Raw genomic sequence first — 144,179 nt, forward strand, 5'->3', positions numbered from 1 at the left:
AGAAATTAAAAGTATTCGAATTAAAAAATTTATTATAGGAATTGGTTTAAGTAACTTGAAACAGAGTCAATTATTACAAAAATTAAAATCTGTTGCAACAACGAATGTGTCCGAAAATTTAATCAAAACTTTATGGCTAAGAAAGTTACCATTCTGTGCATAATATAATACTTGTTATTGATGTAGAATTACCCAAGTTGGCGATCATGGCTGATAAAATTTCAGATATGACACCTTCTTATGAGATTTGTGACTAGGGATTGCAATACCGGTATACCGGGATACCGAATACTGGTATTTTGAGCCATTTGTACAATTTTGTAATACCGGTATTCACAAGTTTAAATATCGTTTTTTTCGGTATTTACTAGAAATATTTTAAATTGTCTCTACTATATGTTCACACCATATATATTAACACTATAAGAAGAACTTCTATAAACTACAATAACGGTGTTCGCAATTCTTTGAAACACAATTAAAAGTAAATGGTGAAAAATTTAGTCTTACATTTCATGAATGAACAAGTGTAAGAAGTAGACGCTATTTAAATATAAATATTCATTCAGAAAAAAAAAATTGAATATAGAACTTACACATGTCTCTGGAAGTATGCCGGCTGAAAAATGCGGGGAAGTGCTTAAATCTAAATTAGCGAAACATGGATTATCCCTGAAGGAAAATATTGTATCCATAACGACTGATGGAGTTATGACAAAAGTTGGAAAATTGATTGGTGCAAATCAGCAATTGTGCTATGCTCATGGAATTCAATTAGGAATAATAGATGTATTATACCAAAAAAATAAAGAAGAATCCAAATACTGTGGATATAGAAACTTCGGATTCCGACTTTGAAGAGAGTGAGAGTGATATTGACAATGAAGATAATGACAATTAATTGTTGAATGAGATATTACTAATGAAGATGAAATATTAACCCATCAAGAATTGCTTCCTATAATTTATAAAGTTCGAACAATTGTTAAGATATTTAAACGTTCCCCTATCAAAAATACCATATTACAAAAATATATATTAATTGAAAATAAACATAATATATGTTAATATGAAATTCTAAAACACGTTGTAACTATTTACTCCTAATGATAGAACGATTTTTGAAACTGAGAAATTACAATCCAAAAGGCAATAATCGACTTAAACCTGCAAATTAATTTTTCAGGTAGTGAATTCGACTTAATATCCAGAACTGTATCAGCTCTACTTCCAATAAAACTGGTTGTTGAGGCATTATGTTGGAGGGATTCTAATTTATTAACAGCTAATGCAACAATAAATTTCATGTTTCTATCTGAATAATTATATATTACATTGAAAAATCGCACAGAAGAAAGGCATACCGAAATAGGAAATGTCTTACTGTATTTACATAATTATAATTATTTTAAAAATGAAAATGAAAAAGAAGAAAAACGACTAACCAGTTCAAATCTGATCAAGTTTATTTTTCTTAACATTTTTTACCCACAAACCTATCCACATTCAGAAGAATTCGGTACTGTTATCGAAGATTATGATGACACTAATGTCGATAGTGAAAAGGAATTGTCTCTTGAACAAAAATTAGAATTAGCGATAAACAAAAAAATTTCAACAAAACAAAATACAATACAGAAATCAGCTACATTCAAAACCATCCGATGAGAAATCGATTTATTTGAAGATGAGGGATGTAGAGTTAAATACTCGGAAAAAGTATATCGCGCATTGCTAACAGTACCACCAACTAGCGTAGATGCCGAAAGAGTGTTTTCGGCAGCTAGTAATTTTTGCAAAAAATTGCATTCCAGGCTTAATGACAGTACAATTGATGCATTATGTTTTTTAAGATCACATTTAAAAAATTTGTAATAGTACCGCAGACTGAATAGTGATATTTACACTTTTTTGTGATTTAAATAAATATGTTCCTTTACTTTTCGGTAATTCTTTATATACTGTTATAATTTATAAGTTACAAATTATTTTTTGTGATATTTACACTCTCTAATAAAACTGGTAAATAAAACAAAGAAACACCTGTGTTTTCTTTCTTTTTCTAAAATTTCTACAACAGGTATTAAGATCTAAAAAATACCGAATACCGGTATTGAACTTTTAGTCCGATATTGCAATCTCTATTTGTGACGTATCAACAGCAAGAAATTGCTCGAATATAGAAACTGCTAATAAAAATTCAAGTCCTTGAACAGCGAATTTCTCAAAAGATTATTCATCAAATACCGCCAAGGTTTAGGAACAACTATCAGTCCGACAGACGATCTTGCAATACTTCTATTTCATTATTTTTGTTTGGGTTACAAACGCCATCAGGAGAAATGTACTTACCCGTGCAGCTGGTCAACTATTAGTCGGCAGACGATCTTGCAATACTTTTATCATTTTCATATTGATTTAACTAAAGCCAGCAAGAAAAATGTACTCATCCGTGCAGCTGGTTAGCAGATAGGTCATCTAATCAGGGAAGTGACAATGTGCATTAGAGAATGCGACAAATTCTATTGTCGATAATATCTCAGAGTGTCGACAATTTCTCATATTTATAAGATAAAATTCATTTCTTAGTGAATAATGTTACAGACGTAAACATTTTACCCGCATCGACTCAAGAAAAACATTTCAAGGATTTCAAGTTGTAAGCAGCAAATTGTACCGAAATTAAAACATATGGTATAAAAATATCACTTGATTTGGAGCTTAGGCGTGAATTTCAATTTTCATTTATTGAGGTCAAAATTAATAAAAGTACTAATATGCTGTGCCGTAACTTAGTTACTGGGAAAGGAGTAGTATTATACCTTGAACTTATACAGAACTTTAAAATTAAACAATTAATATCATTTTATTTATTTATTTGTTGCTTTTGAAATTACAGCAAAAAGATATTAAGTTTTTGTTGTTCGAAAAAAAATAAAAATTGCGATATGGTTGTTAAAAACTGCTATAAAGATTATTTTGAAATAAATGTGGATGAAAGTTATTTAAAGTAAGGGAATTCTAATTATTAAGATTAATTTGGAGTCAGGACCAATAATTTCTATGATTACATCTATCTGGATTGTTATGCGAACGAATAAATTTAACCCATAGATTTGAATCAGATTTTATTTCAAAATAAGATTAATTTAATTTTTCTTCGTATAAAAGCAATGTTATGATTATTCGCATGTAAAATTATTACAATTTGTTCGAAAAAAAAAAAAGAAATAATTTTAGAAGATGAAGAAAACATCGTAGCTGAAGAAAAAATCATTTCCGCTGATTAATTATGCAAACCTAAGTTAAGATATTTTTTAATTGCAAAATCTTTGGGTGTCATCGCTTATAATTCATATCAAGGAAACCCCACTCCATTTTCGGCCAATGATATCCCCCCTCCTCTCACCGCAGAGAAGGATTTCTGAAGACTTTCAGATTAAGCAACTAACTAGGACCATGGCTGAGGGATAGATCCATCAAAAAATATTATTGGCTAGTTTCTAAATAATAAATTTATGAAAAAAAATATATTCTTTGAATGATAAAAGATTAGAACTACAATTTTCGTTTACATTAATTTATTTAAATCATTATTAAATTAATTAAAGCACAATTAATTATTTATATATAATATGGAAACCTGATTATTCATTTAACAGGTTTTATTATATTCTTTTTGACAGTTATGTAAAATAATAATTTTAATATTATATTTATTTTATGTTTATTATTTAGTTGTAATTTATGGCTATGATAAAACACTTCTAGGAGTAAATAAGGAATTAACTAAAAATTATGATTAATTTTTCAAGATTTTTTTTATTACTTAAGTTATTTTTTTCTATTAAATGAGTATAATATATATATATATATATATATATATATATATATATATATATATATATTCCCTAAGTTACAAAAATAAAAAATGAACTAAAATAAATCAGTGGCATATGATTAAACTAAGCCTTTGCTTAAATGTTGTATTAAATTAACTAATTATTAAAAGGATCTAATAATATATACTGTCTGGGAGTGAAAAATGCCGAAATCCATCACTGCATTCCTAGAAACTACTTCTTCATTTTGTGGCACGTCAGCTATCCTTGCTTGATTGTTTAACTACCTGATTGGTTAAAATATCTTTATCGAAATATTTAACAAAGAATGGCCAAAACCCTATGCTCTAAGTGGGGAAAAATAATATTAAAAAAAAAGTGAAATTCAGGACAATAGTTTCAACATAACTCATAACACTATACAAATTGTTCTTCCAACTTTGATATGAAAATACCTTTTTCATCATCACTAATTTATAATAACTCCCAATTTAGAAATATTTCCCTAACAATAATTCTTACTACTTTCGATTAAACAGTAAATTTTATGTTCTTTTCTATTGGAGAATAAAATTGAGTTCGAGATGAGATTTAGTATAATGGCAGTAAGTATTTAGGATGTTCATTCATTAAAATATTATAGCACAATAGCCAATGAATTTTGAGAAAAGGACTCTCAAACTTTCATCACAGTTTATATACTAATAATATAGTGCTGTCGCCAAGTATCCAAACATTATAGTCGGTGAGGCGATGGCATAACATTTTCTAGACTCGTGTTCTATTCGTGATTAGTATTTTATTTATTTTTCATTTATTTTCTTTCTCAATTATTATCAAATTAATTTGGCAGTTTATAAACAGTTTCAATTAATATGTTTTCCATTTTTTAATGCAAAAATAAATGTTTATTCTCTTAATTCTTGGATTAAAATTTAATTTTGAGAAGAAAAATTATTAAAAATATGAATGCGCTTTTTTTAAATATTCAAAATTACTTATATTAAATTAATAATTCAAATATGGCTTCAATTAATATGATACTCCATTTTATATGGGAAAAAATGTATTTTCTCTTAATACATAAATTATAATTTAATTTTTTTTTAAATTAATGATATGAAGGCGTTTTTTAAATATTATTAAAATAAAATTATAGACAGTTTTAATTAATATGTAATTCTTTTACCAATCAAAAATAAATGTTCTCAGAATAAATCTTTCTCAAAAAATAAATGCTAATTCACCTAATACTTGAATCAAAATTTTTATTTTTAAGAGGGAAAAATAATTACAAGCATAACTTAAAGGGTGATAAATATTAATTATAAGTGCTCATCTCATAAAAATATTTCATATTACAGATAAGGATTTGAATGGTAATTATCGTAATAATATTTGAAACAAGATAGATATATTTTGAGATCTTGCACAATTGATAAATAATGATTATTCACAAGAGAAATAATCACACATAAACAAATTTCCTTTGCCTTCAGAAAATATTTGTCTTCAAAAAATCGGACAGAGTATGAAGCATACCGTATAAAGTTAATAAAAGTTTTGTACCATCTGCCTATGCATTACATAGTTTGACACTTGCTTTCCATTTTTTTTCTTTTCGGTTATTAATATTGAGAATGTTTGTTGATATAATTTTATAATTTCCACTTGTTGATTACTGATATAAAAACTGTTTCGTTGAGCTATAACAAATAATTTGTCATTATTAAAATTTTAAATTTTAAAACTTTTATTGATTTTAAAGTGAAAATAATTATTTAAATTATTTTTTAACGTTGAAATTATATTTATAATTATTTAACACTTAAAAATTAAATTATAATTGTAATTCAAGAACCATGCGAATGAACATAATTATTTTTCTTTTGAAAAATAAGTTATACCTTACGTACTAAGATAAAATTAATTTATTTTTCCATACAAAAATTAGTATAATATTGATTGAAACCTTCTTTAAATTATTAATTTAATTTATAAAATTTTGAATATTTAAAAAAACGCATGAAATTGTAATTATTTTTCTTCCAAAAATTAAATTATAATTCAAGAATTAGGAGAATAAATATTTATTTTTCATATAAAAATGAAAAACATATTGATTAAAACTGTTTGTAAATTGTCAATTTTAAAAAATTTAGAAAGAAAGAAATTTAAAAAATAAAACACTAGCCCAGGACCGAAATTGGGCCTCGGGAATGCAATACCAGCGCCTTACGAACTATGCTGGGCGAGCGCTTGCCAAAGCCCTCACATTTTTAGTATATAAGCTATGTTGAAAGTTCGAGGGCTATTTCCTAGAAATTGGTTGGCCATTGCGGTTTAATATTTTAATGAATGAATATCTTAAAAGCATACTACTATTATAATAAATCTAAGCTGGAATTCAATTTTCCAGCCCGTATCTTGTAATCCTTGTAAATTTCTGCTACATAGATTGGTGTATAGTAAAATATGATATTAAGAATCAAATATCTTCTATCCGGTTTGGTTTTGGCAAAAGTTTAGTGAGAAGAAACCAGCCTGCATGTCGTTCTCAGCATCTGACCTTAGCTTAGGGATAACGAATATTTTACGAGCAGTTATTACGTAACCAATATTAAAAAGTCACAAATAGCAGTGATCAATACTTTTCAAAGAGAGGTGTGATTCAAATCCTTGATACGATCTTACTGCTATATTCCGATTACAGGTCTTGGATCACGACAGAAAGTAACATTCGATACGATCTGTCCAATGGAAGCTCTCGAACAAGAGTTCAGTCATGCATAGAGTTCAGTCATACTAATTAATAATTTTTAATTAATAATATGATTTAAATAGCAGATATTTGGAACAAATATTTAAGAATAAGAATAGTAAAATTATTTGTTATTCAAAAAATCGTAGATTATGCATCTCTAATTATAGATCTTGGATCACAATAGAAAATAACAATCGATACGATCTGTCCAATGGAAGCTCTCGAACAAAACAGAAAAGTAGAAATCTGTGAATGGGTTGAAAAGTGAACGGACCAGTTATTTTTGGAATTATCGTATCATTGAATGGCATATCACTGAAATTAATCGGAGCGGTGACTTCACTTGAAAGTGTGAAGTCACCGCTCCACTGCATGGGCGTGGCCTTGACTTTCCGATTAGGGATGACGAATATTTTCAGAGCGGTTATTACGTAACCAATATCAAAAAGTCACAAATACAAGTGATCAATACTTTTCAAAGAGGGGTGTGATTCAAATCCTTCATACGATCTTACTGATAATATTTCGATTACAAGTTTTGGATCACGATAGAAACTAGCAATCGATACGATATCACTGAAATTTGCCGGAGCGGTGACGATACGATCTGTCCAATGGAAGCTCTCGAAAGAAATCTGTGATTGGATTGAAAAGTGAACGGACCGGTTATTGGAATTATCGTATCGTATCATTGAATTGCATATCACTGAAATTTATCGCAGCGGTGATTTTACCGGAAAGTGCGAGGCTTCACTGGAAAGTGCGAAGTCACCGATATTCGTATTTGATGATGCACTATTCCATACAGATCATTTTTTATTGCTCGTGACATGATTGACTTTGATTACATGTGCTCTGTTTACTGCTGGCGCCATCTATTGGTAGAATATAGGACTAAAGTAAACATTTTAAAGAAATGACATATATTTTTAACTCATCTTTTCCAGAAAATGGTTCACTCTAATAAATAAATAGTTTTGAGAAAAAAAATAAAATTTAAGAAGTAAGCTGAAACAGATAAATTAATTCATTCACACGTTACTTAAATTAGTAAATTAAGTATTAATTACAATTAATAAATTTTATATTTAATATTAAGTAATATTTTTTAATTAATAATATGATTGAAATAACAGATATTTGGAACGCATATTTAAAAATAACAATAGCAATATTATTTGTTATTCAAAAAATCGTGGATTATGCATCTCTATTTCCGATACTCGCATTTGACGATGCATTATTCCATAAAGATCATTTTTAATTGCTTTTGACATGATTTTGATTATATATATTTTGTTTATTGCTGGCGCCATCTATTGGTATAATATAGAACTAAAGTTAACATTTTAAAGAAATGGCATATATATTTAATTCGAATTTTTCAAAAAATGGTTTACTCCAATAAAGAAATTAAATAAATAGTTTTGAAAAAAATCAAATTTAAGAAGTAAGCTGAAATAGATAAATTAATTCAAACACACGTTACTTAAATTAGTAAATTAAGTATTAATTACAATTAATAAATTTTATATTTAATACTAAGTAATAATTTTTAATTTATAATATGATTGAAATAACAGATATTTGGAACAAATAATTAAAAATAACAATAGCAAAATTATTAGTTATTCAAAAAATCGTGGATTATGCATCTCTGCCTTAGCTTAAAGTTACAAAGTGGGTCCCAAAATAGTTTTCATTTTAATTTAAAACGGGAATTGATAAACTAAATCTAATTCTCATATAATTTAATAAATCACAAAATAGTTTTTTTAAAAAATTAAAATGCACTGTCAGATGCTTTGATAACGTAGTGGTCAAAGATTGTTATTATTTTGTTGCGTTGTATCCCTGTACTTATAACGTTTCTATGTCATCTTGAACCACTAGAAAGTTTTGATTAGAAATGCTTTGACAGTGGTCGGTCATGCCGTGTTGCTTTGAAGAATAGTTTATCAACAAAAATAATTATTTTACTTTTGTTGTAATTATGTATTAACAATCATTACGTTGGTTTAGCAAAAAGTAGTGACAACTGAAAGAAATTTACTGCTTTACCATTGATGATTTAATTACACGCAATTTGAAAAACAATACTCTGCCATTGAGATTAAATATCTAATAAAGAAGACTGGAAAAAAATTTGAGTACTTTCTGAAACTTTCTGAAAAAATGAAACTTTCTATTTACCTGTTAGCCTCGTGAATATTCCATTTCACGATTAATCGTTTTTATTGTTATCGTTTTCTGTGCTTTATTTACTGTTTATGTATGAAGTCCGACGACCTGTCATTAGCAGTAAGGAGGCTTGATCACATAAACGATTTTTTAAAGTGCACTATCGCAACCAATTGAAATAATCTGAATATTAAGATTAGCTTGTACTTGGAATCTGCTTGGGTGCTATGTAATTCTGTTTTATTAAGTAGCTAAAAATTGAATTATGGCTATCGGTACAACTGGTATACAGTGGTTGGATTTGCTTGAATCTGAGTTTGATAAGTCATTCGTCGACTTGGATATGCTTATTGGAGAAATAGATGAGGACCAAATAGAAATAATATATGCTGCACGTCAAAAATTAACTGCTTTGAGCACAGCGTTTGCTCAATTATCGCATAAATCTCAAGTGGTATTTGAAAATAGCATGAAACTAGAGGTATGTCATCAGAAATATATATTTATATTCATTTAATCACTTTGTTTAATCCAAAGAACTGAATATGTATTTAACTATTTGTTTCAGTGCCATGAGTTTTTTTTTTTTTTTTTTTTGAGGGAGAGGAAAAGAAAGACCAAATAATATCAAAATTCATAATTTTAATAATTAAATTCTGAAACAGTAATGGATAGTTTCTACGCGAATGTAAAATTATTATCAGCACTGTTTAAAGCATTGAAAAATGAGTTTACATTCAATAAATCTTCACAAAATATTAAGTTTTCTGTATGTAACATTCAATTTTTTTTTTTTTTTTTTTTTTTTTTTTTTTGTAAATGTTTTGATATTAGTTATAAATATGTATAGAAATGTCCATTTCTTTTTAAGTCTAGAATATTTATCTTACATGTAATTCTATATAAGTTTGTATTTGGAACTGAAAGAAGAAATTTGTTATGCTATAGCAAAATTTCTCCTTTATTCTTTAAGCCTTGAATTACTCAATAATTTACTCCAGTAAAAAAAATATAATCTTGCAATACTTTTTCTTCTTGTAATATTGCTGCATTTAAAGATTTTTGTGTTATTTCATAATACCTTTTTTTTAAAGCTTGAACATTGAAACATAGCACCCACTCTTTTTTAAAGTGAAAAGCAGGGGAGGAACAGAAATTAAAAACTTTAAAATATTTTATTCTAATTTAAGGACCATTTGAAGATTTATTCTATTTTTTTTAATTGTTTCAGTATATACTATGTATGCATACTGTATATAACCATATTGTATATAACCATATCTGTATGTGTTGATATCTGTATATAACCATATTTTCATTTTGAAATAGGAATATAATTTCAGATCTCACACTTCCAAAAATAGCCTATATATTTTAAAAATAGTGTCCTTCACCACTCCTAATACAAACTGCTGAGGAGCTATAAAAGAAATAGTTACAGATATCCTTTAAAATGTACTTTAATTTAGCGAAAAATTAGCTTTTAGATGTGTTTTTATTTTTAAGAAAATTATCGAAAATTATATGAGATTTCTGTATCACAATCTTTTATCTTCTTGTAATACATTCCCATTCATCAAGTTTTTTTTAATTCATTTTTGGATCTGTTTTGTCTTAGTGGTTATCAGGAAAGGGGATTCTTCAACAGTTGTTTAAAGGTGTTATAATCACTTGTTCTCAGTTGGGGAAAAAAAAAAAGTTCAAATTTGCAAAGGAAATACAATGAAATCATTTTCATTGTATTTCCTTTGCAAATCCTTTTAATCAGGTTTATACATTTTTAGTTTATACATTTTATTATTAACTTTTTCATAAACTTTTTTTCTGTGATGATTTTTTTTTTTTTTTTTTTGATAATTTGATGTAAATTTTTATTACAAAGTATGATTTTTATTTTATGTTAGTAAGAATTCAGTGAGAGAGAAAAAAAATTGAATTTAATCTTATAAACTTTTAGCAGGCAGATTTTTTTTTATCTAGAATATTTGCAATTTAGAGATAACATTCAAATGTATCAGTATCCTTTAAGAAATTTAATTTATTTCCAAGATTCATAAATGCCATTGTAAAAAAAAGTATAAAAAGCAATCAAATGCAAGAAAAAAAAATTATGTCATTTAGTAATTATGGATGTTGTATTTTAGAAATAAACTTGAAAAAATGTGACCAGAATAAGTCATGATCTTAGTTTGAGTTTGCAAGATAGTAGGTTATATCTCGGATGCTGGTTTCTTTCTATATTTTATTTTAAATCGCTTGTTTTATAATATTTAATTTTTTTTCTATTCAGAAAAATTGAAATGAAAAATGTTTAAATTATTTTCATTTAAGTGTTTGTCCTTTGCAATACTATTATCTAAGAATCTAAGATTGAAATAGAAAAAAAAAAAAAAAAAAAGACTTTGTTCCCAAGTTAAAAAAATGATGATCAGTCTATATTCAAGAAGAAGTTTCTTCAAAAAAATTTTTATTAAAATTATATATTTAAATGCTTCAGTTAAATATCATTGTAACGCATCGCATAAGCTATCTTTAAAAGTAAGAATCTGCGACTAAAGTTACTATGGAAGCTGAACATCTCTGCAGGCATTTAATTAATTGATCTCCTTTATGTTATATTTATGTATTTATTATAAAGGGCATCAAGCAACACTTTTTGTGTTCTGTATTTATTTCTATAACTTCTATTAATTTTAAAAGCATGAAGTCAAAATGTGATCACCTTCTTCCTCAGATTATTACAGAATTAGAAAGGAAAATGTAGGATGATTCTTTATATACATGTCTCTTCTGCATTTGCATTAATTCTTGTGGTTGAATGTAAATATAGCACAAGTATACTTTAGCATTGATTCTTAAAATTTGTGTTTTCTTCTATCTATAGAAAATTCTTTCTTTCTTTCTTTCTTTTTTTTTTTACACTTAATAAATGTTTAATGTTAAATATCTTGAAATATTATCTTATAATATGAATGAACACATTATAGGATTAAAGAGCATTTGAAATTAAATGATAGGATGAGTTTAACTTTTGTAGTGGGGCCTGCTTCCAAGCCTTCCAAAAAAAAAAAACCAGCTGGTTCCGAATCTGCACTGACTGTCAGGGCAGATTTGGAACCAGCTGTTTTTTTTCTTTCCATTATTTATGACTGCTACAATTTCCATAATGGGAAACAATTAATAATCTCACTATCCTCAATGAAATAATCTATGTTTTGATCACTTAATACTTTTCTATTTATTAATTCTTCTCATATGTGATAGGAAATTTTATTTATAGTGTGGGAAATCAATCATTAATATTAATTTCATGAAAAATTATTTTTTATATTAATTCATTATGAAAAAAGAAGTTCATTTGTTGGTAAATCCCCACCCCCTTTTTTTACAAATTTTTATCCTCCTCCTTTCCTGTTGCTCTGAATCCAAATGTAAACTGAAGACGTGTAAAATGAGTTCTAAACATTAGGAAAGAGATTATTTATTAGGAAATGAAAGTTTTTTTAGTGTTTTTTTTTTTTTTCCTTGCTTTGAAACAAAAACTATGTTGACAGATTATAAACCTTTTCACATTATGCTTTTACAACTGTTGTACTAATTTGTTAGGATTTACTAATATTGCAGACCTAATCTATGGTACATTAAAATTACCTTGTGTATTAATTTTCCTCCTTTTCCTATATTTCAACATGGGTGATAGCTTGTTGATTAATTATTAAAAAGAAAGACAGGAATAAATAACTCTGTGGTTTATTATATGTAGATAATTTTCATTCATCCAAAAAAACAAAAGAGTAGGATACTTTTTTATATCTTAATTGGAATCTCTGTTTAAAATATATTTTAATAATTTTCTCCATTTATAATCTAAAGATTAAATGAATTTTAATCTAATATGTACCTTGCATATATACCTTCAATAATTTTTACATGTCTGATTTTTTATCCTTTTTTTAATAGAATGAAAAATTGTGAATGTAAAATTTGTCTTGTTAATTTAACCCTTTCGCTACTCATCCAAACCAATTGTCTGCACAAATTTTTTTCTGAAGGAGCATTTACATCACAACATCCTTGATGATACTCATTTTACATCATGCATCCTTAGTTTGAAACAGAAACTGCCTTCCAAATAGAATTTTTGTGGCCAGTTGGAACAGGTCAGTAGTGAAAGGGTTAAAGGTAATGGTTTAATTTCTCTTCTATTGTCTTGTACGACAATAATATATATAACAAAAGTATATTTGTGAAAATATTTTTTTAAATTTCCCTTTAGTTTATAGTATTAGCACTTTTCCTTGATCAGTTGCGTATAATTTAACTAACATTAAAAAGAACAATATCTCATGATATCCAAATCTAATAATATGAAATTTGTAAACTGTTTATTGTTTTTTTCACTTCCTTTCATGATTTTGTTATGAATTTTAATATGATAGAAAACTGGAGAAAGAACCAATGATGAAGTAAAGTGTCTTTTTAAGGACCCTCATATTTGGCTCTGCATTTGGCAAGTTCTGGCTCTGCAAACTTTTGTATTTGGGGATATTTGCCTCGCTCTTCCCCAATCAGCTTATTTTTGAAACCCCTGTAAACAATGCCTTATTAACTTTCTGTTTTATTTTCAGTAGTTTTTTTTAAGGCTTAATTTTGATATAAGAAAGTTAAATAACCAAATTCTCTGTCATTTGTGAAATACTTTATCTTTTCTTTGATAAATATGGGATTTTTTTTTTTTTTTTTCCTTTTTAAAAAAAATGACATTTATGATTGTTGATTTTTCTAAATTTCCTGAATTTATTTCTTTATTCATGGCTTTAAATGCAATTGGAAAACTGATATTATATATATGTGTATAATCTGTTAGACTTCACATCTATTTTTCAGTTTTGATGTATTTTCACCTCATATTATATCTTAATCATTTTCAATCTAATACATTATAATTTAATTTGATGGCTCTTCCATATTCTGAAGTCCAATTACTAACTATGCCTTTAAATGTAGTTATTATTTAGTATTTCATTTCTGTTCAGTTTGATTTTATGTACTAATTTGATTTGATTTCTTAATATTTTTATTTAAAAATAGAATTTTCAAACACTGGTAAATAAATTTTTTTCAAAAAATAATTGACAAAAACGTGACTTTTCCACAATTTAAAACAATCCTGAATAAAAACTCTTTACATATTAATTTGTCTTGCATGCGTATTTCTTTAAAGATTTACCCTAAACTTATATGAAATATTAATATATTTTAATTATAATTTTCACTGTGTATAAAAATGTTCTCTTTTGAATTTCAGAATTTGAATGATGTTCTTATTTGACTATTTATGAATGTGTATCTTCAGAAAGTTTAAAAGTTAGATTATATTTAAATTTTAAATGGAATCACTTGAACTTCACAATTTTTCTACACTTTTCCTAAAATTTACATTTAAAAACGTGATACAGCCCCGGTACTAAGTTTCCAGAACTTCACAACTTATGAGGTGTTAAACATTAATCGTGTGTTATCACTTGCAAATAATAAAATTTGGCGACAGTACTTTTTTTTTTCTAACCTTTGGTTTGTCCGGAAGGGTGTCTTTTTTTTTTTTTTTTTTCTTTTTTTAAACTCCAAAATATTTTTCTATATACTCGTTAACGAATTCCTGCTCCCCGAATTCGGATTAGAAATTCATACGAATTCAGTAAAAACACACTAACACTTTCCGATTGCTGATTTAGTGGGATGCCCCCACCCATCCAAGCGTAATTTTTTTGACATGTATAGTATAGAGACTGCATTACGACTCATTATGGAAAACAACTGATTGAAGAGTTATAAATTTGTTCACGTGATTTTACGTATTCTTCATCCTTCTATGTTTTGAATAATTAATGAAAAAATTCTTCGAATTGTCAAACAGTTTATGTTTACTGGTTAAATTATATTTCCATCATTCCACAATATATTAAATTTTAGGTCCTCTAAAATTTAAATTTGTTGTTTTCATTGCATTTATGCCGCTGCTATGAGAGAAAACATCTGCCCCCCTTCCCCTCCATCATCAAATATTTCTTGTTTATTTTAGAAATCTGAACAACTGACTGATAATTTTTTGCAAATTTATAGTTTATAATATTGGGATTTTATGCATACATTGCTTTGCAAAATTATTTTGTTGAATGAAATAGTGATCTGCATTTAAAGATTCTGAAGATTGTCTTTAAAAATTTTCAATACTGAACTGCTTTTAATGAAATTATATTTTAGAAAATTACTATTAAACTCAAAAGTAATTGCTAAGTATTGCATGAAATCGTCCGAACTCTTCTTCCTCCTTTTTCTTTTTAATTTAAATCTTCTGTTAACTAGTTACTTTTTGTCGTGCTGCCATCTAGGAACATGCAGACTGCTTATCTTCTTGAGAATTGCATTTTAGCATAGAATGGATTTTTTAGTAAATAAATCCTGAACTTAAATAGCATTGCAATATGCATTCTATTTTTTTTTATTGAAAAAAAAATGTTCTGCTATTAGTCCCGAAATTTATATAACTTTTATTGAAAGCACCATGAGATTTTGCAAATCAGCGTTTTTTAAAATATAGGTTTTCGTAGCCCATCTTCCACCATTCCTGACCACATACACGATTAAGGTGTACGTACACACTTGAAGATTTTTTTTTTAATTTTAACTTTAAAAATACAGTTTTTTCACAGTAGGTTATTAATATATGTTTAAACTCATTTCAGTGCGAAAAAAACCATATTACCCTAATTATTAATTAATTAAATAATATTTAATGAGCTAATTAGCCTATTTTTTGAAACATGATATCTTAAATTCTAATTTGTACAGACACACAATTCTAGTTTTAAATTATGCCTAATATTAGTCTTCATGTTGTCTGCCTCAAACAAGTTATAAAAATGTATAGTTTTTTTAAACAATTTTTTCATCAACAATGAATAGAAAAAACGGGATTTTTTCTGCAATTTTAACTTTTAAACAGCTATTAAAAATTTATTTCTATAAATATAACTTTGATTGAGGCACAAAACATCCGCTATTTCATAAAGATTATTTTGATATATAAATAACTGTATTTGGTTCATTTCTGGTTGAGTTATGATTGTTTGAATGAAGCAAGATAGTGGGAAAATATCACTCTTCATAAAATGAGTTTTAAAAACACCGTAACTAGAGTTTTTAATGAAAGCACCTCAAGAAAAATAATTATAACTCGAGAAATATTTCGAATATTTACAACATCTTGGTATCGTTTGAAAGCTAAAGGATCAGAGAACATTATTAAACAATAATAAAAAAAAAAAATCGATATTTTGAACGATGTTCGAAGTTTCAAGTGTGTACATACACCTTAATTTTAATTACATAGAAAAGTATTTTTCTGTTCTGTACTATAAAGTTACTCAATAGCAGTGCTTAAATTTACTTAAGCAGAATTCATTGTTTAAGTTAATGTAAAAAAGCATATTTAAACATTTTGTATTTTATTTAATACTTTAAAAATCATTTATATAATTTATACAAAAATATGAATTTTAAGTTAATTGGATTTTATGCATGCAATTCTTTGGAAAGTTATTTTGTTGAATGAAATAGTAATTTACATTTAAAGATTCTGGAGACTGACTTGAAAAATTTTCAATACTGCACTGTTTTAAATGGAATGATATTTTAGAAAATTATTGTTAAATCATTATAGTATCAGAAAAATATTATTCAAGCAAACAAATTTTGTATATTTAGATAATATAATATAACATTAATATGTGTAAAAATCTATACCATCTACACTGCGGCTTCGGTCGCGTTTATTTGTTTTATATATAGATGAGAAAAACCAAAACACATATTACAATTTTGCGTCATACAAATTTCATATTCAGCCCTTTAAGAATATTTTTAAAACCCTCAACTGTAATTAATTATTAATTTAAATTCTTGAAATGAATGACATTTTTAGTTTCAAATTCAGCGCAAATATATTTATAAAGACTCTTCGGAGCTTATAACATATAATGGGTTGTCAGATTCATACTGCCTTTTTTTAAGATTAAATTTTATTTTGTGATATTCAAAGGAAGGTCACCTAAAGGCTCTTTGGTCTCGGATAATCGTGCCTTGATTTAATGCTTGATGTAATTACATACTTAAGAGTTCTTAAAATGAGCTGCAAGTGAAAAGAGAATTTCAATTACTACAAATTGAAATAATTTTCGTGATATAAAATGCATTATTCGCATTGAACAGCGCCATATAAATAAACATAATTATAAAATATTTATTAATTTATTTTTTGTGGAATATTTTTGGTTTGATGCAGGTTTTATGATCTGCTTTCATATCCGTTCTATTTCAGGGGTCTTAATATTCAAATTTTTTGCACTGTTTAATAAATTAATCAAAACTTGTTACTCAAATTTCGTGCCTCATGATATAACAATAATGGTTTACTGGAACAAAAAATAAATAAATAAAATGCCTGAATTCTAGATATTGCGACATTAAAAAAAAGGTAAAAATTTTTTAATTATAAAATGAAAAGCTGAATGGAAATATCGGCTTTAGCATTTTAAAAAGTATGACTAATGTGTGTGTTTAACTAATTTTAATTAATATAATATATAATATTATATATAGATAAAATATATAAAACTAATTTATAAAATTAAATAAAGTTTTATTCAAGGAACTCATTAAAATGTACTTTTAATAGACATTGTTTAATGGTAAATAATTGTACGTGCATATTGAAATTGTTGCCGTTATTTTTTGCACAATAAACGCAAAAATGAAAACATCTAAAGAAAGCAATTTGATATTGATAAAAATCAACGGCTATTAGGTGTTATGCTAAATTGTGAACAAATTTAATATTTTTGTTTAAAAAAGTGGAATTGGTACTAATTTTGTTTAGATTAAGTTTGAAAAATTAATTAAAAATCAATGTTTCTTAAAAGCTAATTCCTTGAACTTTATGATGGTGTAAAAACAAGAATAAAGAACATAAGAAACTTTTACCACTTTGAAATGGACGTCGAAATTTTTTAATAGTGGAATTAATCTTTTTAAGTGTTAAGGAATATTTATGTTCTAAATTTCTTACAAGTTCCTCAGTTATGGTATCATGTGAAGATTTAAATAAATAAAACAAACAAACAGGCATTTAATTTTATATAGAGAGATTGGCATTCTGCTCATTATTATTATTTTTGCTGTTATTTTATTACCATTAATATATTTCTTTTAATTTATAGATTATTTTGATATTTATTTATGCCATATTCATGAGTAATTTTGGTTTGATCTGTATTTTCTAATACATTATATTCTATGAATGAAATACTTCAATCAGTTCATTTAAATTGACCTAATGACAATCTTATATAAATCTTTATCCTTTTTAATGTAGAGATAGTAATATGCACTCACAACATTTGAATATATTTGTATTATAGTTATTATTTTGAGGAAGGTACATTATGTTTTTAATTATTGTTTTTGAAATACGCTCAATTTCTGATATTTTTTCTGGATTACCAATTAAATATATGACCTTAAAGCACTAATATATCTCTACAAATGCTTTTTTTATAATATCAATTGAATATCTTTTGATTAAATCGTTTTACTTCGAATTATTTCATTTGATAGCCATATGCAAGTTTTTTCTAACTAATTCTGCTAAATAGCTTATCAATAATTTATGTAGAAAAATACGTAAACAAAAATCTGAATTTACATTAAAATTTTTATGTATTAATATTCTTCTAACAAACTTCTGTTTTTCTCCTCATTCTTCTCATAGTTTTGAATTTCGAATACCAGATCATTTTTCTTCATCCTTTAAATAATGATTTTATATTGCACGGTCTTGAAGACATGTTTATACCGAATTAAATAAGTTTACAAATGTTTCAAGTTTCTGTGCGGTAATGTAACGTAAGGCTTAGACCTTCCTTCTAGATAGCTATTTGTTTATTTTATCCTTGTAATTTTTTTTTTTTTTTTTTTTTTTTTTTGACTTTCGTTTGCTATAGCAATTGTTTTCAACATATCGCTCCTTAATAATACCATAAAACTGATTCCGAATAAAAAATGCTTTACGAAACTTTAGACTACTAATTTTGTTGATTGATACTATTTTAAGTCTTAAAAAAAATGAAATTCTTAACTGTATGCTGAAATATAAAAAAGCCACTCTTAAAAGTATTATAAAAGTAGGCGCTTGTTGTTTATAAATTCTATAGTAACTAAAATTTCTTTGAGTGTAAGGAAACAGAATCTGATCTATTACACTTAACAATGTGTTGATATTATACTCTGAAACTGAAAGAAATACATTTTTATGTTTACATATATTTGGGTAACTAAGTTAATAACTTCCTTTTTATCTACCAGCTTGCGGGTCCGGTTAGCTCAACAGCTGCCTAATCGGAAATCCGTCATTGTGTATCATGCCTTCTTTTCCGGGGGAAAAAAGATCGAATCTTTGGCTTGATTTAGAATTATGTTTAATCCAAAAACTCTTTGTTTAGAAAAGTAAATGGACGTTCCATTTTGCAAGTAAATAATTCTTCTAACCTTTTAGAAGAATGATTCTTTATTGAATATTTAATTTAAAATAGTTTGGGAAATAGCATTCATTATTAGAGTCAGTTTTTTTTCATTTAATGATCCTAGATGACAGCCTAGAAATGTCATCCTAGTAGATTGGTTGTCCGCCTTATGAAATTGTCGCGAAATCAATATTAATTTGCATTATTTTTTTATTTTATTTGCAATTTTTAAACATTATCTTAATGAATTTTTAATCTACAACATAATCGTCCTGTGAAATCTAAAACATGGGTAGAATTTAGAATATCTGTATCCCTTTTGTTTGTGCTTATCGGGTGCTCAAATCCAATTTCTGTTTTGGTGTCAAAAAACTCAGATAGTTTTTTTTAAGTTTGCAGTTTTCATATATTTATGCTGATTTTTGAAAGTTGTGGCTTAGTATTTTCTTGCAGCATTATTTAAATTTTGTTTCGCTTTTTTTCCCCCCTTTCTTTTCGTTGATCATTTCATTTGAAATCGATTTTCGTGATCAGTTCTGAATTGAGTGTTCGTGAACATGAATCTCGCTACAGAGAAACATAACTAATATTAACATTATTGCAATTTACATCTAAAGTGCACTACAAATAATATTTTTTCTTTCCTATTTCATAAGTATTGTGCTAATTTGCATAAGATTTTCTACTACAACTTTCGTCATTAAACCTGTGATAATCATATTTGTGGTATTGTATCAAGATAATAGCTCATCTGCTAGTATTTAAAAAATAAATGAATGAAAATTATTGGGAAAACGCATTATTTAAGCGCATGGATATTTTTTCTTTGTCTAGGATCTTTATATCCCTTTGCACTGTTTGTGTTTATCATGTAACTCAAAAGTAAGCATGGTACTTATGTATTAACTGCTTATCATTGGCGAACTGTAGGCTTAATTCTGTGTTATTGGTGAACGTAGTCAATTGACTAACATGAAATACTTAGCGATTTTGTGTGTGTGTGACAATTAATCCTTGGTTCCGATAAACGGTGGCATCTTTGGCGGAATTTTTAATTTGGTGATTAATCATTGGCATGCGATTGAACGTTTCAAACATAATGGTCTGGCCTGTAAATCAACAATTTGGCCTGTAAGCACTTCATTTATCTTTATTATTAGTAGAGATATTAACTACACAGATATTAAACAGAATCTTTCTTCATTAGATATTAACAGTGGAAGAAAATCATATGTTTTATTGCAAGTGAATAAAACAATTAAGAAATTCAATCTCATTGCAATGATGAAATACATTTTTAAAAATTATGCTGGAAAAAGTTTAATAAAAAATTAATGAAATTCAGGAAAAATTTTCTCAATTCAATTTGCGTCATTAAGAAAAAGAATATATATATATTTTTAAATTTTAAGAAGTCAAAAAATTAATTTTGTGCAGTAATATTATGGGAATTATTGTAAAAAAAAAACCCGCTAAATTTAATTTTTAAATAAATAAAATTTTTAAAAATCACATAGAAGTACATAAATTAATTCTCCAAAATATTCCAAAACATCTGTGCCTAGCTCAAATGGTCTACCCTGCTAATCCCCAATACATACATTTGCTTTATTAGTCTAGGGAAGTGCATAAGTTAACATAAATACAAAAACCTTATCTAATGAAACAAAAATTATTATGTGTGACTTTGATTTAAAAAACTGATTAAATTTATTATTTTTTTTAATAAAATGATACATTACCAAATCTTATTCTGGCTTTAATATGAAGTATTCTAGTAACTAGCATTTCTATTACTGAAAGCTGATAAAATCAATATTAAATTTTTATTGAAAGATTTATACAACTTTTATGCGCTAAGTGTTTTCATATTGTATCAAGCGGATATTCTGTGGGGAGTTTTGTATATTTCAAAGTAGTCAAATATTATGTTATTTCTGTAAACTTTTTGATAAACATTTTTGTTTTCATTGCCTTGCTTTTTTTCAGGGATATTTTGATTACATGTTGACAGGTAAATTGATTCTTTGATGTATTCAGTGATTATATGCACTTCTTTGTCAAGTAGAACCCTTTCAAGCGTATTCATAGTCTTGACTTGACAATCAAGATTGCGAATGAAGTTTTTTGGTCTCGCCGATGCAAAGCTATCTGCCGACATTCCTAAAGTGACTAGATCTTCAACCGGGTCACCCTTGAACCGGGGCAAACGAACCAAAATGGTAGTTAGGAATGTGTTAAAGATATTTGGACAAACTACAAAAAATATGCAAATAAATTAATAAAATAAAAATTCGGAAACCAATTTTATCTTTGGTTATATTGGTTCTTCCTCATTCGTCTTATTCTGTGATCCTATTTTATGTGTGATTTTTCATGTATTCTATGTATGCAAAGGGAAAGTATTGCTCAAACGAAAAGTCAAAAAATTCGAGCTCGAGATTTCGTTTGAATCTCCACGTTTCAGACCCCTTGAATTCGAAAAGCATATTATTGAAATTATATCTGTCTCTCTGTGAAAATGATAACTCAAAAACACTTTGAGTGATATGGCAAAATTTGGCGTATGGATTTAACACCAAAATTGTAGATTTCTGTCAAATTTTGAACGAAATCCGTTCAAAGGAGGTCTGTCTGTTTGAGTAGAAGTGAACTTTATAATTATAATATGAAAAAAAAATCTAAATAAACAAAATTTTATACATAAGTTTAGCTTCTGAAATGAAGTTTGTATTAAATTTTAAACCAAATCCGGTAAGTTGTTCATCGTCTATCGGTCTACTTTCATGCATGTAACTTAAATAAATGAAATATGGGATGTAAACTTGTTATTATAATTGCAGTTCTATGTCAAATTTGTATTGCAATCTTTCGGGGGAAAAAACGGCGAAAATACATTTGATTTTCTGCTGTATATTAAATCCATGCCATCGATTAACTTCAAAAGTCGCTTTCTAGATTGAACAAAAAATGCCAAATATCGATATTTTATTGCTTCCTAATGTCATGCATTTAATACACTATTATTGGTTTTCTTTATTATACTATGGCATGGATTTAATATACAGCAGAAAATCAAATGTATTTTCGACGTTTTCTCCCCCCCGAAAGATTGAAATACAAATTTGACATAGAACTGCAATTATAATAACAAGTTTACATCCCATATTTCATTCTTTATATGCACTTTATATACATATATTTCTTTATTATACACAACTCATATACGAAACTAAACATTTGATCACTCGTGATATTCACGGTTTTTGCCCAAAGTTCATAATTTTATGCGGTGGGAGGAGGAATAACAGCTTTATTAGAAATCATGCGAGAAATTTTCAGGGAGATTAATCCTTTGGGTTTATTTTAAGTTTCAGTCATTTAATCGTTGTAATATGAATAACTTGTTCAATAAGTAAAATAGTAAAAAACTTGAAAGAATTATTTCAAGTTCATTAAATTTTTTCAGTTCCTTGTTAACTTCTAAAACGTCAAAATGGGAAAGCTGCTGTAGTAAATGAAATCATATTCCTTTGGATGTGTAAATAGGGAACTAAAATTTGATTTTATAATCTTGTTTTATTTTTCAAAATTAAAATTTTTAATTTATTACCAGGTAATACTTGGAAAACATTTTGAGGAATTTAATAACTAATTAATTTTTTAATGCTTATATATTAGTGTACTGAATGCTTTTTGTATCAGCCCACTAATTTTTTGGTCAATATTGTTTCTATATGCAGTAATATGGGTGTTGGTGTATTTGCGCATTAATTTGAGCTGCAAGCATTAATTTGCGTCTGTTAGTAGTAACTGATTTTTTTTTATATCTATATCTGACTTTGTATGTTTATAAAGAATGATATTTGCATTAAAAAAAAATCTTCTCGACTCAATCTATTAAAAGATTAATATAAGAGCTTAAGCTGTTTATTGAGTTAGAATGAAACTTGATGGCGTTTAACAATAATTTTAATGTTGTTCATATTTATTTACAAATTTTCCCCTTTAATATTTTACTTCACTTTGTAATAACAATAATATCCCTGATCTTTAAAAATTTCATTAAATGCAGTTACTCTGTTTTTATGTAGTGATTGTTCAATTCCTTTTCGTAAATTTCGTGGATGGAACGTAGTGTAATTTATTGTTTTAAAGAATTTCGATGCTATTACGAGCGGTCTAAATTAAATTCAATCATTGTGTCATATGTCAATAAAATATATATTTATGTATCCATCCGTTTTCTGATTAAGTAAAGTCTTTTATTTACAAAGTGAAATGCAAGCTGCTTAAAATGAAGTTCAAAGTTCTTAAAACTATTCAGGATCATTTACGTAGAATGTTACTAAGAACATAATTTGTAATAATTACAATCATCCATTATAACGACACATCACAGGCTCACTGTTATCTAATAACTAAATGTACATTGTTTTATGTTGTGCTAAAATGTTATTTTTTTCGGCCTTTTTCAAGGTATGCAATGAATTTAATAACTAAATTGGTTTGGAGTAGATAACGCACGCATGAGTTGATTCCATTAAGAATTAATAGATTCCTTCCTATTCTTCAAGGATTAAAGTTTTTATACTTGGCTTTTACAAATATGGAGTAGTTGTTTTAAGGAGATATTCTTTATTATTTCAATTCTATCAAACGAGAAATATTTTACTATCGAATAAAATCAAGTAATAATAATAAAATGCAAAACTTGATTTAAATTTCAGTTTGCAGCAAAAGAATTATTCAAAATGTTGTACCCTCCTTATAGTTTATGACAAATGAGTTTAATTTTATTTAAATACTAATATTTTTCTTTCGCAAAAAGTATTAATGTTCGAACCTACTAGAATATAAGCCAAAGAAAAATCCTTGCTGGACAAGGCGTTAATTCCCCCACTGATGATATTATTATGAATATTAGACATACTATATTATTAGAATATTATGATGAATATTAAACCTTTTACATCAACGCATTTTTAATTTGATTAATATTTCAATGATTTAATGTTTATTTTATTTTAATAATTTTATGACTGTATATTTGTTTTTATATATTTATTTATTATGCCTTTTAATTTTAAAAATATTCGTACTCAAATTTAGATAAGCTGGCTCTCGGTGTTTATGTGTACTGTAACAACTAAGTGAGCATGACAACACACATGTACAAAGTGTTAGTTTTATCTAAATACTTTATAATTCATTAAATTTGCATTTTTTACAAATCTATGAATTTGACAAATAATTTAATAAATTTTTTTAAAAAATGAACTTGCCCGTGTTACTTTTAGTTCAGCGACTGTTCCGCATAATCAGAAATCCATCATTGAATATCATTACTTGTTATTCGATTGTTTTTTGTTTTTTTTTTAAGTTTATGAGAAGCGCTTCGATATAATATTTTAGATTCATCTTTATTTTTAAATTAATAAAGTCTAGTTCGTATAAACACTTTTATGCATGAGTATACATGAATTTCTTGCTTAAAACATGTTAGATACAGAATTTGTATAAAAAGAATCGCACTTCATATCATCTTTCTTTCTTTGAATAAACTTAAATGATTTTCAATGGAACTGTTATGAAAATTAATTTTAAATATGTATTAATTAATTTTTATTGTTATATATTTATGTCACACCTCCATTCGTGTGTCAAAGAAAATTAATTAAAAATCTCCAAATCTCAACGTTACTGGCATTAGGCTTCAAGTATGCATATTACTGTGAAGTACTGTTTATAATTGTTTGTTTATTCGTCGCTTCATCATAATCTTAATTCCTACGTATTTATTGTAATGATAAATTTATTCCTTTATAGAAGGCAAAGAATGCAAAGTTTCGGATATTTGTCGTTTTCGATGTTGAAGACTGAAATTTGGTGAGAGCAGAGATAATTTTCGTGAAATATCTGAAATTATAATAACGATATAATGATCTTGGAATAACCCAGAAGACAAATTATTTGGGACTAATTTAAGTAATGATGAAGAATGTGATTTTGCCTTCTTTAAAGTTGCAATAAAATTCATTAAAAAATATAGAACTTATTGTGTTTGTTAGAACATTTGTGAAAAATATTCCATGAATTTAATTCGATGATAGTCAATATCTTAGATGACAATTAAAAGATTTTTAATTAAGTGGTTTTCTCTATGGACATAAATCATAAAATAAGAAATGTATAATTTATACTCAAGATAGCAATAAAAGTATGATTTTCTTACTTTTATGATATGTGTTTGGTTTTAAATTTAATTTTTATATTTAATACTATGTAGTAATATACTAGCATTTACTTAAAAAACTTTTTAATTACTGCTTTTAAATAAATTTACATTAAAAGCATTACAATTACAAAGCAAGAATTACATTTATCAATTGCAATTATCAAAGTTATTTATTAAAATTTCAATTGCACGTCCTTTCATTCATATGTCGTTTTACATCTTTAACTTGAAATATATGTAAATGATGTTTTATTACATATTGCTTTTCCGCTCAATACAAAATTTACAAAGAACATTTTAAAATATTGTGATAATTTATACATATTTACTTTTATTGTAAATCATGAATCATATTCATTTTTCAGTTCATTTTATACGGCATTTATAAATTCATCTAATGCTGAGGTTTTTTTATTTGTAGTGAAATATTTTGTGCCTGATTTTAATATTATTCTTAATATTTAAATCATTTGCATGAATTCTATATGTAGTTACAACCAAGAGCTGATTATAAACATTACACTTTCAAAGAAACTGACTTAGTTTTTTTTTTCTTTTGCTGCTATTATTTTTTTTTTAATTTCTGGTGCTAATACATTTTCATTTATTGCAAATTTAATAGGTCTTAATCTCAAAATATATTTAAACCTCGAAGTAACAAAATTCGCACTTAATAGTTGGAATTTGAATAATAGGAATTTTTTTATTGCCTCTACAGCATTGTATTAAAAATTTCATATTTGCAGCTTTCTTAGGCAAATCAAAGAACAATGTCCTATTTTAATCATTAATTTTAATAAAATTTGTGTTTTTTCTTTTTGACGCAATTGATCCTCTAAATCGAAACTATATTTATTTTCATAAGATGTAATGGCGATTTAAGAAAAATGACATTATTATGCGAGTTTATATTATAAATATATGTTATTTCTGAGCTACACTTTCAATTTTATAATACATAAAAAGCTAAAATATGCAAAATATAAGTAATGTTGATTAAAAGAAATATCACTATGTGAAATTTCTTTTGATGAGTCATCAAGTTAACTAGTAAAATATTAGTGTGTGATGCAAGGGAGATTGCAAAATACAACTGTAGCATTTTTCAGCTGCAAAAAAAAACTATTGTTCAATTTTTTTTTAATTTTTTTTTTTTTTTTTTTTTTGTATTGGGGGGAAAAAAACGATTTTTGTACATTTTTCCGCTAATTTGGCCAATTTGTTTTTAAAGTTTAAAGAATTATAGCTTAGGAGTTTATGGATTTGTTAACATGCTATTATAATCTTCGTCATCTCTGGATATTTTTTACAAGAGCATATATGCATTAATTATCACAATTTATAATCTCTTGGTTAATTTTTTACGATTTTATTCAGATTTTTTCTTACCATTTTGATTACAGAAAAATAAAATTTATTCATGCCATTAAAAGATTTTTCACATGAAATATATTCATATTATACATTATTTTTTTTTTTTTTTTGAAATTTATAACCAAGCTTTTTATGACATTTACAATAACTTTTTTCAATATATTTATATTAATTATTACATAAAGATTAATTTTTTTTACTAAACATTAAATGTTTTATAGCATTTACTCTACATTCCACTTCAAATGCCATGGAAACTATTCTTAACCCTTTAAAGGGCCATTTTTTTCTAGTCATATTATATTAAAATATTTTTAGGCTTGAAGTTAGAATAAGAAAAAGGATTCATTTAGCTTATTAGATAAATTTAATTTGGTTAATTAATAATTAAGTAACAAATCAAGACACATCATTTTGTCTGAGATAAAGAACTGAAGCATCTTAAGTTTCTGACTTACTAAAAAAATTTGTCAGAAACGTATGCCAACCTACATAATTTCATACAAAGATTGATAAATTTGGTGGGAAGCATACTTCCCATGGCACTAGAAAGGGTTAAATGAAATATTTCAAACAAAATATACCAGTAATAATTCAAACACACTCACATGAATTGTACAAGCTCTTTATATATTTCTGAATATTCATATTTGGCATTAAATTAAAAGAAGAATATAAATAAAATTTTAACTCAATCAGATGTTCTCAAAAATGGTCAATACATTAAGAAGTGCCAAACAGTAACAGATGATTATTTTTGAAGATACATATATCACGTAATTTACAATACATTGCTCCAATTATTTAAAATCCCAAGATACATAAATATATTGTTCATCTTTGTTGTTTTATATTTTCTTTTGATTATAAAAACAGATAAAGCATTCAGTCATTATTTAAATAAAAGATAATGACTTGATTGAAATTTGAAATAAAATTTTAAGTTACCACATAATTTTTATTTGAATTATAAAATGATTTTTAGATCTAAGATTTATCTTTAAATTCTTAAATTCTTTCTTTGTCTTACCTGAATTTCTTTCTTTTTTAATAACTATTTATTATCCCTGGTAGATTGGAGAGTAAACTAATTTCATGTTTCTTGTCACAGAAAATGAAAAAGTAGACAAACATTTAAATTTCATTAATTTTTCTTCTCGTATCTCCTGTTTCTTTTTAATTTATTTTTGAAATCACAATGAGGCTGATGAAATATTTCACATGAAGTCGTGCCTTTCATATTGGGCACCAGAACGCGATCCTCCCAACTATTTATAGAATAAACTAAAACACTACATCTTTTCTGGAAAATATGTTTCTGCTAATTGATAATCCATATCATATTCGTGTAATTCACTCAGGTCTCTGTTTTGGTCACTGACCTCTGGTTCATTATCATACATTACTTCGGCGTCTTTTTCGATTTCTGATGATTTGTTGCTCTCGAAGTTTTCCCGGACATCCGCATCAGAAAAACTGTGTTCACTAACATTTTTATGACTGTTCGGAGCAGTAAATTGCTCATTATGTGACATCTGCCGGCAGAAAGACTCCATGACATTCCATTCGATGTTATCCACTTTCAGTATTACACACTGATCTTTTTGCTTCTGTTGCGCCAGCAAATCATTTACAGCACTTGTCGTGATATTTCCCGTCAACAGCACAGCTGTCAATACGTGAGCCAGAGATTTATTTATCTCCGAACTTTGAGACCGGAGCTCTGTACTTATCCTGTGAATATCACTAATGGATCGATTACGCATTTCATACACAATCTGTTGAAGAATGTCGTAAATGTGCGTCTCTTCCTGCTGGATTCTTTTGCACGAGTCGATGAAAGTATTTTGAGCTACTAAAAGAGTTGCAAAACTATTGTCTACTGTTGTACTCAGTTCAAACACTTTCTTATCTAGATCTTCGCTAATATTTGAAAGTTTTGGTTCCAGCTTCGGCAAAGGTTCGATCTGTTCGTGAAGTCTTTGAAATTCTTGTCGCACCATCTCTCGTGTTTTGCTGCCTTGTTCTAAAGTGTTTGAAAGGTCAGATTTCAGCTCATCCGATGTTTTCCAAAGTTCTTGTATACCGTTAATGACTTTTCTCGTATACATTTCCACGTCTGAGTCCAACTCTCTGAATTTTGCTTCATGTGCGCTAAGTGCCCTGTCTAATACCGCTGTCAGGTTTTCCAACTGTTCTTGAGTAACAACCTTGCCTACGTCAAAGAATTCCGCACCTATTCTGGCCCGTTCTGCATGGTTAAAAATAGCCGATAAATTATCAATTTTGTCCTTGCCGTCTTGGAGTAATGTAAGTACACGTTCGTTTGCACCAATAAATGTTGTATTTAATTCGACTAGGGCTTGTTCACTTTTATTTTCCTTATGATAAAAAGTCAATCGAATATCTTTCATTTCTGTGTTTAACTGTTCAAAGTTGGTATTGATCACACCCATCAATTCGTCCTTTGTAAAGGTTGCTATACCTTTCACTTGATCCCGTATTTCTTCTAATTTTTCATCTTTCTTGACAGTCTCATTTTCCAGCGTCATACATCTTTCTTCTCCTTTGACCAAGCGCTCCAGAATGTCATCTACCGAATTATGTAAATCTCTTTCTAGTAGTTCTAATTTGCCCATAACTCTTTCCAATTTGATGTCGAGCTTCGCGTCCAGGTAAGCAGCTTTGTTGTTGATTCTCTCGTTCAGATTTTCTATCCTCCGCGATAGGTGTTCATTAGAAAATTCCTCTTTGATGTCTTTGCTTACAACTACCTCCTCTACCTTCTCCATCCGGACGTCAAATTTGGTATCCAGTCTGCCTAATTTTGATTCAATATTTTCCATTCTGCGCACCAGCTGGTCGAGTTGGAAATCAAGTCGGGCCAATTTCAAAGTATAACCAAAGGTGTCCAGGCCTCTTAGTTTGTCATCGATAGACATCAGCACATCCTGTACCGGCTGAGGCACCTGCAGCCAGTTCTCGCTACTCATCTCCATGCCTCTCAAGGCATCATCGGCACTCTGCCTCTCGCGAATCCGTTTCATGAGGCTCGTTCCTTCGGCTCTGCATAACAGGAACATACACACGAAAGTCCATAGTCCAAAGTGACTCTCAGTCCGCGGGCACTTCATTAGGACATGTGAGTAGGAGTAAAAATAAAAAGAGGAGGCAAGAGAGTTATTTTTGCTACTTATCGATCCTGGGTGTTTACATATGACCTCTGGCTTTCGATTGTTCGTCGGGGAGAGTCTCGAGAGGAGCTGGCGGAGGACATTCCTCGCAATCACGTGGTGAGGTCTGGCGAGTGTCAGTCTTGTGGATGTGACAGTCGCTTTTAATCGGCCTTCTTTTTTCTTTCTTTCACGGTGGAGACGGAGGGATGCGGTTACCAGATAGCGTGTCACTTTTGAAAAGACCGCCGGGGGAGAGAAGATGCGCTGCCGAGTGACAACAGATTAGCAAATGGGTATCCACCCGCGACGTTGCTTATCGTGGAGGCGCGGAATGCCTGTCTTCAAGGAAGAAGGGGGGAGACTGCAAATTACGGAACAGCCCGTCTGGAATGGACTCGCGATGCGGAATCTTTTTTTTTTTTTTCACTGGTTTTTGAGAAAATTGTGAAAGAAAAACATGATTACACGCACACCCTACTTTAATAAACATGAAATGGCGTTTTAAATTGTGAAGATGTTTTGATTCTTCGGTTTCTTCTGTGCTCATCACCTTTTCTAGCAGTAAATTGGTTTGAGCAAATATGGAGCTATTTAATTTTTCATCATTATATTTTGCGCCTAATTTTTAAAAATAATTTATAATTAATTGTTTTATAATTGATTTAATTTCCATATGATGCTGAGACGCTAGTGAAATTAAAGAATTTAGTTTATGTAATGTATTCTGTTTTTATTCATTTTAATTTGTTAAAAATATAAATTTATAATTGTAATGATTAATCTTATTGTTCTATTTTTTATATATATTTCTTTTATCGGCTCAAAGTTTTAAGTTTCATTTTTAGCATTTTGAAATTCTTAAAACTATACTTGGAATATATATGATTTATGTCTTAATGTTTATATCTTTATGCCTTATGTTTAGTCAAAAATTTAAGTAAGTTCAACAATTTTATTTTGTTCAACAATTCTTTTAAAGTGTTTGGATAGAATCTCCTTGCAAAGTTTTCTTGAAATAAATTGATTAATCCTAAATCTCTTCTATATACTCTAGAAATATTTCATGATAAAAACTAAAGTAAGTTCTTTGGAGAGATTTTTTAATTAAGTAAAAATTTCTTATTGGAATTATTACTAAAAGTTAAGGAAAAAAATTCGAGAAATCAGAATTAATAAAAGACACCAGACTCCACAAATTACCATTAGAGAATCGTCTTTCAGAATTATTTAAAAAACAAATTCTTGGATTTGTGCTGAAATTTCAATATAATGTCCTGGAGTGTTCCAAATTTTTCTGACAGATCGGGTCGCATATTAAAAAAATTAATTGGATTTGATTTTTTTAAAGCGTTTACTATTAAAAACAAAATATTAGTGAATTCTTCTACCTAAGTAATCCTTTAGATTAAAGGGAGGGGGCTAGATATCCTGGATTTGAATGACATGTTTTAATGACCAGTTGTAAATAATTTTTAAGTGAAAAATAGGTTTAATTTTAGAATAAAATTTTTGTTTCATTTAATTTTTAAAATTTCGCTTAAAGCTTCTTAATAAATTTTTGTTATACTTAAATTGTAGTCACCCTGTTTCAAAAATCGCAGTTGTAAATTACTATTCCTTTGAGTATTATTAAATTCTTGATGTAGGTTTGTGTTAAAAAACAAATTTAATAGTTGATACATTTAAATAGTAAGTAAACATCGTAATTTAAGCAATTCCGATTTCACTGTCTCTTCTCATTGAATATGCCCGGAATTAATAGTGGGAAATATGGCAGCATTAACTCTATTGAGTTCTATAAAGAAGACCTGAGGAAAATTTTCGTTACATCTAATTATACTCTTGGAAGGTATTAATGAAAAATTCATTGTAGATATGAAAACAGATTTACGTTTTAGATTCTTAAACTATATGTCCTGATTCAAAGTGGAGTTCTGGAATGTTCTGGAAAAATAATAAAATAGTATAAACAAGAGAAGAAAGCCATGCTTATTTTTAAAATGTTCTATAATATTAGTTGATTAATTTAATGACTAACGTTCCATAATATTGCTAGCAAAAGAAAATAAATATAGAAAGCTACATTTATTATCAAAAAAACCAGATTAAATTAAAGAACAAATTGAAAATATTACTCCCAATTTTTTATTCTGAGTGTTCTAGTAATTTCTGTATTTTTGTGATTTTGATACTCATTTTAAAGATTGATGAAAATCCTGAAATTAAGATCCTTTGGAAAGGTTTGCTTTCTCATTCTTTTCTGGAAAAAAAATGGTTTGTTGGTGTTTGAAACTCTTTTTATGGATTTTCCTATTCCCAAAATTCGGAGTATTGTAAATTTGCAAACTTGACGGTTTGAGCTGCTGATCTTAAGGCGCTTCTTCAACTAAGGGGAATATGTCTTAAAATTTTCAACTTTCTCTTCATAAATCGTTGCATATACGCTTATAGTTTTTGTTTTTCAATTACACCGTCCTGCAACATTTCGCTTTTTTTTAATGCATGAAAAATTGGACAACTGCAGCTCAGTCTTTGCTTGAAAGCTGTCTTTTTTTAACACATTTTTATTAACTCGCTTTCTTGTCTGTCTGTTTGCTTGTCCGATTGCATTCGATTTTAAACCAACTTACTGATGAACTTAAAACTTTAAACATAGCTAAGAACTGGATGGCGATGCATTATTAACTTGCATTCTTGTGTATTCGGCGCAAATTTTGTCGTAAGTTGTAACTCGTCCTGAAGTTCGTTTAAAATCGATTGCAAAATTTCATACAAAAACTAAAAATCAGAAAATAATTAATTATTTAAAAAAAATGTTAATATGCCATGTTTTTGAAATGAACGAAAAAATATATTTCTAATCCCATTCAATTCGACCTAAAAATTTGTGATTTTGAATTTTAAAATTTATTGTTTAATGCTTAGTAATTACATATTATAAAGCCCTTGAACTTTCGTCTCTTAAACGAAATGCTCGTATTTTGAAGCTATGAAAATACAAATTATTTACGTAACAAATAACTTAATTTTCATTATGTCTCCATTTCATTTATATATATATGAATTTGCTTTGGACATTTTTCTCCGTAGTATAAAGCAAATCATGTCAGAAGTCTATAATTCGGGTTTACATTTTGCCCAATTTTTTAAAGGCATGATTATACCATGTATTCGTTTTTTTTTTTTTTAATTTAAAGTAGTTTAAAAATAATCTCTGGAATCTAATGAGATCTGAAAAGGATTTATCTTTCCCTACAATGGTTTATAAAGATAACTCCAATTATTGATAACATTTTGGGAGAAACTAAGCTTTGCAATCATAATACTGATTATCCAGCAAAATGCGCCATTTTTATTTTTATTTTTTTATTATTTTCTTGTAAACAAAAATTTTAATATGTAATTAGCTTTAGAGTTATCTGCTTTTAAATACCTCATAAACATTTCCTAAAACATCTTATGAGTCATTCTTTAAAAGGCTATCAGATAAATTCCTTTTACTCAAACGTTACTTTGACTGTATTGATATATTTTTTTCTTTCGTTTTTCGCTTGATGTGAATCATAAGACGCAAGTAAAAAGTTCTTATTCTATTTCATGAAAATAAAGATTATAAAAACTTTACTTTTACTTTCTCATCTGTGAAGTATACAAAAATAAACTATAATCGCCAAAAAATTCAATTTGAATTTTTCGAAAAGAGCGAATTTCCACGTTTTAGACCTTCCGTAGTCCGAAAAACACATTTTTTTTTTTAATCATTATCTGTGTGAGAACGAGATAATTCAAAAACGCTTTGAACTATGTGAATGAAATTTGGTAAGTGGAAATTACACCAAATTTTGAAAGAAATTTATTCACAGGAATATGAATACAATTTAATGCTACAACTACAAAACAAAAAGAGCTGAGGGGATAAAATTTTGTATTCAGATGTCGCATCTAAAGTGTAGGTCGTATTCAAATTTGGAGTTTAAAACCATCAGTGAATTTGTCATCAGTCAACCTATACTTCCATGCATGTAAAAGTACGATTTACTCAAAAACGCTGCAACTTAAATAAATAAATAAAATTTGGTTTGTGATCTTGTTACTATAACTTTATGAAATTTCTATTTCAATAGTTGAAAAAAAAATCCTCTTAGATCATCGCTGATAGCATACGACTAATAATAATACACAAGAAGCGATTTTCTTCACTACAATACGAAACGTATGATTCTGATATGCAGGACTTTGAAAATGGAACTCATGGCATTCACAGCTTAATACAAGGTCCTTAATTTGAAGCGGGAATGAGAAGAGAGATAAAACATTTATTAGAGAATATGCGAAAAAAATTTAAAGGAAATCACTTACACTGGTTTTAGGTTAATAAAATTAAAACATAAACATGTAATCAAAAGAAAGGGTGTACATGAAATGTTTCCATGTTTTCAAAACTTTGACATAAAATGACAAAGTTTTGAAAATAGTAATCTAGAATTAACATTCTTATTTTTAATTTTTGAATTGATAACAAAACTATAGTACTAATATACACTAATTCCGTAAATCCAAGTTGTGAATCAAAAGTTATTTTTAGACGAAATGGCATCCATGAGGTCAGAAACTCAATGTGTTTTGTGATCCTATGAAATCAAATCCACTTATAGGATCTCAAAACTTTTCAGTGATAGCTTGGCCATTGTTATGAATGTAGTCTTCAAAATGTTGTTCAGCACCGTAATCTATCTTCTCTCTACGTTCTGTAATTAGTAATTTATTGGACGAAAGATTTTCTGGAACATGGATTAAAAGGAACGAACTACATTTTTGTCTCCATGCCGTCCTGATATTATTTCTCTTGAATTCTTATTTTGTAAGATTTCTTCTCAAGGAACCCACCTTTGCCATTTTAATTCGTAATATTAGAACACCAAAGCTATGATTTTAAAAAAATGTTCTTTGTTGTTTTTAACATATTGTTACAATCCTGTAATGTTGCTTCCCAACACGGTTAGTTCTATCACTGGAAAGGTACTATAAAGATGAATTTCAATGTACCGGGTGGCTGAAAAGTTCGTAAAAACTGTAAAAATTCATAAAACCCGTTAAAGTAACCTAAATAAAAAACGATTTGAAGATTTAGCATCGATAAGTCACGGATTTTTTTTTAGATAAATAAATAAACAGCCGATAGGTGGCACTTATGAACGACTTAGTTGGAAATATGCAAATGAGACAGGCGATTATAAATACTTAGCTCTTGATCCAGAATCAGTTCTCCGTTGCATGCTATGTAAGTAAACAAGGATGCTATGTGGAAAAGATAAAGCTGTTTTACATGAACCAGGAATCAGCGACTGTTACACTGCGTAAATTCCGACTTTAAAAAATGCGAAGAAAGGAAAATGATCTTTTACTGTGGCAGGCCTCATAAAGCTTGTTCAACGATTTTAGGAAACTGGATCGCTGAAGGATCATGTAAGGTCCAGAGGAAGAAGTCTAAGGCAGACACGTTCGGCACGCGTTGCACCCGAAATAGAAGATTAAGCGTCAGAATTGGCTGCAGGGACTAGCAGTACACGGAAAGCTGGCAGAAGCCAAGTTTCCATTGCCTCTTCAGTCTCCAGATCTGATACCAGCAGACTTTTGGCTATGGGGAAATTTAAAATCCCAAGTGTATGAATCCTGTCCATCCAATCTGTTGCAATTAAAAATGTAATGCGGCGAGAGCTGTCTTGTACAGCCGGACATGCTGCACTTTGTCGCTGCTGAATTTCTGACATCTCTGCAATGTGTTATCACCTGTGGTGGTGAACCTATGGAACACATATTGCTTATAATAAATGGTTTGGTAATATTATTTTTGTTTTTTGCGTGTCTTTTCTTTCACTTATGTGCGAAACGCTACCTATCGGCTGTTTTTTGAATTATTATTTTTTTTAAAAATCCCGTGTCTTATCGATGCTAAATCTGCAAACCGTATTTTATGTTGCCTAATTTTACGGGTTTTATAAATATTTAAAGTTTTTACGGACTTTTTGTCCACCCGGTATGATCTGTACCCACAGAAATGTGGGTCACTGCCAAATCTGTTAAAGAATAAATAGTCCTTCAATTTATCTTTCAGTATATGTGGGCGTAAGTCAAAAATCCAACGAGGTAGATTAATTTAATATACGATCTTAGTATCAAAATCATGTCAAATTTTGGACCGAATCGCTCTGAAGCTGAAACTTCATAACACAAATAGGATTCTCCTTGTTACATAAGAAAACTAAGAGTAGCATGCACTATATTATGGAAGAATATGGGAAAGTCTTCTCGCTGGTTCTCATTTTAAGGGGGTCCGGGACACATTTTGAAAAAAATTTTATTAATTAATTTAAAATTTTGAAATTTTTTGTACTGATCAACCATCTTATTAATAAGCAAAATCCCAACACAAAAGTTTTCAAAAAATTTTTTTAAACTTAAAATTTAAATTTTTATAAAAAAAAAGTGACGTTGTTTTAAATCGATATAACTCAAAATATTTTTGATCAATTTTCAAAATTTTTTCATTAAATCAAACACAAATATATATTCTTTCATTTTGATTCGGCAATTTAAAAAATATTAATTTTAAAAAAAATTTTAAAAATTTGAATGAAAATTTTGAAAAAATCTTGGATACTTTTTTTAAAAAAAATTCATATCTTGAAAAGTAAAAAATTTTTTTTCATTTTCTGAATCAAAATTAAGGCAAACAGTTTGAAAAGTATGTGTTTCATATTTCAGACCTCTATCTTTGTATGATCTGGACTTATATCAATTTGATCACAACAAATAATGAAAAAACGCAACATGGTTAAAAATGCGTTTAAAGTTTAAAAATAAAATTTATAAGAATTAAAACTATTTAAATACATTTAAAAGCTTCCAGATGCATAAGAGACGCCTCCCTTCCTCACAAGTGTTTATTTTAATTTAATTTTACATTTACAATTAAGAAAACAAACTTTAGAGCAGAAAATTAAAAAGCACGTCGTCTCATGAAATGTAAACACAGAGGTTCTAATAAACACTGAATCTCTTCGTTTCACTTCATTATTGAAGGAGTTGAGTTGCATACAAACTAAATCTAGGATTTAAAATAAATTCTTTAAAAATTTATTTCAAAAAAAATCAAAAATTAAGCTAAAACAGTGCCGGGAAATGTCTGTTTACATTTAAAGAGATGAAGTTGCTATGGCAACGCCTTTTTGACAGTTGGAATTTCAAAGCAGTGGTCAACAAAAATTATGATATCTCTCGTTCTAATTAAGACAGAAACATGATTTAAATGTTATTTTAAGCAAAAAAGCATGCAGAATTTTTTCAGCTAAAAAAAAAAATTCGAAAATTTGACGATTTTTGTGTCCCAGACCCCCTTAAACAGTATATCAGAAAGGGGAAGTGTCCACTTTAATTTCACAATATGTCGTGAGAAAAGTAATTCCAGAATGGTATAACAACATTTCCCGAAATTAATTTTTAAAGTAACATATATTTAATGCGTTTAAACCTATCTGAACTAAATTTCCAAAGAAATTAATTACCATATTATATCATTTAGTTGTTTTTATTAGAGTATTTATTGAAAATTATAATGCTAGTAACATTAAAGAATTTATTTTATTTGTCGAATCAGACTTCTTGATGTTAGTAGGGTATGGAAATTTGTAATTGGATTGTCAGATCTAGTGCAGTTTCGGACGCTTGGAAACAATTCTAGTTTATCCTTAGTAGCTCATGCCATAACTTTAAAATAAAATCCTTCCCTAGATCAAAAAATTTTAGTATTTTTTACACATTTTTTTTTATTTTGTTATATAAAAAAAATTCTATTATATAAAAAGAGAAATCTGTCATTTTTATTTTAAATTATTAGATAAATAAGTGGAATAAAACATGAGCAAGATATTGGGTCACAAGAATTAAATCTATAAATGAAATTCAATAGAAATTTTTAGATTTCAATCACGTGTAATGTATTCTGTAGCAGTTGCATTACTCTTATCTTCTCTTTTGGATACTAGATGGCGATGCCTGATTAGGCCATCCCATATGTCATCCCATAGTAAATTGCGATTGTAATTAGAATGAGATGTGACGCTGAACTGTGAAGCCGCGCGCGTGAATGTCTTGTCTTTGTGTTTGTTTAGTGTGTGAATGTGATTATTAAAAGAAATGTTCCTAAAAGCATTCGTCCTGTTGCTTCCTGCATGGATCATAATAATCTACATACCACCACAATTCCGTGATAATATTTCGGGGTTTCTCGATTGGAATAATTTCTCGATTTCCTTATGGCATCGGAAGCGACAAGAGAGATTATGAGGCTTTGGCAATAGCAATCATTCAGCACTTTTTAAACTTTGTTCATCGCAACTATTCATCAGGTAAAAAAATTTTTTTGTCTCGATTCTAAAATCTATCTAGGCAAAAATGAAACTGATAAACAGTTCGTATGTAATAGAAAATCCAAATTACTGAACACATTTTCTTCAAATTTTGATAATAAATGCTATGAACAGAGAATTCATGGTAATTAATTTTTATTAATGAAAAACTGTGCTTCCCTACAAAGAAAAAAACATTTTTTATTGCTTTATTACTATATATAAAAATATTTTTTACTGCTATTGAGTAAAAAATATTTTTTACTCAATACAATAAAAAATATTTTTTATTGTATTGAATAAAAATATAATAGATATTTGAAATCATTTTATTTATTTTTTTCTGTGTTCACAATTGAAATGTTAATTTTGGCAACATCTTTGAAAATTGTTTATAATTTAAAGGGCAAATCAGTTTCCACCAATTTTTAAAAATCTCATGACACAAGCGATGTTCTTAATTTAATTAATGATGAAATTGCAGACGATAAGAGATTTTCTGTAATATATCATTTTTTGTAGTATATTATTTTTTTATAATTTTAAATAATGAGTAAAAGCAAGGCACTTATCCGATTTCGTCAAATTTTATATGAAAATTCATGGTTTTAGATATATCATTAGCAATTACTTGCCCTTTATCATCTTTTTTTTTTTTTTTTGAGAGAGAGAGAGAACATAAAAACATTACTTCGCTATACATTCTATATGAAGGAAAATATTGATAGAGTCCTTCTACCACAATCATTATGCGGATTTCGCCATTTTTTTTTATTTTTTTTCAATTTCATAAGAAAGTTCATGACCTCTAGATGCGCCATTGATGGTCGCCTACCCCTCCTTCTTCATTTTTGAGAAGTGACACAAAATAAATCTATTAAAAACTCCACCCTCAACAACTAAATCCAATTTTTCTAGTTTTATTCGAATCTCTGACAGCTTAGCTAATCAAACAAGATACTATATATTTATTATGAAAATATGATTTAAAATTTTTTTATTGTGATGAAACTTATTTCATCAAAGTTAGCATGGCTAAATTAATACTACAATATGGAAGTCGAGCAGCTGGTCGTCGCTGAAGGCGGCTTCCTATTTATTTCGAAATGGTGGCAAACATGCAAAATTAAACTCATAGAATTCGCAGTGTATAATAAGCTTAATAATTAAATGTTCCAGTGTTATATATTGTATCATTGAATCAACTCCAAATCTCAAAGTGTTACTGAAGAGGGTTAATTACTTTTTTCCCAAACATTTTGGCATATGGTGATAAGATTATGATTATTTTATGATTATTTCCATCAATTTTCCTTTCCTAATTTTTTCTTACGTTTTTCAGTGTTTATACAAAACAAAATAATTGAAACTTTGTTTACCTGTAAATAAACTTGTTCAAGAAAAGTGAAAGCAAAATCGCATCTCTACCTAATTTGCAATTTTCAATAAAGAAACGTGGATGTTACTGGCATATATAGTGTGTTAGTGTGTGTGTTAAAAAAATGCATTACCAGTTATTTAAATATTATTTCCCCAAATTTGACTTTGTCCTTTTCTTAATTAGGAGAAAACAGGCATATCAGATAAACAAAGAGGACAGAAGAGTAGGTTTTTCCCCCCATATTGCTGCTAAGTGACATCAGTGTTGTAACCAGTCAATATTTATTTTGATTTCGCAAAAACTTAAATAAAAGAAAAAATAATTTACTTGAAAACATTGGTTCTTTTTCTTGAAATGTGAATTTCTGAGAAATGATTACTATCTAGGCTGTTGATGATTTGTGGATCATTCAACTTCAAATGATAAGCAGCATTAATATCAACATGGATTTCATAACTCTGTTCCAACAAAGCTCGAACTCATTCGGTTTTTCTGGACCGTTTTCCGGTCTCACATTCATTTATTCGTAACAGTGCTAGTCATGCCACATCCTTGTAAATAAGAATGAAAATTTATAATTAATTTTTCATAGAAATCGAAATTATTGAATTAATTTCCTCAAATTCAACTTCCATATACTAATTATGAAGGATTCCAACCTTCGTGTTTACTAGTAAGCTCTCAAGTGCTTTTGGTGTCTCGTAATTGTAATTGCTTTTGGAAATAGGCAGTATTGATTTTGTTGTTGTTATTGTCGTTGCTTTTCACCGTTTTAAGTTAAGGAAAGGTTTAATAAATATTTCATTCCAATTAATTAGATTGTTAATTAATTAAAAACTGTTTCCATTCGGATATTTAAAAAAAATTATTTTTAATGTTGCTGTTCCCATTGAATAAAAGTATTTTAAATCATTTTACTTGAGCTGTCTCTTGAAATATTTAATTAAATTTATATTATTTTTTATTAACTGTTTATAACTTGAAGGAAAAGCTAGTTTTCAGATAAATTGCTGCTGTTAAGAACCGTGGAATGCAAACGATTTTCATAATACATTGAAAATTAAGATTATAGATAACGGATTTTGTGGGTTATTATATTTTATACAAAAATATATTTTACATAAAAATTATGGCGATAAAAATGGTGACAGTAAGGATAATTTCATCCCGAGTAATACTTATTCTAATAATTTTTATATAAATTATTAATTTCGTTTTCTGGGGCATGGCGCATTTTGAAACAAAAGCCTGTATATTAAAAATTAGTTTTTATTTATTTTAAGAGTGGGAGAATGTAGTATAGGACTGTTAATTAAGAATAAAATATTTTTATTTTAGAATTTGTTTGGAAATGCTCGTGTGTTAACATTTTTACTTTATTTTATGCAACTCTATATAAGATGGAAAAACACTCCATATAATTTTCAATAAATTCTATCTTGAGGTTTTGATTAATCTCTATTTTCTGAACTTACTTAGTTTTTAGAAAAGAATTTTTTTTTTTTTAATTACGTCTGTTTGTGTTTGAGAACACGATATTTCGCATAAAATCTTTTCAAAATTTTTTTTTTAGATTCATATCAGATTTTGGATCGAATTCGGCAATGAAAAGAGGTTCTTTTAATTGCCGGCAAAGAGAAGACTATTCTTTTAATTGATTTTCTTTTTTCCATCATGATTTAGAAGAAACTAACTAAGTATCTAACTAAATAATTTTAATAAAACAATATTTAAATTTTTTCAAAATAAAAAATTTGTAACATCAGGAACTAGGAAAAATCGGAGATGAATATCATTTGAGAAAAAGAGGTTCCGTCAGTGGAAGACGTGCTTGAGTGCTGAGAGCAGCTACTTCATTATTTATATCGAAAGCAGATGCACTTAATTCCCATATAATCAATCTCTTCTCTTTTAGGAAAGATCAAGGTTATAAATGGTAGTCTTCTTAAAATTGGACATAATGGAAGGCGGATGAAATAAGTCGCTACAAATTTATTATATTTATTTCCCTATACGCTGTTGTCAAGGTAAATATTAAATATATTTTGAGATACTGCGTATATTTGTTACTGGTACATCTCCGTCCAATGAAATTATTTAAAACTAATAACTTTTCGCTATCGTTTGGTTCGCCGGAGATATTGTTATTTAATTTAATTTCTGTTAAATCTCTTAGATATAATTTCGCCCATGATTTCATCAAATTGTAACGATATAAAATTTATTTTTGTGTAATGATATTCCGGAAGTTTCGCGGGAATATAGCGGGAAAATGCCAAAATTCGACTTAATTTTTAATTAATTCAAATTCTAATTCAAATTTGACAAACAATTGGCCCGAGATGCACATTTACATCTTCCAAATTATATTTATGTCCAGTTTTGTAGTCGTAAGTCAAATGATCTGCTCTCTACTGCGCCAGAAAGCACACATTTATCTTTATTATTAATAGAGATATTTGTGCGCAAGTTATTGTGTTTATAATTAAAAACAGGTAATTTTAGAAATATAGCAAGACAAATAAGCTGAATAATTGTTATCGAAATGTAAAGTGAAGAAATGATCGGGATTTTTTCGAATAACAATCTTTGAAATTGTCACTTGTGGATCTTTGATAAATTTTAAACTAACTTGGTTGAATGGAAAAAGTATTTTTCCGAAATATATTCTTGACTTTCTTCACTTTACGATAAAGCTAAATACAAGGCTCGTAATACTGTAAAAATGCACCTGAGAGTCGATTGTTATTAGAGAATACCAACTTTTTATTGCATTCTTTTGGCGTTATTTTCCATAATTATTATCAGTCCAGTGCTTTTCCTAAGAAATGGTCTGAGTAGAAGAAAGGAGCAGTGTACAAAATTTAGAGCTGTGCTGAGATCTCTTACACATTCATAAAGCGCTGGACGTTCAGTTTACTTTTCCCTCTGTAACTGCTTTAATATTATTATTTCACTGTAGTAAAATTCAATTTTTAAATAACCTTAAATACAGCAGACCGATTTTCCCGGCGGTGCAGGGCATCACCATGTCAGAAATCACAGGTTTGAGTTTTGATTAAAGTATTGGTGTTTCCAATTAGACAAAAGTTCATTTCATCCTTCATTAATCCTTTCTTTTTAAATCAGTGTCATTCTAGTATATATGTAATTACTTCTACGCGTTATCTGTTCCAAAGTGATCGCATCACGCAGTTCTCTTAAATTTACTAGGCACCAGATTTATAACTATAGCTGTCGCCATTTAAAACCTTGGAGAAGGCAGTCTTCTGGTTTTATTGTGTACAGTATGTGTGTGCGTGTGCGTGTGCGTGTGTAACATTATTTTGGTTGAAGCAGAATGAAGATTTGAAGACATAGACGAGAAGTTGTATTTTTAATTCTCTTTAATATCCATCTCGGGAAAGCAATTTATTTACAAGCAGACGCTGTACGCGGCACACAAGCAGAAGTAAGAAGAGCGCGAAACAAATGATCAGTAATGATATATAACATAATCCTGATATATATATATATATATAATCATGTTGCTTTATGATTGCAGTTTTTTATTATTTTCTATCATTGTTTTTGAAATTATTTAATGTATTTATTTTTCGAACCCCACAACTCCTCTCCAATAACTGGACGTTTTGGAAATAAAAATATATTATTGCTTTAAATTAGCTAGCATACACAGGTTGAGAAGTTTATTAATCGTTGGTCTACAAAATAACTTATTGAGTTTTATATACATTCCCTACCTACACACTCGGTATCTCTTTATTGGCGATATTCCAAACTTTCATCGCCGAAAGAAATAGAGGGAGCGAAAAATAGATAACTTCTGCTGTTCGATTTTGTTTTTATGCGAAAGGAAAACTTTGACATCGCGTGTTCCGGGAAATTTGAGACCCAATTGACTGACTGAATGAAACGTTTGTAAACGAATTTCTTCATTCATAACCTACTCGTAGTAAAAACTCTATTCATTGCCGTAGTGCAGGATTTAAGAGACTTTTTTCCCTCCAAGTATGATTTATTCTTGATTTTCTTTTGATAATGCCAAATTCATTAGCTTTTATCCGTTTTTTTAATTGGATGTAACCTTCATATAACTCTTTTGTCATCATCTACATCATAATTTATGAAATTCTATATGCACTAAAAAAAAATTTTTTTTGTTGGTGGTTGATGAAAATTATATGCATTTAGTGACTTTACTAATTGCCGTAATTCAGTAGTTTTATCTATACGGGTATCTCATCCTCCCACCCTCCCATAAGTTTTTTTCTTATTATACTGAGATATAACTTACATAAAGATAATATGTCTGGTTTGACTATATGTATGCATCGATTTAAAGATAAAGAAATTCAACTATAATATATGTGTACTTCATTTTATTCTTTCAAATAAATATGTAATCTGGCATTTATCAGGCTAGAAGACAGCCAAATTAGCGAAAGCGCTTGATTAATAGGAATTCATTTTTTTTAAATGCGTTTTCATATCAATATCTATGTGTATGTGTTTTTTTTTAAAGTATTATCAGATGTACCAAATTATATAGAATTGCATGCAAACTATATAGTGAAGGTGATCAGGAAAATTAAAGAATCAGTCCTTCCGTTCTAACCACCGATCTTGTTTCGCCAATTTTTATTTCGTATGAAAACTCATGATTCCTAAATATGCCATCAGTGGTGTCATGCCCGCCCCATACACCACCCTCAAATTTCATGAAATCTTTCAAAAATGTTGTATCACTGTGCTTTCTCCATTGAGAAAAATCGTTAGTTTCCAACCATAATCACTAAGAAGTTTTTGAATTTTTTAATACTCTTTATGAAAGTTCATGACCTCTAGATACGTCATCCATGGTCGCCTGTCCTTTACCCCTTCCCACTTTTCTGCTACCATCCGAAAGTTTCGAGAAATATTGTCAAATAAAACTTTGGAAATTGCTAATCTTAATATTCTGACCGATTTCGTCAATTTGAAGACATTGTGTTAAGCAATCAGAATGCTTAAAGTTTATTGTTGAACTTCAATTTAAAATATTGCTTTTTCTTTCAAAATTAATCCTTCAAAGTTGATTGACATAGTTAGATTAATATAATTACTATGGTTGCCGAACAGCAGATCGCCATAAAAGTCTACTAAATAATAGATTTTTAAAAAATGTGATTCAAAACTCCGTTATTTACATCACGATAAGAGCATGTAGTAACTTGTTTTCTCATTAACGATCGCCCTGGCCCTTCTGAAAATGCCAAATAAGGCTGTACTAGTGCGTGACCGAATTATTGAGTTTCCAGATTGGAATATATTTTTCATTTTGCCATTAACTTTTTTTATCATCTTTACCACTGAAATGCATTATAGTTAGTGCTTTTAATGATAGTTTTTAGGCAGGTGCTGGCCGGCGTCCTGGCATAGAGGTAGCGCGTCTTCCCCGTGATCTGGGCGTCCCGGGTTCGAATCCTGGTTCGGGCATGGTTGTTCATCTGCGTTCTGTCTTTGAGGTGTGTGAATATGCCCTCCTCCCTCTGTAAAAAGGGGTTGTGCGAGCGAATATGACGCATGAGTAGCTAAGACGTACTCTTGACCCTAGATGGCGCTACTAAAACAAGAGACGGTCTCTCGGCTTAAAATTGCTGACTTCGTCAGCGGGCTTGTCTATGACAAGTGCCATAAGAAACAAAAACAGGCAGGTGCTGTATTTGTAGAAAGTTTGAAGGTGGAAATCCTCTCCTTAATCTTATATATTATTTGCTTTTCATTCAAAGCTTCTTAGCTTTGATTTCTAGCATAAATTATTCTATAAAAAATCAAGATATCATTTTTTTTATTTTGAAAATTTTATTTGATGGTGAATTTTGTTGTTCCATTTGAAAATTTTATTTGATGGTGAATCTTGTTGTTCCATTTGAAAACTTTCTCAATATTAATGGCTAACCATCGAAAATATTTAAAGAAAAATAGTTTAAATATAACTCATACTCATTATTCAGCCAAATAATCTGACTTTGTCGCCATGTTATTTTAACTGACTTACACATGTTCTATTTATAGTGTACATGGACCTTTTTTAATGGCGACTAATCCTGTGACATCATAGAACTAATAAAACGTAAATGTGCGGTTCATTCATCTAAGTTTCGCGGTATTGTAACTACACTTTTTTAATGATCTTGTAAAATACACAGATATTAAACAGAATCTTTCTTCTTTAACTTTCAATAATGAAGGACAATAACATAATTAATATCTGATGAAACAATGAAAACGGTTTTAATTTCAGGGGAATGATGTAATCTATAGTTAGAAAGGAGAGAAAAAAATAATTTAAAGTAATTCCCAAAATTCTGTAAAAATTCTCACGACTGTTAAATTGGTATAGTTAAAAAGCTAATTTTTAAATTCTGAATGCGTAAATTTCATTATTGTGCGATAAGATTTTCGGACTTTATCGCGGAAAAAAGAAGTCAAAAATTTCTCTTAATTTTTAAATAATTAAAATTCTAATAACAGTTTTTTTAATCTATCCGGTGTGAAAATTTCTACCCTTCAAAATGCTTATGTGCCAATTGGCAGCTCTAAATCAAGCGGTCTGACCTGTAGAGATGCCAATACACACACACACACACACACACACACTTCCATCTTTATTATTAGTAGAATTAGTGATCCTTTTTTATCTCTGGAACATCGAGCAATTTACTAATATGACCAAATATTCTATAAAAATAATCAAATTCTTGTAGAAAAATGGAAGAAATTATCTTCGTCATGTGCTGTTAGAAGTTATCAATGAGGATAAATTCTTGGTTAATACCAACTTTCCAAAAAAAAAAAAAAAAAAAAAAGATTCTACTGGAGGAAGCAAATTTTCGTGCATTGAAAAATCTCCAGGGACTATTAACGCTAAGTTGAATCAAGGATACTTCATCCTTCAGGCTAGCAATTAATAATCGCTTTAACTTTTTTAAATCACATAAAAGAAATCTAAAAGCAAGTAGTTTCGTTTGAATTAAAATAATTTTAAACTGTTCTTTCACTTTTTTTTAAAGAAAGTAATCAAAGTTGTAAAAAAAAAGGTACATATTAAGTCTTGAAATCTGTCTATTTCGATGACATCTTCGTCGTTGGACTCCAAATAAGCAAATTTATCATCGTAAATTTACTCATTCCTTAAAATAAAAAGCGAATTATTTAGAAACTTATATCATAGTGATATTCTTCCAAGTATACTATACCGCAGTGCTTAACTCGACAGATTTAAAAACAGTAAGATTTTTTTTTTTTTTTCCTTTTGATATCGAACTTCTTGATTTTTAGTTTTTATACTTCTAGTGTACAGCCGATACTCCGCGACTACTGAACGAGTTTTTATACTGAAAAATATCTAAGTTTTCTTAGCGATAAAAATACTTATGACTCTGTGTTTAACCATGCGGAACTTGATTTGTAGGAATGTTAGTATTTCATCGCAGCTGCCTATCTGCTCTGCTTCGAATGTAGAAAAAAAAAAAAAAAAACGTTTCCAGCTGCTCCAGTAATCTTTTTTTTTTTTCAGTGCATTTTCGGATTTCCCTTACCATAACGAATAACAGATAAAAATCTGAAAGCTAGTAATCAGATGTTGATTGATAGTAGTTTGTTTGGAAACAAATTATAATCTAAAGAAGTTTATAAATTCCTCTGTATTTTCTTCCATATATGTCTGTATAGAAAGTTTACAAGGATATTGTGACTAACGATTTATATGGAATGCACAGCTGGTAGTACTTATAAAGCTAATGAAAGTTTCAACCATAAGAATGAAATTTGCTGTTATTCGATAAGGAAAGATTTCATGGACATCAGCAGCCTGTGTTGCCATTTTTAAAACCCACGAAGTGCACGTGCTCTTAATGAGCTTGTCCGTGTAAAAAGAATCGATTTTCTCAATCAAAACCTGAAACACTCTAGATTTTTAAAAAGGAGGATTCACTTTATATTAACACTTGAGATGGAAATAAATAATATTCAAAGGAATTACGGTATTGAATCGATATTATCGTCGTTTTTCGGAAATGATGTCATGATACACTGAATGGGATGATGATATTCTGTGTCATTAAAAATATCGAAAGAGAATTTTTCAGAAACTAACTTTCTTTTAACTATATCTTGTTAATCGCTATTTTTTAAATTATAAAATATTTATTTGTTGAATTTTTAGACAAATATAGATGAAAAGATTTTTTTTAAAAAATCGCTACTGCCCTGCCTAATACTAGTCTTAGGTCTCCTCATAGTATGAGGTCGCGGTGACCTGGTGGTACGATCTCGGCTTCGGGACCTGAGGGCTCCTCGTTCGAGACCCGATTCCACCGAAGAACCGTTGTGTAAGCGGGTCTAGTACACGTTAAATCCTTCGGAGCCAAATGTCATCCTTCTGGTGCGGTGTGCAAGTTTGGAGAGGGGTTACCAGTTTAGGTCTCGTCCTCGTCATCTGACCGCGGTTCAAAATTATGAGGTCCGTCCCAAAAATATCCGTAGTATTTCTTTAAAAACGGGCCGTTAATATAAATACATTAAATTAAACTTTTCAGGATATGTAAACTTATTGTTTCAAACATTTCCTCTTAAAAATGAATTTTGTTTATTCACCTATTGTTAGCATATCGAGCATAATTCTCCACAGATCAAATAAACCCGTTTTATAGGTGTTACAGAATGCTTCATCTTTGTTTTTATTATTTATTTTTGTTGTAAGAAAACCGGCATTACTGTAATTTTCTTGACACATTTCATATTATTTATAGACAGACTGTAATTTTTGTAATAATAATTTATGTATTTACAATAAATCCATAATTAGCGCTGAATTCAAAATCATTTCCATTTCTTGTTTCAGAAAGAACTAATAAATACTAGACAAGAATTATGTGAAGCTCAAGCTGCCAGAATGGCTCTTCAGAAAGAGTTGCAGCATTTGCTACTTCAGCTGCATTCTGCTCAGTTACAAGTATCTGCACAAATGGGACATGCTGAAGATTCTGAAGCTATACAACAAAAATTAGTATGTATTTAACTGATTTAAAAATAAAATACTAAATTATTTAGTATTTGTTGATATTCACAACTCTCAATTTACTTGGAGATTTTTAGAATATGCCAAGCTCTATTTTACATTTTACATAAGAAGCTAAGATTTTGCTAATTTGTCGACGATTTAATGCTAGGATTGTAAAATCAACAAGTAATATTTATTCATAGCTGCTTGAAGTAAATTAAAAACATTTAAAAAAGGGGAGAAAGATGACTGGCCATTTTAACCCTTTAAAGAGCCATTTTTTTGTCATATTATGTTGAAATATTTTTAGGCTTGAAATTAGAATAAGAAAAGGGATTCATTTAGCTTATTAGATAGATTTAATTTGATTAATTAATTAATTTGGTTAATTAATAATTAAGTAACAAATCAAGACACATTATTTTGTGTGAGATAAACAACTAAAGCATCTAAGTTTCTGACTTACTAAAAAAAATTTGTCAGATCTTATACCAACCTACATAATTTCATATAAAGATTGATAAATTTGGTGCGAAGCATGTTTCCCACTGCCCTAGAAAGGGTTAATTATAGTTGCTTTTGCAGCTTAGACTGTAAGCCACTTTAACAGTAACAGATATAATTCCATTTTTCATTTAATTGTTCCAGATATTCAAAATTTAAGCTAACGGAATTTGCAATGGGAAAAATTAAGCTAAAAAACATCAAATTTTTTTAATTTTTTTTTAAATATATTCTTTATTTGGTTGTTGCAGATATTCGAAATTTCAGCTAACGAGGTTTGCAATGAGAAAGATTCTACTCAAAAGAAGTCATCTGAATTTTTAATTCCTATTATTTATATTCCGTTTACCATTTGGTTGTTCCAGATTCTTAAAATTTAATATAACGAGATTTGCAATGGAAAAAATTCAACTCAAAAAAAGCCATGTGAATTCTTAAATCCTATTTTTTGTATTTCATTTTCCATTTGGTTGTTCTAGGTTTTCAAAATTTAAACTAACAAAGTTTGTAGTGGGAAAAATTCAACTCAAAAGAAGCCATATGAATTCTTAAATCCTATTTTTTATATTTCATTTTCCATTTGGTTGTTCTAGGTATTCAAAATTTAAACTAACAAAGTTTGTAATGGGAAAAATTCAACTCAAAAGAAGCCATATGAATTCTTAAATCCTATTTTCTATATTTCATTTTCCATTTGGTTGTTCTAGGTATTCAAAATTTAAACTAACGAAGTTTGTAATGGAAAAAATTCAATCCAAAAGAAGCCATCTGAATTTTTAAATCCTATTTTTAGAAACGAAGTCCATTTCTTCCACATATTGCACTTATATGCTGTTTACTACAGATTTTTTTCTGCAATGTTATTTAAATTATTTGCAATGTTATTTGTTATTATTGTATTTTTAGTCAATGCATCTTGTAACATAGAGAAGAAGGTCTATTTATTTAATATTTGATAATACACGATCTCGTGATTTTTGTGTTAGCAAGGAAGGAGGCTGAATTCAATGAATTATTGAAGTTTAGGAAAAATAAACTATTTATGCTATAAATTATTAAGCAGAAATTTTAATTGAAAATTTTTAAATTACATTTTGTTTAAATGGTATTACAATTTACGGCTTACCACTAATTCTTTTTCTTTTCTTTAAAATGTGTCTTTTTTTTTTTTTTTTTTTTTGTAATCGATGTTATATGTAACAATAATGAAAAATTGCTTAGTCAGTAATACAAAAGGAAGAACAGCACATATGGCTTTAGAACTGTACAAAGAAATTCTGAATAATAATTAGAGATCAACGAGTCATATTTTGTGTCAAACCTGTGAAATCTACAGTTACAAGTTATCCTTTTCTTAGTACATCCATTACATTCTTCCTATTGCAGTTCCCTTGTGAACATTCATAATTAGATTCTATTTGTCGTCGTTTCTCTCATAATCATGGATGGCATTTTATATGATTGCTATTTGTACATTCAGATTAAACCAAAATATATTTTAAGTTTATCATGTAACATAAATAATATTGAAAAAGTATTACAACATCCGTACATTAGTAATATTTTTTTTAATAACTAAATATTTCTGAAAAAAAGAATTATATAACTTTTTCCTACCAAATTGAATACAACAATAATTTAAATAATATAAACTATATAATTAATTTATAAGGCTGTTTGTTTTAAGTCATAGTTGTTTTTTCAAACATACAATTTAAAAAGTGTCTGTTGAAAAATCATATTTCATTAATATCTGATCTTTCATGCACTCACACTATAGACACTGTGTAAGCACTGTGTCTATGCATATACTATAATTTTATGTGTATACTATAATTTTATTATCATAACTGATATGAACATGAATTTCTTCTTATTTCCATGGACATTTTCAGCATGAAACATAATTCTGTGACATTTTATTGTATTTATTAATTTTATAGATCTTGATTTCATATTGTATTTATATATTCTACAGATAAAATATGTAACAATTTTCTCATATATAATGCACAAAAATTAACTTTAAAAGCTTGAATTTTGATTGTATAACCTCTGTATATCCCTCTCTTTACAAAAAAAAAATAGGAAAATGAAATGGAGAATTACAGGTCTAACATCTACAAAGATACTCTTACAGAATCTCAAATTTATCAATTGAAAAGGGAGAATGAGCTTCTGAGACAGTGCAATGTGGCCCTTCAAAGTGAAGTGTTTGGCTCCAGGCTTGCTGCAAAATATCTGGACAAAGAATTGGCTGGAAGGTTAGAAATATTGTGCATTCATGAAATGTCCATAATACTCTTTTTAATACTTTGGAAATATAATTTACAAATTTTAGTTATAACAGTGCATAATCATATAACCAAAATAATCTGCTCAAAAAACACTGTTTATTATGTAAATTGTTCTGGAGACCCTAAAATTCTTTAAATGTTTGTAATTCTTACCGTGTTTATTTATATTTATCAACATTTGTGTTTGTTTGTATTTTTCAACACAAATTCAAATTTCAGTTTTGATTTTTAAGGTGAAGATAATATTGAATACTTCATTTGTTTTAAAATCTATAACATTATCAATTTTATATTATTAAAATTATTATTGATTTTATTAAAATTTCTGAAATTACATGTGTTTATAAAACAGAAATTATCTGTGTATCGCATAAGAGAGTTATATATTCAATTGTCTATTTCTCATTTTAAAAATCGTTCGCAGGAATATAAAAGTTCACACCTTCCTCCTTCGATTTCCACTCTTGTCTCTTCACTTAATGAGTTTATGGAGAAATTGTAACGGTTATCAAAAGGCTGTTTTGATATCATTTGGATAGTTGCAAAATATTCAACTTCAGATTTAAAGGCAAAAGGATGCATCCAGTTTTTAAACAATTTTAGTAGCAGCTCTCTGTTTTACTTTTTCGTATACATAGAATAGACAAAATATAGTTAGCGTCAGAAAATCGAACTCGAGATTTTGGCGAATCTTCATGTTTCAGAACTCCCTGAGTTCAAAAACCACATTTTTGGAAAATATTTGTCTGCGACAAAAATAACTCAAAAAGGTTTTGAACTAGACGGATAAAATTTGGTATACATTCTTTATACCAAATTTGTAGATTACTGTCAAATTTTGAGCAAAATCTATTCGGTGCAAGTCGGTCTGTCCAGCTGTTTGTATATAAATTAACACGATAATTATAAAAGAAAGGGAGATGAATAAAATTTGGTACACTGGTTTAACAACTATAGTGCATACACCTATCAAACTTTGAGCCAAATCCAACTTAGGATTGATTGTCTGTCGGTCTGCATTTTCAGAAACATATAAACACGATAACTGAAAAATACACTGATTTAATTGTATAAAATTTGGTTTGGGATTCTGTGACTACACGTGTAGTTCTTTGCCAAATTTTGGTTCCAATCAGTTAGGAAAAAGCTGATCTGAAATACAAATTCGATTTTCGGATACTATTATCCTCATGCCAGCGATTAATCCTCAAATAACTCTTTAAAGATGAAATAATGAATTCAGTAAAAGGTTTAATTTACGCCATACATAAATGTTTCGTAGCTATTACACGCCAATGTCATGTGTGACATTCTCTGGAATAACAACTTTATTAGAGAGTATGCGAGAAAGTTTTGGAGAAACTACTCTCGCTAGTTAAAGCTTCGTCGTCTCAGTATCAAAATGGAATTTATTTTTCTGCTGAGAAAAATAAAGAGATTCTCCCCTTGCTGCTGAATTAAAGATGTGTTTAAAGATAAACACACGGTCGGAGAGATTAACCTCGACACAAGTTCTCTGCGTCTGTTCATCTCTAAAATATTAAAATGTAGCTCTACAAATCGTACCTTACAGCATCACTTCTTTTTGTGATTGCATTGTGAAGTATTCATTTTCAAATACCAATTTTTTATATATATATAAAAATATTTTTTGTCTGATTTGTTCTTGTCCAAAATTTTCATTGATCTATCGTTCCCTTTATATTATTTTGTAGATTTTTTTCTGCCCTGACTCCTTTGAAAATACAGTAATTCAACTGTCTTTATTCATTAGCATGAGATTAATTTTTCTTATTGAAAAGAAAGGTTCATACTTTTTTCATTAAATGAAAAAATTTAAAGAGACCTTATCAGCCTAAGTTGTATTCTTTCAAAAAGAATTTTACAAATAAACTACTTAGTTAAAAGATGATGTTAAAAATACTTAAAGTTTTCCTTCATCAAAATTTCTCTTGACATTCAATGAATGAAATTTGACATCAATATATTTATTAATATCCCCGAATTTTTCGATTTTTAGTTAGAAAATAAATTTAAAAATTAATTTTCATAAATAACTATTTGCATTGTAATTATAAATGTTTAATAGATCATTGAAATAATTACTGCAATAATTCTCAGAAATATTTTTATTTCTGTAGTATTACGTCTGTACAGATATGACACATTTCAACGAAATGGTAGATTTATGGGATTTTGAAATCAAATTTTATCATACTTGAAATCAAATAATTTTCTTTTATGTAATGATTCTACAATATTATTAATATCTCCAGCACTTTTTGTATAAATTTATTAATTTTATTATTAATCATATTTATTTTATTTCTTGATGTGTATCTTTAACACAATTTATAATTTTCAGTATCTTTTTTGTTCTAAGGCTGTGTGAAGTCTGATCTGTAGTATTTTCTATTCTAAATAGGATTCAACAGATACAATTGCTAGGGCGAGATTTGAAATGTAGCGATCACAATCGTTTATGGGAGCAACTAGAAGCAGAAATTCATCTACATCGTCATAAAACTGTCATACGGGCATGCAGAGCTCAGAAAGGTTTAGATTCGAAATTGCTTTATCCACCTGGTCATGTGAGTTTTTTTTTTTTTTATAGATAATACATTATTGTTACAAATATTTGTAAATTTATTTTACATAAATAAGTATCTATTTAAGTACACTTAAACCCTATCAGAAAAGCAAGCATTACTATGTTTGCAACTAGTCAGAGTTGTCATAAAATACTGACAATTTTGATGGTAAATGTAGAGGTTTCAGGAATTATTTTTGAATAATATTTTATGTGCATAATTCATAAAATATAATTGTTTAGAATCCTTCTGTCAAAATAAATTATATTTCCATCTCCCCTCTTTGTACTGAAGAGGATCAGCATTTGCTTCCATCATCTTCTATAAGTTCATTATAGTCTGTCTTCCTTTAAAAATATATATTTATTGCCATTTTGTTATGAAATATGATCCTAAAAGTCAGCTGAATATGAACTAATAGATTGATTTTATAAAAGAATAATAATGAGTGGGTAATTGTGTTATGTAATTTATATTACAATAAAAAAATATGATGAAAAAAGTATTGAAGATATTTATAAAATAAAAAAAAAGTGCTGCTTAGTAATTTTTAAAAAAAGCATTACATTAGAAAAATAATTCAATTGCATTGAAATTAAAATAATTTTTTATATCAGTGACTATGAAATGCAAAAACTTATTTTCCATTTCACTGTTTAAAGCCTTAAGTTAAGTAATGCTTGATATATAATTAATTATTTTATTAAATTTTATCATTATATACCTTTACCTTTATTATACCTTTTATTACCTTTATATATATTATACCTTTATCTTCACTTTACCTATATTTTAATTATACCCTTTTTCAGGATTTTAACATGTTAAGGAAAAAGCAAGGTGTGGGAGAAATTCGTGTTGTTGAATTAGAGAAAAAAGAAAATGAGGGCTTAGGTATTTCTATTACAGTGAGTTTAGAAGTTATTTTTAACTTATAAAATGATAATATGCTCATGTATGTATGTATGTATGTAAATAAATAATCTAAATATTTAATGAATTAAAATTTTTTGAATGTTACTTATGGTTTGTTTTTATACTCATTTAAAGTATTGTTATTTTTATAAAAATTATTAATTTGTTTTCCATTTTTAAGAAAATTGAAATTATAAAAGATATCCTGTTTTAAATATTTATGAAATTATTATATCCTATTCAAGTATTTTATCAGCTCAATAGATATTTAAGTGAATATTGCTGGAAGTATGAATATAGCTTATCTAAATTAAATGTACATATATTATGATAATACACATCGCTGGGATTCTTTTAAAACCTAAATAGTTTTTATCATGTTAAATTACTTAATCCAAATCAATAATTATAAAAATTTGGGTGGAAATGTTTTGCTTTTTTTATATAAAAAGTAAATAATAAATAAAAATTATACCTTTAAAAATTTGTAATTTGCTCTTAGAGCTTTCAAGAATTTTAAGTACTGATCTGCCTGTGAAGAAATCAGTTGATGTCAATTTTCCATCATTTGTAAACATTGTGGATTGATGTGAATTTTAAATGTTTAAACGAATTTAATACTTCCTTTTGAATGATAAAATTATTATATTATAAAGTCTAGAAGAGATAAAGAATAAACACCCAGAAAAACTTGTATGAGTTCACAACAATCTTTTTGTCCTTCTATTATATTCTACCAAAACTATGTGCAATCAAATCTCTGTGTAATGGAATTTCATTGTTGCATTTAGCATTTAAGTTTTGTTATAAAAAAATTCTTTAAGTAGAATTTATAAATTAAATTATAAAAATAAGAAAAAAATTGAAACTTACCTATCCACTTTAGTGACTTTAATATGCAAAACTGTAAAAACAATAATAATATAATTAACACCTGTAAAGCAACTTAATTTCCAGTTTAATATAAAAAGCTTTAATTAAATTTTTAATCATAAAAGCTTTAATTTTTTTTATAAAATTTTTCACTCTTTTGTAAAGATTGAAAGACATTATCTATAACATAAACTTTAGTCTCCTTTGTATTCTGTCCAATGCTGTTATCCTTTTTTATGACTTTTTTATCACCAATTAATTATTATCTTCGTCACTCATTATATTGCCTTCATGCTTTTTGTAATACTTTTGAAGATAACGATAGAATATGCAGCAATCATAATGTTACTGTAAAATATGTAAATTATCGTTGCGTTTCTTGATTGCACAATAATTCATATGATAGTGAAGATTGTGGTCTGGGTGAAATGACTTGAAGGCACATGTTGTCTTTTCTGGGATTTATTGGTAACATCAACAACAAAAGGCACATGAAAACGCCAAAGTGTAGAAGGCCTAGAGAACTACACTTAAAACTCTCTCTGGAGCGAGAGAGCCGAGATAACACTTCCCCTAGTACAGGAGTCCAGTTCGCTTCTGCTAGAAGAAAAAAAATATACTAAACAACAACAGGGAGACCACGTGATTGGCAGCTAGTTCCACCCAGGGAGATCACATGGTTAACTGAATTCTTAACAGTCATTATCAGTGTGGATAACTCTATATCAAAGATATGTGACTTTATGACATTCTATTCACTACATTTTTTTTTAATTTTGAACAAATGAGAACTCAGGAAACATTGCAACAAAAAAAAAATCACAGAAATTTTGTTATAACAGAAATTATTTTCAATAATGTGAAGAGTAAATAAATGAAATCCAAAATGAAAGTTCTATAAAAAATTTCATTAAATAAATAAGTTATGGAGATTAAATAATACATAAATGTCATTCAAAACCAAGGTTCTAAAAAAAATTTCACTTTATAAATAATTTATACTGAATTTATTAAATGAAGATTTTCATATGAAGATTTTTCTTGTAGGGAGGAAGGGAACATGCTGTGCCAATAGTTATATCAGAAATTCATCCACATTTGCCTGCCTGGAGAAGTGGGAAACTCTTCATAGGTGATGCAATATTGTCTGTGAATGGAATAGATTTAAGAAATATGCGTCACATGGAGGCAGCTCAAGTTCTTTCCAATCAAGTAAGTTTTCTAATATCTTCTTTCCTAGCATGCATGTAACAAATCCTTTTTATCCATGCCTTTTAATTGTCTTCCTCTCCTTCAAATTATAATTTCTTCAACTTTCACTGTCTCTCAGTTAAATTTGTTATTCTGATAAGTTAGCCTCTTAAAAAAATAAAGTCAACAATATTTTCTATTCTTTTCTTCTTATTACTTATGTATCTAATTTTATTATTTCCTGTCTCCAGTTATAGAAAGTCTAATTGCCATTTTCTTTTCATGATTTTATGTTCATTCATTACTCATGCTGCTTCAATCATATCTGAAATTGATCATAAGATGGAATCATTTAAATAATTTATTGATTGCATATACTTGTTTATTGAACATTGGAATTTTTTCACTCCACAATAAGTTTTTATGAAAATATTTTTTTTATAATTACTTTTCCGAAGAAAACAATAATATTTCATAAAAATAAAATTAAAGATTCTAAATAAATGTATAACAAACTTCATATCTCTACTAAATTTTCTTACTAAGAGCTATATATCTAAACTTAAAACATTTTTCAGCACAATTGTTGAGAAAACTTTTTTTTTTTTAAAAAAATTAATAAAAGAGGATTTTAAAAATGTGCTATGCTTATTTGTGTAATAATCGATTTATAATTATGTGTTAATATTTTTTTTTCCAAAGCAAATGTTCACAAAAATTAATATTTTAAAGATTTGTATTTTGAGAACTAATTCCAGTATTACTTATTAGAAAGTTTTAATTGGTGATTTGAAAAATAAGCAATTGTTCTGTAGTTTTTTTATGCTCGAAAAATAATATTGTGACATAAATGTTGTAGTATTAGAATTATAATTGTAAGGTCAGTTAAAATACAATTTAATTAATTATATTTTAATGGACAATGTTTTATATTTTAATGGACAATGTAACAATGTAATTGGGAAATAAAGACTTATTTTAATCGAATCTTATTTTTTTTCCCCCTTCATATATTTTCATAGCGAATAATTTTACAGTAGTCAGTTTCGCATGAAAAATCGTGAAATACATAATAGTGAAATTCATAATCTTTATTTGTGCATAGGACAAAGAAAAAAATAAGGGGAAAACTTACAACTGTTCTTATTAAATATATATAAACTAAGTAAATCTATTTCTAAATTCCAAATAATTTTACATAGCAAGGACAAATTAAGTTGGAAGTTGTGTTTGTGTCTCCAGATGAGGAATGGAATGATGAAACAGAAAATGGTGATTTTCAGTTTAAGTAAGAATTGTTACTATTTTTTAAAAAATTAATATACTTTATTAATTGCTTTTTTTATAAAAAAAATAAATGAAGACATACTATTCTTTTAAGATTACTTGAGGATTAAAATGAAACAAAATTTGTATCTTTATTTGCTTGTTTCTTAATTTTATATTAAATATAGGCATTAGTATTTTAATATTATTTTAGCATTCTTTTATTTATGTTAAAAAAATTTTACCCCTTTTATTCTAATTTTTTCTTATGATTTTCTTTAAAGGCTTTTCATGAATTATCAACAATGGGATTAAAAGGAATATAGATGACCAAACACTATAAATTCAAATTATCAATACATAAAATTCATTTTATAAAATCAGTTCATTTATAATTATCAGTTTTTATTTATTAATATAAAATAAATAAAAATCTGAAATTATTATTTTTATAATTGAACTATGATATGTATTTTTATAATTGATACTATCACTTAAATTCTTATATGGCTAATTGTAACAGATGTTCTATTTTATCAAAAGATATGCAGGAACCAAGTAATAAGTCTGAACAATGTTGCTAATGATAAACTTCATTTCTGATTGCTTCTAAAATTAAATTTAAAGTTATATTTATCAAATTATATATATATATATATATATGAATGTTGAAATTAATATTTCAGTTTAGGGTTTCATTGTGTTCTAAATTAGTATCATTAAAAAAATTGATAAACTGAAATATATCTATCTTATTATGGAAACTATTGATACTACAATGTGAACCAATTTTCTTTGAGACATGTAGAAAAATATTTTTTCTTTAAATACTAAAAGAGGTAATAATCTCTTTATTATAAAATCTTTCCTTGGTAACATTTTTCAAATGTAAGAGATAAGTGTAATTTCACATTCATGAAATAGCTAAAAAAATACATTAATTTCAAATCATTTAGTAAAATTGTTATACTTGTAAAAATATGAAGTACAATATGATTCTGAGAGAGTGTAATATAAAATTTTGGAAGTATTATAAATTTGTATAAGATCAGTAATTAAAATATCATTTATAAGAATTTTTTAGAAAAAAAATCATACATTAAAATTATTATTAAATTTTACTCCTAATAAAAATCTACTTTATTGAAAAATGGGACCATCAAATTTTACTTCCATTTTAACATATGTTTGTGAATCTTTCTACCTAACTTTTTAATGTTTTTCCAAATACAGCTATCCTTTTTATAATTATCACACAACTTGCCAGCTGTCCAAGTTCCTCAATAAAAATATGACTGATAAAGGGACTGATCCTATAGAGTCATTTGAATCCAATAGTACAAATGATATTTCATCTCTAAATAACAATCCATCGGAACCGGAACTTGCTGATGCTATTACTGATGAAAAAGTCAAAGAAAGTATGTCTGAAAATGCAGAAAAGTCAGAAGAAGAATCTCAATCAAGCCACAGTTCCCCTAGCTTAGGTAGAAATTCAGATAAGGAAAATGAAATAGAAACTGTAATTGTAGACAGGTAAGCATTGGTTACATCTTTTATTAAAATTATTTCAAAAATTTATTATGCTTGAACTCCACAAACCCAACTCTTGGCAGTTTACTGGGGAACTCTTCAATAAATAAATATATTCTTTTGCCTTTAACTATTGACTGATTCATCAATAATATTGATGGTAAAAAATTTCAATAAAATCTTTTATTCATAACTAGATCTAAATAATTATTTAACAGTGAAGTATTTTTAAATTTTAATTCTGATGTAATTATTACTGTTTTAGAATTTTATATCTGCTTATTATGCTATTCATCTTCCATCTTCTTTCTAGCTGTCATCTACCTTAAAATTTGAGTTTAATCTGTAATAAGAAGTGATTAAACTAGAATTAGCCTAATAACTTGCATATTGAATCAAAACATGCTTATAAAATATATAAGAATTATAAAAGAAATCATATACATCAGAAGTACATGTAGTACAGAATATGTTTTATATTTTTTGTAAAATCTTAAGAGAACTTTTGTTTACTGATTCATGAAATATTTTGTATTTCATTTTAAGTTTGAAGAGTGATAATGTATTTTTTACATCCAATTTTATTACAGAAAGTGGGAAGTGCTTAGAAATATACAAACTACAAAAAATGTTCATCATTAATTACTTCTTCAGTTTAAACCTTTTTTTTTTTTTTTTTTTTTTTTTTTTTTTTTGCAATTACCACATGATTTTTTTTAAAAAAATGCTAAAATCATGGTTTGGAAATAAACCAGTTCGTTATGCTTTAGAAGACTCAATGATAAAATATTTATAGTAATAATGAAAATACTTTGGATTTTATTACAGAAATAAAATGTATTGTAATATATACCTAAAATTTTTTTTTTTAATTTATTAAAGACAAAATTGTGTAACAATTCAATCGGTATTACTGATGGTATAACTTTTTTTAATCTTTAGATAGTGTAATAGTCTTTTTGTATTTTATTATTTTAAGAACTTATCAAGGAAATGCATCAAAATAGCTACAAAGAGTTATCCATAATTTTATGTAAAATTCCCCCCTCCCCCCCCCCCAAAAAAAAATAGTTAATGTGTATGCATACATATATACATGCTCAACAGGTGTGCCTGTTAGTGTGTATGCATGCATATATATATACATATGCTCTACAGGTCTGCCTGTTGGGCCTACACTTACTCAATTTGGTATGCATATGCTGTAGAAAATAGGAGCATGAACATTGAAAATTTTAGGTGCAGGAAAACTCTTGAACACTGGATCCCTTATCTTCTGATTTTGACTAAAATTGAATGGTTAGTGGCATAACAATCACATGCACCCTAATTGTTTTATTTACAGATATTAAATATATATATGTAAAATATTCTTTGAAGAAACTGTTGTGAAGTTCTGTAACGATTATTATTCTTTATAATTTTAATGAAATTATCTAATTTTTTGCATTTAAGACAGAAAGCAGGAAAGAGAGAGAACGTGAGAAAATATTCAGAGCTTATAGGAAAGATCTACAAACTTAGAATTTTGGTTCTGTAGGAAAAAGAATATCTATGCAACTCAGAAATTAAAATTACAATAAAGCCAAAATTATTATTTTTTAAAAAAAATATATTAATTAGAAATTATGACAAATATAATTATTAGTATTTATTTTAATATTGTTTTTTTTTTTTTTGTCATGAACAAAAGTTCGTTGTGCATATATTATATTTATGTGTCATAGTTATATATTGACACATTCATGTTTCATACTCAATATAGCTTTTCATATTTGGCATATTGTTTTGTTATTATCCTATATGTAGTTTTCATTATTTATCTTTTAATTTTAAAACTCTAGGCATGCCTTAAATAGTGTATGGCGTTCTTTGATGTTTGAGAAGGGAAAGAGCGAGGTATTTTAGTTTATTTTTGTTTCATTTTTATTTATTCCATTAATTTATTTAGTAAATGAGTTAAATATTTAGCAAAAATATGCTTGGGTTAACTTCAAATGAATGTTAAAATTGTTTCTTTTTGGACGATTTGCATTTATTTCTTTTTTCAATTCTTGGAAACTACTACAGTTAGCACAATGTGCAAAGCAATTATCTGCAAAGTGTTTAACTTGTTTTTTGTTCATGTTTTTAAAAAGAAAGTATTTTAATATGCCATAGTTTTATTTGAATCTTTAAACATTTGTCATTTCTGTTTTCAAAACAATTAATTTTATATTTCAGGGATACAAGTGACGATTGAATTAATATAGGAAAATTTCTATAGGCCTGCTACAAAAGTATCATATATTTATATTTTTAATTCCTTTCTGAAAATATTGCATTTGTTGCTTCATGTGGACATTTTCTAGTGATATTTATGATGCCAGTCTTCTGAATTACAACTTCCAAAAATATAATGGTTCCCTGAGTTTAGAAGAATTTTTATTACACATGTTGTTGTTTCCACTGTTAATTAATGCACTAATATAAAATTCCTAAGTTATTATGGAATTTTTTTAATGATCAAATATTTTTTAATTAAAAATTAATCAAAAGTTTTAAATTTGAAAATTTTAATTAAGAAAGTAGTATGTTCTTTTCACTAATTTTGTAATTCAATGAAATGATACAGTTAAAAAATTTTGTGATGTTTGTTTAGAAAGTAAATATGACAGTGTTCTATAAAAATATTCCATTTAAAAATGCTTATGAACATATTTATTCATTCTTTTAAGTTAACAGAATTAGAAATAGTCAAAACATTATTTCAATAAATATTTCTAACAGCAAAAAAGAAAGTAATACTTTTTTCTTTTCTTTACTAGTTGCTTTATGTTTACGTTACCTACAAACTGTATATAAAAATTCCTTATTGATGAAAGTGATCCATTTGCATCTTTATGAAATAGTGAATAATTTTTTTAGAGTAACTATCTAGCTATTCTAATCACTCTTTTAGCTTTGTTGTGGAAAAATGTAAATATTTGTTTCTCTAAAAATTTTATTTGTAGAAGTGGGCTGTTATTAAGGCATCAAAATGCAGTGAAATCATTGGTATAGTTTGTTTTGTCCAAAGAAATGTTGTTTACTGTTAATGCAGTTATTTTGAGCAGTATAACTCAATGAAAATTACTTTTTATTGCATTTGAACAGGGTTTCTTAAACTACATATCCTAATATCTGACAGAAAGTGAGAATGGAATTTCGGATCTTAAAAACTTTTGGCAGTAAAATTCATTTAAAGATTAAACATAACCTATGAAGAATAGAAATTGTCCTTTGTTGTGAATCGTCAAACAATCAGCAAAATTGAACTATTCACTCAGGATCATTTTTTTTAATTCATGAAATGATAGTAGTAGATAAAAATATGAGCACTTGAAATATTTTAAAGATATCAAAACTTTTTTGTTTCTTAAAATAGATTTGCATTGAAAGTATTTAAATAGTAATAAATGGGAAAACTTACAGAAATCCTATGTTTAAGTACAGTGTATTTAAAATTGTAATGATCATTGATTTTCATTTAATTTAAAATAATGAGTCAGAAACTTGCATTTTTGAGTTATTATATAATGGCATACTTTTCAGAAATTCTATAATGTGAAAAATTCAAATTTTTTTATTTGATGGTTGTTATGCTGGATTGAGTTATAATTATAAACATCATGTATTGAGCAGAAATTATTTAAAATTTTTATATCCACTGTATTATGAAAACTACATTTATATATTCATAAATATGTGCAATTATATTTTACTTTGATTTTTTTTATATGTGCTTATGTATCATACCAATTTATTTTTGGAATCCATTGTGCATCTTGCAGAAAAGGGTGAAGAATATCACAGTATAGCAATATGCGACAATTGTGATTTCATGTGAATCGTATGCAGTGCTGGATTGATAAAAACTGCGTTATGCAAGTTTTTTTATTTTAAAATTGTTTTCTAAAGGTGCTGAAAAATCGATCAAATATTCGGTAATGAAATTAAAATACTTTCAGGTAGACCATTATTGTAATGTTTGTTTCATTATTTTTATAAATAAATAAATACATTTGTAATGTGTGTATTTATTAATTGACTGTATTGATTTATCATTAAAAATATCATGTCATATTTTGAAAAATATTATGCTTTTTATTTTGCAAAGAGAACATCCAATTAAAATCAATTCCATGTCATCACATTTACAAATATCATTTTTTTTTTTTTTACATTTGATGTTTCTACTTTTAAAAGCCTTTAGTAAATTAAATACTAATTAAATACTAATTTTTCCAGCATATTGTAAAAAGTTTAAATAATTTTATGCAAAAGTTTTAGAATATAATAACAAATGACTAATTTCCATGCAGGCATATTGTCATTTCTCAAAATACATAAAATTTTCCATATTATCAGTGTTCCCCTCAACTGTTGTAAAATTTTTCCTGCCCTCTGAAATCATTTTCATCAAGAGATCAGACACCACTAAGAAAATACATTCATATAATCCAGCACATCTAGAATGCATTTTTTTAATGCTGCTACACATCCTGAAATTAACTTCTGTATTGGCAATTTAAAAGAACTAACTGAATTTTCATAAACCAATCTGTTAGATAAAAATATTGCTTAAAAAATTATTATTTTCATGTTACTGCATCTGAAATACTAAAAATAAATGAATAATTTAAAAATCTTAATTTTTAAATTAAGATATTAATTTATTTTATGTCAAATTTCATATTTGTAATTTCTGTCTTATCAGAATGAATTAGTAGTCAAAATACATCAAGTTCAAATAAAATTTTCCAATCTTTTAAAAATTATTTCAGGAAACTTGAAAGGCAAATTCTCAGATTAAAGGTTTATTATTTTTAAATGGTAAATAAACAAAATTGGAGCAAGTAGACTCCCAAAAGTAAATTATTACAAAAAAAAAAAAAAAAAAAAAAAAGAGCAAGATGAATCGACAGATTAGACAATCTGTCTTGAAAAATTCACATATACATTTTTTTCATATAGTATCAGTTTTAACTTTAATCTTATTTTCTCCTTCACCCATTGTGCTCCTACAGCTAGATAAATTTCTTTTTTATATGTTCACATAAAGTGTTGAATGTCATAAACTTAAGGAAAAAAAAAAAAAAAAAAGCTTTTTACAGAATAAAAACAATGATAAAGTAACAACACACATGTAATTAAATATTTTTGAAGTATGTTTGATTAAAAATTAATAACAGCATAGTTGTCAAAGCATGCATGATGATGTATAAGTTACATGAAAAATAACAAAATTCAATTTGACTAGAAATATATTAAGTATATAAAAATTAATGCAATTGATAAGATGTATTAAAATAATACCAAAACTGAAAATAAATATAATGAATATCAATGATTTTGGAACAATTCTTATTTCCTAATGAAAAAACCTGTAATTTTGCCTTGGCCTTGAATCTGTTTAAATTTTTTGGAACCTTTCACTTTAGTCTGAACTTCCTTTTTCATTCCTTGTTGTACATTTTTTGTTTTGGATGCCTTTGCTTCCTTAAGTGGAAGCTTTGTGGGTTTCTTTTCAATAGTTTTCTTAATTTTTTCAGGAGGATTTTCATTTGTTATTTCACTTAAGATGGATCGTTTGCGACCTTTGTGACAGATTGAATTCTGTCTGCTCGACTCCTTTACACCAGATTCAATTATGGATTCATTATCATCATATATTTTAAAACAATCTTTAAAGTTCCTGAAAAAGAGATATGAATTGAAATTTAATAACTGAAGAAATAAAAAATATGACCATATGCATTCTATTAACAAGCCTCCATCATTTCGATTCTGAAACTTTGGACAAAAATTTGAAATAATAAAGAATAAAAAAAATTAATAAAATTTCTAATACGGAAGAGGAACATATATAATATTTATACTTATCTAAGTATTGATATTTAACTTATAAATCATTAATATAACAAATTTAATACCAATTCTTCAGCATTTTCTCCCCACAAGACAGACTATAAAAATCAAGGTATGAATTGTCCTCCCACTTATAAAACCCTTTTTATATGAATTAAATTTTTATATTTATATAAATAATAACTCTATTAGAAAGATAAAACTGGACCCAGAATTATTTACAATCAGAATAATCCAAATGATTAAGATATGCAACTCATAGGTTTCCATATTAAAATCTACTGTTATAACAACTTAGCATTTATTATTAAAGCAAAAAAACTACATTATTTCTTTCCTGTATTTTTGTGTGTGTATGAACTAGTGATTAATGAGATAAATTCATTGCATTTCATAATTTTGTAACAGAAACATCAAACATCTTTTGTAGAAAAACATAAAGATTATAATTAAAATTTTTTAATAAAAATATAAAAAGTAAAAATCTAAAATAATAAAGATTACTTTGTATTGTTTCTTTATTCTAAATATAAATCAAAGGGAAAAAAAGCTTAATGATACAACTTCAAATTCTTGTTAATAGCTGGAATGTGTTACTTGAAAATTCGTTGGGAACTATTAATTTACAAAACAATTTGAAAAAGAGACAATGGAACGTATTTGCTTACCTTTAAAATTGAAATGTAACTGACTATAAATAAGTCACTTAGTAGTAATTGGTCAACTACATTTAAAGGAGCTTCAAAAACAGAATATAATATTTTGTATGATGAATACTGCAATTAAGTTATTATAAAATTGACAAAATATTGATTTTACAGAAAATTTATATAAGGATCAGGGCGAAATAAGGATAAGATCATACAATTGATTGGTAACTAATGTAGAAAATTAAGAGTCGAGTATTATTTTCAAAATTAAGTAAATTAATACTGAAAATCATGGAAATATTTTTATTATTGTTTTTCTTGAAACAACTCAACTGTAATTACTTAATTATTATAGTGATTCCATAACTTAATATGTTAAGTGAAATAATACCCATTCTTAATTATGATACTGTATCTTTTGCATTGAGTAAAATATGAATCATTTATAAATAACAATTCATATGTAAAGTTTAGAAATAAAAATGCTAGTTAACAGTACTTACGTTTTGGAGGGTGTCAAGGAATCTATGCAAGTTCCAACAACAGAACTACTTTCAGAGTGGTGAAAATATGACATAAAAGGAGGTGGCTGTAAAAATTAAACATAATAAACTTATATTTGGAAAATTAAACTAATATATTTGTTGCAATATTAATAAATTAATTGTGTGGCAATAACACTATTAAAAAACATAATTATTTATTAAATGTTTATCAGAATTTTACCATTAATGCAAGAATTTCCCAAGTTTTAATTTGTTAAAAATAAATTTATCTGCAGCATTTTCAGAAAAAAAAATTTATACTGAAATATAGGATTCCTCTTTTTTTTTTTTTTTTTTAAAGTTAAAAGTGGATTAAGTACATCTAGAAACACAGAAAATTAATCTATCCAAGAGCAAAAATTTTTACTGACATCATAATGTCTGAGCTCACCCTGAAATAAATAAAATTATTAAATCATGTTGGAATGGCTTCATAGAAAGAGAGATTGAAAATATTTTATTTTTCTAGGATAGAACAAAAAAGACAGGAGATCCATACCCCCCCCCCATACTTAAGAAATAAACTCTTTTTTTATACTCCAATATATACAATCTATTTGTAATACAGATACATTTGTATTGCAACTCGTATATAAAGAATGATTTTGATATAATGTAATAAAAAAATACTTTAAGATTTGCTATAATTTTCAGCTTTTTTTGCAGTCTATTACAAACTTTCTAACAAAAAAAAAAAGATAACAGTATTTTAGTTTACATTGGCCCTCAATCTTTTTCAGAGAGATTATGCTCTGCTTCTGAAACTATTTGGACTATGAATTTATTTGGAAATTAAGATTACACAAAAAGAGAAGTTAATTTCAATTCCTTGATTTCAGTTAATTTTCCTTGTATTATTGTCAATCTTTACATATTAAAAAGTGAGATTTGATGCAAATTTAAAGATAAAAATAAACATTCTATTAGATTGAAAGATATTAAATAGTTTCAAGCAATTCATTAAAAAAAAACTCAAAATTATTTTTTGAATACTATATTTAAAGATTCCTTATTTGCATTAACATCTTGAATGCTGTAGGAATCACCAACAGGCCCGTATAATTTACAATGTAAGCAATTCAGTGTGGTAATCAATTTGTTCATACTATAATTAAATTTTAAAAGCAGTTTTATGTAGCATTATTTTTCTTGGCAACACAAAACATGCATAATTAAAACTCAATAAAAATAAATACTGCAAAAACTCCTATCTGCCTTCTATCAAATATGCCTTGTAACATCGTTTATCATATATATTTGGCAGAAAGATGTAGAAATATATTTTAAAGTATAAAATGTCATTTTATATCATGACCATATTTATTGTATATTTTTTGAGAAAATTTTAAGTCTTTAGCAAATATTATGTTCAGATATTTCAATATGTACCCTTGTTTTATCTGTGAAATACAAAAGTGAAAATTATATAGTTTCAATTGATGAAAGGATATTTTTTCATATACAAAGAAAGCCATTTTTACCTCAGATATGCTTGATTGCTTGCTTTCCTCATCCAATACTGATTTCACATCACAACTGGAATCATCCTCTGGAGATCTATCAAAGTAGAGAGGATATTTCTTGCAATATTCATGCAAACAAACAAACAAAAAATTCAAATTATAGTTTAAAATCACTTTAGGCTGGATATTATTTGGTCATCAACCATTTTTTTTTTTTTTTTTTGAGAGATTATGTTCTGTTTTTAAAAAAGCTATGTGAACTATGAATTTATTTGGGAATAAACAATCAATTGCCAGTATTCAGACTTGGAATATTTTAGCTGAGATATAAGTACAAAGCATTTTGATCTCTTGAATGGTGCAAAAATTGAATGCATCATTACAAAATAATGGCATAACAAACAGGAGATATAGATGCCCTATGTGTTAATTTTTAGGAGTGTAATTGAGATATCCTTTAAGGATATCATGAAAAGGAAAAAATATAATACTAGGCAGCAATGATTAGCACTACTATCATAAAGGTGAGCGAATATGCACTGCATGTATGGCAACAAACGAAATCTGTGTCAAAGATATTTCCCAGACCTCAGACTACAAGATTTCTTTCTTTTGGGTTACATGAAGTCCTTAGTAAATGAGGCATAATTAGCACTGAATATTGAATTTACCCAGTGCTATCGATTAGAATTGATATCGGAGCAGCACTGGTCCCTGACACTCCTCACCAATTCAAGTAGAATACAAAAATCCATTTGTGAATGTTGTAAAGTTTGCATGATGGAGATGCAAAGAAGTTTGAATATCCTCTAAAATACAACCATGATTTTTCTAACCAAATGCAAATCAATGTAACTTGAATGCTAATTAACACAACTATGCATTTTCTTTTATGGAGCTTTATGTGTAAAATTGTTTTTCATTGATCAGCTCAAAAAAATTTACATATTGTTACTAAATTTTCGGGGTTCGTTTGGATAGTGGGAGTTATATGGTGTGGAGAACGCTCAATCAGCAGGCGGCAGTAGAAAAAAAACAACGACGTTTATTTACACGAAGACACACAGGACAGCACAAAGATGACAACTATATACAGCACACAGAAGACAATTATCTTCAGCCACGAGACGTGCAAACAGCAGCACACAACAAGACTCTACTGCAGACAGTAGCGCACAGCTTAGTTCAGCACTAGCTTGACTCCGACGCTGCTCCGCTAATCCCTGGAAGACCAGTTCTTCTCCGTCGAATCCGACTACTCTACTCTGTCGCTTCCGACTACGACTACTCTCCGGCAGCTGCAGGCTGCCTCCTTTTATAGGTCTCAGGAGGTGGGGCTAGAAGCCTCTCAACCAATCAGGAACGTTCGAGGCATATCTCGGTTCCTACTGGACGGGTCGGGAAAATTCTCAATGTTTCGGGCACAAAGTCGCCAAGCCCCAGGACCTCCGACGCGACACCCAGACTCCGTCCAATACAGATGACTGTAAAACATTATTTCCGATGATGGAACCAACTATGCTGGGAAGCAGCATTACAGATTCGTAACAATATTTTTTATAAACACTGTATATTCACTGTATAACATAAACACTTTATAAACACTGTATAAAAATGATTTTTTTTCTAAAAAGAAGTTTTTTTTTTATAAAGTTTCACTTACCTAAAATAGCCCAAAAGAGGTGGAAGACTGATAGGAGTTCTCTTGGAATACCTCACAGAAAGTATTTGTTTTGGATCAAAATTCCAGTTGCTGCAGTTGATGTAATTTATGAAACTATGTAAAAAATCTAAAGTTGCATCACAAACTTGTGGTGTAGTATTGGTGCATTGCTGGGAAAAAAACAATATTGTTTATATTATTTTATTTATTTATTTATTTATTTATTTTTTTTGTGAACAATGAATTATATATCCATAAACTTTTAGAAATTATAATCCATAAGCATCGTGAACATACCTCTGACTGTATGTCCAAAACTTTGGTAGCTATTCTTTTTAGATTTTCAGATGCTGTTTCAATTGAAGATAACCTCAGTTTATCACTGCTGCATTTCAGTAATTTTTTCTTCAAGATGTTAATAAGCCTTTTCACAGCTGATCTGTTAAAAATGTTTTCTATTTGTATTAAGCAAAATTTGTAATTGCTTCAACTTTTACAATTAAAAACCAAGAAAAAAAATTACAACTTTTAGGAAAACCTCTTGTTGATCCATTAATGAAATATATATATATAAACATAATTCTTTAAAACAGAGTCATGACCGAAGACAGAGAAAAAGACTGAATTTTTAACTTTGTTTTACTCTCTCCCAGGAGGTATGATTTATTTACAAAAGGTGCAGACAAGGCATGAGTTGACTCAGGCAAGGGAATCATAGGGATCTTTTAGAGGAATTTGCCTCAGTCAGGAATTTTTTATCCCTTCACTCAGAGCGTGGGAGACGCTGATGAAAGCATTTTTACAGAGCTTTCTGTTGCATTAATTAAATAGAAAAAATGGAATGGGATCAGGAAATAAGAGAATATTTTAGAATGAAGTAAATATGTGCTGAGTTGAATAAAAAATTAGGAAATTAATTAAATTTAAATTAGATTTTAAAATATCATTATATATTATATATATATATATTGTCACGTAGATACTATAGTATAGAACTGAATGGCGCACGCACAAGAGGTAGAGCTAAACCAATTTATTAACTGAACTCTGAACTGAGAATACAGTAACTGACAAACCTTCTGCTTTTATACAAGCAGAGAAAGTTCCAGAATACTCTTCTGGAGACAGTAAGAAAAGTCCAGAATACTTGTCAGGTAAACTAAAGAAATGTCCAGTATCTTCTGGAACATGAAATAAAGGAAAACATAAAATCAAACAATTAAGTATTTACATATATTATTAATCGTATTGTCTCTAGCCGTATTCGAACCCAGGTCTCTTGATCATGAGACCAGTGCCATGACCATTCGGCCATGGAGATTCGACTGACTTTCTTCAATGCGGCAATATATATATGACACTGATATGTAATTTCTCAAGTTATATACATATAAAGCATAAATAAATAGTAAAGATGGATTAAATTTTAATACAGAATGTGAAACAATTCAATCAACAAATTAACTGCTCTTCAAGGGATGAAATCAGTAGGGACTGCAAAAGGAATTATGGCATTGCAAATAGTATGAAATATTTAAATGCAGATACTATTTTCACCCCAAATGTTATAACAGACCAATGTGGAAATAAGAAAAACGTGATGCAAAACTGAATAACAACACAAAATTTAAAAGAAAAATGCATAACAGATCAAGGTCAATTAAATATGGAAAAAAATAACTGGAGACAAAAAAAAAAAGGAATAAATTAAAAGAAAATGTATATCATAAAGGAAACAATATGAAGGACATACCACTTTCTGTGTCAAATAAAATACTGGATGTTTGTAAGGCATCAAATTTTTATTTTGATGCCTGTTTATGAGTGTTGCCAAGTGAGGGTTAACAACTTTTGGTATGTGTGATGAAAATAACAATAGAAAAACATTTGAGAAAGAAAGGGCAAAATGGAAGGAAGTTAAAAATAAAAAAAAAACTTTTTTTATTATATAAATTACTTTAGATATATTACTGCATAAATTATTTTCTATCCATTAAAAGAAAATATTTTTTTTTTATTTATTTTTTCAAAAACATACAATCTTTGTTGCACTTTAACGACAAAGAAAATCTGAATTATATTTGATATTTTTCCTCATTTAAAATTACATTTTGAAACAATGTTATTTGATAAGCTAATAAATATTCTTTACTGTTTGGGTGAGATTATGGATTTTCTTTAGTATTATATTAGGAAACTATTATCAATTTATTTCAAAAATTTAGAATTGATAAGACCTTCTTCTATAATACAATGAAGAAAATCAATAATAAAAATTAATAACGAACAAATGTTTGAAAAAAGAAGTTAGTTATAAGTAGATTTCCTAAGAACAAACTTTTAGACAAAATATAACTATTGCATCTCAAAATCTGAAATCATAAATATAACAATTTCTTGTTTGGTGATATTCATCTATCATTATTCAAACAGTCACTACTATCTAAAGAGGAAAAACAGCATAGAAATATTTGTAAACAGTATTTCCCTTTAAAAAAAATTGAAATAGCAATAATACTATTAATTCCATAATAACTATCCATATTTAAATACAATAAGACCTAAGACTATAATTGAAATAGCAATAATACTATTAATTCCATAATAACTATCCATATTTAAATACAATAAGACCTAAGACTATAATTGAAATAGCAATAATACTATTAATTCCATAATAACTATCCATATTTTAAATACAATCTTGAGTATTGCATCTTTAGAAGAAACTGTATTGTTGATAACTATTCTAATTATATATTAAAAGACAAACTAGCATAATAAAAAAACACTTGTATAGTTAAAAAAAAAAAAAAAAAAAAACAGATGAATAATGCAAATATGCTTTACAAACAATATAATTTTGCAGAATACTTAATTTATAAATTCATTTAAACAAGATGTAAATTTTTTTATAAATTATTTGTAAGTCACTTACATGGCAGTGAGGTCTTCTTCAATTAGTGTCTGCATCTGATTAAGAATACCCACAAAAAGTTCTATTTTTTTCAAATGAGGTAGCATTGGACAATCTGAAGGTGGTGCATATCCTCTACCTCCTAACTTGATTCGAGTGACATATGAAATAGCTGTCTAAGTAAATATAAACATGAAAATTAATTTTTTACAAATAATGGGGTGCCACATCGATTTAAAGTCACTTAAGAGATTAAAAAGAAATTAATGCTATATGGGGGATAGTTTTTTTAGTTTAGTGATATTAAAGCAACATTAAGGCTATTTTGGGATGGACCTCGTAATTTTACACCACAGTCAGATGACAAGGGTGACACCTGAGCTGGCACCCCTCCTCCAAACTTCCACACCACACCAGCAGGAGAATGGCCTGTGGGGCCAGGAATTGGCCCCACAGATTTAATGCACACCAGACCCGCTTACACGACTGTTCTTCAGTGGAATCAGGTCTCAAACCACTACATAGAGGGAATATTAAATCGAGATATGGAAAAAACAAAATATTGACCATGAAATAAAAATATACTTAAATTACATATTTTTTTATTTCTTCGGTCACAATGATTTGGACATCATTTTTAAAAAATTATTTTTTAAAGAAATTGGATACTTCATTTTACATCTGTGTTCTACATCACAAATCACATATGAGTTTTTGCAAATCTTTTTCTAGATCTTCACTATTTGAAAGGACTGCTTCCACTATTTTCAAATATTTAATGCTTCTTTTGCAAAGTGAATTTCATTTCTTTTATTATCATCTTGATCATGGCCCTAACTAACCAATTCTGTATCTATTAAATTACTAGAGTTGGAGTCTTTAAAGTAAGGACATATATATTACAAGCAACAGTCCTTAAAGTTATCTAAAATGGAACATAACTCTCCCAGACTTTTTTTTCTTCCTTCTTTTAGATTATATAAGTTGATTTCGATAGTCCAGTTTAAATTATTATATCTTTTCCAAAGCACGAGATTGAACTTTGCTTGTACAACTGTCGAGAGAAAATGCAAACATTTTCATTTTCATGCGAACATTCTGTAATTCTATATTATAAATTAAGCATTGGTCAATTAAAAAATTTTTTTTAAAAATGTAATTCACAATTCTGTGAGGGCATCTCTGTCAGTCCAATTTGTGAAGGAAGTTTTCAAAAATTATTCTAATCCATTTTTTTTTTAGGCATATTCAGTAAGGAAACTCTTCTTATTTTGATACACCTTATTTTTTTGGGGGGGGGGAGTTAACTTTTCGTTCCCATCAGAATTGTTATATTACAAAATAGTCCATTACAAAGTTTTCCACTGTGACAGCTTTCACTCTTTAATGCATTAGTCATTTCAAGAAGAAAATTGTAAAACACTCCTGTATTTTTAACATAAAAAATGCCCTTACTAAAATATTGGTGTATCAAGATGGTAACATACATTCTTGGACACTCTTGGAATTGACTACAGCAGACTCCCCACAGACAAACTTGAAGGATAAATTTTGCCACTTCTTAAAATGGTCTAACCAGCCATTTGAAGCTGAGAATCCTTAAATCCTCAGTTTAAAAGCACATTTACAGAAATGTTTGTTAAATGAATTTCATTGGGCCATTAAACTCCTCCTATGGTGACAATTTTCATTTTTTTTTTTTTCTTTCTTAATTTAGTTAAGTTCCCAGCTTTTCGAAATTTCGCTGCTCTACAGCATTTGCTTGCTTTAAAATGGTTTGCACAATTGAATATGGAATTCTAATTAATTTATCTTTACTGGCATTGTAAGCATCAGCTTTTTTGATGACCTCCACTTTTTCCAACAAATAAAATCTCTTTATCTTAAATGCCATAATTTCAACAACATTTTTCATAATTTTTTCCAGAGCTAACAAAAAGTCTTGAAAGGATGTCAACTTTCAAGATCATAAGCATTAATTAAACACTAATGTATGGAACATCTAGATTATAAGAATTCATTCTTTGTCTTCATATGAACCAAGAGGACAGGAACAAATAAGTAATAGTCTTCCAACTTTTAATAGAAAAACATAAAAGGAGTAGATTCTGAATACTACACTACACCTGTTGGCAAGAAAGGGTTTCTATTCTTTTTGTAAAAAATGCTCATAATTTTAGAAAAATTACACTGAAATCTTCCTCTTGAAAAAAATATTGAATGTGGGAAAATATTTCAAAGTGATACCATCAAATTCAGAACTTCAAGGAGGTTAAACAAAGTCATTTTACAAATGAATTTACTATAATAATTTGCTATTGCCTCTATCAAAATATATTTCTGTTCCTCCTCAATATGACAGCCTGGATGTGAATGAAATTTTAAATATAATGGATGGATTTTGGAATTTTTTGGCACAAGAGCCATGGTGTTAATGGTGACCTATGGCTGCACCCAACTGTAATATCAGATGTATAAATAATTAATTTGTTATTATATCATCAGAAATTTTTTTTAATAATGTATAAATTTCTCAACTTTCATCCATTTTATTTTCACAACTATATTATATAAAAATATCAAATAATGAAAATAAATAAAATAATTACTTGACACATGGGCATCTCTTTTTCTTCAGATAGATGTTTTAGTTTAGTAAATGCTTCATGACTAAGCTCAATAATTGGTGAAATCATTGCTTTTGAAAGAGCAAGTTCATTACGACTATTCACAAGAAGACTCAAAAATGATATCATTGTTTCTTCAACATATTCCTATAAAAAACATAAAATAATCAGTATAAATTCAACTAAAAGAGCACTGATATTATAAATAATTGAAGCATATATAGCTTAAGTAAATTTTATGCACATGATAGTGTAAATTCTCTAAATTTTTTCAATAGTTGCTAACATATAAAAATACTGATTAAGAAAAATGCATATATACTATCAATAAAAAGAACAGTAATGGGGGATAAAGCAGTAAATATAATGAAAACAAATAAAATAAAATTTGTATATATCTAAAAATAATTAAATATGTATCATGACAAATGAAAACAGCAAATAATACTTTTTAACATACAAATATAAATCACATATGTAAATTTACTTGGCATTTGTAATTCTGTATCTTTGGGTAATTCCTATAAAACTTTAACCACAAAGAAAAAGAAAAATTTAAGCTGAATTTCATTTTATTGCAAAGAACAGCTAGGCCAACTCCAAGAACAAACTTGGATTGAAAATACTAAGATGCACAAGTCAGTACATTCTATCATTTTTCAACACATTATATGTTGATTATCTGCATACAGTAACTGAAAAAATATCAATAAAATTATTTGCAAAAAAAAAAATTGGAGTAATAATTTAAATCAAATTTCTGCTCTCAATGAATAATTCCAAATTGTGCGTTAGAGATATAAACTAATTATTGTATATCATGTACACATTAATAGTGTCACATTTGTTATGTACTCCCTATTTACTATATAAAAATACAAATAATTAATATGTTGCAAAAAAATATTTTTTTAGCTACTTAAGAAGTGACAGAATTTTTTTTCTCCATAAAAATAGGTTTTCGTACATCAGGATACAAAGTTTAACTGAATTTCAGATATCTCAGAACATTAATAGTAGTAATAAAAAAGAAAGCAGTTACTAGGATTCACCCGTTTAATACTATCTTTACTAAAACAGTATGCATTTTTAAAAAGTCAAAGCACCTAAAAGACATTGAAGAAATGAAAATAAGTAATATAGTAGTTTTTATAGTTTATTATTCCATAAAAAAAACATAGCCATTAAAGGCTAACAATAAAATCTTTTAAACAATAACACTAACATTTCTTTGTATGCACAATTTTTAATTAAACTAATACTTAATTTTTTTAAATTCAAAGTAAATGCTTTTAAAACTTACTCCAGTAAATATAAATTAATGAAATAGGAATTACTTCAGTAGCCGATCCTAGTTTAAGTCCACTTTCAACATCAAAGGGAATGTCTTTTAGGTAAAGCGGTTCAGATGTTACATCAATTTTTGAGGAAGAATTAGCTGAAGGGCTTCCTTGAAGGCTGATATTTAAAGGAGTCTCGACAATAATATTCAGTATAGTTTCTTTTGAAGTTAACAAGCCAATAAACTTTTGCTGGAAAAAAAATTATAAAATATATATAATGCAGTTATATTGCAACTAGATTTATTATGTTTTTAATTATAATATTGAAAAAAAATATACTATAACAGTAAATAATGATTTACACATATTTATTCATGAAATTCTGTTTCAATCACTAAAGTTTATAGCAGTAATGTTGTGTTACTTGTATAGAAATCTTCTGATTAAATAGATTTTCTTGACAATCTACACATATATATTTCTGATATGTTGAATCAAAACACAGCCTTCATTTTAAAAAATGCTGCATTGAATTTTAAAAATATTTGACAAATTTACTGCAATAAAGAATCTTAACCAGAACTTATCCCATGAATCGGTTGAATATATATTTGTAAATATTTTTATTCATACTGATAAGCAATGTAATGAAACAAATTTGTTCACATACAATTCACAAAGAAAAGTACAGTAGTTTATAGTAAGAAATTCTGTACACAATGCACCCTTCTTCATTTTACTATTATAAATGAAACAGAAAGAAGTAAATACATGAATAATTCAAATGAAACAGTTGTACCCGATGAATAATAGTAATATAGGGAAAATCAATATGGTATTACTATATTTTCATGTATTAAAATATCAACTCAATAGATTGTGAATTGTAATATTTTGGTTACAGCACTATAAAACAATATTGAAAAGTACAAACTTCTATTTAAAAGAGATTTTGTCAGATACTATTTCTATGACAATTCAGAAAATTCCAAAAAAGAAATCAAATCAATCAATCAATTGCTTTCATTTTTGTAGTACTAGCTTGAGAAATCCTAGTTCTACATTTGCTTGCTGGAATACAATACAGCTTGCTAAATGTGCCGTTGCCAATTTTTACAATTCCATAAGTTTTAAGCTTTTAAAAACTATCTATATTTCCGAAAAAAAATAGTGTAAAAATAAACACATAATTAAGTTACTTTGTCTAAGTATCTTTATTTATTTTTAGCGGTGGGGGGCTCTGACAGTGCTTCATAAAACTTTTTTTTTCAAAGTTCACTAAAATTCAAGAACAGTAAAAAATATTTTGCAGGTTTAAAACAAACAAACACTATTCTTGTTCATATTTTTTTAAACTATAGTTTATTTTTAGCAAATGCAAAACATACATCTTAAAATTTCACATTAGAATATTGAGAACAAAACATATGTAATCGGTCAGAAGTAGTACAAAATTTTAAATTTGACCATCACTTCTTTATTCCATGGAATTTATTCTTATTCACTAAATAGTTTTCATCTCTTTTAATAGATTTCTATTCATTTGTTCTCATAAATTACTTGGGAGATAAAATATCCTTAGATTAATCATCATAAACATGATTATATTATTTCGAAATATGTAAATAATTACAGAACCATTGTTATTTTTTTTTTTTAATTTTTAATCATATTTTTTCTAAAAAAAAATTTTTTTAAATACCCAATGAGATTGCAGCTTTTTTAAAATCAGAAATAGAATTTTGATTGTGTTTTAATAAGCAGTATTTCTATGCATCAAAAATGTTATAATTTCTCCTCCAAAAAATATTTAGATTGTATCACTAAATCATAAATTCCACCTAATAATAAAAGTGAATGTATGAGTGTATTGGCACTATACAGGCATATACATACCATTTAACATCGATATATTAAATTTGACACATATGAAAGTTTGGAAGGTTGATATTTGCAGCTCCCATCAATTTTTAAATTCTAATTCTAATTATTTAATTTTAATTAATTTTCTTTTTGAAGTTCATTTTCTTTAAAATTCAATTCAATTCAAATTAAAAAATATGCAAAAAAAGGGGGGAGGGTGATTATTAAAAAAAAGGGAAGGTGCATTTATTTAAAGCAGTTCTGCAAATAATATTAATTTATATTCATAAATATATTTAAAATATTGAAAAATAGGTACTTACAAGTACTTCAGATGGTGGAGTCCCTAAAATTAGAAATCTTGAATTAGGTAAGCAATTGAAATAATCATTGTTATTTGCTTTCTGATCAGAAAGTTTGTCATTTATTAACCACACATCAGCACAATTATTCTCTTCTATAAACTTTTTAAGACATAATACATGCTTTTCAGTTACATCACGATCTTTCAAATGAAAATGTTCAAGATATGCTTTATGACATTGAACTATTTCATCATCCTCAACTTTTATTTCTGTAGATACCTATAAAATAAAATTTTCCAAATTATACATTGAATCAGTATGCTTCATTCATAAATTATAAATTTAAATTGCAATCAAATTTCTCTTCAAGTACCTAATTAGTTTAATTTACTAAGCTTTCTATAATATAAATAAGACATGCACTGAGAACAAAATTATTAAAAAACAACAAACATAATAATTACGCTAACAAAAATAAGCTGATTCTTCTATGATTATATATATTCAATTTTCATAAGTTCATTTTTCGTATCAAAATTTAAAAGAAAGAGAGAGAAACTCATATGAAGGCTATATTTCTATACTGCATCAGAAAATATCAACAGAAGACATGAGGTAATAAAAAAAAGGTTTTAAAATAAAATATAAATATTCCCTCTGATTTGGCAGTTTTTTAAAAATAAAATTACATGTTGTAATATAAATAGATTAATAATAAACAGTAAACATTTATAAGTTTTATATAAAACCATTGCTCTGGAATTTTCTGCTTAATCTAATAAGTACTCTATTTCAAAGCATGTCTTGGAATAAACCAAGATGATGAGTATAACATTTGATAACTTTGCATCAAACTAACACAGGTTTGAAAAAAGGGTACATTTCCATCAAAGAGCCCTAAAAATGCAGTCTCTGAAGAAATAAAGTAAAAATGAACCAAAAATTTTATACTAAGGTACCGTGATCACTAAAAGTTTGATTATGTCATGTCAATGATAATAGTCACTACCCTAATTAGCCACTTCAAGATAAACTTTTGTAATAAAAAATATATTTTAGCAAAGTTTAATATTATATTTTCATAATAATAAAACACTAACACAAAAATAGCACTTGAAAATAGTTAATAATTACCAGCAATATAGTACCTAATATCAGTATTCTAAAATATACCACATATTTTCAGTAAATTTTCCTTTTCCTTTTAGGACTCTTAAAATAAAAACAAAAAAATAATATATGATTTTTATTTTGAATTCAGAAATTTTTATGTGATATTGCTTATAATGTATAAAAATAATTTAAATATGACATCAAAAGAAAATTATAAACTTTTTTTTATGAAATGACATCAAAAGAAAATTATAAACTTTTTTTTATGAAATGAGAGGAAGAAAAAATGATAAGGAATTTGTATGCTATGTTTACGAATTACATTTCATTACAGTCCATATACTTTGATTTTCATAAGTATTTTTAACATATTTTTGTGTGTGTGTTTGTGCGTTCATAGATAAAATACATTTGGCTTTCAAATAACAAAAATTGCTAATAAATAATGAAATTCAGAAACTGATACGAAATGATAAAGTACAAAACTTAAAAGTTATATAGGCAGAAAGTTTTAAGAGATATTATCAGCAATTTCATTCAGCATTATTTAAGCTGTTATAAAGTTATTGTTGCTTGCTCTGTAAATATGTAAGCTATTAGCATGATTATCTTGTTATTAATTAATAAATACAAATAATTTTAAAATTTTACAAAAATTAAAATTTTTAAAATAAACACATTTTTAAAGTCCAAATGCAATATTTTTTTGTTGATAATTTAACTTTTTCCATAACATCTAGAACAATACACATATCTAACATATAACACATTTTTTGTATCACCTTTTTAATTAATTACCGAATTTAAAATAGCAATTAGTAGCCAATTGCCCCAGAACAAATAAGGAAAATATTTGCTATTTACAATTTGAATAAAGAAATATAATAAAATATCAGATGTATTAAAAACATTAAAAAAAAAAAATACTAACATTTTTAGAGGATAATCTTCCTAAGCAAAGTTCAATAGCTTGAAGAAGATCTTTAGGACATAAAAACATAGTTCTTTCATTTTTAAAAATGCCAAATAATTTGCATAAGTTTAACATATATTTTGTCAAAGGAATGCTTTCAGGGAAATCTTCAGCTTCCATGCAATGAAGAATGGCAATATCTATAAAGAATATTATGAATTTTAAAATTTGTATCGTATATATGCTAAATGAAAACAACGTTTAGGCAATAACTTTCACTAATATCTTAGAACTATGTCAACCTATTCATTTTTTTATAGTATGCAATAATTTCATAAAATAAAACAATATAATGAAAATTTGTAGAAAAGAAATGTAACAGCAAAATAATCAGCTATTTTTTAATTCAAAAAATTTTTTATGGCTTTCTATTATTAATTCATCTATGGTTTTTTTTATTAAAAAAAACTATTAATGAAAAAAAAACTTATATAAACAGCCAATTATAACAGCAAAAAATTAGATTCATTTTAAATAATAAAGGATTGAGTTAAAATGCTAATAATATCTAAAATGCAGCTGAATATATATCAAATATGCCTTGAGCATATAAAATATAAGCCTATTATATAAATTTTGATATAGAATTTCAAAAGTATTTAATGTTTTTATTATTTTTACTCTTTATAATTTACGGAACTACTTTTCAATAGAAATTATGATATCATGCTAAGTGTAGTAGTTAATGCAATTTAAATAAATCTAAAAATATCTATTGGAAAGAGGATGATGTTATTTCTCTACTTTAATCAATGCAAAATATTTAAATACTCTTTTAAACAATTTTACAAAACAAAATTATAAAATGCAAAATACAATTTACCCAATTTTAAGTGACACATAATATCAATGCCGAAAATGCTTTTGCGTCAATATTTAATAAATCTTATCAAACAGAAAAAGAAAAAGAAAAAAATCTCACCTTCATCTGTTTCAATGGAATCAGAATTCTTAATATGTGACAAAACGCGCTTTTTCCATCTGTGATCCGGTTCTCTCCATAGCCATACTTTTGTTTCTCTCATTTTCTGTTAGCAACTAAATCATAAGAAAAAGACAAAGCTACCTTTATTTGCATTTTACGAATGATCGATAAATTATTTACTTAAAAGTTTTGATAAGCAATAAAAATGGAATAACCAGAAAAATAAATTGAAAAATAACTAGAAAAAAAGTATAAATATACATAAATATTTTCATGATTCGGACCAAAAGAAAAGAAATCACAAAAGTCGGTAATTTTTCAATTAAATGAACCCAAAATGTTTTGAGAAACATGCAAGAGTACACCTCACATAGTCATAAACAATGAATATTGAATAAATAACCTTAAGCCAATATAAGCTTTGAGAAATAATCTTTTATCAAATTCAGAATAAATATTCTTCACACATATTAATGGAGGAAAAGACTGAAAGTCTTATGTTAAAAACATTAAGTTTTTATTAATCGAAATGAATACCGTGTTTATGCAACGTATCAAAATAAATTAAAAAACCCGCGTAAAAAAGAAAAACAAACGGAAAATCGATTACATTGCCATTTTGAAAATATTAATACTCACAGAAGAAGAAAAACAAAAAAATGAACCGTTTAAAAAGGCTACATTTTAACACAAATTGTTTTCTTATAGAGCATGGGTACCGCAACAATTTATAATGTGAGAAAAGTATGCTATTAAGCATAATGTAAGCAAAAAAAAAAAAAAAAGCCTGAAATTGCGATTTATTTTGATAAAAGATTTTTTTTTCTATCATAAATGCAGATATGATTTAACAAGGAGTAGCGCGGGCGCGGATTGGTAAGGTAAGAATTCGAAATGAGTATTCTGCAAATATTTGAAAAATATTACAGCCCAATTTTTGACAAAGCTTATGTATTAGTAAACTGACATCGTTCAATAATTGGTCAGCGTGGTTGTTCGCTAATTTGTGCACTTGCATTGTATCTTATATCCGCCTATTCGCTAGGGCAAAGTTCGATCATAAAAGTCATTTTTTTTAGTTTTTTTTTTTCATAATTTTTTTTATTAAATTAGCGATTTACATATAGTTTTAAATAATATTTTACTCCGTTTCTAAGCAAATAAAAACGTTTACCTCTTTTAATATTTGAACTATAATTTAACTTTTAAATAGAAAAATAATACTGAATATGGATTCATTTTTTTTTTTCAAAATTATTTAAATTAAATTATAAAATCAATGGATAATCAGCACGATAATGAAGGTATCTCCTTGACATCCGGGAGATTGGGAAAAAAATTAATATGCTTCATTAATTTTCTTTCAAAATTATTTAATGCGAATTTAATTTTTAAACATTAAAATAATCATATTTATAACTTTAATAGTGATTTCGAATTTCAGAAATGACTCTAATATTTGTTTTAATTTACTAAATTGTGTTTTTTCGGAAATTAAAGAGGACAGTTGATAATTTTTTAAAAACGTAAGTAAACGTTTCTGATTTTTGATGACAGAAAGGGAAAAGTAGAAAAATGTAGGGATGACGAATATTTTCAGAGCGGTTATTACGTAACCAATATCAAAAAGTCACAAATACAAGTGATCAATACTTTTCAAAGAGGGGTGTGATTCAAATCCTTGATACGATCTTACTGATGATATTTCGATTACAGGTTTTGGATCACGACAGAAAGTAATAATCGATACAATATCATTGAAATTTGCCGGAGCGGTGACTTCACTGGAAAGTGACAATCGATACGATCTGTCCAATGGAAGCTCTCGAAAGAAATCTGTGATTGGATTGAAAAGTAAACGGACCGGTTATTGGAATTATCGTATCGTATCATTGAATTGCATTTCACTGAAATTTATCGGAGCGGTGATTTCACGGGAAAGTGCGAGGCTTCACTGAAAAGTGCGAAGTCACCGCTCCACTTTACGGGAGTGACCGATATTCGTATTTTATGATGCACTATTCCATACAAATCATTTTTAATTGCTCGTGACATGATTACATGTACTCTGTTTACTGCTGGCGCCATCTATTGGTAGAATATAGGACTAAAGTAAACATTTTTATAGAAATGACATATATTTTTAACTCATCTTTTCCAGAAAATGGTTCACTCTAATAAATAAATACTTTTGAGAAAAAAAAATAAAATTTAAAAAGTAAGCTGAAACAGATAAATTAATTCAATGACACGTTACTTAAATTAGTAAATTAAGTATTAATTACAATTAATAAATTTTATATTTAATATTAAGTAATAATTTTTAATTAATAATATGATTGAAATAACAGATATTTGGAACGCATATTTAAAAATAACAATAGCAATATTATTTGTTATTCAAAAAATCGTGGATTATGCATCTCTAGAAAAATGTTGTTAAGCTTTTGAATTTGTTAGCATATCTCCCAGCATTTTAATGATCGTTTAAATTCGGTCGAAGGCAAAAAGATTTTTTTCTTCACAAACACAAACATTTATTTCATCATCTAAATGACAAATACATACGTACACCAAAAAAAAAGAAGAAAAAAAAAAGAGCAAGAATCCAAACGAAGAACTAACATCAGAAAGCACTAGCAGAAATCTGATCATATCGATAGATCGTGTCTGCACTGATTCGGGAATAGCGAACTCTTGTAGGAATTGTTTTGTCTCCATTTCTGACAAAAATTTGGTTCCTTTTATTTCCAGCATTTGTTGAAAATTTCTTTTTAAGTTCAAAAGGAGATATCAGAAGGGCAAAAAGTCCGTAAAAAATTAAAAATTCATAAAAGCCGTAAAATTAAGCAAAATGAAAAACGGTTTGCAGATTTAGCATCAATAAATCACAAAGATTTTTTAGGTGATAAAAAAAATTAATTCAAAAAACAGCCGGTAGGTGGCGTTTCATACATAAGTGAAAGAATAGACACGCAAATAACAAAAATAATGTCATCAAATAATTTATTATTGAAATATGTGTTCAACATATCCACCATCACAAGTGATTACTCATTGGAGGCAAGTCACAAATCTAGCAAAGGCAGAGTGCAGTATGTCCGGCTGTATGTATGACATGTCTCGGCGGATTGAATCTTTCAATTCCGACAAATTGGATGAACGGAATCGATATACCCAGGATTTTAAATTTCCCCACAGCAAAAAGTGTGCTGGTGTCATATCTGGTGACCGAGAAAGCCATGGAAACTTGCAACGTCTACTAATGATTCTCCCTTCCCCAAACGTCTGTATCATGAATTCTTTGACTGGAATAGCAGTGTGACTTTTTACTACGTCTTACATAAACGTAACAGCAGAAAGCGCATCTTTTTCACTCAAACATGGAACAACCTTTTCGTGCAGAAACTTTGAATAACGCTGAGCATTTACTGTCACCGTTTTTACCGTTGTTTTAAAGAAGAAGTGTCCTATGATGAAGGAACCCGTGAACCCACACCACACTGTGACTTTGGAAGAATACAGTGGTTTCTCAGCATACACTCGTGGATTTGACGTCGCCCAGATGCGACAGTTATGTGTACTAATGTGAGCTTCATATGTCCATAAAATGTTAAAGACTCAGAAAGGATCTTATTTAATTTTAAAGAGAGCCCACCTCGCAAATTCTCTCTCTATAGTATCTGATGCTAAAAGTTCATGGCAATACTGTAGTTTGTATGGATACTGATTAAGAACTCCATGAAGAATGTTGCGTATCGAGGATGGTGGTAATCCCAAGCGTCTGCCCTCTTCTCTTGCGCTGCAAGTCCCTGTCGCGATTTCGGAAGCTAATGTTTCCATTTCGGCCGCAATGCGCTCCGAACGTGTTTGCATTACACTCGGTCGTCCTCACCTTACACGATCTTCCAGCGATCCAGTTTCCTCATATCGCTGAACAAGGTGGTATTTTTATGAGGCCTGCCACTGTTAAAGGCCCTTTCTCATTCTTCACATTTTTCTGAAGTCGGAATTTACGCTGTGCAACAGTTTCTGATTCCAGATTCAGGTAAAATACCTTCGCCAACAAAGCTTTATCTTTTCCATATAGTATCTTTGTTTACTTACATAGCATGCAACGGAGAACTGATTCTGGATCAAGAGGGTAAGTATTTATAATCACCTGTCTCATTTGCATATTTCCAACTAAGTAGTTCATACCAGTACCACCGATCAGCGGTTTTTTTACTTAATTTTTTTTTTCTTAAAAAAATCCGGTGACTTATCGATGCTAAATCTGCAAACCGTTTTTTTATTTTGCATAATTTTAAGGATTTTATGAATTTTTAAAATTTTTACCGACTTTTTGCTACTTTTTACTAAAATCATAATATTCATTTTCAATCGACATTAAAATTGCTAACTAAATTTAAATATAAACTTACGTTAAACTTTACCAAACATGACGTTTTTTTTATTATTTATTTTTAATATTCCGATTATTTAAGGAAGCGGGGCATTTTTAATCTTTTAAAGTAAAAATTTATGATAAAAGCCTCTCTTTAGAATAATTTTTGCAATTTAAATTGCAAATTTTTCAATGCATTCCAGTAATTTTGCCGGTTTTCTTGACCGGGAAAGATAATAATTTTTTTTCTAAATCAGTTACTTTATTTGACAACTAAAATTATTATAAATATTTGTTCGTATTTCCTTAAGTACGTTCATATTTTATTATTAAAGTTTTATTTGATTTCAAGTGTATATTTCCAGAGAGAATATTCACAGATATGATACATATATTTGAACTATTGGTGATTATAAATTATAAGATAATGGCATCTATGCAAACTCTATCCCTCTGTCAAATTTTATGTCTTAACACTTTCAACGCTACCGACGAGATATCTCGTCTTTCAGATACTTTCAATTACAAGTTTCTGAGAGCTAAAATTTGTCTCATGGCAGTTTAGATAGGTTGATAGATATGTATTAGGTTGAACTTTCTATCTAAGCTGGCAAAAGTGACATAAGTTAAAAGAGACTAAAAAGACATAAGTATCTGAAAGATGAGATATCTCGTCGGTACCGTTGAAAGTGTTAAATAATGCACAAGAGGAAAATTTTACAGCATAATTTTACTAACTTTAAACCATCAGTATAAGATTTTAGATTTTCTCAATTATTTTATTATAGATAGCATTCCGAAATTATTTCTAATGTGAACATTCTTTTTTTCCTCACGAACACCAGGTCTATAGCGATAATCAGTTGATATAACTTTTTACTAACCACTTTAAAATTTATTTAATTTACTTTTAAACATATTTACTTAAATTTTTCAGTAAAAAAAAATTCAAATATTATACAAAGATTTATTGTAAATATAATCTTTGATAAACTATCTTTACATTTCACAAAAATCTACAGGTTATAATATACTAAGAGAAAAAAAAATGCACTACCCTTTCAGAAAGCCAGAATCTTCTACTCAGTATTTGAAGATGACAATAGAAATGATAAAGTCCTAAAAGGCTAAAGCTCAAGTGAAAGCCAGATATGCCTGGTCTATCACTTAAACTAGACCATTGGGACAACATTTCTTTCAGCACATGTAACATGCAAAATAGAATATGTAGCCACAAGTATCTCCTGTATTAAAAAAAGATTTACATAAAAGCTGTACTGTAATTTCTTATCAGACAGACATGTCTTTTTCTTATGAAATGTATGTATGAAGAATTTATAATAATCAGATTATTATGTCAAGAATCCTAAAGTTTTGCTTGAAAGAAAGCAACTGAAATCAAGGACAGTCTTTTAAACTTTGGAGAATTTTAATTCCGTTATTGTGACTTTAAGATTTAAAACTAAGTAAACAAAACAATTTTTTTCGATAAATTTGTAATATTTTTTTTAAAAAAAACTTAATCAAATAATTTATTAAATGTATAAAAAAATACATTTAGAATTATTTTTCGATTTAAAAATTAGATTATAATTCAATTGTTAGGGTAATAAGTATTTATTTTTGCATAACAAATGAGTAATACTAATTAAAACTATTTGCAAATCATTAATTAATTTAACTAATCGTGGAAAAAAACTTTGAGATCGAATCCTTATCTTGCAGATACTAAACGCGTATGTTGTCATCCGTACTGGCCACGAAAAACGAAACCAAAGGTTTTTTTCGTTATAACGTTTCGTTTTTTCATTCTAAACAGAATGCAAGAATCCATTTATTTCGCTGGCAAAAAGGGGGAAAAAAAAGTTGAATATTTTGTTAAACGTTAGAAAATAAACATTAAAATTCGCCAGATTTTTAAATAAAATACTCTTAACGTATGGAGAAACGTAAGATGAAATTAAATAAGAGCGTTTTCGGCAATTCTACTGCCTAAAATCTCCATGTTAGAGTGAATAATAAGAGTAATAATTCAGCACACTTAAGATCACTTCAGTTCTGCAACTAAACATGGTGAAGATAGAGTGCATGGTGTAATAGGATTACATCCAGCTGCAGCATGCGTTAAAGATTTCTTGGAAGTTGAGATAATAATAGGATATTTGATTAAAAAAACACACACCTCTAAACAATATATAAAGAACATTTGAATGAAATATTAAATCGCATGTTATTCAAATCATATTTGTATATCGAGAATTAAATTACGAAATCCAAATTAGTATATTTGAGCTTTATTTATTGATAAAGAGATGGACATAAAAATCCTTCTTACACATTAAAATTTTTTAATTAAATAACTTTTAGGTTGCTATTTTAAATGTCCTTTTCATAATGAACATGGAAATAAAAATTCAAAGAAATACGAAGATCTAGTTCATAACATCGCCTGCATGATTATGTTTTAATCTTCATTCGTCTATATTTTATTTTCAATTTTTTTATTCTTAATTATAGCAACGACACCGTATACACCAAAATGCATTTAATATTGTAAACGAATGTGTTTATAGGTGTAGTATTAAAAAAACTACAATTATAAAATACATTTAATATTTTTAGAAATCAACGGAATTAACCATTAGCCGTTTTTTTTTAAATTTATTTATTTAAAAGTGGTATGAAAATGTTTTTTGATCGATAATATCTTCCAAAGTTATCGAGAAAAACTTCAGAACATATTATCGAAGTTACGGATTATGATTATTTGTCGACAGCAGTTGTTTCCAACATGTGGCACATCTATTCCAGCTCCGGCAGGAGTATGTAAAAATAATGGAGTAAAATACAAAACATTAAAAACTTAGAACGATTGTCCGGTAGCTGAAGTTGACCTTTAAAAAAAATTTCGATTAATTAAAAGTCTAGCATTTTTTTGGAAAACCCTTTCTAAAAATGAACATTTGCTATCTAAGAAATAATTACTTGCCATGTAATTTGATAGCCAGGACGCTTTGAATGATTTTTGCATCATTCATATTTATGATTTAAAAATAATAATGATAAGCATTGTCAATGTTAAAAATATGTCATCACGGATTTATATCGTTTTGTATAATCTTCTTAAAAATCAACAAGATGAGTACAGTAAAATTATTAAATCAATCAATGGAATAAAAAAAAATTAACGGAAATATTTATAAGAATGACTCTCTTTCGATATTTATGTAAACCGAGACAACCTTCAAATCTTTTTCCGTGAATCTCTAATTGTTTGGAGACTTCGACTTGATCATACATATTTCGCCCAAACACATCTATTTTATCGGATCCAGCTAAAAATTCTCAAGATGCGATATAATCCTCTCTATCAGAATTATTTTATGTGAATACCCTAAATACCAATTAATAAGAAGAAAATATTTTGGGAAGGCTTACCCAAATTTGAAAGAGGTGCTAGTCGAACATTACCATACTAAAGTTTTCTCTTTGGTTCGTAACATTGGTTTCATGCATATCATTTATTTTCTCTTTACAAACGGTCCTTTTTTTTTTTAAAAAATTTTTTTACATAATGTTCTACATTAATATACTGTTTTAAAATGTATACTTTAATTTAAAATGCATTGGCTGTAGCTTGGTCAGAATTGGTCTTGTATCATAAAAAGACAATCAATCTAGTTATTGGCTGTGATTACCATTTCATTTTTGGAGAATTGCCATTTGAAATATGAAAATAAAAATAAAAATGGTCTCACACTAAAATGGGATTAACGTGCATTTAAAAAACGCATATTGCTAAACCAAGCGACATAATACATTTATAGAATGCGAGGGTAAGAAGAGTTTTTAAGAGGTAAGAGAAGGTAAGAAGAGAGGAAATTTTTTAAAATTGAGTTTATTAAAGTATCCCCAAATTATATTTCCATCTTCGGGGAATACTAGGCGATACTCTTCCATCTACACATGATCACATTTCAACGGAATGATAATTATGTTATGCAAATAATATTTCATGCATTCTAGGGCCATGGTTAATCGTTTACAGCAGTTGTTCCCAGCATGTGATTTGTAAACGCCTGGGAGTATGCAGCAAATGACGGCAAAAAATATAAAAAGTCAAGTTAAGAAGAATGGTTAGTTCAAATAAGACTTTCTTTCTTTCTTTTTTTTTTTTTTTTTGGCTAAATATGATAATCTTTCTCCTAGAAGACCTGTAATAATTTCCGGAAGTCATCTAAAATGGCGAACATTTGGCGAGTTCTGGTATGGTTGGCACATTGTAGTACTTATAAGGTATGCAGATGCATTAAATCGGAATGAAGTGTGTATGGACACATGTTACCAAAGCGAAATCATCGCTAAGATCGCAATTGCATGATAAAATGACGAACGTCTTCAGTTGCTAAAAACTTTGGCCGAGAAAAGACTAAGAGATCATTATCTTGATCATGAACTCATCATTGTGCCGGAAGCGATGGAAATTATTCGCGGAATCCACAACAAACGCCACTTTGTTGTACAAAGACCGAAGATTTGTTGCAAAGAGATTTTCATTTCAAACGCAAAGAAAATGAACAAATCATAATGAGCTGTGTTGAGGTGAGCTCTGTTATAAAACGCTAGGCAAACGAGAAAGTCTTTTGAATCCACTTTACATGAACAATATTTTTTTGAGTATACATCATATTAACTTCATTGGTTCCCTACCATCTACAAGCAAAAAGCATCAATACCTATTTACAGTGGTTGCATTTACCAAATTCATTTGATTCTATTTTATCAAAATAACAATAGCAGAAGAAGCACTATAAAAACTCAAGATCCAGCAAGCTGTCTACGGAAATCCTTCGAGAATTATTTCCGACAAAGGTTCTGCCTTCAAATCCAAAACCTTGGATTTGAAAGCGGATTGAGATGGGAAATGGTAAATTTTCTCCGCGATAACTCACAAAAGTTAGCAATCTAGAAAATTTCATTTGCGATCTAAAGGAACTAAGAAATAAAGCATTCCTATTTACTTGGATTTTTGGAAATTGATGTCATAATATAATTGAATATTTTAAAAATTAACCGTTTTTTTTACAGAAATATTGGCAGCGTCTTCCTTCCTCCCGAATTTAATAAAAATCTGCTTCATAATTCATATACTAAAGAAAGAATTTTTATACTTTAATTTTGAATCAGCGAGAGTGATCTCTCCAAGACTTTCTCACACACTCTCTAATGAAAATATTATTCTTGGCGAGAGAATGCCTTGCATGGCACTGGCATACAATGACTACGGAATATCAACCTTTGGTTTGAATTTACTGCCGCGTCTATCGTGTGATCCTTTGGGATTAATCCCTAGCATGCGATTAATAGTACGCAAAAATCGAATTTAAGTTTTAGACGCGTTTTTCCGACCCAATTGAAATCAAAATTTGACATGAAACTGCACTTGTAGTTACAAAATCATATATCAAATTTGGAACATGTAAGTCATTGCATTTTTGAATGATCGCTTTTACATGTTTCTGAAAGTACAGACCGACAGACGATTAGCCCTTGTTGAATTTGGCTCGAAATGTGATAGATGTCTATACTATAGATATTAAATATGCACACTGAATTTTATCAATCTAGATCTCATCGTTTTGTAGTTATCGTGTCCGAATCGATAGACTTCCTCTAAATGGATTTGGCTCAAAATTAGATAAAAATATACAAATTTGGTATAAAGACCTTATATCAAATTTCGTACATTTAGCTCAAAGTTTTCGAATCATTTTTGTCAGGCATTTTTAAAGAGTATGTTTTTTCAACTTCGGGAGATCTGAAACATGCCGATTCGTCCAAATCTCGAATTTTGTAAACTACGTATACAAGAAAGTAAATATATATATATATATAAATGTAATTAAAGATTTCATGGAAAAATACTTCATTAATGAAAAAAATTATTATTGAAATGGATAAAATTGGATTCTTTAGCAGCAGGTTGTCATCTAATGCCAGAGATTCACAGTTAATAGATGTCAGAAAGCATCAGTAAATGGGGTAAAAAAAAAAAAAAAAATGCGCAGATGGCGCTTGTGAAAAAGTTTTTTGGAGCAAAACTTTATGAGACAAAATTTCTTGATGACAGAAAGTCAGCACGTTTCAAAGGTTGAATACTTCAAACAGTGTATGAGGATGTTCAATGTCAATAAGTTGACTACAAGAGAGACAACCAAGATTATTATAAAGTCCATGTTTATACAGTAGAGGTGAGAATCATCCGAGTAATTAGGCGTGTTGTTATTATATCTTCTTGCAAATGATTCCTGCTTCCATTCGGTAGTGCTTTGAGATTTATGCTTACCATTCGGCCGCTTTACCTCCATCTTTTTTCTCTCCCAATAAGAGTTGCGTTGAGAAGAAACTTGACAAATATTGTAAAAGTCAGCCATCTAACTCTCCGACCCGCCACTAAGGCACACGGATTTAAACCATAAAAACTGAATGACCGGACCGCTGCAACAGCAACATTGGCGGGAACTGCGGCCGAGTCCTTAGGGCCGTCACCGGCCACGGTACAACCCTCCCCGAAGGAAGTACATCCCGTCATCGATGGGAGGAGTCAAATCCTCCACCTATTAGTGTACCCTCCAGGGTGGTGAGATCCAACCACCATGCCGGAAGCATCTCATCCTCATTTCGAGGTGCCCCCCCCCCGGGAGTTACAAATACTGTAAAAAGAAGATGATGACTCAAAACAAAACTTAAACGATGAAAAAGAAAGAGATGAAATGGAAAGCCAAATTCATGCAAACAATGATAACATAAAAAAGACTACGAGTAAAACTTGTCCAAGGAACTTTACGGATCAGAAATTTGTTTTCTTCGCTGCATACGTAAAATCAAAGAGACAACAGAAAGTGGATCAATTTCCATTCGCTTCCGGAGTTGTTCATGAAAGCTTAGATATTTTTACAATGAAAAATTGATCAATACAGCTTTTCATGGGATGGAAAAGCTTCAATGTGAAGGCAACACATCTATCTTTCGAATCTGTGACTTAAAGAAATTTGACCGACCTCTCGATAAAGAAGGGGGATTCGTATTCACTTTTATAATTCAGTGGCAAGTGGAAGTGCAGCTCGATACATAATTCCCAGAGGGAGAAAGATACGAGTTTGAGGAAGAAAGAGAATGTGCTGCCATATTCAAGTTTACTTCTAATTATTGCATTTGCTATTTTTAAATGATAGGATTTGCCTTCCCAAGAGTTGCCAGCTATTGCTTAAATAGCATTTAGCTGAGATAAAGTTTTCTTTTTCAGGAAATCAAAGTGATACTTGAATGAAAGATTTGAAACAAAACGAATTCCAAGGACATTAACCATATCACACCAAGGTATTAATTCATCACCAATATGAAAATGTCTATCCTGAAATTTCTTTTGATTTAAAAAATTGATAACTGACCATTTTTTTTTTTGGTTTAATCGTAAGACGCCATGTTTTGCACCAACATTCAATATTATTTAAGGATTTCTGATGTTATCAATTACCCTATCTATATTACGATAGAAACCTAATAGAAAAATTTCATCAACATTTCGCATAACAAGAAACTCCGAACGGTATTATTTCAAAAATATAATACACGTAAACAATATAAAGGAAAGCATCCAGAACGTTTCAATGATAATTTCTCGTGCAAGAGATTTTTTGGTACGCGTAACATTTTTCCGAGAAACGAAAATTCTGTCAATTGTAAATCGATCTAATTAACACGGAAAACAAGATATATAAGTTTTGATATAAGACCGTTTCTTCCCTCTGAAATCATACGCTGCTGTAATATCAAGTTTAACCTTTAAAACCAATTTTCTACCATTTTTTTGCATTAATCATGGATGACAGATCGTATATAGTAGCAATTTTATAAGAAATAAATCCATCATGATATGGGTGTAATCTTGATTGAGAAAATATGATGGCTCGATTAAGCACAATGCGTTCAAATACTTTGCACATCACAGATGTTAATGAAATTAGGCGGAAAGATGAAATTTCTTTACTTGATTAATTGGGTCTTGGAATGGGAATAATTTTAGCGATTTTCGAATTAGCTGGATCTTTTGATTAAATCAAATGTCATTAAAGATCGACTACAAGTTTTCAATAAAAATCAGATTCATGGATTCCAGAAGTTTTGTGATGCCATCTGACCCTAGGGAATATATGTTCGTTCTAAATATTGAATTAACGAATTCCTTGAAAGTTATGGGAACATTATAAGTTTCATTTAGCTCTGTTGAAAAATCAAAGAATAAACTGATTGATAGTCGTCATTTGATAAAAATATGCAAAAAAAGATTTGCCTAGATCTGTAGCAAGATTATTATCTGAAATTAGAATTAGTCAAGTCTATAGTTAGAATGATTAGTCAATACTATAATACAATACCATTACCTGGAGTCAATGATTTATTGGAGATGCGTTTAATTATTTTATAATTTTTGTCTGTATCCCTTGCATATTTACCGATTTGATTCCAGTAGTTGTTTTGTCAATTTTTAGCTAATCTTCGTAGATTCGATGACATTTTTAGTATTCAGTAATCCTTGGAAAAGTGTACCCTGCAAGACGTAAAATTCTCTTTTTTAACCGAAAACATTTCGAATTTATTATTTCACTAAGGAGTTGACTCTTTGGTTTTACAGGATTGAACAACTGAATTGTTTCCTTATCAAATCGGAAAAAACTTGCTGCAGCTAGAGTAGGACTTGAAAATTTGTGGGTTTAAAGAACATAGAAGAGTTTAGACAGCATTCGCCCAATGAATCGGTTTTTCTTTTTTATTATTATTATCTATATGGTCGATACCCACATAAACGGCAAAAATATCAGATGATATGCTGAAATCAAGAAGACTTTTATTTAATAAAAGCAAAATTTAGAAAGATAGTTCAACAAATAATTATTTCCAAAAGATGGGAACATTTAAAAACATCCAATTAAAAGTTCATCTTTTGCGCATCCAATACATCTGGATTTATCTTTTCTTTCCAGTCGATATCTGTATAGTCAGTCTTCTTTAACTATCCACTAGATTGGTTATCCTTTGCATCTCAATGAACCCTAAACTTCACTCGCTTTTTAAGTCATTAAATTTAATTACAAATGGGAAATATTAGGTTTACGATTCACTTTTAAATAACAGACGGCAGTAAGAATCAAGCAGACCCTAATTTTTAGCTATAGCATATTTAAAAGATTATCTTTAGCAGGAATTTTGCTTAATTTTTGTTTCTGGTACAAAAGAAGGAGGGGAAAAAAAAAAAAAAAAAAAAAAAACGTGCTATTTTGTTGACTGCAATCTACTGAACTATTTATTCCATATTTTAAATGAGAAAACGTATATTCCTAATTCGACGCATAAGTGTCGAATAAAACTAGGTGGTCATCAGCTGTGCCGATCATGCTACGTCACTAACGGAAAGATAATATGTATTTTTGTTTCCCATTTTTTTTTTTTGGGGGGGGGGGGGGTGAAGTCAATTCAAGGAATATTATGGGCGAGAATTAAATTTTTGGAAATGCTTCTTCACTTTAACTTTGGAGTCCTTTATCAGTAATTTTGCTCATATTGACTTAAGAGCTACACGAATTTTTTAACTCTGGGTTTTTAGTTTCCCTGCCATTTGTAAGTTAAATCTGCTAATTCGCATAAAGTAATATATATATATATATATATAAATATATATATTCTTTCTCATATGCAAAATAGCATTCATTTGCTCTTCATCGCATTTTTCAGAGCTCGAATTGCGCCGTGATCTAGCTGATGGAGTACCTATAGAATCAAAACAGTAAAGTCAGTTTTATAGAACTTAATTTGCGTATTTCTTTAAACCTAAAAAGAAAAGTATCTTTAAAAAAAAATTTATTTGAGTTTAAAGGTTAGAGCGACGAAAAGGGTTAAAATACAGTAATTAGGCATAGCTTTAAAAAAAATCTTTTTAGTTTAAAACAAAAAATAAAAGATTTTAAAAACATTTTCAAGTAGCAACAAGTTTGACAGATCGTATTTTGCAGTCCCTTCAGGATAATCATCCCAGTTTTTAATATACAGAGGTACCTCTATTGTTGAAGAAAGAAAAAGGAAAAAAAGAATATGAAGTATTAATTAAACATGTGTTGATACCTCTGTATTCCTCAACGTTTGTTGTCTTTCTTTCTTGATATGTCCAGTAAAACAACGTTTTATAACTAAGCTATCGAGTTATCATATTCCGCATTTGATAAAAGTAAAGATATCTTTGCACTTATCGAAAAAGATAAGCACTTTTTCTAGAGTTTAAAAATAATTTTCATATTTAAACACTTTTCAAGACGTCACGCGCCCTAATACGAGAATCAAATGATGATAATACACACACAAAATATCCAGTGAATCAAATGGTTGCCAAAGGAGGTTAGTTACTACTGACATCTTTTGTAAAAGTATGGTTGCAGGCATGACAATACAGAATATTCAAAGTTATAAGCGGTGGTAAATGCTAAAGGATACGAGAGGAAATAAAAGTCGGGAACCGCTAGTCTATTAATTTCAAGCTAACATACCAATTGGGAAAACCACACCCGTTACAAGCAGTGATTCCTTTTATCTACTTTAATGATAGATCTTAATGGGCTTTCAGTTTCTATCTGCTGGTTTGCTGCAGCTTAAAAAATATTGAGGTGCTGTTCTAATGTTTGAGATGGCAGAAAGAAACAAACCTGTAGAGAAAGTAGTTAACATCTAAATGCACACACACACACACAAAAAACTGCGCATATATACAAAATATACTTTAATATTGGGGAAAATACAATCGGCTATCAGCCTGTTGTTAAAATAAAACACACACACACAAAGTGCACACCTTCATAAAATAATGAACAATAAAATGAATAAATTTTTACAAAACATACCTATGCTATTAAAACAGAGTGGCCAGCATTTCTGCTGTCTGAATTTCCCCGACTTTTCCAGGTTTTTTAAAGAAATTTCCCAGACATTTTCTGGATGTTTCTAGTATCTTCAGAACAATGCATCTTTATTTTATTCTCCTTAATTACTACACAATATGTTCTTAGCTGTATTTGAAAAATTGTTCTACTCAATGTAAAATAAACTTTAATCTTCAGACACACCCACCCCCAACATTTTCACTTATCGAATTTCAGATAAGCTTCAAATAACCTTTCCTTTTTTTTTTTTTTTGCAAACATTTTAGCCAACACTAGAAGATACATGCCCATCGACCGACTTTTAGCCAATCAGTCATATCCCAGAACTGTTTGTCAAATTTCATATGAAAAATGCAGTACAAAAATATATGCACATTGGCAGAGTACTTGAGAACGAAATGATTTATTTCCTTCTTGTGGGATTTCCCTATCCATACTGTTTACCAAAATGCGAATCAGAACCAAACGATAATTTTACTAACAAAAAAAAAAAAATTACAAATATAAAATGAAATCTAGGCAGCAAAATAAGAAAAATTCTTCAATGATATCAAAACTGCTTTGACTTTTAGATCACCAACTATAATAAAAAATCTTTTGCACGCTGGCCCAATGTTTAACCCGCAAAATATAGAAAGAAGTGGAAAATTGGTCTTTATCAATTTTTTCTTTATTGCATAAAAAGAAAAACGTTTTAGAGGAATAAATTAAAAAAAAAAATAGTATAAATGAATTTTGTTTGCGGTAAATAGTTTCAATAACATGAAACTATATAATACAAGTGCTGCCCTTCTGTTTTTAAAAAAATTACAAGAAGTATGTGTACCTATAATATATCAAAACAAATTAATTTCTCATGTTTAATGTCATTTTATAACTATAGAGCATTTTGTTAAATGTACAGGGAATTTTAAATGAACACACACACACGTTAAAAGAAAATATTAGCAATAACATACATTTTATGTTGTTCATAGCATCCATTCATATGAAGAATTTAGAAATCAATGTTCATGTTTAAAAAATAAAATGTTTTACGGAAATAAGAGCAATAATATCTGATACTTCATAATTCGATAAAAAGATCTCTGAGAAGTGGGAAAGAAAACAATTATTGTAAAATACTTATTTAATTAAAATAAATTGCTTCAGAATTATAATAATGGGTAAATATCTCACACTGAGTTTCGAATATTAATAACCAAAATTCATACTTTCGCTCTCGTAACACGCGGTATGATCGACTTAACGATCCGAAGGAAGAAGGGGGGGGGGTTAGCACCACATATCTTTAAATAAAAAAGGCCCATTAAAGCTTAAAATCGCAACAGCAACAGGAGTTGAGCTTTAGTTAGGTTGCCCTTTTCCCATAGTAAGCAAAACCATTTTTGCTGATTATGTCTAAAACTTGATTCTGAAAAAAAGCAAAAACTTACTGCAAAAATACATATAAGTATTAAATTAGATATGGTGATTAATCTTCCTCTTCCATACTCTATTTTGGAAGAAAAGTTTGTCCCAGATTATGAATAAATGATTTTCATTAGTTGTCAATGAAGTTTCATTCTACTTAAGAAAAAGTACCAGCGAATTATCATGCACGATAAAAATTACCGATTTATAAAAAAATTTCCAGCTTTATAATAAATTTCCCTGCCTTTTCACGACCTCTCCAAATTCCAGGTTTCCCCATCGGCTGGGTACCATGTAAAAACATTGTGGAACTATTCAAAAAGAAAATTGATCAATCTCAAGAATTATATAATTCAATTCCGAAAATGTGTCAAGTCTGTAAATATATAGATTTACTTATCCAGTCAACAATTCTTATATATACAATAGGAGTGCTATAATTATTATAAAATACAGAGACATTTTGTTTTAATTTTAAATAGGCAATGGTTCAAAACTGAATAATAAATAGGCAATGTCTTAATACTTTCTGAAGATCAGTCAGTTAATTAGTAATTATTTTTTTATAAGTTATTATTATTTTTTTCTTTCTTCTTCCCTGAAGCCTTAATTTCCTACTCGCACATTGTTTAGAGTTGTCCAATAGTATACAGTCAAATGGCTATTTGGCTGTTTATGATCTTGAAAGGTTTATATTGTAAAGAAGAAAGGTTACATTATAATATATATTTCTTATGTCCAATAAGTGAAAAATGGGAGCTAGTGAATTCAAATATTCTCCATTTTTATGATATCAGAAATTTTTTCAGATGTTTGTCTTCAATAACTGAGCATTTAACATTATTTCTAAGTCCTGATTACTATCTTATATTTGAAATTCTTATAAGAAAATAATATATGTTTTCAAAACACATTTAAAAAAAATATTTTAAGATCCAAACAGTTCAATACTTGCACTCAAACCATTTCTAAGTATGATTTAGACAAATGAAAGTAAAAATAAATCTCCCACCACTTTAAAATTTAGCTCCAACACTTAAAATAAAATCCTGCTTTATTTTATATAAATTTTATTCACAGATTTTTCTTCAGATCACAGACCAAGCAAATGAACTAACAAGCTTAAAAATCCAAGGTTATCTGTGGTTTTGCTTATTCAATTAGATATGCTTTGAGAAGATACTGCCATCAGATTTTTTTTTTTTGACAATAATCGAGACAGGTAATGGAAATTAATATCCAATCAATTACAATATAAAAAAAAAGTTTTATTTTTATAATTATGTTGAAAAGGTAAAAAAAATTAACTTTAACTACATCAGTCTCAATAATTTTACACATGAAAGAAACTGAACAATAGATATTTTTGTTCTGTCTCTATAAAATCTAAATATTAAATATTTTTGATAATTCCAAATAAGAACAGTATACTTTCAATATATATGATGCTTTATATGAAGTATTTCATATTGGAATAAATTATTTAATACAAAGAAACTTTTTGCACAGAGATAATGTGCCAAATAAAATATTATTTAGGATAGATTTAATTGTGATTATTGATTTGGTCCTCTTTAAAATCTCTAAAAATAATTTAAGAGATGTTATATGTGAGGAACTAAAATATTTTGGTGATGTTCACTGTTGATAAGAAGACACCAAAATAAAGTCAGTAACAATTTTTATATACACATCTTTATACACATGGAATGAAATTCATGCAGTAAATAATAAATGTAAGCTAAGATTGAAATAGGTATTTACATAATTAAGAAATATCACCAGTATGATTGAATATTTCAGAAATCAGTTATGATGATAATTATATTCAGCATTATTTACAAGAAAAATAAATATCTATTACTTTACATCTTAATTTACAAAATATATTTAACAAATGAATGATTATATATGATACAGGACAAAAAAATAATAAAAATGTTACTTATTACTTATTCTATAAGATAAAAAAAGGATAAATATAAGAATTCGCAGAAATTTTCCATATCTATAAATAGATTAACAGTACATGTTTTAATAAGAATAAACTGAACACTTTAGATAATGAGGAAAAAAAAAGTATCAACGAGAATATATTTCATAATTATCACACAAATAAAAAAACTCATTTTTCTGCACTAAAAAAAAAAAAAAAATGACTAGGATAAATAGGTGTATTTTTGCAGAAATTTTTAAAATTTAAATCATTGTTTGAAGGGAAAAAAAATGCGCATTAAAAATGTTCAAAAGTAATCTGTAGTTTCAGTAACACTACAAATGAGAAAGGGCGAGAGGTAATTCGAAACTAGCAGAGGTGAAGACTGCCTACCAAATAAAAATTGGATGCAAACTGGAAGTACTTCTTTTCTAATCATTTTCATCAAAAGACAAGTATAATCCTACTGCAAAAAATAAAGAAAAAGTAAAACAAAATAAAACTAAGAAGGAAGGATTATGAGCTGCTTGAATCTCTTTGGGGCCTTGATGTAAAAATTCTGCCACCAAGTATAAAATTACAACACCCTTGCCATGTCATTTGAATGAAGAGAAATAAATCAAAACTTGAAGCTGATAATGAGAGCAGACTTCCCTTTCTATCCTATTACTTATCAAGTTCAATAAAACTTCACAAAACAGTTTGTGCACTATAGTGCTGGAACATAATTTTTATTCAACTTCTTTCTGCAGACCAGTAAACTCAACTCTTGGAACAGCTTCTCGCATTGAAGGTATGAGAAAACAGTCAATCATTCTTTCTTTCTTTGAAAGCAAAACGAGAAAGGAATTTCATCAAATAAAACGATTATTTCCCCTATAAATATGAAAGAACATGACCTAACTTTTGATAACTGTAGTTGAGGATCCAGGACCATCGTAAGTGGCAAATTTAAAAATAGGCTCTTCTTACCTTCTTCAAATAATTTTTCTTCGCGATAATAAGCGAAACTTGCAGGCTTTTAAACTCTCACCATCTACATTTAGGAATTCTCATCAAGTCCCTATAAAGTGAAACATCTTGAATTTTAGCCAATGGGCATTATTCTCCTGAGCTTTTACATGATTAAAAGAAAACACCTTTTCCTCTTCCTCACTTGTAATCATCTTCTGACATTGTACTTGCATCTTCTCAGACTCGTGTGTACTCCAAATATGCTCTTCATTAGATTTACAATAGAACAATCTTCATATTTGATGTTTCTTTTTGAACTCCACGGATTTCTCAGACTCGTATATACTCCAAAAATGCTCTTAATTAGATCTACAATAAAACAATCTTCATATTTGAAGTTTCTTCTTTAACACCAGACATATTGATATACTTATCCTTGAAACACCATAAAGCAATACTTTTTATTTCCTTGACTAAATCTCCTATTACAGCAGTAGATTACGAATGACAGGCAACTTCTGAAATAATATACTGTATAAAGTCACTGCATCTTCGGGTTAATTATTTTCTCTCAGTATTAACAAACTTTTTTTTTCTTCCAAAACTAATTTTTATATTCTATTGTCGATGAAAAAGGATATCTGCTAACAATCAGCCTCATTTTCACTCTGAATGACAAAGCAAGGATGCTGCAATCGATGGTAAGAGGAAGTCGCTTTAGAAGTTCGCCAAAGGACCAACGGATTCCTTGCAGTTGATAAGCCCAGTGTCCGCAAAAACTACGTTTGCCTTTGTTAAAAATGCCAAACACTCCTCAGAAGAAGGAAATGCTAAGGCACTTTGAATATACGAAATCGGTATGTTTGGACGAAATCTAAGGAAACAGTATAACAGTGCATATTAACATATGTTATGCAAAGAAATAGCTCAAGAAAATTAAAATTTGATAATTAAGGAATAAATTCTATTAATGATAACTTATATTAATATAAAATACTTACTCCAAAATTTCAATACTAAAAAAGCGAAATAACTACATAGATTGCTTATGACTATTTTATTTTGTTAAATTATAAAGATAATACCAAGCACTTTTTTATATGTAACTTTTTAAAGGTTGCTAATGAATTATATGTTTCTACATATGACACAAATTATCACTAATTCTTATATAATATGCAAATAATAACAAAAAATGTCATATTAAAAGCCTTGACTAACCAAGTATATAAACTGTTTATTCATTTTTATCAACTTTGAAATTTTCAAATATAAATGACATCTATAAAATCCATTTGCATCATCACTACTGAATTCTAGGAACCTAGTGCAATTTAGCTCCTAAGCATTAAAGAATTTATTTGAAATTTTTAGATATTATTTCAAACGCCCATTACATAAGTAATTATGAAATTTCTACCTTATGACCACAATCTCTTTTAGTTCTAAGGTTAAGAGAATGTTCATATAATAAAAAAAGATTTCAATTGATTTGAAAAACCCAATGAAAAAACTCCATAATAAATTATTAGTATTTGATTAAATAGGAATGTAAACCAATAACATTAGCAACACAAACACAGAATACAATGAATTAGCATTTTAATTTTAGCAAAATGAAGAGGCTACAATGAATTATTTAACATTTATTAAATATGTCAGAATAAATTTTTAATTCCTTAAATCTTTTTTAAATGACAAACAATTTTAATTTGATAGCGTAAAATTATCATAATCTGTTAATTGCAACCGTTAATGATTGAACAATGTGTTTTAATGAGTCAATGAAAAAGATAAACAATGTAATAATAATTTATGAAAACTGAAATTGAAGCATTAGACAAGCATTTCTATCAAGTTCAGAGGAGCTGAATCTTTTTAATTCTAATACATTTTGGAAGAAAGCCTTTTTTACTTTCTAATAATGCTTAATTTAGTCCAACAAAACATTTCCTATTCCAATTCCAATTGTAGATTGGCCCAATAGGATTCTCAAAATGCTTCATCATGCAAACAAAAAAATTTAAATCTCTTTAGATCCAATATGGTTTTGGGAGAAAGCACTTTTTATTTTCTAATGTCTAATTTAATCCATCAAAATAATTCTATTTTCAATAGGGATTGTAAGTTGGCTTGGCATGTTTCTCAAAAGGCTTCAAGCAGATAAATAAAACATCACTCAAAAAGTCTCAAATTTTCATGCAAAATTAACTTTTTTGGAATTAAAATATTAACATAAAAAATGCTATTACCACTTAATATTCACATTAGAATATTTAAAAAAAAAAAAAATCTACCTGAAATCAAAATTTTAGATGGAATATTTTCTAATTAGTCAAACAATACAAAATTTTGTATAACATTCAAATATACCAATACAATATTTTGAGCTATTTTAGAGTAAAATGAAATAAAAATTTTCAACAATCACAATCAGGGAAAAAATCTAGAAAAAGAGCAGCATTTAAATAAGCATTTATATCAACGTAATAATTACATGAGTAAAATAATCATTATACTCATTTAGCAACATAAAATCAGACCTTGCAAATTAATATTAATATTAATGAATTATTAACTTCATTAATATTTTTAAAAATTCCTCAAAGTTCAAGAATGATAGATAGAGAAGGGAAAAAAATTAAAATAAGGGACATGAAAACCTCTAAAATTAAGCTTTTTTTTACAAATACTTACCAATAAAATGATAACATAAAAAAATAAAAGAAATACGTACGACTTGATAAAGGCCTTAAGAGCAGCTTTTCTAATGCCTTCTATAAACCAGTCAATTATAAAAGATGACATCTTAGGAGCTGATAAATATAGCTTAAAAAACCTAGAATAATTATTACTTGAACATGCTTTAGCAAGTTTTAAAGCATGAGATACCACCTCATCTTGTTTGTCATCATTTTTCAGATCTGCAAGTATATATTTCAACTCTGGAAGAAAAGAGAAGAAAAATGATTTTAAACATAATTTTGTCTAAATATTTAATAACACAACTGCATATACTACACAGAATTTGAAGTAAAAATTGAGATAAAATAACAAACTCAAATCTGATATGTTTTATAGAAAATAAAATATAACCATAATATTAACAATTTCATTTATTTCACCAACTGTTTTACACTATTTAACATAAATAATATGTATATCAATTTTAGCACTAAACGAATTCCTGCTCCTGCTGTTCACTCACATAATTTCAAATCACAAAATTAGATATTTTATAACGCTTGGCATGAAAGCACCACTTTTCGTTAAGGACAATAAAAAGAACTCGGATTTCTTTAATTTTGCTAGTAAAAAATGAAAAAAATAGTAGCAAGTGCATATAACTGAAAATGGGGAGGGGAAAAAAAATTGACATCCTTATTACCTTAACATTAAAAAGGCAATTGAAATGTGTTCATAAAGAGTATTTAAATAAATGTTGATAGAATTGACATTTTAACAATAACAAGTAATTTTTAACAAATATAAATGGAAAATATGTAATGCCTAGAATAATCTGAAGTACTGAGATAAAAAGACCCAACTAAAATAGTGTTTATCAAAATTATTAACTCATAATTACAATTAAATTTTTTTTTGATAATTCGTATTATTTCATATAAAGCAAATTGTACATCAGAATGGTCAATTCTAAATATTTTAATGATATTTGAAATTTAACATTAGAAATAAACCATTGCTCATTACCAATCTTATCATGTAGCACAGCAGAACCTCACTCAACGAGTCCGTTCCTGAATCTTTCAATTCGAAACATTTAGTAAGCTGATTATTCCCTATTATTAACTATTCATCCAAGTTAAATAGAAAAATGTGTTTCATTCCGAAAAAAAAAATACTCAAAAAATTTATAATTATTATAAATGTTTTTTTATTACAAGAAATTTGTCTAAATACACTTGCTTTCACTATGGTTCAAAATAATAAAAATGAAACAGCATTATCTTCAATGAATTTGTTGCGCATATAGCTACTGCCTTATTAGGGTGATGCTTCTCAACATATGATGCAATACTTTCATTATTTCCCTTATTTTGCTGGAAGTTAGTTGTTTCTGTCGAGTATTATTTCCCCCTCTTCTGACTAAATTTTCGTTGCTGCTTTTGTAGCGACACAGAACACAGCTCCACACATTCTTCAGTAATTCTGTGTACGTTCCTGCACTAGTTCATCAATGTCATTGCTATCCATCTCTAACTCCATAATCTTAGTCAGATACAATCTCATTAATTAAAGCTCTACAACACCTGCCCAAACATTTCTGAGTCACATTCAACAATGATATAAAGCCTAGACTTTTTCAATAGATATAATGGAAAAAATCTTCCTTTTACACTCAATTACAGATTAATCCTGCATGTGAAGTCACAGTGTCTAAACACCACTCATTATGTAAAACATCAGTATTTCGACTACATTTCATTTTGTTCATTATACGAGGTGCTCATTCAGCGAGGTTTTACTGTACTTCAAAATAAATAAAAGATAATTACCTATATCATTTTCAGCAAATATGGTATATAATATGTGGTATCCAGTGAATTCTAGCCTGTTTCCTTCTTTGACCTCTTCATACAAAACTTTCAATTGTGATTGACATTGATTAAATTCAGTGTGGTCTCCCTATAATATTTAAAACTATTAAATAAAAAATCTTATGCAGACAAAGATGTAAAACATTTTGTTTGTATCAAGCATACATTGACAAAAATATTTTCAATACCTTTTCCAAGGCTATTCTTGCATGTGTTTCATAAACCTGCACAGTAAATTTATTCCGTATGCATTGAACCTAAAATAAATAAATCCTCTTTAAAAACAATTGTGTAAATTTAGAAACACATAACTTGACAGATATTTTATACAACCATATGAAGTGCAATTTTCTTTTGAATTATATAATTAACTTCACATGCCATAAGACACACCAAAGTCTAAAGAAAGGCAATTTTTAGGTTCACAGTTGTTACATATATTAGTCTTCTATAATAGAATTATCAACAATCACTCATCAACAGTTAAACCTCCCATTGACTTGCTTTTTTAAAAAAATAGGGTAGTGTTTAATATGAGAGAATTCTTTTTAAGTGAAACTGAATTTATATAGTTATTACACCACACATACCCCAATTCGATTTCATCAAACAATTAGACATTAAAATAACATTTATGTAATCTTATTGCCAGGCTTGTTTCAGGTTTACAACATAGTATGCATTTATATTAATAATATAATTTAAAAAATTCTTTCAAAAATTTGCTTCTTTAACTTAATGGCACTAGTTTAACAATTAAGACTACATATAGATATAAGTTTAAGAAAACACTAATGAGATTATGAATGTTTGTAGATCATAAAATACATATTATCAATTAAAGAAAAATAAAACAGAGTAATTGTTATTGTTAAAAATCATTTTTCAATCTCTGAAAGATTGCATAAATAGAATAGAAATCTCAATATCACAGGATTTTCCAACTCTCCACAGTTTCCCCTTCTCCATTACCATTATTTACTTTCTCCTCCAAACCAATGCGCTTTGAGTTAAAATAAGAAACAAAAATTCGGATACTCTGGTTACTATTTGAATCACTATTATCTTTTGTTGTTACTTATGGCAGTCATAAACAAGCCCACTGACGAAGTCAGCGATTTAAGCCGGGTTTTGTGTAGTAGTTCCTGAGGACAAAGACCCCTGACTACAGAAGTCTGCTATATGTTACTGAAATACACTGATGCCATGATGATTTTTTGCTAAAAAATAAAATGGCAGTGCAAACAAACAATTTTATTTAATTATTAAATTTTAAGAGTTTCTTCAGTAAATATATAACAACTGATGGAAATTTCATTTTGAAATCCTGTGGAATAATTAAAATTACTTGGTTTTGTATATTAAATCTAGTTTTTGCCAATTTTTTTTTAAAAAAAATAACTATTTACAAATTTTTATTAAATATTAATTATTTGCTAAAATAATTAAGTCTTTGACACAAAAATAAGATCTCAAATTTTTAAGAACATTTAATAAAGATAAATGTCACTTTAAATAAATTTACAATTTTAATAGCATACATGTTTTTTAATGATTCCAGACACACACAATTTTTGAGTAAGTTTTTATATTAATTAAAGTTTCATTTTGAAAAATAAATAAATAAAAGATTATAGGCATAAAAATTCCTATTTTAAAAGTTCTCAACTTCATCTTTAGTTTCATTGTCATCTTCTAATTTGATCACAACTCTTTCGATAGCAGCATCTCTAATATCAGATTTAGTGCAGTTTTCTTATAAATTTGCATGTTTTACAGTTTTTCCAGTTGTCCACTATTATGTAAACAGCACTTCAATAGGCAATTTCCTAACATCTTTAAATTTGAAAGTTTTATTTTTATTTACAACATCACCTTTCACCTACTATACCCATACAAGTTTTATTGCATTGTATTGACAGTGATATGGGAAGAAGGAATGTTCTCACATTCCACTTTGTATGCTATCTAATCAAGCTAATATACTGCGATTTTGCTTTGTAATCCTTTTACAATGTTCAGTAATTCTGGTCTGGTTTTTATGCCACAATGTTAGCTCCCCCCCCTTTGTACAGCAAATTTTTTCTGCATATGCAGAATGGTAGCTTGCATTGTCTACAACAATGAAGGATTGTTTGTTCAATCCTCTTAGTGAATGAAGAAACTGCTCTTTAAAAATTTCACTGCCCTGCAACAGTCAATTGTAGTTTTAGAAAGAAACACTATTTGTATAAATGGAATAACACCTTGATCAGCATATCTGGTATAACAAAGGATCAATCTAGATCCTTTCTGCAGGAGAACTTCTATCTCCTTGGTGAGTTGAACTTGGTTAAATAAATTTAGGTAAATATTTAACATTTAACCAAGTTTTATCGAATCTCACTGGCCTGATATAAAAAAACATTTCTCATACTTTGCATTTTTTTTCTTCCAAAAATCTCATACAAGAAACAATATTGTTTCATTTTATTAAAAATCTGCACCTATCATTACTTGTTGTAAGATAATCCCAAAATTGTCAAAATTACTCACAATTTTGTTGACTCCCCAAAATTATTTTTTTCTACTAAGCCAATTCTTAATTTTACCACTTTTGGATATTCACCTTTGTTATTAAATTCTAGGACAGTTTGGTGTATAATGCTTTAGTCAAAATCATACAAGCTACATTGTAATAGATCTTGTTCATGTATTTTTCCCTTCCCCCCTCAGGTGATTCAAAAACTGTAATACTGTTTAGAACTTCAGCACTTGCTGTCATAGACTCTACACAAATTCACTGTACAGGAAGCACCACATATTTTAATAGATACTTTCTGCACAAGTAAAAACAATGATCTTACTGTAGTACTCAATTTAGATAACACCAGCTCTTTCAAGAAACTGTACACCTTGTAAACAACCATCTTTGATTGTTTCCTGACATCAGGACTATACATGATAGTAGAACTTAAAACACTTAAGCATTATTTTATGAAAATGATTTAAATTATAATGGAGAATAAATAATAAGAGAGCAAATTATAACGAACACACCAAAAGCAGAAAGCTATCAAAACTGCTTAATGGTTGTGTGCAGTGCTGCTGTTTGGTGCATTGTTGCAAGGGTGGTGATGTAGAAAATGTGACCTTGAAACATTCATTATATTTACACAGTTAATAAACTGAAATTTTTATATTTAGTGTAACTATTAATGTTACTTTCATAATTAATCAATGACCATTAACATGAAACAGTATATACAAAGAATTAAGCAATATCAAAAACCAAACAGGGACAATTCCAATTTACATGACATATTAAGTTTAGTTTAGTAAATATATCAATTCTCAGAAATGGAGGTTTGAATGATTTTCAGTAAAAAAGAAAACTGACAGTCAAAACAAATAGGAATTATTTAAAACTTGATAGAAAGGATAGATAATATACATATTTAACGTATAGAAAGCTCCAATAAGACATTTGTAATTTTTTCTCCTCCTTTTACCTATTAAAATTGAATTCCACTTTTTGAAATAAAGGGAACAAAATTTACCAATTTCTTTGCTATTTCAATTAAATCTATCAAACGGAAATTAAACAAAATGAAAATTTTAGCAAATTCAGGCACACTTACAACAAGGTCTTGCCTAATAGATTTAAGTTGTTCACAAGCAAAATGGTAATCCTGATTTTCAATCCAATGCTTCTTTACCATTGCTAAGGATTTTACTAATACATCTTCTGGACGAACACCAGTAGGATCAACTGCCTGTAAAAACGAGATTGTCCATTATAATTGTATTTCATAATTTAAAAACCTAAATTTCAAATGAAAAAATGAATGAAATCATTAATATATTTTAAAAGGTTTACTTACACCTGTAAGTCGTAAAAAAGGTTTTTCTAAGTCTTGACATGTTCCAATTACAGCATCTGAATACCATTCCATTTCATTATCATTTTCATCAATTGTCTACAACACAAAGTAGAAACAATAAGTAACAAAAGATTCTTCTCGGCTAATCAATTTCAAAATTATTTACAAATGAAATGCAGTTTACAAAACAATAAATTTTTAATTATTGCATATACTTCCATGGAAAATTGGACTGCAAAACTGTTGCCATAAGCTGTTAAAAGCATTTAAACCCCCCCCCCACCCAATATTGGTATCGGAGTTAATACAAACATACAACTGATAAAAATATCCCTCTTCCTATTTCTTTTCAGAACATTTAGTTAAATAGTTAATTAGAAGAAAGAAACTTCAGTAAAGTTCTAAATTCTAAACATTAATGTAAACACATTACAGATAAATGGCACACAGACATTAATAAATATTTTGGAAAAAATCACTATTCCAGAAATATTTTAGTTAATAAACAATTGCAACAAATTTAGAATTAAATACATATTAAAACATTATAGAAAAGAATTTTTTAATTGGGAATTCAGTAGCAAATAAATAAGTTGGAATATTAAAATTGTAATGATTTCTCATGTATATATGTTATACTGCATATTTTACTCTTAGTGGGATGTTTTATACAAAATGCAATGTTGGAAAACAAATGGCTTAGTTCCATTTTCTAAGAATTTAATTCAGCAAAATCCCACTGGAAACTATCATGATTAAATTTTTCTTAAATGACTTAATAATAATTGAATTAAAGCTTAAACTTAACTAATAAAGGAAGACAAAGTATCTAAAAAAATCTTTGGCTACTGTAAGTTACGAATGAAGAAAGAATATGAAGATTTGATAGTGGAATTATGATATTTCACATATATATATATGCTTTCCATTTCTTTTCTTAAAAAAAAAAAAAAAAAATAATAAATAAATATATTTTAAAAAGAATAAAGATTTTTAAGAGGACATTGGAATGCTTAATATTTTAAATCAGCAGGAGTGGTCTTCCCAAAGCTTTCTTGCATATTCTCTAATATATGTGTCTTGCCAGAGAATGCCTTACATGGCATTGGTATACAATAATTAAGAAAGGTATAAATTTATCTTTTTTTACTGAATCTATTGAATCTCTTTGGCATGTTAATAGTATCCAAAAATCAAATTTGAGTTTTAGACACAATTTCCCCAACTGATTGAATCAAAAATTTCAAACAAAACTGCACTTATAGTCAACCATACCAAATCCGATACACTTAAGTCACTGTGATTTTCAATTATAGTGTTTACATGTTTCTGAAAGTACAGACCAACAGATAAGCAACCTGCAGTTGGATTTAGCTCAACATTTCGCAAGCGCCTACACTACAGATGCTAAATCTGTGTATCAAATTTTATCTATTTAGTTCTCTTCATTTTGTAATTATCATGTTAACTTATATTCGAATAAATGGTCCTACAGACTTCCTCTGGATGAATTTTATACAAAATTTGATAGAAACTTGCAAAATTGGTGTAAAGAGAGTAGACCAAATTTCAACTGGCTAGCCCAAAGTGTTTTTGAGTTATCTTTGTCACAGACAGATGGACATTTCCCTAAAATGTGTTTTTCAAACTCAAGGAGGTCTGAAATGACAGGATTTGTTAAAATCTCGAGTATGAACTTTTTGACAATTACTCTTTTTTTTTTACTATGGACATGAGAAATTAAAAATCAACAATGTTGACCTCCCCTCATTAAAGATTTATCAAAGATTCACTCTAAAGACAGTTCCTAGTTTTGCACAAATTTGGTTCTGTGCTATTTCACTTTTGGACAAGTAAACAAGAAGTACTCTAGGGCTTCGAGTTCCCTGCAGGTACTACACATCAATGATGGTAATAAATCCACCCCCATCAAAATAATTTAAAATTGTGATCACTTCTTTGATTTAAAGGAAACAGATGAAATAAGCTTACATAAAATTTACATGAAAATTTAATCTTTAATAGCTGTTTTTTATTCTTTCTTTAATACTAGTTTGTTTGATAAAATTAAATCTCCAGATGAACTTTAAGGGATAATTTGATTATTTAGAGCTGTTTTTTTTTTTAACAATCACCTACAAATTCAGTTTTTTTCCCAATTCCTTTAAATTCCAGTGTCTATACAATTTAAACAGAAAGAATGCTATTTCTAAACAGCCAGGCAAAAGAAGAATAACCTACAGTAAATTATAACTAAAATTTAATACTGAGAGATTATTTGAATAATGATTTATTTTATATCCCTGTGTGAACAAGCATATACACACACATAGACAAAGGAACTATAGTAATAAATATCAGTCTGATGCACAAATACACTACATCCTATTATTTGTCAGGAACATATATATCCTGTCAATCAAAATAATTATGCAAATTTGGAATTGGAATATATGTAACAGATTATATATATATATATATATATATATATATATATATAAATATAAATAATGACTTTAAAATGAGTTAGTGTGCATTAATTTGAAGTAATTTTCCTCTACTGAACTATTTAACATGAAAGAAGAAAAATTTAGATAAGTATTCAATAATATATGCCCAACAATTATACTCACAAATGATGGGGTATTAGATATTGTGAATAAAATATTAGCTTTAGGACTTTTCCCATTCTTTGTTTCAAAACGTGCAGCACGCTTCATCAATCGCTCATCAGTACAGAACTCAGGCTCAACAGTAAAAGGCCTATTAGAAAGGAAGCAGAATTTAAATTCCACTAACATTTAAAAATGCTATTTTTAAAAATATAATCTTTTATACATACTGCTTTCCCTTCTTCCTTTTCTTCTTGTTTTTTGAACTGTTTGGTGTACTCTTAGCAGAACGTGTGTCAGGACTAACTACACTAGAAAAAATTTTCTTTGAACCTCTACTGTCTCCACTGGATTCTGAAGAACTAAAATAAAAAGAAAATAACAATATTTAACAAAAATATTTTAAACATAGACAAACTGTTTCTCTTCTAATTTAAATAATGTTTACAAATTACTACTAGTAGCTAAAACTGGAACATATTTGTTAGAGAATTCGAAGATGTCATGAAAATCTCTATAAAATTTAAGTAACATTTCCCCTTTAAAAAAAGTCAAACTGTTCACGATATTAATTCATAAAAGTTAGACAAACATATTTCCAAGTCCCTGCCTCAATAGAAATCAATTTAAATCAAAAAGTAACTAATGAAATCAAGACATGCATATTCATTAATAGAATGCAGCATTCATAAATTTTAATCTAAATAAGAGCTTTTAATGGAAAATACCAGATTCACAACTCTCAAAAAAGAAAACTGTAAATGTATCAATGAATGTTTTTATCAGTACTGTCTGTTATATGAATCTAGAAATATTAGCATGCTAAAAATTTTATTTTTTAAAGTTGGAACATTTCTAAATTTTGTAAAATAGCAACTAATTGCTATTTCATATTCTTTTCTTAATTTTTTTTTTTTTTTCCACATTTCCATTTGTTTAAAATGCTCATCTTAGTAAAATAAAAGTAATTGTGGCTATGTAAATACGTACATTTCACATCTCTAAGTATAGGGTCAGAATTCAACCAAATTTTGCACATTTTTTATTAAGACATCACACAATTTTCAACAGTAACTTCACTAAAAATTATACCAACTTAAAATATAAAATTTTATCTCTTCAACAACAATGTTATTATCATTATTTTCTAATTTAATGCTGATGATTTTGAGGCAGAGAAATATATAGGCTTGATTGAGTTGGGCAACTATAAAATTTTGACCAATTAAACAACACTTTTTTCATTAATTTTTAAAATTTTAACATATATTTACTTCCAAAATTTATTAGTTTCATGTGATATAATGATGTCTAAATAAACAAGTTGAACAATCGAAATTCAAACAAAGGTTAAACAAGTAAATTTTTTTGAGCAAAGAAACAAGAAAATATATGTAGGGTTGCTGCAGAGCTAATGAACAAAATTCCAAGAGATTTTAAAAGCAGATTAATAATCTGTATGAGGAAACTATTAATTTATTTTCATTAATGAAAAATGAATTATATTTACCTGAGAATGTAGTTTAAACCTTTCTTAACATTACCAAAATTTCTGAACATATATTGCAGTACTAATATAAAAAATATTAGTAGCTTTTGAAGTAAATCAGTTATTCAGGCTTACAAAATCATTTTAGAAAATAAAAGGCTTTTGTATGTTACAATATTTGAAATAAAAGTAATTATTTTTGAAAAGTTAAACATGAAAAGGATTTAACCTCAGGCATTTCTATCATCTAATTTTATATATACATGTCAAATGTTTATTATGCACAAATTCACGATGGAAACAGAAAATTACATGATTAAAAAGAATATTAATATATTTTACTGGTATATTATTAAGCTATTGCACACAAATTAAAAATGTGCAATTATGTTGCAAAATAAATTTAAAATTCCAAGAGAGTAGTAAAAAAAAGTCTATCAACTAAATTTAAAAAATAATTTTCATTAAACAGAATAAAGAACACACATAGAAAGAGAGACATAACGATACCTAGAATATTTTCGTCTACGGAAGGTTTTTTTAGGAGGAGTTCGTGACCTTGATCTGGATCTAGAGTAAGATCTTGAACGAGACCTGAAAACAAATTAGAATATTGTTCAGTACCATATAAAACTAGAATACAATTCTTAAGTTAAATTAATGATACTATAATCTACGTATCATATGAAAACAGTACATCTAAGCCATAACAACATGGATATTCTAAATTTGTTATTTCATTGTTAACAAAATCTGTTGTCGGAGAACATTAAGTTTTCCTTTCTTTGGCATTAATATTTCAGAATGCAATCTTTTTCAAGTTATATCCCTATAGCAAGTTACTACAAATGTTTTTCTTTGAACCCCTCTCCAAGAACTAGCATTATCTGTTTTACTAGATCCACATTTTTTCTTGGTTTATTTTTAGGCCTATTTTTTTTTTTAATTTATTTATTCTGCAACATATTTTCTTGAAATAAATGTCATTTATCAGAATAAGTGGAGTATTATAAACCAATATATTGATAACAATAATGAATGATACTCACATTTTATGTCAATTAACTTATTTATTGTTTTGTAGGATTATGTCACTTTTTAATAATATTCGTGATTATTTTCATTACAGATTTTACATATTTACTAATCAAAATAAAAAATGAATGATGCAGGTTTGAAGGAAGGAACACAGAAAGTTATCATTAAAATATCTTTTGCATACCTGGATCTGGAATGATAAGAGTTGATTCTAGATTTGTTTTGAAAATTTCTTGAATTAGGAGTAGACATTTTTTTGTCTTGATTCTTTAAATTATTTTGAAGCTTCTGATATACAGATTGATTATGTTGTTGTTGTTGTTGCTGCTGCTGCTGTTGTAGTTGTTCTTGTTTTAACCTGTCACTATGAGTGCTGTAAAAATAATGACCCAATTAGTGCTACAATTCAAAGAGGGAATCAGATGCAATAATAATAGCAGTTTTTTTTAAAAAAAATATATTTAAGCGTTTAAGTGTAATAACAAATGAGATTCAGGATTCCAGCAAGAAATGTAATTAGTCAAAGTTCATACAACATTTGAAATTACTACTTTCAATGTCATAATTTACATTGTCATATTGCAATTTAACAGTCAAAAAAAGAAAACATAACATTTATTTTCTATAAATTGATAATAAGATTCAAGGGCCTTTTTAAAAACAATATTCTTTACTGAGTTACATATAGCTAGAAATAGTCTAAATCAGCTATAGCAATATAAATGATACACAAAAATTAAAAATAAACTACTTAAATCTCGGGTGATAATTTGCTAAAGCGTTTTAAGTAAAGAACAATTATAACATTACCCTCAAAATACTACATGTTATGAAAAGATTCGAAAGGCAAATTCAAATTACATTTTCTTTTTGGTTCTAAATATTAGAAATAATTTTTAATAATTAAAATATAAAAAAATTTAAACATATATATATGCATTTATTTACTGTCTTGCAGAATTTTGTCTAATAAATATATAAGAACTATAGAATGTTCCAATCACTTTTTGAATGATTTTCTTTTTAATATGATTAAGGAACTAAATTTGTGTGAATGAATAAAAAATTAATCCAATACCTTGGTAAAGGTTCACTGTCCCAATCTCTAGTTCTTAAAGTTCCATCATTATTAGCTTTCATTAATTTTCCTTTTAATATTAATTCAACTTGATCCTTGTCAATGTTAGTTTCACATTTATCAAAGCACCTTGCCACATAGTTTCTGAAAAATTAATATTTTAAGATGAATTATCTCATTCAAACTGATGACAAAATATTAGCATAAAAGCTCATAAAAATATATGTATACGTATTCAAAAAATGATACTCATTAATCCACTGAATACAATTGAGTCACACTTGCAATGAATTGAGACAATATATAAATTTAAAAAAAAAATAATTAGAAACCAAATCCATATAACTGAAGTTTATTATTAGTATGCTGGTCACTTATTTCTATTGATGTTAAAATGGAAAGAGAGCAAAGCTATTTAACATAAAACATTCAAATACTGATTTGAAAAACACAAAGGAAAAGGAAAGAAATGGACGAGTTAAAGAAAACAATACAGGAAGGTCATGATGCTTTAAATATTATAAAACAATCATACATGCATGAGCCTAATAAGGGTATAGAGGGCATTGATAAACAGGATTAAATGCCACTTGAGTCTCTGCTAAAAACGTTTGTAGTGTATACAACAAAGTGTCACCCAATTTTATTACAGCACCATTCACCAATGACAAAAAAGTTATCGTTCAAAAGGAATCAAATGTACCTTATAGGAATTGAAATTTCCAATGGCAATATCCATTTTTCACAGCTGCATCAAAAGTTCTCAACAAACCAAATTTCATATGTCTAGGTTTATTCATTTAGAAATTATGATCTACCAAAATTTTGACCTTTAAAAGTTAAAATAAAACTTAAATAATCTAATTATTAATCTCAATTCTTTTTGCTATGAAAATATATGGTACTTTAAGCTTTTTTTATACACATACTTAACATTAAAAACATAATTTTTAAAATGCAAAAAAATTTCAAAATTAAAAGTTTTTGGGCATAAAATAAAGGACAAAATCATTTTATAGAGGCATGAAAAATTTTAGCTCATTTCCATGAGAAGTTTTTCCATTGAATAATTTTTCTTTTTTTTATCTTTAAAAGACTACATTCAGGGATGTTTTCATAAATTTCAAAATGTAGACAGCATTTATTTAACCGATCATGCACTTCATGAATCAAATTTCATTTTTCAAGTTGTTATAAGAATATATATAAAAAGAAATGACAAAAAATGTGAAACCAAAGTTTAAAAAAAGCTTTCTATTGCCATTATATTTTAACAATAGAAAATCCATGTTAATACTTTTTGCATTTAAATGTGGACGATAGTCTCTCTCCTTGTGATAAGCTGGAATTTTCAGTCGTCGACTCATGTAATGTCACTTACAGAAGACAAGAAATTACTGAAAAAAGAAGTTTTTATTTCCTAATAAATTCCTTGTAAAATGAAACAGTTCCATTCATAACATGCTGATCAAATTGTTTTTTCTTTATAATTAATGTATAACAAACTCCATACTCTACAACAAGAAATAGGTAATTTGTGTTCATTTAAACTTATTGATATTTATCTATGTGCTCAATATTTCTTACATAATGCTCAAATTTTATAAAATAAATCTGCTGTAATTGTAATTATTATAATATCATATACAGAATAAAAATTTTTGGTGTTAAAACATTATTAGATAATGCATTTAGTATTACTGTTTTTGGATGCAAAATATCATTTACATTTATTTCCTACAAATGTGAAAATAAAGAATTTCAAAATTTTTTAAAGATTCATGTAGTATTGATTGATATTTCAGTTTAAAGCAATTTTTATTAAATACAAAATGGAGATATTTTCCTTAATATTTAAATAAACTGTAGAAACGGATTAAATAAAATTTTAAAACAATAAACATCAGCAAACTTAATATCGAAATGAATAACTTTTCTGAAAAGTTTGTAAGAATTACCTATTTATAAGTAAAAGTAATTTAAAATATTCACAAAATTTCAAATAAAATTCATTTTTTAAAGTCATATTTTTAAAAAAATTTTATACTTCCAAAAAAAGATGAGATCATAAATGACATTTTTATAAGATATTTTTGGTTATTTTTTATTTGACACCATTATATGAACAATTGCAATTTGTCAATAAATTCCATTCAAGGGCATTAAAACATTATTCCTTTATTTTTTTGAAAAGAATTTTAATCTTTTATAAAAAAAATGCAAAATTATAAACATATAACACATTTTAATATAAATTTTTGATTACCAAATCAGATGTCTCTTAAAGACATGCTATGGAATAATTACACCTATAATTGCATCAACTTTTAAATTTCTACTTATATCAGAAATAGCAAAATATGAAGAATAAATTGACATTTAGAATGATGCTCTGTAATTTGTGTTTCACATCCATGATTGTAAATGTATATCCTGTATATGCATAATCATACAATTAAAACTTTAACAATCAAAAAACTTTTATATAGAACATCAAGTTGTAAAAAAAGCATGGAAGAAAACTGATTTGCATTCCTCAGTGAATAGAATGCATGACTTTTTTAAGTTCTTATAAAATAAAGTGGTGCATCATTTTGTACCTATTTATAAGTAGTAAGATATGATGATAAATATAGTATATATTAATAACAAAAAGCAAGAATAAAGTGCAAGATAAATAAAAATTATTCTCTTTCCTTCTAACAGTAAGATATTAATTTTAGCACAAAATTTAATATTTCTTTTAAAAATAAAGATTATATTCAAATTTATATATTTTACTTGTGCAACAAAACTTTCATTTTGATGTTTTCAGCACAATGACAATTCAGGCTCAAATCGATTTAAATAAAACCTTTAATGTTCTTGAATATTTCTTAGAAAAAAAAAAAAAAAAAAACATCTCTCCATCCTAAATACTTCATCATGCACCATTTTTAATATGCAGACTGAAACTCTAAAGAGGCTTTTAAAGCATAAGAAAGTAAAGAAATACGATTAATGACATTAAGAGAACATATAAACCTTGCACACCTGAATAGAAAATGCCAATATTATACTTTGAATATCTCCAGATATATTCAAAGTATAATAATCAAAATGAATATAGAATCAAAATAAATCTCAAATGGTAATTTTCCCCCATGTGTAATCTAATCATGACATATATAATTTTAAATATGCAAACAATTCCCTATGAACATTTGAAGCACATTCTCTTGTACATGTTATTAGCTTTATAATGGTTAGTATACACATATACGATGATACCCCCCGACTATACTTGTATTTAAAAGCATAAAATTATCTATCAGTGCAAACAATTTCAAATATCATTATTACATTTACAAATTTTGAAAAATAACTAAGTAGGATTCAGGATAATTAGTAATTGATTTTTTTATTATTATTAAATAGCATTATTTCTTGCAAATCTAATAAAAAGCTCTTCAATGCTGTGTATATCATTGAAAAAAATTAATTCATACATAAAAAGAACTCCATTAATGTGCTTCATGCACCAAACTAATTCTGTTGTTTCATAAAGATTAATACTAGTTCAAATAACTCAATATACAAAGAATTTAGAATACGAGGTCACATACTAATAGTTTAACAGCAACAAAATGCTGAAAATATTGAAACATTTATCTGTTTAAAAACCCATCTCAGACATGATCAGAATAATTAAAATCTTTTTAACTATCATTTACTGACACATAAAATGGAGTACAGTTAAGAATTCACTTTTACAAAATGAAGGGGAGAGAGAGAGAAAAAAAAGCTATTAGCAAGAAGACAATTTTTTACATAGCTGGAAATTAACTCGTTCTTCAACTTCCTTGCATTTAATTAACCAAAATATTTATTTTCAAAAAAAGTCCCACATAAAATAACCCTTTTTCTCTCATTTATTGTTTATTAGATTAGAAAGGAATATATTCATCACTTCGTTTTTAAACAAAAGTTAGGTTTTTTTTTTTTTTATATGCCAACAAGCACTTCTGTTAGACAAACATTATAGTTAGTATATATATAATTTAATGCAAGAGATATGCAGAATAGATCTGCTTTTTTTAACACATAGATAGCTAAATATACAAATTAAAAAAAAAAAAAATCCCCAGATAAGTTTAATGCATTCTGAAAAGAATGTAATACACATGCAGTATAACTTACTTCAATGATTCTGGCCAGTCTTCTGGAGACATGGAAGACACCCTAAGTAATATAAAGCATAAACAAAATAATTGAAAAATTATGGTTTTACTAATAAAGCATTGAATTTTAATTGCTATGAATGAAATTATTTAACATAAATTAAGATTTAAAAAAAAAGCAGAAGTTTGCAATTTAAAAATACTTAAACTGCAATCAATAAAAAAGGAAACCTTTACCTCTTATAATTTTTTTACTGTCTACTGAGAAGCTACTGCAAAAATAAAGTACTTTTTCAAGAACGATGGGATATTTGAGAGCTTTTAAACCAATGAGAATTTTATCAAATTGGTCTAGTTAAGTGCCTCAGCTAAAAAAATTAAGTATATTCATGTATATCTGCATATGTAAATTGTGTATTTTTTAAGCAAGGATGTTTTTTGTTTTATAATAATGCATAACTTTTATTGAATTTTTTAAAAATTTTAAATGTGCATTTTTTAAATTTTAATATATTTTTCTATACATGCATATTTATAGTAAAACAGAGAAGTAATTATTTTTTTTTTAAGCCAATGATGTTAGTAAAGGCCTTTTCTTTAATAGTTGTTCCAAAAATTTAATGAAAATTTTAACCTATAAATAAACTAACCTATAAAAAATAAATCTTACTTAAAAAAATTAGACAAACAGGAATACATATTTTAAGAAGAAATGAAAATGCTTTAAATAAGTCCTTGTTTTCATCAATAATGAAAACAAATTTATGAAACCCAACTCCTGAATTAGAAGCAAAATGAATATAAAATACGACAGATGAATAATTAAAAAAAGAAAGAAAAGTATTTTTTGAAGTCACCATGAGACAATAAAAAAACACATTATTTCAAAATTTAACAAAACTCATCAAAATAAAAAATAAATGATTCATCAATTCTTTATTCAATAATTTATTGAATAAAGAATTTTATTCAATAAATTATTTTTAAAAATTAACATCAACTTAAAGCAAATAACGCATTTTTTTCTTTTATCAAGACTTTAATAACAACAATAAAACAATGTGCCTCAATGAATCGAAGAAGTAATGATATTATATTGAAAATTATAATAAAAATTACTGTTATAAATTGAGACCAAAATAATTATTTCAAATATTACTAAAGAAAAAATATGCAGTAATTGAAAACCTATTTTTTAAAACGGTGTTAAAATAATTTTTATGAATTAATATGCTTTAATGTCATGGTGAAAGCATGATAAAATTGTGTTTTTATTTTTAAATTAAATTTCAAATTAAAATTTTGAAAAATGCATTCATAGTGGATCTTGAATGCCCCAAAAATAACTTATCAAATTTCATGCTCCTTAACTCAGTTGCTCTGTCAATCAGGGCAAACCTTTAATGTACAGAGATTTTATAGGGAAAATTTCTATAAGAGTTATAACAAGGGGGAGGGGGCTTATATGATAGAAATTGAACCCAAAAATATAAATTTTGAACCCCCTCTCACTTAAAGAATTTTTAAGTACCAGACACAGCAGTTTTTTTTTTTTTTCTTTAGTAAAAATCAAAATTTGGTGAGATTGAGCCCAATTTTCAAGTGGGCGGGGAGATTAAAGAATTCTGAGAAAGAAATTACAATCATTGAAAAACTATGGCTACAAGTTAAAATCCCATTATACTAAATTTTATATAATTGACTAACATAATCACATACTGCAATGAATAGCAATTCAAACCTAAAACAACATATTAATGAAAAAGTAGACTGAATGTATAATGTACTTATAAAGAGGTTTCAGTGCTAAATGTTTTTAAAACAGTTCCTTATTTATATATTTATCTTTCACGCACAAAATTCATTTCGATATATTCTGATTTTCCATTGATTCGGAACAATATGCATATTCTTCTTTAACAAAACATAAAAGGTTAAACATTACCAAGCATAAATTCTTCAACATATAAAAACACTAAAAATTGAAGTTTGAACATTTTTTGAATTGCCATTAGTATTGCAATACATATTGTGTGCTGCACCTTCCAGATAATTATTCCAGTACTTCAACAAATGGCAATCCATATTCTTCAAGAAAGTAGGTGTGTGGGGGAGGGGGTAAGGGGAGGAAAGACCGTTAAACATTATCTTAATATGAGTTGGAATCATTAGATTCTGTCCCCGAATTCTTCCTTTTGTTAGTTTTCTTTCTTGATATATCTGGCAAACAAACCTTTAAGACCATGCTTTTGAATTACTATACTCTACAAGTGAGGAAACAAAACATAGGACTTCCTTCACACTTCTTGAGAAAATTAAGCACTTTTCATGGCATTCAACACCCTGATTTAGTTTTGTTCAACATAAATATTGATAAAACTATGATGATAGTTGCTTTAGAATAAAATTAAATTTCAGAATTTCCCCCTCCTTACTTTGTTTGTCCTCCAATAGATTGTGCCGTATTTCTTCCAGCCTGAGGAGAGTTCCCATTACGGAAATTATTCATCCTTTCCTGGAGTGCTTGTCTGGTAGCCTGGAAAGTTGTTTTAGCATTGTTCTTCTTTGGTAAGTTGAACTTTACTCCACCACTATTTGGAGCCTCTGAAAAAGGAACCATTATAGAATGAAGATTTTCCAACTAGAAGAACTATCCTTTAACATAAGAATTCACTATTAAAATCGTTAAATCACTATAAATCTGATTTTTTTAAATTTTAAAACCCAAATAGCATTTTATTTGAATATTATACATACTTCTGGTTTAACCACTATGAGATAATTATTTTCTATTTCCTTCATGTCAATATCTTTACACTTAACAAGAAAAAGTTAGATATAATTTTCTTATATTTTTAAACTTAAAAATGCAAGACAGCAGTTCTTTGGACAGGAAAATTTTCTAACTATAAATAACAATGCAATTCAAAAGATATCGCGACAATTGAATAATTTCTTTTTATAATTACATAAGGAAATATGGCAACTCAATTCTATAAAAATTATTAGGAAAATAAGAGAGAAATCTTGAAATTTTCATTTCAAATGCAGGAAGTACCTTCAGAGATGTACATACAGAAATAAAACAGATAATATTTTTGAATCAAGGCGAACCACAACAAAAACTTACGAGATGTTATATTTGTAAAAAAGGCTGGCTGAGAAGCAGGAGGTGAATCTGGTGGAGGAGGTGGTGGATGCGCCAAAGATGAAGAAGAATGATTTTCTGCCTCTCTTTCTTCTACTTTATCTGTAGGAATTTTGTCTTTAGATGGAGTAGTTGGCAAGAGAGTAGGCATTGGTGTAGTAGGTTGCATTGTGTTCATAAAATAAGGATAGCCAAAATTCTGAAAGAGAATAGAACTTGCTAATGGGCACATGGAAATTTAGTAGAATCAATGCTTGAAACAGTAAATAATTTTTTTAATAAATTTTATTTCATCATCTTTCTTCTTAAAAGCATTAAAATAATAATTATAATAATACAAAATTTAATTCCCTGAAATAAAAAGAAATGAAAAAATAAAAATTAAACGAAGAGAATTATTTAAAAGGAAGGCAGGAGAAATTAAATCTGTTCAATTTTTTGTGTTTCTCACTGCCTTCATCATAGATTTTATCATAAAAGAATGCATAAAACTATCACAATAAAAAAAAAGAAAAACATATAAAAATTAAGCAATATAATAAAAATGCAATATATTTAATTTTAACATATTATTAAATATTACTTACATAATTATAATATCCATAATTTGGAGGATAACCAGTAAATCTGCAAAATGTTAAAGAAACAATTATTATTTTACAGAAAAATTATACATGACATTACAAATTGTGAAGGAAAATATTTTACAATAAATGATTTAAATTTAATTAAATACTTTGAATCAAATTTGTAAAATAGCAACAAGAGAGAAAAATGTTGATACAAGAGAGAAAAATGCTGATTCTTTTGATCATTTACTTTCTATTTATAAAAATCTAACTTAAAATACCAAACATTGTAATTTTATTCTCCACTAAAAATAAAGGTTAGAGTGAAGATTAGTGTGCCCACGAGTTTGTTGCCAACATGGCAACCCAACGGAACACTCTTCTAGCAACCTTAATGCTATTTTGTTTACTACTTTTTACAATGGTTGAGTTGTACATGAACTACACCTATTTTATGAAAAATGTTAACTTAAAAATAATTAAAAAAAATATCAATTAAAGATTTTAATATTGTTTAATATTATAATTAAGTTTTCTTACAACTAATAAGACACTGCAATTTTATTTTTAATGTGAATATGAACAGAAAATATTTATTCTTTTGAAATTTTTAATTGTCAGTGTGCATTTTAAAAAATCGTCTACATTCTTCCTTTAAAAATATTCTGCGATGGAATTCTTCGAATTTCTGTTAATTTTTTTGGTGCTCTAACGATTCGTTCCTTTGATAATTTGTTGTATCGGTAATTGTGCAAGAATGGAATATATATACATATACATGTTGTTAAAGTTAAGAAAGGATGTTGTTTGTATGTACTGTTCCTGTTATTTACACAGTCCTTATGTTCAATGCAAAGCTACTAGGTTCCTGCTAACACCACTAGCAAAGCCGTAGGATATTTTGATTTAAGTTTTAAAAAATTCAGCCCCGTGGCATCTTTAGATGCTGAAAGGCATCACATGCTCTAAATTTTGCTCTTTAGACAACAGACCGGCGTAGTCGGTTCGAAAAACTTCTTCAAAATTGTTAAGATAAGCAGCGATAGTGATCCCAAAGGTTAAGAAAATATTAAAATAAAAATCTCAGATACAGATTAAATAAACCTTAGATTAAAATAAAAATTACAATACTTATCAGTAAAGCTCATAATTTTAATGCATAGAGCGGTTACCATATCTGTTTTACAGAAGTGTTTATTTTGTCTGTCATCTTTATTGGCTTCCTTGGCGCAGTGGGCACTCTAAACTTCACTTTTAGCAAAATAAATATACTTTTATTATATTAATTACTAACTTTTTATTACACTATTTTAATGACAGCCCAGTTTTCCTTTCCTATTTTAACAAATTCAACTCTTATACAACAGTATTTCAAGTCAATTTGAAAATTTCAATAATTGATTAAATTTCATTGGAAATAAAACAATAATTTAAAAATATAAATAATAAACATACATGTTTATTTTTAACTTTGGTTTTATAGGAAGATGGATAGGAAAAACAAGAATAATATTTCAAACTTTTTTTAAACATAAGGATCTAATAAATAAAGGACTTTTGGCTAATTTTTAATTAAAAAACATACAAGACAAAGAATATTTCTCACACCATTTAGGAAAATTTTTCTATGCACTAACACAACAGTCATGTTGACAAGACATTTCGATAAACATGTGTAGCTTATTAATTAGAATAATCAACAGGATAAACATACCCATGATATGTTGGATAGATGGGCTGTTGATGTTGCCATCCCAATGTAGAAAAATCATTAATTGGACCATTTTGTTCTGAAACTGAAGAAGCTTCAGTTGTTTTAGGCTGTTGGACAGCTTGTAGAGCTTCTATGGCCTTTTGCCATGCTTCAGGCATTCCCACAGTCATAGGTGGCTTATTAGCAATAGGTGGCATTGCAGCGAATGGCCTTTAAAATTAATAACAAAATGAATACAACTCACTAGTTTGTATAACTTTTTGCTACAAGATTTATTTGCAATACGTATCACCACAAAATAAAACGGCTAAATCCTAGGGACGGGTACCGCCAAATTTCGCTCCAAACTTTAAAGATAAAATCGCCAAAATAGTCATAATATTGAGAAATAAAATTCTAAAGATTACAGCGTCCGCGAGGCTTGGTGAGAAAAATTTGGTGGAAAATCGCCAAATGGTACCCGTCCCTAGAACTGTACCAATAAAACATATAGCTGTAAAATTAAAGATATTCAAGAACTACTTCTATTGCCAAATTTCTATGTGAATTTCAATTTAAAAATGCATATTTATAAATATAAAAATATACACATATAAATTTAATGCAATAAAATTTATGTCCAATGAAAATGGATTAAAAATTTTTGATATTTGATTCCAAATATAAAATTTAAACTGCAAATACCAGGCATGGCATTCATGCATATACCTTGTAGTTGAATTAGAAAAAGTAAAGCACAGTATTACATGAGGTAATGTGTTGCAATAAATTTCATTTTAAAATGGTGGTGGTAATAATGGTAAAACACTAGCTTCAATTTATTTAAAATCATACCGTTGTTTATTGAAGTCTATATATTTTTTGGAAAATTTTCACCATTAGTAACATATCAAAAAGCAAATCACTAATTTTATAAGTAAACTTTGTGTATGAAATTAAATCTTAATATATGATTAGTATATTTTTTATACTGAAAACTTTAGTAGTAAAACTAATTGTATTTAGGTTCCGTTAAGTTAAACTGGATGATCTAAATTCATATTATGTAGTCAGCTTTTCTTTCTTTCTTATAACTAAATCAGATGGAGGCACAATATTATAGAATGAAATAACCTTATTTTCAGTTAACATGTTTCAAACAATCATTTATTTCCCAAAGCGAATTTAATTGCTCTGCAGTTTTCATTCCAATATTTTACAATAGGAATATTAATGACATAATAAAAATTCGTTACATTTTTTTAAAACTTCTACTACACATAAGTTAGCATATCTTCTTATGGATGCTAACTTATATACTTACTTTATATAACTTTATATGCTTACATTTTGTCTTAGGTATTTTAACATGAGAAATAGACTAAAAGGAGAAGCAAAGATTTGGTATCTAAAGGATATTTAAAAGCTGCCAAAGTGTTTCCATATTTATCCCTATATTTGAAGTTATTCAATTCTAAGCAAATTTACTAAATGAAGCATTTTTATTTAAGCCAAATGGAATAATTAAATATTTCAATTAAAATAAATCTTAAATTGTTGTATCAATTGCTTCTACAATAATATAGCACTGTAACCACAAGTGTGTAACATTGTACCCCAATGGCAAGGAACAGCATTACAATATTCATCACAATGAAAAGCTTGAAATGGTGAAAATAAATATTACTCTTTAGAATTTTCATGTTATGTTATATGTAAGAGACACAAAGAAAACATTAATTTTTTCTTGAAACTACAATAGAAAAAAAGTGTATAACCGTTTATTTTGTGCTAACTTTTTTCTAGACTTTATAATTCCATACTTTTTACTAAACTATATAGCAGATGGGAAATTATATAACATATATAAAAATATAAAGAAGTGAATTTTTTTCCTTCAAATAAACTGATAATATAGTTAGGTCAGTAAATTAATAAAAAAAACCTTTCAGATAGAAAAGTTAAATTTTTATTTACAAATTTCCTAAAAATCAATCGTAATTTAATCCAATCTTTAACAACTTTCAATTAAACTATAATTCAGTTAATTTGTTCAATTAAGAAATAATTAACACAAAACTAATATTTTGATTAAAACAATTTATAGCAATTATTAACAATTTATATAATTAAACAAAATTTTTATAGCACTATAAAAGACTCCACCAGGAGAGAAAGAAATAGCTAAATAACATATAGATTTAATTACACAACGTTAATTAAGATTCATTTGAATACCAGTTTACTGCAACAATATGGTAACCCAAACAAGCAATTTTTTGAAACCCATATGTAATTTACTAATTTTAAAGCTAGTAGAGTTGTAAATGAACTACAACTACTGTTCGCTTCAGTATTCCGAGATGAAAACTTTTCGATGATTCTATATCACTAAGAGGCGAGATGCATTTCCTGAATTCTTTGAACTTGATTTCCGCCCTATTAGATACTTTTTCGTTCAATTTTTTTTTCATGCATATGGAAGTATAGCGCCATTTTATTTTACTTCAGCCCATGTGCAATACAAGTTTACTTTATTGTTAAACGTACAAATCTTCTCCTTTCATGTTTCCTTCCAACCCTATTTTGATGAATTAAACCCATCCTAATGCATGCACATAAGCATGGTGTTTTTTTAGAATCTGTTGGCAAACAACACTTTATAAGCAATGTTAAATTAAAACTAATTGACAAAATAAAAATTCATTAAGAATATAATTATCTGTGCACATAATTAATTAAAGTTTTTATTGCTAATAAAACATTCTAGTGCTATTTTTAATATGAATTACCAACAAATAATGTTTATACTTTGGCAATTCTTACTGACTTTATGTTAATTTAAAACATCTTTTTAGGAATTATATCAGAACTGAAAGTAAAAAAAAGTATATACTTAATTAATAACATTTAGAATTTAATTAAAACCAGCAGCTAATTTTTCATAATTATTTTAATGAAAAACAGAAAAAATATTTTAATATATTCTTCAAGGGATTTAGATAATTTTTTCTCTGACAATTCTTAATAAGTGAATTTATTATTTCAATTAAAAGCACATCCATGAGCTTTTTGAAATCATTTGTAATACTATTATCAAGCCTTCCTTTAAATCTAGTAATATTAAAAAGGAATTTTTTCAATTCTGCAATGGAATGCCTTACTTTAATATATATATATTCTTGAATTAATAGTTCTCTTGAGAATTCATAATTTCTTTATGGAAATAAGTAATGTATTTCCACTAGAGATGAGCAATAATTAATGGAGGGATTTGTATTAATCACTTAAAATTTCTTCTGAAAAACATCCATTTCTAGTAGCTTTGCTACTAGGAATTGGCATACTGCTTTTTTTTTTTAAACTGTTGTTATTATTCTGTACTATTTCAGTTATCCTCAATCATTATGTTGAATATGTTAGTGAAGCTATAAGTTCCAACACCCCCTGCTACCAAAGCCATATTATTTTTTTTTTTTTTTATAATTTCAAAAATCCTGCCCATGGCCCTCTCAGAAGCCGAAGGAATTGCATGTTCTTATTAGTCTAACTCTCAGTCAACAGAAGCTGTCGGCACAAAAAACTTTTATATTACAGAACTGAAAGCATTAGTGATCTATAATAGTTCAAAAAGAAGTCTTCTTACATAACATAATAGTGATTAATACAGCTCATAATTTTAACAAAAATAGCTAACAGTAATTGTTTTACAAAATTGTTTATTTGGCTCACCATCTTGATAGGTAACTTGGCAAGGTTCACTAAACTAGGATTTGATCTAAAACTTTTAAATTAAAAAATATAAAAAGTCATTAAAGATTTACTTTTATCTATTAAATTAAAATAAACATTAATATAATTTATATGCATTTCGTTAAAAACAATGAACATCAAACACTTCACAACTATAAATTAATTTTAACTATTAGCAGCTTTCTAAGTAAACCTTACATAGAAAATAGGAAAGAAATTACTTCCACTAAACTTACCACTGAGCCATGATCCAAATATTTGTAATTATCTAAAAAGTAAACAAAAACAATATGGATAAATTTCAAGAAAATATATTTCTTTTCCAATTAAAAAATACCTTGATACAAAATAATGAAGTAAATAGAAAATATTTGTTTACAAGACAAAATTAAGATTTCTAAACAATTAAACATAAGGATACAAAACATTTATAAATTCATTTACCAAGTTTCGATTAAAAAGCATACATATGATGTGAATTCAAAAATTGTCAGATCACTTTAAAATGTTCTTAATTTTGGAATATTTCAAGGTCATAATTTAAAATAAATTAGAACTCTAAAATAATTTCTTTTTCTAAATGATAAATGGCACGGGACTACAAACTACATCTGCAAAATTAAATAATTGGTAAAATATATTAAAGGATTTTAGCCTTTATTTTAGATGGCAATTATAAACACACATAGAAATTATTGAAGATAAAGCTAAGACAAGGATATCAGAGGCATGCCATCAAAAAATTATTTTAATTATCATGTGAAGGAACCTATGCGTCTTAATTACTGCAGCTTACAAGATTATATCACCAAGAAGAATAATAAAGAAGCACCATCTTTGGTATCATCTTAAGGTGGCAACAAAAAATGTAATGTCAATCAAGAAACTCATATTCAAAATTTGGCAGCACAGCATATTTCAGAACTTATTTAATGCTAAGTTACCTTAAGTTGAAAATTCCAATTTATTCATTCCCTACAGAAGTCTAAAAAAATTTAACTGCCCAGATCTTTTTTGAATTTTTTATATTCTAGCAAAATAAATAAAAATAACATTCCATGATCCATGAGAAATTTAAAGTTTTAGAATTCTCTACACAAAACTAATTTTTCTGAAGTGACAATTTATGTTTGAAATATACATTTTTATATAAAGTAGAAGACATTTTTATAATTCTCAGCATTTATCATAGAAACAAAAATGGAATGTTTAATCATAACAAACACTGTAACGATTAAAAAGTTAATATTACACATTCATAATATTTTCTTATATTGTATATGACATGTTTATTACAAGAGAATGGAAAGCTTCCGTCAATTTCCAATTTTTAAAGTATTCATTTGAAAGATACTGTTCAATTTTTTTCGCATAAAAATGACGATTAATATTAATCAACACCAACTTAGAACAGAAACCACAAAACTGCTGTTACTTTAGTGGACATTTACTACAGAAAAAAAGTCAATACTATTAGAAATAAAATGAATATTTATTGGCAGAATTTACTTATTTTACAAGACAGCCTTCATCTTTAAATAGTTTATACTCATTCTTAGAAATATTTTTTACAAATAATATTTAAATCTAAGATATTTAACAAAAAATTAATACAAACTATTGTTTAATTTTTTAAAACCAAGTATAAAATTAAAGTAACTTAAAAAAAATGAAAGCACTCTTTTATACCTTGTAGTTAGTATTGTTCTAGATGACGTTGAATCAAATGCAATCGGATATCAAAATGGCGAATGCTCAACTATGCTTCAGAATGAAAAAGTCTTATTTTTTAAAGCTTAATTTATGAAATTTTCTAAATGATCCAGTTATTTTAAATAACAATGAACGTATTTTGTCAGCATTTCATGCATTCACAAATACGAAATTTTTTTTGAGATTCCAAGAACACTTATCACTAATCAAGAACAGGTCACTTCACGCATCTCACGATTTACATCATATATCATCTCTTCAGTTCATATCAATTTTTACTAATTGTAAATTGCTTCATAATTCTCTTCGTTAATTCCAAAAATATATATATATAAAATCTATCAGTAAATTTTTATCAATCATTTTAATCATAAATTTGTCAGTATAAATGGAGTGATTGCCAGTCATCAGAATTAGCAGACGAATAGTAACCACTCTACTCAACTAGGCTCTTCTGTAGGATGATTGGAAAAAAAAAACCATAACTAGTTTTGTGTTGTCTTAGAATATTAATGCAATTTCGAACTTAATTATACCAATGAATACAGTTTGCAAGCCACATAAACTGTTATATACATTTTAAATGAATTTAAAAAATTATGGTGAGAGTAGACATCATTTCGATGTTTCATTCATCTGATGAAAACATAAATATATATACATAACTCTGCATTGAGATCAGTTTTTTAATTTGTATTCTGTTATTTATGCTATATTAATTATGCTTTAAAAATTAATTATTGTTTTTGTGAGAATTAGTGTTTTATTTTTTAATAAAGGGATTTTGTTTTATTTTTTTCGTACTATTTCGAAATTTGATATTGAGTTGTCTGCTACAGGATAATTTATACAAATCATTAATTGTAAGTCAAGAAACAGATGCAAACTGATTGAGATGCATTCATCATAATTTCAATTATTTTTCCTATTTTATAATATTATCTTCTGTGTTCTGATACATAAATGAATTCTTGTCATTTATTACAAATCAATCATCTAGTGATTGTTTTTAAAAAAATATTCTTTATGATTATAGAAATTGATTTATTTTCTGCATTAAATTCAGTATATTTTTTAAATGTGCACATTATTTTTCAGGACTGTAAATTTCCAATATTTAAACTACTTTATTTATTTTACTGCCATTGGATTGACAAATGTGACATTTTCATTAACAATGGAAATTGAAGTTATTGAACCTCAGGTGAGTGTCTTTAAAAAAATATTTTCAATTTATACATTGTATTGTTTTGTCTGTATAGATTATGGTGGCATTATATATGTATCTATATACATTATATTTTTATATCTATATAAATTACAATTTACTTGTAATAATATTGATATATTTTTACTTGGAATATTAAATTCATTGCTATGTTATATTCCTAAACAGAATCTTTAATTGTAGTTATAGGTTGTATTATTATTGGAGAATTTTGAAAATTTTTCAGTGTGTACTGTATTTTGTTAGATAATGATTAAATTAACAATTTTGTAGTTCTTGAAATTGATTTAAAAAACAGTCTTTTCCATTTTTTTCTTCATCTAGATTCTATGCAAATAATATAAATAATTTTGTAAAAAATTTAATTATGAAAGATTTGATATGGATTTTAAGGAGAAAAAAATTATATTTATGGAAACATTTATTTTTCAAAACATAATTTTATAGACAGTAGTTAACTAATGGGAAAAACAACAACAACAAGAATGTTGGATTAAAGTTTGTAAAAGAGTAATTTGAATTGCAAAAAAGTATTTCAGTTTAATAATTTATTAAAAAAAGAGCAGCTGTTTATTCCTATATCATGTTGCTATATTCTTATTTTACTTTCAAGGGCATTGTGTGTGTGTATAATATATATAAAAGTATAAAGTATATATATATATATATATATATATATATATATAAAGCATAAAAATATGTGTAATATAAAGTGTAAAACATATATATACTTTTTTCTACCCAATCTTATATTCACAGATTTGGAAATTTTTTTTATTTTTTATTTTTTTTATGATACAATTTGATTCATTTCAAGTTAATAAGTGCTCTCTTGGTGATTTCTCTTTAAAATAGTTTCAATAAAAACCAATATTTAAAAAAAAAATATTATTAATATTTATTTCATTAATTTTAATATTAAATAAGGGTTCCAGTTTAAATTTAAATCAAAGAATGGTTTTGAGGACTCAAAGATTTAGGACTAAATGTATTTAACCAATTCAAATCTTTCTTGAATATGGCCCACCATTTGGTGATTTTCAGATTTTGCCACGCTCCTTTTTATATAATACAACCATCTTGCCTATATACTTGTTGATAAAATCTGAAGAACCGCCATAAGACCCATGTATTTAAAACAGAACCAGATTACTATTAATTTCCAATGAAAACTTTCATGTTCATATTTAGAGCTTACAAAATTTTCTGTTAAATTACATGCAGTCTAAAACAGAAATAAAACCAGTTAATTTCATACTACAAAATATTTACTCTAAATTTTCATTATAAACATTTATAGTGTATTTTTCAAATATTGTTTTATTTTTATTTGTAACTCATACGAATGACTGATATAGTGTATATTTTTATGTTATGGTTCATTTATTTTTTCATACATTTTATATATTATAATGGAAAAATGCAATTAAAAGCTACTTTAATTGGAAAGTTGTCTTGATTTGTGCATTTCATTCTTTCCTTAAGGAGACCCACCCCAAAGTTGACGAGTGAGCTTTATTGACAAAAATCATCTAATTTATTATCAAACTAAATTTGAAGGCTCAGAATGGAGCTGAAATTCATTGAATTAATTATTTGCATTTTATGAAGGAATAAAAGTTCAAATTCAAATGTGATGCAGTTTTTAATGCAAGTTTCTTTCTGAAAAATGTTTAAAAATCATAATAATTAGTTATTTTAATAATATCATTTTTCAAAGACACCTGCATTTCCTTTCAAATTATTTAATTTTATTGTAGAAAATAGAAATTTAACACTGTCCTGAAATTGAAAATTCTTTCTCTATAATTAGGTTAAAAAAAATATTGAAAGCCCCTTTGAAAAAAAAAAAAAAAAAAAAAAAATTAGAGAGGAAAGGCTCTGTGTTGGATTAAATTTATAAGTTAAAACAACAATTTACTAATGTAAAGATATCAGAGATTCTTGTGCTTAGCAATTGAAAATTGTATCATTGAAAACTAGACTGCAGTCTTGATTTTTTTTTCAGGCTATGAAAAAACTTGACAGCAATAGGCTGTAGTTTCATTTACTACTAGATATATAGTTAAGTGGGATTACTAATGATTTTTTGTACTCCTTATTCAAGATTATGGGGAGAAAAATCACTTAGACCAACAATAGACTTATTGAAAATTTATGAAAAAGAAACAACAACATCATATTTTGAATATTTTAAAATTTAAATATAACAGTATTGTTTTTAAATTAAATATTGGCAAAACAAAAAGAGTATTTTTTTGTTTATGTGCTTGTGAAAAATATCCTCTTCCACATATTAACATCTCATCTTTTTTAGGTAAAAGAAAATTTTAACTTACATATTGCTTATCTTGATCAGCCTGGTCTTAATAATGTAAATTGGGAGGGGGGGTCAATAAAAATAAGTTTTTAGTTTTCTCTTTGCAGATTTATATTTTCTTATTCTTATATAATGCCATCTTGTAAAGAGCATCATTTCTGTATTTGAATTGTAATTTTCTTCATTTTAATCATTTTGTTAAAATAATCGTCTGATTATAATAATTGCTTCACCATGTAAAAAAATAGCTCCAATATAAATTAATTCAAACACTACTAAATTAATTCAAAATCAATATCCATTAAAATGAATATTGGATGATGATACTCATTTGTAAATTCTTTTACTGCTTGCTGGAAAAAAAAAAAATCTCAAAACTAGTTGAATTATATTAAGATCTTGGTTTATGCAATATAACCAAATTTGGCTCTTGTGCTAATAAATAGCACAAGACCAATCAGTCATACAAAGATTATATCAAAATATAATATAAAAATAAATATTGGAAAATTTTTCACTAATTATATATTGAAAGTTTGAACATAAAAGTTTAATTTTATTAAATCCTATTACTTTTTAAATGACATTTTTTTCAGCTCCTAATCAAAAAAGTATCCCCATGTTTAATTTTAAAAAGGTGGGGTGTAAGTTATTGATTATCTGTAAAAGGAACTGGAAAAAAATAATTCTTTTCATTAATAAAAGCAGCTTTGTTTCACTTTTAAGATATTACAATTTTTTTTTCGAATTTGTTATATGAAGAATATTTTATGTCATGAATGTTAAGAAAATGTACAAGTAAATAAAATAATAAAAAAAAACTTTTTTAGTACTGAATGTAGAATAATAGTCAGTTTAAACATATTAATAATAGTCAATTTGAAATATTAAGTTAGAGAATTAATGTTAAAAATTGTTTTCTTTATTTTCAAAATTTTCATATTTAGATATAAATAATTTAGCAGTCTTCTTCCAATTTTTGTTCTTATTTTTAAAGTTAATAAAGATTTAACTGGTTCTTTTAATTTAAATTTTTTATGATGTTTTTATGTAGTAAAATTGTGAAATTCTGAATGAATCAGTGCATAGTTTATGCAACTTTTAAAAGATATCTTAAAAAGGATAATTTATATATGCATGTAAAACATTTGTTTACTATAATAATAATAATAAATTTAAAGATTTTTACAAAATAAGAATGAAAACTAAACAAAAAATATATGCTTTTTTGATAACAAATAAGTTCTATGTTATGGTAATATGTTTTCTTTTGTATGTCAAATATATTTTTTAAATTTCTGCTTTGGCATTTGGTTACAAGATGCATGAATTAATCAAATGATTTATTTATCTGGTTTTTTTTCTTATTATGAATATTTCCGTAATTATACAAGCTTTAGTCTATTATTTAAATTTCCCTTCTTTAAAACTAGTTTAACATAGTTGAGAGGTAGCAGCAAGAGGTAGTCCATTTTAAAAAGTATAAATTTCTCCACTATTCAATATACTCTTTGCCCCTTCTGCATAAATTAATAAATTTCCATAATTATAATTTGAAATATATTTGCTTTTATTTTAAAAGCTATATGTTATATCCAAAAAGTGTAAAAACTTATTTTATTATGTGAGATTGAATACAGATAGATTATGTAGTATTTTCTTAGAAGTAATTGCCCTGTGTAAATATACATTTTTGATATTATTTATAAAAAGTATAAATATGTATTTCTTTCTTTTGTCATCTTCTCCTCCGTCATTTATTGTTGTACTTAAGAATTTGAGAATTATTGCTCCTTAAGCAAATTCTTCACATGAAGAAAAAGGTAACTTTGGATGAGATAAGAGAAATAATTTGATTGTGGATCTACTAGAATGTGGCATTTTAGAAACATATTTTACTCCAGTAAGTGTGTGCCAGTCAGCATCTTATCATGATGTGACAATCACAATTTGATTTTGCATCCAAGAGAAATGTTTATGGTGCCCTGGTGATGAGATTTCGGCTTTGGGACCAGAGGGCTCTATATTCGAGATTTGATTGCACCAAAGAGTCATCTCGTGCATGTAGGTCTGGTTAAAACATTTTAATTCCATGTTTTCTATGTGAAATGTTTTTCCTCTGGTGTGCTACAGAAGTTCAGGTATTGCTCATGGTTCAAAATTTTGAAGTCCATTCCAAAACAGACCTACTTGCATGTCTTGCTTTGAAACAAAATATTAATATAACTAAACTAAACCCTGCAATAGGAAATTTGTCTGCCTTTTATGAGGAACTAAAACTATGCACTGTATGTATTTGAATTATTTGAAACTGCCTCTGACAAGTCAATCACTGGGTGCTTTTTGTCTTTTTCTTTGTAGGAAATGGTTTAATTCATTTACATTTGGAAAATATTTTAAAATGCTCTTAAACTTTTCAATTGTAATATTATATATTAATTACACAATAAATTAACTAAAGTAGGAGAAATTTGAAATGCCAAATGTAATTTAACAATCCATGTTTACAATATTATTTTTTTCTGTGATTTATGTTTAATGAATATTTACTAATTTAATTAATTTTTGACAGCGTGCTCCTCTTCATTTCCCAGTTGATTTAGATGGAGCACCTACAGAAGTCGCTGAGGTTGTTCAAGCTATAAAAAAGGTAGCTATTTCGATAAATATGCAATACTTTTATATTTTAACTCATGAAGTTAAACAGAAATATGCATATATGCTGTTTAAATTTTGTCCGAAATAAAATTAATTTGTTTTTAAACTTTTCTATTTACCAAAATTTTTCTATTGAAATGAAATGGTTCACAAAATGTTTTTGTATAAACTCATTTAGTAATGATAATTTTGGAAAACAAAAAGTTTCATAGATGGATTGTATTTTAGGTTGCAGAACGAGTGCTATATCATTGGGATGACTTCCCAATTGTTTTACCCCCTCCACTCACAGTCATCACTACTGAAAGTGATGGAAATAAGAAGGTAACTCATGAGAAATAAATACTGTTTGTTTTAAATATTCTTTGTTGGTATGCTAATTTTTTTTAATGCAGAAAATTTATGCTGCTTTATTGTAATTCAAATCCATTAGTATTTTACAAATAAAAAGATTTTAATATTCAAAATATTTATATTTGTCTACAAAAATGATTATATAAACTAAACAACTAAATGAAATATAATGTTGACATAAAAGTAATACAAAAAAAAAAAAAAACTTTTTGACTCTGAAAAACTTTGCCATGCACACACAGTGTTGTTGATATGGGCTTGCTTATAATGATTATACAAACTTGAAGCATTTCTTCTTGTTAATTACTTAACCTTTTCCGTTTTAACCACTATAAACATCAAAATATGTCATATATATTATTTTTTATCATGAATTTAAATCCTTTTTACTTTTGTTTGAGCGATTATAATGTTTTTTTATTAGGCATTATGTTGTTTAAGTCAAATTTCTGCAATTTACACCAAATTATCCTGCATATAATTTTAATTTATACTATTCAATTTATATATGTAGGTGATTGTATTATTCCAATAATTTAGAAACATCTTTATTAATTTTTTTTATTCACCCTTTTGCACTAATAATTATTTTTATATTTTATAAACTCTACTAAGAACACAACTTTAACTAGCCAGCTTTATGACATTCACATGATGTAGTGACAAATGGCTATTTTTGGTTTTTATATAAATAATAATAGCTGGGAAAAAATTGTGACAAGTTATCTAATATCAGCTTCCTAAATCCTCTGATTAATTGGTCACATTCCTTTGAAGGAACACATCATGATATTATCCTCAATAATTTCTGCTTCATTTATCTAATTATTTTATAATATTATTAATAATAAATTCATTACATTCTGTTTTTGATGAAATTATCCTTTAATTAATGCATAATTTTGAAATTGTGTGAAAAGTATGGAGGCATGAACTGTCATACCTCAATTTTTCTTTTCTCTTGGACACTAGTCTGTCTACTAATTACAATTGTTTTAAACAGCAAAAATACAGAACCATGTTTCCCTACTGTTTTTTATTTTTCGATTATTATTAATATTTCATTTATTATTACATTTATTAATATGCTTAATCTATAAATATTTCATATAGTCAAAACCTCTTATTGTACGAGATCTTTTTGTGGCACCTACATTTGAAGAACTGAATATTGTGTCATTAGATGCAAAAGGAGATCCTCAACCTTTGACAAAAAAGCAGTTGCAGAATGTGAAAGAAAATGGGTAATTGAAGTTTTCTTTATTTTATTTATTGGTATGTAGTAAACTACATATTTTAGATTTCGTTAGGAATTATAAAATTTTCTCTTTTAATTTGTTTATTTTAACTTTAAAAAAATTATTTTTATTTTGCAATTTTAAAAGTTAAAGTTTTAATATACTATTTGAGTTTGACCAATATTATGATATATGCTTTTCAGATTAGGAGATGATATTCTGATTATGTTAAATAACAATATTAAATATTTTTTATAAAAGGTTTATAAAATAATAATTCAAATGATTTCTGTAGTGAATAAGAAATTAAATTTCCATTACAATATTAATGTGAGGAATTGATTTACAAGGGTTTGAAAATAATCTTTCTCATTTTTTTTTTCTTCATATTAATGTCAACTAAATTGCATTTTTATAAAAATTTCGATTTGTGAGGTTTTGAAATCAAGTTGATAATATATGATTTTGTTTCAACTGTCACTTTTATGCTAAGAAATTATTGAAAATACTATAATTTATTGAAGATATAATTCATAATTCCTTTCCTAGAATATTGTAAGGATATTAAGAGGTTTTAGAGTTAAAATTTGTAAAATAATTATCTATTTTTTTTTAATTATGATTAATTTCTGTAAAATTTCTACTATATGAAAATTGATTTGACTGTTTTTTAACTATCCATAAATGTTGGAAAGGACATATATTCCATGTATTTAGATAAATGTGAAGCAAATTTGCGGTATATCTGCTATCAAATTTTCATCAGATTTGATACTTTGGATATTTTAATGCTTTATAATTATTTATAATTTCATTTTGAGGTGATATAGTAAGATTTTGAATGCAATATTGTATAAATTAGTGTTTTAGGTATTATAAAGCATATAATAAGGTTTTATAACCATGTGTGTATATGTTTGTTTATTGATTCATTCTTTATTTTATGTTCTGAATGAATACTTTGAAGCATTTTTTGTAGGTTTTTTTTTTTTTTTAATTCTGTAATAATTTGAAATCTTATAAATTTAATTTTTTAAAAAATGAGTTTGTTGTTTCAATATGAAACAACAATAATTTATTGAAACATAATTACACAGAGTAAGTAGATGAGAAAAATATATTTCTTTAAAAAAATTTTACTTTTGTTTAACATTTTTTTTACAAAATATTAAGCTAATATATGCTTATTGTTTGCCTGAAATAACCTTTCCAAAATAATTGCTATAATCTTATTATTAATTTACAATTTAAAGCAATGAAAAATTTTGAAGTATCCAATTCTTTGAAGATAAAAATGAGCTGTTTTTCTTAGTCCTCGTCTTTCAACTATTCATTAATTTTCACTTTCTTCAGTACTTAATTTTTTTTTGTTGTTCTTAAAGAATCACTGATGGGATGTTTGTAAATTTCCCATATCTCATAATTTAATTCAGTATTTCAAAAGTTCTTTTATTTTGGTTTAAGTTAATTAATTGGATGTTAAAAAAGGATAAAAGATGGACTGTGACAGTAATTGTTTACTGATTCCTATGTTTCTTTTATGTTTATGTTATCTCTTTTTGAAACCTTAATTATTGTATAATTATTTATTTTCAATATATTTCTTTGCAAAATCTCTGAAGTTCATCAATGTAAATTCTGTCTAAGTTGTCCTTTACAAAAAGTTCATTTACTTTGTATTTTCTTCAGTTCCTTTTTTCTCTAAGAAGTTTATTTGAATAAAAAAGTAGTAACAAAAGTAAAGACAATGAAATTTGTATTTGCGTAGGACTTTTGAAGTGGAAAGTATGAATTTTCCTGGACAAGTTCATAAATGGCAATTGAGTCAGCTATTACAGAAGGGAGTGCACAATATTCATGACACTCTTTTGCAGGTACTTTTATTCTAATGTCTTGAAGCTATATTGATGTCTCCATAAAATGTTCTTATTGTTATAATAGATATTTGCATACAAATCTATTAAAAGCAGTCTTACTGTAGGTAATTGCTATTATTTGTAAAAAGTAGTCAGTAATATTTTAAATAAAAAATTTTCATGACTTTAATATTTATCTGTTATTATTATTTTTTTTTTTGAAGAAATAAATAAAGATTCTTTTTAAAATATTTTTAAATCAAGTATAAATGGCTATATTACTTTTCTTATACAAATACTTTAGAAATTATTTTTCTTATATGCAGATCAAGTGTTGATATTTTTCCTACAGAAATTAATCAAGTTTCGTTTAAATTGGGAACAGTTATTTAATACATGCCAGTTTCTTTCTACTTATTACATAAGTAGATTCCTTTCATGTTTGGAGGGAAAAAAATCCTTTTGTAATATATGTTCTTTATAATTTGTTATATTGTTGTTTTATTTTGTCTAAATGCGAAACTTAGTAAATCAGATTATTCATATCTGTTATTTGAAATAGCTGTTAAAACCATTTCTTAAAATAATATATATATAAAATTCCTTATTCCTTTAGATGCATTTTCAGTTTATGTAGAATCTCTATTATAATAAAAATTTTGTAAATTTGTATTATAAAAAGCTACATTGTTTTTGTCTTTTGTTGCTAAATAATTGTTAAAATATAATAATTGTTATTTATCTTTATGTATTAGTGAATTAGTGTTATTAATGGAATTTCAGATAATAAATTGTAAAATTTTTACAATATTTTATATTATGCTATTCATATTAATTACCAAATTTTTTATTTTTCTTTTAGGATATAGCCCTCTCAGTTCATTTAATTGTTGTAACTGCTCGGAATAGGTTGATTTCTGATTTCTTCAGTGTATCACAGTCTGTACGTGCCTTCATTCATGGATTAGCTATTTTGTTAGGTAAATTGAGATTTAACATAAATGAACTTTAAATACAATTATATAGGAAATTCATTATGTTATTGAAACTTCATTTTTGTTTAGATGCTTTCATTGGTGTACCATCACTCTCTGCAAAGAATTTAGAGATTCGAATACAAGAAGAACGAAGCAAATATTTAGTAGCTGAACTTACTGTTCGGGTATGATAAATAATTTTCTTTTGTATTGAATTGCATTGCTTCTTTTAAATGAAAGAATGTTTATTTTGTGCTGCAATTAAGATTTATTTGATTATTTGATTATGTTTCTATTATAGCCAAATTTTGAAGATGACATCGACAATTTGTGCCAATTTGTTAAACATCAAATTCGAAAACAAACTGTGGAAAAATATTTATTTGTAAGTTGAACTTATTTGAATTTATCTGTAAGTTGAACTTATTTTTAATATTGCTTTATTTTCTGCATTCAAGAAATATATTTTCTGCTTGTTCAGTGATCTTTTTTATTTATTTATTCATTTTTCTATCTTTGTAATAAATTTGTTATTACAAGTACACTCTTTTTCAAAGAAATTAAATTGAAATGTTTATATATTGTAATATTGAACATACTCATTTCTGAATAAATTTAGTAAACTTTTAATTGTAACTTAACTGTTCCACAAATTATAAGAAGATAAATAAATGCAAAACTGTTAAGGAATTCAGAATTTATCTTTCAATTTATGTTTGCAATGGGTAAATTACAGCAAAATATAACAGCATCTCAAAATAATTTATCATAGCAAAAATAGAACTCAAAAGATCTAGGATAGAAAATAATAAGACTCAAAAGTGGATTTTGTCTTTTATAGCCTTGGATTAAAAAAATAAAAAAAGGTTTATGCAGATAAATATTTACTCAGTGCAGTCGACATTGATGGGTTTTTGATTAATTAGATTGGGCAGAAATCCACTTATCTTTTTAGATTCAAGATTTAATCCTATTGTCAAATAATTGTTAATGTTTAGTTAAAAAAAATACACATTTTTATAGCAATAAAATGTTAATATGACGGTGTATTTATTTATTGAATTATTAAATTCATTGATTCAAGTATAAGCAATTGCTTTCTATTAAAGAATATTGATCATTCACTAAATGATCATGCTACATTCCATGGGGCTAGTCTTGTAAATTAATAATTTTTGATTTTATATTTGTTTGAAATTTATTATTTCTTTAAAATCTTTCATAATAATACTTACATTTGTAAGCAAGGAAATCATTAACTAATAATTATGGTTAATTTTCCAATGATTTAATTAGTTTTTTGGTAATGCTTATTTAAAAAAAGTTAAAAAAATATTTTAGCAGTTATTGAAGTAAAAAGAATAGCTAAAATAAGTTATTAATATATTACAATTGAATAAATTAAGAATGTGAAATTAAAACAATCCATTTATTATTAAAAGGATTTTCTCATAATATGCATTGCATTGGGTTGCAAAATGCCTAAAAGTCACCATTGGGATGTGTCATCCCTTGTACATATCCTCCTGCAATAATGGAATTTCCATAGTAGCTACAGAAATTAAGTGAAAATTATGAAGTTCTGAATATATATAAAAAGCTACTGAAGAATATATGAGGGAAACTACATAAATGTTCTGAAAACACCCTCTTCCCAAATCTTTACACACTACAAAGTTGGTAATGAAAGAATTCTTAGTACACTTTACAAAAAAAAAAAAAAAAAAAAAAAAAAAAATGGATAATGGATAATTTGTCATTGCAAGAACCACTCCTCATAACATAAATAAATTTGGGAGTTTGTTGTGATGTAAAGCTG

At 27.3% G+C, this 144,179-nt stretch overlaps 4 protein-coding genes across 7 annotated transcripts in view; 2 read left to right on the forward strand and 2 right to left on the reverse strand.

Annotated features, from left to right (window-relative positions):
- The first annotated feature begins 8,878 nt into the window (after positions 1 to 8,878).
- On the forward strand, positions 8,879 to 64,212 carry LOC129983904 (Golgi-associated PDZ and coiled-coil motif-containing protein-like). Of its 2 annotated transcripts, XM_056093601.1 has the most exons (10): positions 8,879 to 9,268; positions 48,832 to 48,996; positions 51,583 to 51,758; positions 54,217 to 54,382; positions 55,195 to 55,290; positions 57,218 to 57,382; positions 58,564 to 58,649; positions 59,861 to 60,163; positions 62,005 to 62,059; positions 62,384 to 64,211. In XM_056093601.1, exons 1-10 carry the CDS (start codon positions 9,053 to 9,055, stop codon positions 62,393 to 62,395), a joined length of 1,440 nt encoding a protein of 479 aa, XP_055949576.1. In that variant the 5' UTR covers positions 8,879 to 9,052; the 3' UTR covers positions 62,396 to 64,211. The 2 variants fall into 2 exon arrangements, with proteins under 2 accessions (XP_055949576.1, XP_055949577.1); XM_056093602.1 differs by lacking the exon at positions 62,005 to 62,059 and having other exon boundaries at positions 62,384 to 64,212.
- A 912-nt stretch (positions 64,213 to 65,124) lies between these two features.
- Positions 65,125 to 82,984, reverse strand: LOC129984423 (PCNA-interacting partner-like). Of its 3 annotated transcripts, none has more exons than XM_056094299.1 (12): positions 82,914 to 82,984; positions 82,374 to 82,489; positions 81,410 to 81,591; positions 79,384 to 79,644; positions 77,252 to 77,446; positions 75,897 to 76,061; positions 73,309 to 73,463; positions 70,668 to 70,809; positions 70,371 to 70,540; positions 68,726 to 68,801; positions 67,203 to 67,288; positions 65,125 to 65,876 (listed from the first exon to the last, which is right to left on the reverse strand). In XM_056094299.1, exons 2-12 carry the CDS (start codon positions 82,474 to 82,476, stop codon positions 65,546 to 65,548), a joined length of 1,866 nt encoding a protein of 621 aa, XP_055950274.1. In that variant the 5' UTR covers positions 82,477 to 82,489; positions 82,914 to 82,984; the 3' UTR covers positions 65,125 to 65,545. The 3 variants fall into 3 exon arrangements, with proteins under 3 accessions (XP_055950274.1, XP_055950275.1, XP_055950276.1); XM_056094300.1 differs by having other exon boundaries at positions 82,780 to 82,949; XM_056094301.1 differs by lacking the exon at positions 82,914 to 82,984 and adding an exon at positions 82,638 to 82,747.
- A 17,844-nt stretch (positions 82,985 to 100,828) lies between these two features.
- LOC129983807 (leukocyte receptor cluster member 8 homolog) lies at positions 100,829 to 131,972 on the reverse strand. The gene is made up of 18 exons (XM_056093446.1): positions 131,706 to 131,972; positions 130,253 to 130,284; positions 126,285 to 126,494; positions 124,589 to 124,628; positions 123,984 to 124,200; positions 123,289 to 123,457; positions 120,873 to 120,914; positions 116,694 to 116,837; positions 115,800 to 115,988; positions 115,088 to 115,171; positions 113,319 to 113,450; positions 113,110 to 113,239; positions 110,477 to 110,572; positions 110,234 to 110,368; positions 106,802 to 106,870; positions 106,572 to 106,701; positions 104,792 to 104,999; positions 100,829 to 102,928 (listed from the first exon to the last, which is right to left on the reverse strand). Exons 2-18 carry the CDS (start codon positions 130,261 to 130,263, stop codon positions 102,772 to 102,774), a joined length of 2,163 nt encoding a protein of 720 aa, XP_055949421.1. The 5' UTR covers positions 130,264 to 130,284; positions 131,706 to 131,972; the 3' UTR covers positions 100,829 to 102,771.
- A 204-nt stretch (positions 131,973 to 132,176) lies between these two features.
- LOC129983778 (uncharacterized) overlaps positions 132,177 to 144,179 on the forward strand; it is a 41,391-nt gene continuing 29,388 nt past the window's right edge. Inside the window, exons 1-9 of the mRNA XM_056093407.1 lie at positions 132,177 to 132,331; positions 132,828 to 132,933; positions 137,850 to 137,927; positions 138,164 to 138,259; positions 139,403 to 139,533; positions 141,296 to 141,401; positions 142,246 to 142,363; positions 142,448 to 142,545; positions 142,662 to 142,745. Of these exons, the coding sequence (XP_055949382.1) occupies positions 132,907 to 132,933; positions 137,850 to 137,927; positions 138,164 to 138,259; positions 139,403 to 139,533; positions 141,296 to 141,401; positions 142,246 to 142,363; positions 142,448 to 142,545; positions 142,662 to 142,745 (738 nt within the window). The 5' untranslated portion in view covers positions 132,177 to 132,331; positions 132,828 to 132,906. The remainder of the gene's footprint in view (positions 132,332 to 132,827; positions 132,934 to 137,849; positions 137,928 to 138,163; positions 138,260 to 139,402; positions 139,534 to 141,295; positions 141,402 to 142,245; positions 142,364 to 142,447; positions 142,546 to 142,661; positions 142,746 to 144,179) is intronic.

Source organism: Argiope bruennichi, chromosome 9, assembly GCF_947563725.1.
Source record: "Argiope bruennichi chromosome 9, qqArgBrue1.1, whole genome shotgun sequence".
Lineage (NCBI taxonomy): Eukaryota > Metazoa > Arthropoda > Arachnida > Araneae > Araneidae > Argiope > Argiope bruennichi.

Coding starts and splice junctions, on each gene's coding strand:
- LOC129983904 (XM_056093601.1), top strand. CDS start 9,053: ATGGCTATCGGTACAACTGGTATACAGTGGTTGGATTTGCTTGAATCT. Junction 51,759..54,216: donor GACAAAGAATTGGCTGGAAG/GTTAGAAATATT, acceptor TATTCTAAATAG/GATTCAACAGATACAATTGC. Junction 54,383..55,194: donor TGCTTTATCCACCTGGTCAT/GTGAGTTTTTTT, acceptor ACCCTTTTTCAG/GATTTTAACATGTTAAGGAA.
- LOC129983807 (XM_056093446.1), bottom strand. Junction 123,458..123,983: donor TTTTACAAATATAACATCTC/GTAAGTTTTTGT, acceptor TTCCTTTTTCAG/AGGCTCCAAATAGTGGTGGA. Junction 110,369..110,476: donor CTTTTTTACGACTTACAGGT/GTAAGTAAACCT, acceptor TCGTTTTTACAG/GCAGTTGATCCTACTGGTGT.
- LOC129984423 (XM_056094299.1), bottom strand. CDS start 82,476: ATGAGAGAAACAAAAGTATGGCTATGGAGAGAACCGGATCACAGATGG. Junction 70,541..70,667: donor TTTTGGACATACAGTCAGAG/GTATGTTCACGA, acceptor TTTTTTTCCCAG/CAATGCACCAATACTACACC. Junction 68,802..70,370: donor CCTCTTTTGGGCTATTTTAG/GTAAGTGAAACT, acceptor CTACTTTGATAG/ATCTCCAGAGGATGATTCCA.